This window comes from Hyperolius riggenbachi, chromosome 2 (genome assembly GCF_040937935.1).
Source record: "Hyperolius riggenbachi isolate aHypRig1 chromosome 2, aHypRig1.pri, whole genome shotgun sequence".
Lineage (NCBI taxonomy): Eukaryota > Metazoa > Chordata > Amphibia > Anura > Hyperoliidae > Hyperolius > Hyperolius riggenbachi.
This window is the reverse complement of record NC_090647.1, coordinates 340,304,840-340,437,617: the sequence shown is the minus strand read 5'-3', so window position 1 is coordinate 340,437,617 and position 132,778 is coordinate 340,304,840. Positions and strand designations below refer to the sequence as shown.

General features: G+C 44.2%; 1 protein-coding gene across 1 annotated transcript; it reads right to left on the bottom strand.

Moving 5' to 3' along the window:
- Window positions 1–11,695: 11,695 nt before the first annotated feature.
- Window positions 11,696–86,081, bottom strand: PKP1 (plakophilin 1). Its single transcript, XM_068269455.1, has 14 exons — window positions 85,697–86,081; window positions 71,682–71,782; window positions 37,320–37,855; window positions 34,750–34,891; window positions 29,670–29,877; window positions 28,826–29,003; window positions 28,603–28,717; window positions 28,349–28,507; window positions 26,825–27,001; window positions 22,345–22,498; window positions 22,068–22,254; window positions 19,793–19,877; window positions 19,534–19,639; window positions 11,696–16,661 (listed from the first exon to the last, which is right to left on the bottom strand). Exons 1-13 carry the CDS (start codon window positions 85,902–85,904, stop codon window positions 19,565–19,567), a joined length of 2,325 nt encoding a protein of 774 aa, XP_068125556.1. The 5' UTR covers window positions 85,905–86,081; the 3' UTR covers window positions 11,696–16,661; window positions 19,534–19,564.
- Between the last annotated feature and the right edge of the window lie 46,697 nt (window positions 86,082–132,778).

Below are 132,778 nucleotides of genomic sequence, written 5' to 3'. Positions count from 1 at the left end.
GAGTAAATTCTGTTTCCCCTAAAGTAAGACATCCCCTGAGAATAAGCCCTAGCAGGAATTCCTAGCATGATTGCAATATAAGACATCCCCCACCCCTCGAATGTAAGCCCTACCTGACACCAGCCCACATGACACATGCTCGCATGACACCAGCAAGTCACACTGAATACAAAGCCTGGATACAGGAGAGCAGCAGTATAATGTGAGTTCTACAGTCCTGTATATGTGTCAGACAATTTGTGTTTTTGTTAGAGCCAGCCCTCCTGTCCTGATCTGTTCTGATAAGCATCAGCAGCATTTCACCTCTTCACCTTCCCCAGAACACACAGCTTTTCTTATCATAGCTCTGGGGAGCTTGACATAGTTCTCTGCCTGCAAGAAATAGACTCTTACCCACATTATCATCAGAATCCATTTCTTGTAAGTGAGAGCCATTATCTGCAAACCACAAGCTCTGTGCATGCTGCTTGTGTTTCGGCATGGCATGTAATATATACATTTTGTATAGGAAAATTACCAGTGTTTCCCCCCAACATAAGACATCCTCTGAAAATAATCCCTAGCCCCATTTTGGAGCAAAAATTAATATAAGACAGTGTCTTATTTTCAGCGAAACATGGTATGGTTGACCAAACCAACCTCCTGATGGGCCATTGGGAGCACTTTTACATCTGGTCCATTTGCCCATATTTAGCAAACCCTGGTCTATATACCAGATATATAGATGATATTCTCATTATTTGGGATGGGCTTTATTGCAAAGTTTTGTGTTCTGTGACATATTGCAATAGCAACCTATTTATTCTAAAATTCACCTTTGACAAGGATCCCAAGTCCCTAACCTTTTGGATACAGACCTTCTCACAATGGAAAGCTTCTATTTGAAACCAATTTCAAACCTACTGCAGGAAATTTCTACTTACACTCTAACAGCTGCCATTACAAGACATGGAAACATAATATACCTTAAGGTCAGTTCTGCATACTGAACAGAACATGCAGTTGTGTAACAGAGTCATATCCTTAAAGAGAACCTGAACTGAATATAAAAAGTCAAAATAACCATACACAGGTCATACTTACATCCTGTGTAGTCTACTTCTCAATCTTTCTCTCCTCTCCTGCGTCCCATTTGTCCACTGTGATCAATGGAATTCTCTGTCCTGCATTTGAAAAATGGCCATTACCCCATAACAGCTTCCTGGTCAGCACACTGTTAAACTGTAATATCACCCACTTTAGCCGTAGGGAAACATGGACATTACCTTGCACATTCAGTTGTAACTGACAGCAACTGGTATATTTCACTTCTGACAAAATATTGTCAGAACTGGAAGGGATCACTGTAAGAAGAAAATGGTGAGCTTCTGAGAGGAACTAACGGTGAGGTAAGTATGTAATATTAATTTGCAGCTACGTCAGGTGTTTATTTTAAATAATTTTACTCACTTCAGGTTCCCTTTAACTGCTATGGAGAAGATAAAAGAACGTGTACCAACTGATTAAGTGTAAATGGTGCCTTAGTGTCGAGCTTGTGGAAGTAGCAATGCAGGCTATCCATTAAAGTTCTGGAGAACAAGAGCTATTTTTAGGTGGTCAAAAGTAACCTAAAAATTCTCTATTGAAAAAGTACAGAAAAGTATGGCATGGCTACCTAGTCCTAACACTAACCTACCCCCTAACTATGAAATATAGAGCGCTCCTGTTTCTTTCCAGATACCCCCTGCCTACGCCTAACACTAACCCCCCATGCCCACCACCTATGCTTAACACTAGTGAGAGGAACTGACGGTGAGGTTAGTATGTAATATTAATTTGAGGCTACATCATTTATTTTAAATAATTTTACTCGCTTCAGGTTCCCTTTAAGAAAAAGTTTATTATCTTTTCCTATTTCTTCCATAGAGGTCACTATTGATCAATTTATCACGTGTGCTACTTAGTACGTACGTGGTGTACTATTTAATCAATGTAATCTACATGACGTCGGCCACATGATAAGGTCTCTCAACAGTCAGCAAGTATAGATGGTCAATAGGGAAAGATCATTTAGACCATAGTGTCCTGAGACACTTCTGGATGACCCACAAAGGAGATCCTACAGGTCTTCAGGTTTTTGAGATATAATCCATGTACCCCAGAAACCCCCACCGCTGCCCCCTAATGTGTAAATGTGCCTCCTGAGTGTGCATTTATAAATTACCTGTCCTGTGTCAGCCTCCATGCGGTGTTTAACCTCCGGGTGGCTCTCCATACATGCCACTGGCGCATACAATCTGACGTCAGATGCTGACAGTGGCATGTACGGAGAGCTGCCCGTAGGTTACAGACACAGCGTGGAGGTTTACACAGGACAGGTAATGTATAAATGCACACACGGGGCACATTTATACATTGGTGGGGCAGCGGGCCGGGATGGTAGACGCAGCAGGCTCAGCCAATTCCCTGAAGATTTCATGCTGAAATTGGACAGAAATCCGCCTGCAGTTTATGGGCAGCTTCGACAAAGAGACAAATTTATCTCTAATCAAATTCGATTAGAGATAAATTTGTCTCTTTGTCGAAGCTGCCCATAATCTTCTAATGTATGGGCACCATAAGATTCAAGGACAATAAATTATACTTTGCATAACAGCTATATCTGGAAACAACCCCACCCCCTTTTTGCCCCCTCTGGTGAGGCCCTACTGCTAAGGCGTATTACTGTTTGCTGAACCCCCTACCAAAATCGGGTAGAAGGTAGGATTACGGTTGGCATTAGTACCGTTAAAGCAATTGGGAATTGTAAAAAAATAAATAAAAATAGACCAGATACTGTATTTACCTAAGGAGAGGGAAGGCTCTGGGTCCCATAGAGCATGGCTTTTCAACCTGTGGTACGTGTACCACTGGTGGTACTTTGCTGTTGGCTAAGTAGTACAAATCAGGTTTCCTGCCACTTTATTGCCAGCCTGCCACTTGTCCTGGTCCCACCCTGCCTCCACAAAGTTCAGCCCCCCCTCGCTCGCTCCTCGCTGTGCTGCTTTGCAGCCTACTTCTGACCTCAGATCAGCAGTGAAGAGACAGCCATGCAAACAATGCACAGTTACAGCACATATACAGAAAGTGACATCACTGCTCACTTCCTGTATTTGAAGTATACGGGCCTTCACTGTGCACTGCTCGCCTGGCTGTCTCTTCACTGCGGCCAGGTCACCGCTGACTGGAAAGGCTGCCTATATTGGCAATCTACCTACAGATTGCCAATAATGGCAATCTGTAGGCTAGCAATCAAATTTTAATCCTTTTTCCCACCAATGCCTCCTTCTATTTCCCTCCCACATGCCCCCCTTTTCTCAAAGTGTACCTGTAAGAAAAAGTGCCCCGGGTGGTACATACCTCGGGAGGGGGAAGTCTCTAAATCCTAAAGAGGCTTCCCCCTTCCTCCTCAGTAGAGGGGAACCAGCGCTAGGACCCCCCAAACACCTCCTTGTTGGCGCGTACACATGTGCAGTAGCGGCTCTCCGCTCGGGCCCTGTCAGAAACAGCCGAATCCGATCAGGGCTATACTGTGCAAGCACACTGGTAGTACCGCACTACTATGCAGTAGTGATGGGCCGAACCTCCGATTTTAGGTTCGCCAACCGGGTTCGTGAACTTCCGCGGAAGGTTCGGTTCGCGAAAATGTTCGCGAACCGCAATAGACTTTAATGGGAAGGCGAACTTTGAAAAATGGAAAAAATTATGCTGGCCACAAAAGTGATGGAAAAGATGTTTCAAGGGGTCTAACACCTGGAGGGGGGCATGGCGGAGTTGGATACACGCCAAAACTCCCCGGGAAAAATCAGGATGTGACGCAAAACAGCGTTTTAAGGGCAGAAATCACATTGAATGCTAAATTGCAGGCCTAACGTGCTTTAAAACATCTTGCATATGTATACATCAATCAGGTAGTGTAATTAGAGTACTGCTTCACACTGACACAACAAACTAACTGTGTAACGCACCGCAAGTTACCAGCTGTTTGTGTAGTGACGGCCATGCTGGACTACTGCGCAACATGGCGAGATTGCTCTTCCTCACTCAGTGATGTCAGATAATGTGTGACTTACTTATCAACTTTACATGGCATTGTTAAAAAGCTTACGTTTTGTTTTTAAATTACATTTTCTACTTGCTGTGTACTTGTTCAGTACCGCTACAATGAGAATCCTATGGAGGCGGGCAAGTCTGGCATTGTGACCCCGGGTAATGGCCGGGGAATGAGGGTTTGAATCCGTTGTGGAGCCTGAGCAACGGCTACCACTACACATCCAAGGAGGGCAGCAGGCAGGCATGCACGCCCGCCCGCCCCGAGGTGGTGACCAAAAATAACAATACAGGAGGAGGACTTTCAAGGCCCTGCTGTGTATTTGAAATGAATGTACTTTAAATCCTTTAACGAGAACCAGTTATGGCGGGCAAAGATGACACCACATTCCTTTCATGAGAATCATATGGAGGCGGGCAAGTCTGCCATTTGTGACCCCGGGTAATGGCTGGGGAATGAGGGATGGAATCCGGTGTGGAGCCTGAGCAACGGCTACCACTACACACCCAAGGAGGGCAGCAGGCAGGCATGCACGCCCGCCCCGAGGTAGTGACCAAAAATAACAATGCAGGACTAAGGAGGACCTTTTGCGGCGCTAATTGTAATGAATCAACTTTAAATCCTTTAACGGGAATCCGTTATGGAGGGCAAGTCTGCCATTGTCACCACGGGTAATGGGCGGGGAATGAAGTTTGGATTCCGGCCCGAAGTGGGAGCCTGCTGAGACCCATGCTGTAGCTGCCCTGACCGTGCTTTGCAGACCAGGCATCTGTGGTCAGATGGACCCTTGACCCAGCGGAAGACAAACCAAGTCGAAAGCATTTGCCAAGAATGTTTTACGGAGGGCAATTTTTTTTGCCATATTTTAAATTGTTTGAAAATGTAGATGGTTGTATTTTTAAATTGTTTGAAACTGTAGATGGTGTTATTTTTAAATTGTTTGAAACTGTAGATGGTTGTATTTTTAAATTGTTTGAAACTGTAGATGGTTGTATTGCGTTCCGGAGTTGGAGCCTAACAAACGGCTCCCACCACACATCCAGGCAAGGAGGGCAGCAGGCAGGCATGCCTGCCCCGAGGTAATGACCAAAAATAACAATACAGGACTCAGGAGGACCTTTTGCGGCCCTAATTGTAATGAATCAACTTTAAATCTTTTAACGGGAATCCGTTATGGAGGACAAGTCTGCCATCCATTCAAGTGCAAGTTGTGCACTGACTGCCAGGTATAATGTGCAGTCACAGATGCAGTGAAAGGTATGCAGTGACTGCAAACAGCCGTTTGTGTAGTGACGGCCGTGCTGGACTGGTGCGCACCATGACGAGAGTGCAGGTGATGGTGGGCTTGGTGGCTTTTCAGCCCATTTGCTCGCCCGGCTGATGTAGCTGAATGACAGAACAGTGACTGTCCAAATTTGGTCTGACCACAATGAAACAACAACCTTATTATCTTTGGTGTGCCACCCCCACCCAAGACACTCATATAGCCGGCAGTCATTGCTTCATTGTGATACGCAAGCCCCTTCACCGCGGCAAGGTAATGATCACGAAGGGGGATGGGCACATGTACATGCCTTTTGGTTTTTTTTTGCAGCCGCCTGCAGTTCAGCCAGAAAAATTAGGCAGGCATGTGCACGCCCCAGAAAAATTTGTATAGCGGCCGCTGCAAGCAGCGGCCTTAAAAATTCTGGAATCTGCCTAGAGTCCTGGACCCTGGTGGTTGTGGCGGAGAAGGCAGTCAAGCGGCCTGCAGGCAGAGATGCTGTGTGTGGGGACTGACTTAGTCTTCAGTCATGCAATAGCCCTCAGGGATCCATGCCTCATTCATTTTGATAAAGGTCAGGTACTGAACACTGTCATGACTTAGGCGACTTCTCTTCTCAGTGACAATGCCTCCAGCTGCACTGAAGGTCCTTTCTGACAGGACGCTTGCGGCAGGGCAAGAGAGAAGTTGTATGGCAAATTGGGACAGCTCTGGCAACAGGTCAAGCATGCGCAACCAGTAGAGCAAGGGTTCATCCTCGCTGCTCGCAGTCGCAGTGTGTACATCCACACTTAAGGCCAGGTAGTCGGCTACCTGCCGGTCCAGGCGTTGGTGGAGGGTGGATCCCGAAGAGCTACTGCGAGGCGTTGTACTAAAGAATGTCCGCATATCCGACATCACCCTGAGATCGCTGGAGCGTCCTGTCCTTGCCTGCGTGGACTGGTGAGGAGGAGGAGGAAATACTGCCAGTGGTACCTTTATTGCGTTGTACTGTCACATCACCCTTAAATGCATTGTAAAGCACCAAAAGCATCATTGACAGCTTGTTCTGCAAGTGCTGCATCCTTTCCGCCTTGTGTTGAGTTGGTAACAGGTCTGCCACTTTGTGCCTGTACCGAGGGTCTAGTAGCGTGGCCACCCAGTACAGGTCATTCCCCTTGAGTTTTTTGATATGGGGGTCCCTCAACAGGCTGGACAACATGAAAGAGGCCATCTGCACAAAGTCAGATCCAGACGTACTCTCCATCTCCTCTTGCTCTTCCACAGTGACGTCACGCAACTCCTCTTCCTCCCCCCAGCCACGAACAATACCACGAGAACGTGGAGCAGCAGAAGCCCCCTGTGATGGCTGCTGCGGTTGTTCTTCTGCCGCCGCAGCCTCTTCCTCCTCCACAGAAACACCTTCCTCATAATGGTCATCCGAGTCTGACTCCTCTCCTTCCCCACACGACTCCTCTTCCTCCTCCTCCCCCCTCTGTGGTGCCGCAGGTGTCGAGGAAACATGTGGTTCGGATGTAAATCGCTCCCATGAATCCTCCTGCCGTAGCTGTTCCTGTTCCCGATCCTCCACAGCTTCATCCACCACTCTACGCACAGCACGCTCCAGGAAGTAAGCATAGGGGATCAAGTCGCTGATGGTGCCTTCTGCGCGACTCACCAGGTTGGTCACCTCTTCAAACGGCCGCATGGTCCTGCATGCATTTCGCATCAGTGTCCAGCTGTTGGGCCACAACATCCCCATCTTCCCAGATTGTGTTCTTCTACTGTAGTTGTACAGGTACTGGGTGACGGCTTTCTCCTGGTCTAGCAGGCGAGAGAACATCAGCAGGGTGGAATTCCAGCGAGTTGGGCTATCGCATATCAAGCGTCTCACCGGCAAGTTGTTTTTCCGCTGAATGTACGCAAAGCGTGCCATGGCCGTATAAGACCGCCTGAAATGCCCACACAACTTCCTGGTCTGCTTCAGGACATCCTCTAAGCCTGGGTATTTTGAGACAAATCTTTGCACGACCAGATTCAGCACATGTGCCATGCAGGGTACATGTGTCAGCTTTCCCAAATTCAAAGCGGAAAGGAGATTGCTGCCGTTGTCACCACGTTGCCGATCTCCAGCTGGTGCGGGGTCAGCCATTGCTCCACCTGTTTGTTAAGAGCAGCCAGGAGAGCTGCTCCAGTGTGACTCTCCGCTTTGAGGCAAGACATGTCTAGAATTGCGTGACACCGTCGTACCTGGCATGCAGAGTAGGCTCTGGGGAGATGGGGCTGTGTAGCTGGAGAGGAAGAGGAGATGGCAGCACCGCTAGAGTTCAACTGACACTCAGCCAAGGAGGAGGAGGAGGTTGACAGCGAAGAGGATGTAGCTGGAGGAGAAGGAGAGGAGGTGGCAGGAGGCCTGCCTGCAAGCCGTGGAGGTGTGACAAGTCGGTTCGCTGCGCAGCCACGTACTCCCTGCTTGCTGCCATCGGTCACCAGGTTGACCCAATGAGCTGTGTAGGTAATGTAGCGGCCCTTCCCGTGCTTGGCAGACCAGGCATCCGTGGTCAGGTGGACCCTTGACCCAACGCTCTTCGCGATAGATGACACCACTTGCCTCTAAACTGCACGGTACAGTTTGGGTATGGCCTTTCGTGAAAAATAAGTGCGGCCTGGTATCTTCCACTGCGGTGTCCCAATGGCCACAAATTTACGGAAAGCCTCTGACTCCACCAGCTTGTATGGTAATAGCTGGTGAGCTAATAGTTCCGCCACACCAGCTGTCAGACGCCGGGCAAGAGGGTGACTGGCCGAAATTTGCTTCTTCCGCTCAAAGACTTCTTTCACGGACACCTGGCTACTGCTGTGGGCAGAGGAGCAGGAACCGCTCAAGGGCAGAGGCGGTGTGAAGGAGGGTGGCTGTGAAGGTTCAAGGGAGAAAGCGGATGAAGACGATGCACCTGAAGGAGGAAGAGGAGAATGAGGGTGGCTTGTCTTTTGAGGGGTGCTGCTTTTCCTCAGGTGTTCTTCCCATAGCTGTTTGTGCCTTTTCTCCAGGTGCCTTTGTAAGGCACTTGTCCCTACGTGAGTGTTGGCCTTTCCACGGCTCAATTTTAGAAGGCAGAGAGAACAGATGGCTTTGCTCCTATCTGAGGCACACACCGTAAAATATTTCCAAACCGCTGAGCCCCCCTGGGGTGATGGCACTACGGTGGCATCAACAGCTGACCTTGAAGGGCATGTTGGCTGGCTGGCCATAGCTGGCGATACATGGCGCCGGACACTGCCCCCAGCTGTTTCTGAGGACGAGCTCCCTCTGCTTCTATCATGGAGTCGTCTCCTCCTACTCCTCTCTGGCTCCCCCTCCAAACTGTCCCCCTGGTCATCTCCTCTATTGGGAACATACGTGACATCCGTAAAATCGTCATCATAATCCTCCTGCCAAGCTTCGCTTTCCTCAGACAACTCCACAACTGCACCAACTTCAGGTGGTTCATCATGCCCCTCCTCACACATTACGTCCATACTATCGCCACCTAACTCAGACGTATGAGGTGGTGTACCTGCGCCTTCTTCTTGTTGTTGCAGTAGTGGCTGGGAATCAGTGATTTCACCACCACCACCACCAAATAACTCCTGCGAAGTGTCAAACACAGCAGATGTGGTGCTTGTTGTAGCGCTGGTGGCTGGGGGAGATAAGGTGTTCTGTGTTAAATACTCAAGCACATCCTCACAATTTTAGGAAGTGATGGCACGTACCTTCTTCTGAGCAGTTAACTGAGTAGTTAGATGCAGTCAGCTGAGTTCACTCAAGCCAAAGGTAGTTATATATGCAGTGAGGTGAGTTCACTGAACACAAAAGGTAGCTATGTGCAGTGAGGTGAGTTTACTCAACCCAAAGGTAGTTATATATGCAGTGAGGCGAGTTCACTGAACACAACAGGTAGTTAGATGCAGTCAGCTGAGTTCACTCAACACAAAGGTAGTTATATATGCAGTGAGGTGAGTTCACTGAACACAAAAGGTAGCTATGTGCAGTGAGGTCAGTTCACTCAACCCAAAGGTAGTTATATATGCAGTGAGGTGAGTTCACTCAACCCAAAGGTAGTTATATATGCAGTGAGGCGAGTTCACTGAACACAACAGGTAGTTAGATGCAGTCAGCTGAGTTCACTCAACACAAAGGTAGTTATATATGCAGTGAGGTGAGTTCACTGAACACAAAAGGTAGCTATATGCAGTGAGGTGAGTTCACTCAACACAAAGAAGGTAGTTATATGCAGAGAGGTGAGTTCACTGAACACAAAAGGTAGCTATATGCAGTGAGGTGAGTTCACTCAACCCAAAGGTAGTTATATATGCAGTGAGGTGAGTTCACTGAACACAAAAGGTAGCTATATGCAGTGAGGTGAGTTCACTCAACACAAAGAAGGTAGTTATATGCAGAGAGGTGAGTTCACTGAACACAAAAGGTAGCTATATGCAGTGAGGTGAGTTCACGGAACAGAACAGGTAGTTAGATGCAGTCAGCTGAGTTCACTCAACCCAAAGGTAGTTATATATGCAGTGAGGTGAGTTCACTGAACACAAAAGGTAGCTATGTGCAGTGAGGTGAGTTCACTCAACCCAAAGGTAGTTATATATGCAGTGAGGTGAGTTCACTGAACACAAAAGGTAGCTATGTGCAGTGAGGTGAGTTCACTCAACCCAAAGGTAGTTATATATGCAGTGAGGTGAGTTCACTGAACACAAAAGGTAGTTATATATACAGTGAGGTGAGTTCACTGAACACAAAAGGTAGCTAGATGCAGTGAGGTGAATTCACTCAACCCAAACGTAGGTGTATGCAGTGATGAGGTGGGTTAACTAAACACAACAGGTACTAGTAGTAGGTAAATGCAGTACTGGGTGGGTAGTACAATGTGAAGCTCCCTGTCACACACACAGGTAGTCACTGAATGTGCTGCTGATGCTGGTGGGCTGCTGGCAGTGGGACACACACAGTATGAATTAGCAATGCTGTCTAAGCAACACAAGTGTCTCACACTCACAGGTAGTCACTGAATGTGCTGCTGCTGCTGCTGCTGCTGCTGCAGTGGGACACACAGTATGAATTAGAAATGCTGTCTAGTAAGCAACACAAGTGTCAGTTTCAAACACAGAAAAAAAAAATTGATCACACGAGCAGGATGAGCTCTGAAAAGAGCTGTTCTGGGGCGCTATTATAGCAATAAGATTCAGCTAGGAGCAAGCTAAGAAGGCAAGAGCCTGACTAATCTGTCCCTAGGAGAACAAGTCTGCAGCAACTGTCCCTAGTCTGTCTCTAGCAGGCACACGAGTGAGGCTAATGGCCGCCGGAGCGTGCCTTATATAAGGGGGCGTGGGGCTCCAGGGCTTAGTGTAGCCTGATTGGCTACAATGCGCCTGCTGACTGTGATGCAGAGGGTCAAAGTTGACCCTCATAGAGCATTATGGGGCGAATCAAACTTCCGGGAAAGTTCGCCTTCGCCGGCGAAGGCGAACCACCCGATGTTCGCCTGGAACCGTTCGCTGGCGAACCATTCGGCCCACCTCTACTATGCAGACACACTGGTGGTACTTGAAAATTTTCAGGTGATAAAAGTGGTGCAATTAGAAAAAAGATTGAAAAGCTCTGCTATAGAGCCTTCCTTCTCCCCTCCTGGTCCCCTCGTTGCAGCGGCAAGCTCCTCTGTTTGAATCATCCGCCGCAGGGGACTTCGGAAGTCTTCGGGAGCCAAGTCCTCCCGAAGACAGGTGGCTCCATACTGCACACGCACAAGTACTCGGGCTTCCAAAGAATTCAGAAGCCTCCTTTGTGGCAGAGAGAGAGAGAGCAGTATTTGACCAAATTGGTCAAATACTGCTACCGGGGAGACAGCGCTAAAACGGAGACGGAGAGAGAAGCAGGTAGTTTCTATAGGACCCAGAGCTTTCCCTCTCCTTAGGTAAGTATCTGGTTTATTTATTTCTTTTTTTAATCTATTCCCATTCACTTTAAATGTTTTAGATTGAGGACAAAATATTTGCTTGATTTTTGAGTTCTAAAATATGTCATTTGCTACTTTTTTATGCATTGCCACACTTTATTTCATCATATTCATTGCCCTAACTGTATGCTATTGTTATTAGTTCAATTGATGTGATTTCATGTACCACTACTCATCAACTACTAATGCTACCTTCAGATGCATTTTAACTGATTTGTGTACTTTTTGAAATCTCAATAAAAAAATTACTATTAAAAAATCCTTTTATTTTGTTGCTAGAATCTGAAAGTTACTGTTTTAATTCTGTATAAATGGGGAACAAACTGTTTAAAAAAACAACAAAAAAAAAAAAAACATATGTATGACCATCAAATGCAACCATTAAGCAAAAATGTTTTTATTTTCATTTAGCATGTATACAGAATATTGTTGTAGCACAGTGCAAAATGACTATGGACAGCTCTTAATGTAAGCTCACAGACAACATTTTACAATTGATATATGTAAAGGACACATGCACAGCAGCCAAACCCCCAGTGAAGTTGTGTTAAAGTGCAAAGATAATTGTATTATTTAGCTAATAATAGAAAAGTAAACAAGCATTTGTATATTGTTTATATCCACAGATAGCATCTGGCTAAGTCTAATATTTTAGTCTTAAACGTTATATTTGTACTTATAAAATATGCACTTAAAAGTTGAAGGTAAAGTGTAACTCTGGTCACATTATTTGTGCTTAACCCCGCCCCTGCTGTGTCTGTTCGCTCCCTCACTTTCTGTGGGAGGGGCACTGCATTCCGCACATGGGCCCATATGCAATTCATTTTTCCACCTAGGAGATAATTTTCATCTTCTCTTTAAAATACCGTTTCTGAATTATACAATTGTATCAGTACCCAAAAGTTGGTGAAAAAGTACTATCAAATTTATTTTGAGTATTTTCTTGCTTGCTGGTGGTTTAAAAGGCATCTTATGGCAAGGTGTGAAAATATCACCTAGGGGAAAACTCCAGTGAAAAAGTGAATTGCTTATGGGCCATAGAGCCTTTAAAAGGAGGTGGAAAGATGGCAGTCTGGAACCTAGAAGGAGTGTCAGACATAGTTACACAATATCTCTTTACTTTTAGGGAATACAGATCTTATGTAACCTAAGCTGAGGAGCATCTGGGGATTATGGATATATTTTCTGTTATGTGGCTAGAGTTGAACATTAAATAGTCGGTCCATTTAAATTGATATTTCATCTGAAAAGTAGATGGCGTCAAGCGATCTGAGCCATAACCTAGAGTCTTGGCATTGGGAGACCCGGGGGTGAGATCTCTCTGCTGAAGGCCCTGCTCTGTTTCTATCCATCTTGCTGACTGGGGTGCCGCCATTTTAGTGACGTCATTTTCCCTTTTGCATTCTCAGCATAAAATAATGTTTAAATTAAACAACTAAAGGGGATCTCACTATGATGGCCATTGCAGATGGCAAGACATGGTAACATAAGTGTTGGGTGGAGGGCCCTCTCCCTTTTGTGCCTCTTAAGTTGTTGAACATTTAGTTAATCACTATACAACTGTCACTATAACGTCTCATATATTGTCTACTATTTCTGTATTCTATACCATTGTCCGTATTCATGTTTGTTTTTACTCTGTATAGCACCACAGAAGATGATGGCACTATAGAAAATCAATAGTGATAGAATAGTGATATTGCCTAAGGTCCAGAGAAATACAATTCTGTTGCCCTTATCCAATTAACTTTTCTCCTGATCTTTTTTTCTAGGAGATATTTTTTGTTCTTATTTAAAAATAACTTTCAGCACTTAGCAATAGTAGTAGTACTTAAAAAATAGGTTTTAAAAAGTAATATTAAACTTATCTTGAGTTTTTATTGCTTGCTGGGAGATTTAAAGGTATTTTATTGATAAGGTTTGAAAATATCTCCTTGCAGAAAACTCAGGTGAAACGTTAATACGATATGGGCCAATATATCTGAAACCTCTACCAAAAATTAAAATATCAATTTTCAGTGGATTGACCCCCTGACCTAAATTGTCCAGAAACACAGCAGTTTGTACATCAAGTATGCATTGAGTAGATACAGGTTTAATGGTATACAACATTAGAGAGTTACATTCCTTAAATTAAATATTGGCTTTTTACTCATCCTGCACAATGGTCAGACGTCTATGAGTATACATTAAAAAAAAGTCCATACCTGTCATATAAAAGCATAAAACACATGTGTCTGCCCCTGGCATTGCCTAAGGAATGGTACACAGTTACTGAGTCTCTCTAAAGCAGGACTAACATACTTCTTCTTACCTTTGCTTATATAAAAACTTTTAGCAGAATGGGTGTGTCTATCACTTGTTCAAGGACATATTGGGATTTAAACCCAGGACTTTTCATGTATTGAATTACTTACCTTGTTGTTTTTCTGGTATGGCATAATTACACAGCTTCATTCTTTATGTGTACTGCCTCTACCTTCCTGCTGAAACTAGTCCCACCTGCTCTTAAATATAGTTTGTATATTCCATATTACATCATCAGCTTGCCATTATTGAATGATGCCACAAACATGTTGTTTCACATACTAGTTCTACTTATTCCAGGTACTATCCTTGCTCCCAACCTGTTGATCTGTTTAAAACCTGTTTGGCTTTTCCTGTTGTTAAAGTAGGTCATCCTCAACAATGGGCTGGCATATACAGTATATATTAGTAATAAAATATACAGATTTTATGCCACCTAGTCAATCAAGCTTTCCCTGTTGAACATGACTATTTGATAAACCCAATCTGCGTATCACATAATCTAAAGCTTCCCCCTGGGCACAGCTGGGCATCATTTTTAGGTTACTGAGATGACACTAAAATGGTGTCCACTGATAATAAACCAGTGCTGCCAAAAGAAAAACAAAACTTCTCTCCACCTCTTCAGCACACTATATGGCCATTATATATTATTTAATAGTATTGCAGGACTGTTTCCCTTGCTAGTCACATGCAGCTGCCTAAACTGAAGCTGTAGTTTCTGTGGACTTCAGTGTGTTTATTAATACTGTGAGGAACATTTTAAGTACTGCTAAACCATATATATTGTTTAATAGCACCAGAAAGAGCAATACCGTTCATAGTAGCATCAGGAGGAAAAACTGGACCTGTTTCACAATTTTCATTACAGCTTCTGCCTAGTCTGGCATTACATTCATGGAGTCCAAAATGGAGTAACAAGGATGCTTTGCCTTGTTAAACATGTAAAAATCTTATTATGGTCAATTTAAGCACATTTATAATCTATCATTCGAATATCTTTAGTGATTCCATTTTTTTATACTCATAAGTTTTTATTTAAACTTGTACCAAAGAGACTGAAATTAAAATGAATTAATACATGTGTCAAGTATGTATTTATTTAAATATCGCCCCCCCCCCCCCTGCCCCCGTAGACATTGAATAAGTGCTTCCATTAGTGTCCTTCTTTCTCAGGGCCCAATGTTGTTTACCAACCTGAACAGACACTTCACTGGATTTTAGGATGTGATGGTTATTAAACACTAGATTCTCAATTAAAGATTCCTGATAAAGTGTTCCTCTCTGAAAATAATGGCTCATATGTCAAGTCTTTGACATTAATCATCCGTACACAGTCTGTTAGTAAATTACTTTACAGATTTTTTTTTACCACTATATATTTATATATATATTTATTTTTTACAAAAATAGATAATTAGATCAAAATGTTAATGTTATTATACAGTTAATTTATAATTAAAGCTAGAGGAAAGGTGGGATGATGATAGACGAGTGAAGTTAAAACAGAAAAAAAACGCACACATTTAACATTTACCGTACGAACAGATGGCGTTGTTTTCTTGTTACTCTTGTGTTTGCCACTGCAACTGTTAATTCAATAAATTATGTGCTCAAAAATTCAATTCTTAAAAGACTTCCACTCCTTCCACCTCTATGGAAATCAATACGGCGAGGACTTGGACGTGTAATGAAATTAAAACTTCTCTTAGTGTTCTCTATGTACTTTCCTTGCTTTGAAAAACACCTTTAACTCATGCATGTATTAAATAATAAAAGCATATAAAATCCGTACTTTTCCTATAAGTATATGTAAACTATTGTTACAATATTTTCCCATATTTCTCTGCACACTGAGACTCAATCTGTGGGATGGGGGTATCTAGGGACATTATCATGCACTCACCGTCACCAGAACCTGTCAGTGCTGCAGGTTATTGTAGGGGTGAAGACAGAGCTGTTTTATTTACTGTAAAGAAGTCCTTCTCCTGCGTAAGCTGGATTGGTCCAATACAAATATTTTGTTAGGTGCAGAAATATATGTATTCTAATTTTGTTTTTCTCTGGTTGAACTCGATGGACGTATGTCTTTTTTTCAACCCAAATAACTATGTAACTAAAAAACAAATCAACTGTGCTGAAACAGTTGATTTTTGGCAAAACCCTTGATTGCAAGTGTGTATACATAATAAAAGAGCAGGATCTTCACTCATATATTCATCAAGTCTACCCCATTAGCAGGCATCTAATTTCAAACAGAAGAAGTTTAGACCAGAAGAATTGTCTGAGGAATGCTGCTGGTCTTGACAGAGAACTTACATACAATCCATCAGTAATCAAAACTGTCTCCCATGTAAACAGAGGGCTCCAATGTCCCTTCATCTGCATGATTACATTCAAGCTTAATGTCAAGCATAAGAGGTTTTTTTTTCAAAAAGAGTGAATGACGAGGATCATCATAATCTGTAGTCAGACCAGAATTTCATGTTGTGCAATCTTGAACCTTTTAAACCTGCTATTTCCAAATGTTTAGGTGGGAACTGACTTGATCTCTTAGGTCCAAAGTAGATGGTGTGCCAATCATCAGTGTTCATGCTTTATGATTCATAAATGACTAATGCTGTATAGATAGTACTATTCTTCAAGGTACATCAGAAATCCATGCAACCCCTTCAACAATGCAATAATAAAAATATGAATATGAAAAAAAAAGCTTGAGTATTTACATTTGCTGTAAAAGCCACGTAAATTAGTTAACCATATTTCAAAACTTCAGGTGTAAAATACTATGGAAGTGCTTAACAAAATTAGATCACCGTAATGAGTTTAAATGTCTTTAAACAGAGTCCCAATCTAAAAATCCTCTCCTGAAGTGGATTGTGACATTATAAAAATAGAAAAATTTGTTTTAAAATGCAACATTTTTGAAGTTTCTCTAGTGGGTAGTTTGTCTTCTTAAGTCTTTATTCTTCTCCCCAGTGTTTCTGCAGGTTATACAATACAATGATCTGCTCTGTACAATAGTTGAAAATAAGGGAATCTGCAGGGGGGGAAAGTAAAAAACAAAACAAAACAAACAATATTTATATGAGGAAGAAAATAAGTTTAAAGTTTAGTAATCTGAACAAAGAATTGACATTAATGGACGCTCCAGCGCATCTTAAAAGGTGTTTTACTTAGCAAATTCCTTTTATTTACAGTGTTTAGCATTAAATTACAATTTTTTCAAAAATATTTTACTTAAAACATATGAAATAACACATAGGGCCATATCCTATTCAAGGTGATAAGTAGCTTGCAGATGCGAGCTACTTATCACCTTGCCATCGCGCGAGGATTACCGGCAAATCCTATTGCCCATATCCTTCGCGCAATGGCCGATCGTTAGAGAGCATTACTCAGGCGAAAGCCTGAGAGATGCTCCCTTTTACCGAGCGATGGGGAGTGAGGTTTACGCTGTGGTGCTGTCCATCAGCACCACGGCCTCACTCCCCACACATGCGCACTCGCCCGCCGCCATCTTCCGCCGCTGCATCTGGGGGTCTCCTTTAATAAGGAGACCCCCAGAGCTCCCCGTCGGGTCGCCGCACAGTTTAGAAGCCCCCGCGCAGCTCTGCACCGGCACCCCTGCTGGCATACATACCGCCGCAGATCACCCGCCGCCTCTCGCCGCAAAATCCGTCGCGTAATTACAGTGTATCTAACACTGTAATTACTGTCGGCATAGAAGGAGCCCGGGCAAAGCATCTTTGAATCTGCAGCCTGGGCTCCCCATTGGTCCGCTGTCTGAGCCATTTTATTGGTTTAGACAGCGGACCAATGGGGAGCCCAGGCTGCAGATTCAAAGATGCTTTGCCCGGGCTCCTTCTATGCCGACAGTAATTACAGTGTTAGATACACTGTAATTACGCAACGGATTTTGCGGCGAGAGGCGGCGGGTGATCTGCGGCGGTATGTATGCCAGCAGGGGTGCCAGTGCAGAGCTGCGCGGGGGCTTCTAAACTGTGCGGCGACCCGACGGGGAGCTCTAGGGGTCTCCTTATTAAAGGAGACCCCCAGATTCTGCGGCGACAACGTGCGTTAGCTAGTTTAGACCTGCTTTTTGCAGGTCTAAGCTAACGCTCATGTCTGCCGGGAAGCATCGCTTCCCGGAGACATGATAAGGGTAATTGGATTCGGTGTTAAGAACTCGCTGGGCGATTATATCGCCCAAGCGAGTTCTTTTCCGCCTGGGGGGGTCTAATGTTTAATTAGATTAGGCGATGCCCCCATCGCCTAAGTTAAGAACTCGCCAGTGCTTAGCGCTGGCGAGTTCAGCAATAGAATATGGCCCAAAGTGTTTTAAGTGTGTTTTGATTTTTTACTTTAATATCTACTTGGTACTGTGATCAAAAAAGTGTGTCACATACCGTAATTGTTGTAGTAAATAAGCATTAAACCTTTTTTGCACTTACTAGGTTTTCCAATGAATACCATATTTTCATTTTAAATATCTATATTTTTAATATTATATTTATTCAAAAATAGTTCAAAAGTATACATTTTACCATTAATTAAAAAAAACTGCAAAAATAGGGAAAAAAAAGACAAAAAAACCCCCCCAGCATTTCCTGTAATGTGTTACAGCTGCTAGAAAGTCCCTGTTACATTTGCTGGGGAATTATTTAAAGCGGACCCAAACCAAACTTTTATTTAGTTACACCACTCTGACACATACAAAGATAAATAAACACTCCTTCAAGCCTATGAGCATTTCATTGCCTGCTTTTCACCCTCCTCTTTTCATAACTAGAGTTATACAGGTGGCAGCCATTAGCAATTCCTCCTTTGCCGGACACCACTTACTGCACCAGTTTGCCGGATTTTGTCCCGGCAATATGAAAGGAAGGGAGGGGTTCCTTCTATAAATGAAAATATTTTATATTTGTCATCATGCAGCTGAAAAAAGGCTGCTATTTATTATTATGATTTAGAAAATAGATTTTATTTCTGAAATCTTAAATTTGTAATTTGGGTCCACTTTAAAGCACACATAGGTCTAAAAGTGGTATAGTGGGACAAGACTGTCTCTACACATGTCAGCATTCTCAATTATTGAAAGCAAATCAGTAGACCTCTAATATATATATATATATATATATATATATATATATATATATATATATATATTTTTTTTTTAATGGTGAAATATTTAAAGAGAACCCGAGGTGGGGTTCTGACAATGCTATCTGCATACAGAGTCTGGGTCTGCATATACAGCCCAGCCTCTGTTGCTATCCAGATCCCCCTAAGCCTCCCCTGCGCTCTGCTATCCCCCATAAATCACAGCCGCGCTGTCGACATGCAGCGTGTTGCAGCGGTCTGTGTTTACCTCTGTACTGTCAGTCTGCTGCTCCCCCGCCTCCTGCATAGCTCCGGTCCCCGCCCGCGTCCCTTCCCTCCCTGCTGATTGGAGGGAAGGGATGCCGGCGGGGACCGGAGCTAAGCCGGAGGCGGGGGAGCAGCCGAGACTGACAGTACAGAGATAAACACAGCCCGCACAGTGCGGCTTTGATTTATGGGGCATAGCAGAGCGCAAGGGGAACTTAGGGGGGGATCTGGATAGCAACAGAGGCTGGGCTGTATAGGCAGACCCAGACTCTGTATGCAGATAGCATTGTCAGAACCCCACCTCAGGTTCTCTTTAAGGATAAAACAGAAAGTGACATGTCTTTTTTTGATTTAGCAGGTCATGATCACGACATGTAACTTCAGTTATCGATTTTTGCTAGACATGGGGAAACTACCATCTCATTTCTATTTATTAGTTGTAATTGGAGTCTCATGGCATTCTGCATATGTGTACATACTGTTTATAGGTCATTTTAGTTAAGAAAAATTGTTAATGTCCTTTACGAAAGCTATTCACTTACCTCAAAAATAGAATTTCCATTTAATGTGATTTTAAAAAACTCTTGACACAGCATTTCGAGCAGCAGAACTGGCTATAGATCCCATCATACTCTTATCCAGTCCTTGCTGTAGTGGGTAAAGAAAAAAATGTATTATGATGACATAAATAAGAAGTGACATAAACAGGATTACATGAATGAAGAGAAATGACAATTCTCAACAAGGTATTGTAATCCATACCAGGTTCAGGGTTAAATATCACGTTAAGATCCCACTTACCTGTTTAAGCAGTCCTTGTAGCTCCTTCTGAGCCCACATATCTGTCAGGAAGAGACGAGCAGCTTCTGCAGCTTTTGGTGAAGCTCTGTAAAAACATATAAAAAATATAGGTTGGCTACGCAAATGTCCTAATGTCACATTACACAGACTATTATTGTAATTCATATTTTATGAATAAAGCATCAGCATATTACACCCTTTTCTGTGTCATACATAGGAGGTGCAGATGACAAACCTGCACTCATTGCCAAGTACAAACTAGGACATGGGAAGAAAGGAGGGCTCCGCCTAATCCATCTTACAGTCTAAGAGGTCACCAAAATGATGCTGGCAGTACATACTACATACTGCAAAACCTTAAAAGCTAATCACTATTGAATGAAAACTTTCCTTTATATACAGCACCCCCTTTTTCCAATGGCAGCAGCCCCACGTTCCATATGCAGCCACCATATGCAGCATCCACCCGCACACCATGGAATGCTCTTCCATGAGCAGTCACCCTTAGTGGCATGTCCAATAGCCCCTTTCTTCTACCTCCTTGCAATGCTTTCCTTTAGCAGCAGGGTTCCTCTTCCACAAGCAGCCTTAGACCATAGCCGATATGGATTTAGCAAAACTTCAGCTCTAGACATACTGTATTTCCCCAACAATCTGAAAAAGTATTCAGGTCATGACTTTGTGTGGAACGTCTGATCTTGATACTTGGTCCAAGTGAGTGTTTTAGAAAGTATTATAACCAGAGGATCAACATTACAAACCAAAAAATAATCATCTTATAACAATGAGCTCTGCAAAGGCAACCTATGTATTTCTGTCATGACAAGCCTAAATAAAAACAGGCTCCACAACGTGTTATTGGCCTACTGTAAAAGCAATTAACTTTTTCTCCTGCGTTATCTCCTAGGAGATAACTTTCATATTCTCTTTAAAATAACTTTTAAGCATTTTACAATTGAAAAAGTACACAAAAGTTGGGTAAAAAGTACTATCAACATTATTTTGAGTATTTTCTTGCTTGCTGGTGGTTTAAAAAAGCATTTCATGACAAGGTGTGAAAATATCATATGCATCATTGCATATGGGCCATTGGGCCATTGCATGTGGGCCATTTAATTGAAATACTTTAGTAATACCAGGAATGGTAAGTAAAGAGTACTAATGGGGACAAAGACAGCAAAACCAACCTAACAAAGGTTCTATTCCTCCCCATTAAAAAAATCTACTTTAGGGCTCATACATTAGTTTTCTTACATGTATCGACAAAATCTGCAGATCTGTTACAAATGTGTGCATATGGTAAACCTCATTAACCCTTTAGCAGCCAATTTATTTATAGGCTTGCAAGTGCTCCAGGTCAATTTATTTTAGCACATTATTTATTTCTTCTTTGTTAGATTTCCTAGCTTCTAATTAGTACTGTTGTAATGTGTATTTATGGCCAATTGTTACTAGAACGCAGTGTGAGACAATGAAAGAGGACTTCTGCTTTCAGTCTCTATGTTTTCTGCTTGGAAAAAGGAGATCAAAGCAAGCCAAGAATTTACAGCACAATGAGTTCTGCCAGCTGAAGACAAAAGCAGCGCAATATCTTTAAAGAGACACTGAAGCAATTTATTTTTAATGATATAATGAATTGGTTGTGTAATACGGATAATTATTAGTAGCAAAGAAAATATTCTCATATTTTTATTTTCAGTTATATAGTGTTTTTTATAACATTGCATCATTCTTTAATATTTGCAGTTTACACACTACTCAGCATTCTAAATGATTTTACAGAGCAGGCCAGTGAACTATTGAGCTGTCCACTGCAGAGAAAAAGAAAATACAGTGACTGACAGTTAAGATAACAAGCTCAGGAAGACAGAGCTCTCTGTGACTCTGAAAGTCATTAAGCTCAATGGCCCTTTTGCATAGGTAGCGTCTGGAGTTTTTTTTAGCACTTCCTGTACTGGAAACAATATTACACTTATGTCTCTGCTTCTAATGTTTTATTTCTTAGCTCTACTACACATACAAATTATTATATCATATTTTGTTTTCACTTCAGTGTCTCTTTAAGTGAGTTAACTCATTTGTAGCTGCTAACAGGTTAATAAACAGTGACCTTGAAGCTGGAAGATACAGAAACAAATATGGTATCACTAAGTCAGTTATTTCTAAAGATGGAAGTTAGTATAACATGGTGTATTCCCTAGACTTACTGTAAATGTCTAAAAACCTACTAAATGCAAGACTACACTCCATAAATGCATAAACATGTTTTCCTTACCCGCTTTTGCACATATTGACTAAATTTCCCACTACATTGCTAGAAAGGCTTTGCTTTGCCAGTTGGGGTTGAGACATCACAAGGTTTCTCATAGTGTAGCATGCCGAGGATAAGATGTCTTCTGAGTTGGGTGTGCTTGTAGAGGTTTGAGACATGAGACGTGAGACCTCTGGTAACACTTGTGTACCTGTTGTTACATGTAAAGTTAAATTAGTATTCTAATGTATAAATGAAGTATGGGGATTAGAAAGGGCAAACATAATGGAGAACATCTTACCCATATTCCTATGAAGAGCTGGGTGACGAGACATGTTGCTCAACAGAGATGTTCCAGTTTTTACTACATCCGAATTTCCAGACTGAAGCAGCCGTGTAATTTGCGGGAGTCCATTTTCTTTCGCACCAATGATCTGGCTCATCCCATTGGACATCTATGAACAGAAATAGACACAAGACTTCTTTCAAAATATTCTTGGGTTGACCAAAAGAGAGAAGATTTTCACATTGCATATCATTATATCACAGTAAGCAGTTAAAATCTGACAGAACCAACAGGTTTTAGAATAATCTATTTCCTCATGGGGATTCTCACGGTTTCATTTGTTGTTAAAAGCATTTCCTGAACAGCAGCTACTAAGTCTAACTGCCAAAATAGTTGAGAGGCTGGCTGGAATCTTACTATTTTGGCAGTTAGACTTAGTAACTGCTGTTCAGGAAATGCTTTTAAAGAGGAACTCCAGTGAAAATAATGTAATAAAAAAAGTGCTTCCTTTTTACAATAATTATGTATAAATGATTTAATCAGTGTTTGCCCATTGTAAAATCTTTTAAATCCCTGATTTACTTTCTGACATTTATCACATGGTGACATTTTTACTGTTGGCAGGTGATGTAGCTGCTGCATGCTTTTTTGGAAGTTGGTAACAGCTGTAAACAGCTTTTTCCCACAATGCAACAAGGTTCACAGACAGGAAACTGCCAAGAGTACGTACTTTTCTTGTTTCTTGTGGGAGGGGTTTCACCACAATATCAGCCATACAGCGCCCCATTATGGTCTGTTTGTGAAAAGGAATAGATTTCTCATGTAAAAAGGGGTATCAGCTACTGATTGGGATAAAGCTCAATTCTTGGTCGGAGTTTCTCTTTCACTACAAAAGAACTGTGAGAATCCCCCATGAGGAGATGGACTAGTCCAAAACCTGTTAATTCTGTCAGATTTTAAGTGCTTATTTTTTTTGCTGGAGTGGTCCTTTAAAATGCAGTGGTGACTGGCATGCAAGTATCTCCTACCATGTTGAGATAAATAACTGAACCTCCACAAGCTCATTTGGCATGCAAACCCAATTAGCATGTATTCGTATAACTGATGAATGTCATAGTGAAGCATGGTAGTGGGGATTTCAATTTGTTATAACCACAAAACCACTCACTTACAGTGCCCATTAACGGTACAATTTTGTGAACCATTCTTTATTTAGATCGCTTCAGTAAACTAGAAATAAGCAATTGGAAATTATCATATTTATCCAACAAAGGTACAATTTTATCTTAGATAAGATCAAATATGATCACTCAAGTCCGCCGGGCCGATCAGAAAAGACCTATTTCTGATCTACTGTATAAACGTTTTTCATTTATCGTGAGCAACTGCAGACTTTTTTATTTAAAATTCCAAAAGATTTATCTGATCAAAAGAAAGAATCATTTGTATAATTGTACCATCTATGGCAGGGGTGCCCAATAGGTCGATCGCGGCCGCCTGTTTAGTAGATCGCGGCCGCTTGGCCGCATCCTGTCTCAATCTGAAGCTGCTCAGTGCAGCTGTCAGATTTTGCTGCCTTAGAAGCTTCCCGGAGAAAAGGGGAGAGGCGCAGCTAAGGGGGAGGCGTGGCTGAAGGGGAGAGGAGCGAATGAGGAGAAAGGTCTCCTCCCCTCCAGACTCCAGGCTGTGTGAGTCATCATGCAGCGTCTCCTCTACTCCAGGCAGCAAGTATTCAGAAGAGTTTTCGGTATTTATCTATTTGCACATGAACATTGCCTCAATTCACTAAGCTTAACGCCTGTCTTTAATAACTCATCTGGGCTGTTTTACAGTTATCACAATTATATCACCATGGTGATAACTGTAAAACAGCTCAGAAGAGTTATTAAATACAGTAGTTAAGCTTAGTGAATTGAGGCCATGCATATGATCAAATCATTTATATGCCACATGCACCCAGCTGTTGCTGCTCCATCTCCTCTGCCACTTTTGATGTACATAAAGACGTAGTAGGCAGTTCTCTGGGCACACAGCACTGTAGAGAATCTGTGTATTCTGTGCACAGTATGTTCTCTTGCCTGGCCGAATCTCCTACAGACGTCAGTGACACGAGTGAAGAGTGTGTTGTGATCTGTTTTTTATCTTGAGTGGAGACAGAGGAAACTTTTTACAGGAGAGCAGCTGACTGCGCTGCTGAGAGGAGAAAATTAAGAGACAGGTCTCCTCCCCTACAGACTGCCAGGCAAGCGAGAACACTGGACAAATAGCTTCAGGAGGATTCTGAAGCTATTTGCCATGTTTGAAAGGAGAATGATTGAACTGCTGGGGGGGGGGGGGGGGGGGAGGGGTTCAGGACATTTAGGGGAGAAGGCTCCTGCTGTTACTATTTCCTAGGCTTAGAGGTTAGAGGGGTAACAAGAATTCGTATGTATGCTGGGGGGGGGGGGGGGGCGCGGTGGTCAGGTAGATCTCGTGGACTCTGCAGGTTAAAAAGTAGCTCACGAGCCGAAAAAGTGTGGGCACCCCTGATCTATGGTAACCTTTGACAACTGCTGCAACTGTATTACATCAATGGAAAAAAGAATAATGTTGCTCCAGATGGTTTTTCTGACCTGTTTCTAGTTACTTCAATGAACACTGAAATCTATACTGTGCGAGTTATTCAAAAATATGAAGATTGCCTACAACACTTGGGGCTAGAAAAATGAACAGGATTTGCTGAGTTGTTATAATGTCTATAGATTTTGCGAAGTCAGCAAATGTCAATAAGCTGTATACCTGACAGGCATTCTTATGCATGTAAATGCCAGCACCTTTGTCTGCAGCACATGAGGCTTGTGCAGGAGCATGAATGAAGCATCTAGCAGAACTATGGCAATACCACTCTATGGTCCTGATTCACTGAACTACAGTAAAACTGGCATGCACAGACAGTGCAATTTTACTCACGTTTATGCCAGCAAAGTGACATGCATTTCGCACATAGCTATTTATGTAATGCTTGTTATACTAGCAATGTGTGTGTTGTGTACATAGGATAAGTTGAGCTATCTGTGTTACATTGCTGGCATAAACACTGGTAAAATGCTCTGTTCACTGCAATTTCACTGTCGTTTAGTTAATCAGCACTTTTGTGTTTCTGGATACCGACTTCTGATCAAATTTTAAAGTGGCATTACAATCTATCATATCATGGCGATAAACACACCTTTTCCTACTCTTCATTGTCCATACAGTTATCCTACTTGTTTTTGGCCACAAGTGACGTCACCCTTGTTAAAGCAGTAGAATTAGCCATACTATGCCAGGGCAGCTGTTTGGCACTGACTACTAAAGGGCCAGTGCTCCTTAAGTATGTGATAACTCAAATCATAACAGCAGGAAGAGTTTTGAAAGTTTGGAATGCAGGATTAGCATCTTTATCACTTAATACACTCCACTCCAGTATAGACCAGTTGCTGTTGAAATTTGATTTTTATGGTGACAATCCAGCTTTAAAAACACAAGTCCCAGCAGCTCAAAGAACAGCCTTGATAGGATCTGCCATTGCAGGTATAGTATATCACCAAATTAATTCAGAAATCTTTGTGAGCAGCTCTGTATAAGCCCAGGAAACAGAATTTCCCTCTACAAAGTTACTGAATCCTGCAGAAAGAAACCCTCTGCTTTGTATTTGTAAAGTCTTACCAGCTGCAAATAGTGTTCAAAGAGCAATGTGGGCATTTTTCAGTAACCTTTCATGGAAAGCAAAAATAGTTTGTCCCTGAGGGTTATCATGGTGGGACTAATATTTCAGAGCAGAGGGAAAAGCTGACAATAGTTCCAGTTGAAATATTGCACAGTATTTCATTGATGTGCTAGAGTCTCATCCCTGTCATCTCCCATTTTTCTTGTTCATGGCCAGAGCTGCATCTTATATGTTTCTTCCATAAATTAGGAAGTAGGAAGCACGGGTTGTACATGACTCAGAGATAGTGGGAACAAGCACTCCACACGCCAAATGGCTTGCCATGCCACTATCAATACAGGACATATTACGCACTACCAGTTTCCTCCCCATTCTGATCTTGATGTTGGATGTGAAAGCCAAACGAGCTTCAAAATTCTGAATATGCATACTAGTAGAAAGTAAGAAAGTATTGTGCTAGAAACCTCAGAATATGTTACTACATGCTGACAGGGCAAACGAGACAGACATTGTATGCCTGCTAAAACAAAAGTCAGAGCTCTATAGCTTCTAGGACAAATGTTACTGTGTCTCACTCTCTCCATGTAGTTGAATAGGCAATCATAGTCTGTTGAATTGGTCACTCACTATCACTGAAGTAATCTGCATGAGCCATGATTGCTTCCTTCTTTGCATGTCCAAAGTTAACCCAGCATCACCTTTAGCCCTGAGTAAATCCATATTGCCTCACCAAGAAGGGGGGACTATGTACCATAATAGCCCAAGCTTATAGTGCACCGCTGGCTATAGTAGATTTTTCTGACTCACCGCTCCCTTGCTTGCAGTCAGATTCTGCAGAGCTCCGGCACACGCTTCAAGGATGGAGTCCTTCTTGCTCTGCCCCAGAAGAGACAGATATGTTCTTATAGCACTGGAGTGAGACAGCAGGGAAGGGCCTCTTGGATTAACATCTTCTTCCGGAAGGGGTAAATCAAAGCTATTATTCTGTGGACATGCAATGGAAAGGTTAAAATTGTGCAGTAACAAAAATAGCATTTAAGACAAAAATATTACTGCTCTCATAGCAGCTATATTACTGAAAAGTGTTGAGTTAAAGGTTGTCTTCAATCAGCAAGTTTCACCTCTTTTTGAAACTATTATATGCAATTCACTTTTTCTCCTTAGTTTTTTCCCATGTGATAATTTTTCATCTACTTTTTAGAATAACTTTACGGCACTTGCAATTGAAAAAAATTCTAAAAAATTTTGAGCATCTTCTTGCTGGTTTGTGGATTAAAAACCATTTTCTTGACAAATCTGAAAATATCACCTTAGGCCCATTAAAGATATATCCCAATTCCAAAAGCAATGTGTCCAATTTCTTTGGGGTGGAAAGCGACCTAGGATTAACAGAAAATGTCTTACCATACCCAAATCTAATGGTAGCCTGGGACTTCCTTCATTGGCCAACTATTATAAAGCTGCACAGACTGTCCAAGTGGTCGCTATACATGCAAAAGGATGCACCCCTTTATGGGTCACACATGAATCTCAAAAACTAACACTTACCTGGGGCTTCTATCGGCGCCCTGCAGCTGTCATGTCCCGCGCTGTCCTCCTACGATCCTTAGTTCCTCGCCGCCGGTCTCAGTCTAATATTCATCTAACTAGACAAACAGTGCTCTCTCCTGCGCGCGTCATTGGGAGCTTACTGCGCAGGCGCAGTACAATGTTTTCTTGTACTGCCCCATGTGCAGTAAGCTCCCGATGACCGTCGGCAGATCGTTTTCGTGCGATAATTCGTGATTGCGTGCAAATGCGTGTGAAAACAGCCATGAAATGAGTTATCAGGGTTTAGTGGATCAAGCCCTGTATGTGAAAATTGGGGGCCCTCAAGCAAACATTTTCTGGGTAGTCCTGTGATTTGTAGTTATGCCACTGCTGAAGAGACATTTGCAAATCAGGCTATCTGTGAAAACTTGATCTCTCTGTCTCATTTGAGCATCTTTAGGGCCCGTTCACACTGCACGCGTTTCCAGCCGCGTTTTGGAAACGCGTGCAGGTGGCCAAAACGCACGACATCAGACATTGCATAGAGTGCAATGTCTGATGTTCACACTGCATGCGTTCCGGACCTGTGCGGTCCGGGAACGCATGCTGCACGCAGATTTTGCAAAAACGCGTGGCTGTCCCATTCACTTTTCAGTGATGGGATCAGCCACGCAACGCACACAAACGCGGATGGCCATGCGTTCGTATGCGTTGCGGTCCGCACGCGTTCCGCACGCATGGCCATCCGCATTTCTGATCTGAACGGGCCCGTAAGGAGTATTTCACTAAGCTGATAATTACCTGTATCTTCTCACTCTTATTGCTGAAGCAGCCAGTGGAAGTCTTTTCTGTTTGTTGATTACGTAGCATTTGCTCATTCAGTTGGGTATACTTATTGGGGACCTCAGAGTCCAAATGGTAAGACAAGTTGTGTAGGATGCAGGCACAGTTCTCCACTGACTAGAGAAGAAACAAAAGAGCAATGCATTTAGGAAAATGCCAGTGATGTAGATTACCTCTGATATAGCATGACATAATGACAGTCCAGTACTTACTTTGTCATCAGGATTATTATTGGCCACTTGCTGCTGTACATAATACATCAAAGAATCTACCAACCCTGGAGTGTTACGCATGGCCTGACGACCAACATCCGCGGAGCTCAGATTCCTGAGGAACAATAGAAATTACATTACAACTAGAAGGAGGCAGACTTAATGAGATTATTCATAATGATACATAATTTAGAGAACAGGGACTGTGGCACAAAATGCTTACCTTAAACAACCAGTGGCATTGAAGAACACTTCAGGGTCCATGGCAGTTTTTTGACGGGGAAGTCCATTCTCCGACCATCCAGAGAATGGAATCACTACACATTCATTTAGCACAGGAAGTGCTTCCCTTACAAGTTCCTCCTTTAGCTGATCTGTAGATGACAAATTCCACAGAAGCCCTACACAGCAACCAAAAGAAAATATTTGTTAAATTAAATGTAAAATATATGGAGATAACGTGTATATGCACACTACCTTGTTTTCTCCTCCTCTGGCATCACCTCCTTTCATTCACGTTTACAAGATTTCTCAAAAGCCTCACTGCTTCTCTGGAATATCCTTCCAAAACACATCTGCCACTCACCAACCCTTGAAATTTTTAAGCACTCCCTCAAAACTTATTTTTTCAGACATGCATACACTCTTAGGCCAGTCCCCTTCAACCCCTGGTCAAGTTATGCTTACTAAATACTGTATATCCAACAAAACATACTGCTTCCAGGTATACATATTGTATATTACCCCAACTCTTCTTTTCTCCCTATTACTTTAGATTGTAAACTAAAAAGGAAAGGACCCTTTCACCTGTTAGTGTCTTGGAATTTGCTATACATTTTCATCATCATATTACATTTGTCACTGTAATTATGTCTACCAATTCTGTATTATATACCAGTGTCAATATATTGTGCATGCCATTGTCTGTATTACATACCCCATGTTAATAGTAATAATAATAATAATAACAACAACAACAACTCAACAGCTAATTGGTGAAAACCATTTACTCACAAATACAGACACACAAAGTATAACTGTTTTTATAGATATAATAAGCTACTTGCCAGTGAGCTGTTTCTGTGTCTCTTCACCGGGGGACCTCCTCAGGAGGTTGACAGCCGCACGGACGCCCCCTCTCTGACTTGTTTCAATCTTATTTGGATTATTCTTGAAGACAAGATTCCTCAACGCCCCAGCTGCTGCTTGCTGGACATTTGGATTGGGGCTCTCTAAGAGGGAGATCAATTTCTGAATACCATTATGTTGGTATACCTGCAAAGAAACCACAAAAATCAGCTAGCCTGAAGTAAGAAATATAAGCATGTCCAGTGTCTGCAAGCCTCTATAGTAAGTCTATTGTGTACAGTACATACCAGCGACCAGAGCATCTGGGGAATATAAGGCCCCACAGAAATCTTTTGATGTGGCCACATATTTGATGGATCTTTTTACTGTAGAACCATCACTTTAACCCGAAAACAGCTCTAACCTATGACAATAATCTGGATGCAAATATTAACCATTTTAATAAAATAACCTTGATCTCTCTCTTTGCACCATTTTCCTGTGATTCTATGGGCCTGATTCACAAAGCGGTGCAAAGTGTTTGCACGCCTGTGAAAAGCCCTTTATCACGCCTAAACTCAGTTTAGGCGTGATAAAATGAAACTCGCGCGAAATTCCCGCGCGCAAAGTTTTGCACGCGCAATCACGCGGCGCACGGTGCAGTGCGCGCCATGCGCCCATTAAACCCTATGGGCGCTGCGCGCGGAGTTGCGCGATTGCGCGCGCAAAACTTTGCGCGCGGGACTTTGCGCGCGATGAGGAGCACAAAACGGTGCTAACTCAGCAGTGCAAAGGTTATCACGCCTAAAGTCTTTTAGGCGTGATAACTGAGTTATCACCGCTTTGTGAATCAGGCCCTATATGTCTTGTACTCACTCCCTCACTCTGTAGCCCACTGGGTTCATATACTCCTTCTCCTCCCTTTCCAAACCCACCCACATCAACGTCGCTAGGGCCTTTGATCCGGGGCACCGGCCTGGAACTTGTTGCCATGGTGCCCCAGATCGATTCAGTGGCAGGAGGGGCACTGGGCGGAGTGGCGGGGGGGATGACGCACAGGGGACGCTGTAACCAAGGCGACGGACGCCGGAGGAGGAAGTCGAAAGGAGCTGGAGGCTGTGTCTGCGGCGATCGGAGGTGAGTTTGTAACTGCCCGATCCCCCTGCCGCTCCGCCCAGCACCCCGCCTCCTTACTCCCGCCTCCCTGGGGGAAGCTACCTATCTAACCTATACTGGGGGAAGCTGCCTATATAATCTATACTGGGGGAAGTGCCTATCTAATCTCTAGTGGGAGAAGCTACCTATCTAATCTATACTGGGGGAAGCTATCCATCTAACCTATACTGGGGGAACCTACCTATCTAACCTACGCTGGGGGCAGCTACCTATCTAACCTACCCTGGGGGAAACTACCTATCTAATCTACACTGGGGGCAGCTACCTATCTAACCTACACTGGGGGCAGCTACCTCTCTAACCTACGCTGGGGACAGCTACCTATCTAACCTATGCTGGGGACAGCTACCTATCTAATCTACGCTGGGGGAAGCTACCTATCTAACCTAAACTGGGGGAAGCTAAATGTAATTGGAAGTAGGCATATTTTCTGAAATGGACTATGTAATTGCCTTAAATCTATTTGCATAAACTGATCCTACTGGATGGGCGCCAAGCCAATAAGAATCAATGAATAGTGCATTTAGGGAGAGATCACACTTGCATCTTTGGGAATCGCAATTGTGTGTATTGGAGTGCATTTTAAGATATGTGGCTTTTTTTTAATAATAGCCAATGAGAAAAGGCATGCGTTGTGCAGGAAAGTAGTGCAGGTTATATATTTTCTTGAATGCTATGTGGAACCACATATGCCTTAATAAAAAAAAACCACAGCGGCACCATAGACTAGCATTACATGTGTTTCTGCATTTGTTGTTGGAAAAACACTGCGGTTTTACTCAAGTGTGACCCCTGGCTAAAAGTCTGCTCACTTATGTTTTTAGCCTAATGTTTTTTTAAAAGGAAATAAAACATCTAATCTACACACTTGGTTTTGGGTTAGTGAATCAGTATTATGATTACTATGATAGCTAAGTGAATAGGATTAACATGATAGCATTTTTAATGGAATTAAATGCAGATTTAATTGTAATTGAGAATTTCACTAACGGTGTATTTGATTCTAGTTTTGTGTGATTTCGTGCTAGCGAGAGATACAGACTGTTCATCCTGCTTATTCCTTATCATAAATTGTTATAATTTTAGCATCATACAAGTATCTGGACTATTAAAAATCATAATGAGCTCTCCAGGTAAGTCTGTGAAGTGAATAAATATATGTGTTATATACTGTTTGTAATACAATATTAACATACATTATTTTACAGTCTGTGATTTAAAGAGGAACTCCAGTGAAAATAATGTAATAAAAAAGTGCTTCATTTTTACAATAATTATGTATAAATGATTTAGTCAGTGTTTGCTCATTGTAAAATCTTTCCTCTCCCAGATTTACATTCTGACATTTATCACATGGTGACATTTTTACTGTGGGCAGGTTATGTAGCTGCTCCTAGCTGTTTTGGCTGTTACAGACAGCTGTAAACAGTCATTTCCTGTCTGTGAACATTGTTACATTGTGGCAGTTTGCCCAGAGTACCGTGGTACCAGAGTTTCTTGTGGGAGGGGTTTCATCACAAAATCAGTCATACAGCGCCCCCTGATGGTCTGTTTGTGAAATGCAATAGATTTGTCATGTAAAAGGGGGTATCAGCTACTGATTGGGATACAGTTCAATTCTTGGTCGGAGTTTCTCTTTAAGCGATCCTAAAGTAGATGTTTAATGCTAGCTGATAAGGCTGGATACTTCTAAGCTCTATGGTCATAGTTGCGCTGACACTGTACCCTACCCACCAACCTAACAACATCAAACAAAGTAGTCTTAACTTCCTGATGTGGCCTCTCAGAGGCATCATGCACCAACCACTGCACCAGTGCAGAAACTGGAAAGTGGTCCGCTGGCAGATCTGAAGTTCTATTTCTATCCCACTTAAAGCGGTATAAAACCCTGACATAATATTCAATAAAAACATGTTTTCCTACTTTTTATATGCCATGCGGTTATCATGCTTTTGTGCATATGTATTATTATTCATTTAGAAATTATACGTTACCAAAGTACACTTTTTTTGCTCTGAAAGCTGACTTTGCATTTTATTCATAACTGCTTTATTCATCTTCTAACGTAAGCAGAAATGCTTTCTGATGCTTTCTGATTGTCTCACTGTCTTCAGGAGAGTTTGCAATGTCAGAGAAGGGTTTGGTTACATTTCTCACTTGATACAATTAAACACAAGATAACATTGGCCTCAATTCAACAGAGGTTACCGCCCTATTTATCTCATGGGAGGTAATTTACCTCATGTGATATCTCCAAATAGCAATTCTCCAGAAGTATAGAGTGAAATATCGACAGAGAGAAATTCATGTGATAAATGTGCGATAAATAGGCGATAGTCGTTATTTTTTCTCAAAATCACAATTCACCAGGGAAAAAAGAGGTTGTGGCCATTCGTTATTTTTTCATCTATTTATCTCCTGAATGTACCTGGAGAGATCTGTTTTTTCTCACAGCTGCTGCAGCTCACTCTGCAGCTGGTTTACTAGCAGCACACAGTAAGTAACAGCCTATACTGTACATATTTCAGGCACCAGAGAGCAGCCCGTTTACACTATTAAGCATATTAAGCAATATTAAGCATTTACAACATTAAGTGGATGGGTGAAATGAAGGAGGAATCTGGATACTTTTTTCATCGGGAGTGAGTGTGAAAATGTATCCAAATACCTCCTCCGTTTCACCCATCCCCTTAATATTGTAAATGCTTAATATTGCTTAGTATGCTTAATATGCAGAATGGAGGGAGGGATTTGTAATTGAAGGAGAGGGTCAAAAAACAGGGTGGGAAACCCTCTGCATCACATGCTGGTAATAACCTCCTACCCACAATCCTTTACTTCCAGCATCCAGAGAGGCAAAGTATTGCATGCAACACCGCATAACTATCAACCGTTTTTAGCCATAGAGTAATGCTTAATTATCAGCAGAATAGGTATACATTCCCCCATTAATGTGTACTACTCCATTACTTGGCAATTGACATCATGTAGACAGTTGTAAAAATCTCTGTCCCCTGTCTTTGACTAGTGTAATAGCGATCTCTAAGGGCCCGTTTCCACTGCTGCAGGAATTGGGCCGAATCTGCAGAGTTTCCCTGCAAGCAAATCGCACGGTGAAACTCTGCCGTAGGGGATAATGCTGCCACCACCCGAATCGCTTGCCTTAGCCGACATTGCATAATTTTTTTGTGCAGGAGGCAGCAAATCCCATAGCCGTGCATGGCGGCTTCTGGGTTTTTGGCTGTGTACGTGCACAGGAAGGAAGTGCTGCTGTGCGTCTCGCAGGACGCACGGCGGCTAGTGGAAATGGGCCTTTAATTCTGAGGGAAAGTACAGAGGGCCTGATTCACAAAGCGGTGCTAACAGTTAGCACGCTGGTGAAAAGCCCTTTATCACGCCTAAACTCAGTTTAGGCATGATAAGTTTAGGTGTGATAAGTTTAGGTGTGATAAGTTTAGGCATGATAAGTTTAAGCACCAACTGGGTTAGCACCGCAGTGCACAGCTGATCAAAAGTTTTGCGCTAGCAAAGTCTGGTGCACTTTGCATAGAGTTTAATGGCGCTGCTTTGTGTGCGCGTCTTTGCGCGCGATCTAAACTTATCTAAACTTATCACGCCTAAACTTATCACATCTAAACTTATCACACCTAAACTGGCGATTCACCAGCGTGGTGCAATGGTTATCACGCCTAAAGGCTCTAACTGGTTAGCACCGCTTTGTGAATCGAGCCCAGAGTCTATCGAGAGAGTGTCTTTCTTGTGCTAATTGATGATGAAGCTTAGCTGTAAAACTGACAGATACCAAGACAATTGTGTATTAAAAAAAAGAACATAGAAGGGATAATAGCTTCACTATAAGGACCATTTCACTATATTTGGCTTTCAAACTTATACTGTACATACCACACTCTTTGCATTTTCATCCTGATAGCAAGAATGCTGTATAAAGTTTGCTCCTGAGGTTTGGTATTTGTCATTTGAAAGAAGTTCCACTGCCCTTTCTATCGTCATTGAAGGTCCATCAAATTCATCACGGGAATCCATTCTATTACATGAAGAAAAAAAAGTAAATATATGAAAAAAATGGAGGAGTGCAATTGAATACACATGTATTATAAATGAAAACAAATAATAAGCATATAACACAGATGGAAAACAAATGGTGCAATGTAGCAAGGGGAATTCTAGGTGTACCCTACACTCCACACAATGGGCCTGATTCACAAAGCGGTGCTAACAGTTAGCACCCTGGTGAAAAGCCCTTTATCACGCCTAAACTTAGTTTAGGCATGATAAGTTTAGGTGTGATAAGTTTAGGTGTGATAAGTTTAGGCATGATAAGTTTAGGTGTGATAAGTTTAGGCATGATAAGTTTAAGCACCAACTGCATTAGCACCGCAGTGCACAGCTGATCAAAAGTTTTGCGCTAGCAAAGTCTGGTGTACTTTGCATAGAGTTTAATGGCGCTGCTTTGCGTGCGGGACTTTGCACGCTATCTACACTTATCTAAACTTAGCATGCCTAAACTTATCACACCTAAACTTATCACGCCTAAACTGGCTTTTCACCAGCGTGGTGCAATGGTTATCACGCCTAAAGTCTCTAACTGGGTTAGCACCGCTTTGTGAATAGAGTTGGGCCGAACGGTTCGCCTGCGAACGGTTCCATGCGAACTTCAGTGGTTCGCGTTCGGGTTTCGCAGGCGAACTTTTGCGGAAGTTCGGTTCGCCCCATAATGCACCATGAGGGTCAACTTTGACCCTCTGCATCACAGTCAGCAGGCCCAGTGTAGCCAATTAGGCTACACTAGCCCCTGGAGCCACTCCCCCCCCTAATAAAAGGCAGGCAGCGGCGGCCATTACGCTCACTCGTGTGCCTGCGTTAGTGAGAGTAGGGCGAGCTGCTGCAGACTGTCTCTCATAGGGAAAGATTAGTTAGGCTTAGCTTGTTCCTGGCTGCATACCTGTTCTGTTCAGTGAGCCCACTGGATACCTGCATACCTGTTCAGTAAACCTGCCACTGCATACCTGTTCTGTGAACCCACCACTGCATACCTGTACTGTGAACCCACCACTGCATACCTGTTCAGTGAACCCACCACTGCATACCTGTTCAGTGAACCTACCACTGCATACCTGTTCAGTGAACCCACCACTGCATACCTGTTCAGCGAACCTGCCACTGCATACCTGTTCTGTGAACCCACCACTGCATACCTGTTGTGTCCAGTGAACCCGCCACTGTATACCTGTTCAGTGAACCTGCCACTGCATACCTGTTCTGTGAACCCGCCACTGTATACCTGTTCTGTTCAGTGAACCCGCCACTGCATACCTGTTCTGTTCAGTGAACCCGCCACTGTATACCTGTTCAGTTAACCCGCCACTGCATACCTGTTGTGTCCAGTGAACCCGCCACTGTATACCTGTTCTGTTCAGTGAACCTGCCACTGCATACCTGTTCTGTGAACCCGCCACTGTATACCTGTTCTGTTCAGTGAACCCGCCACTGCATACCTGTTCTGCTCAGTGAACCCGCCACTGTATACCTGTTCAGTTAACCCGCCACTGCATACCTGTTGTGTTCAGTGAACCCGCCACTGTATACCTGTTCTGTTCAGTGAACCTGCCACTGCATACCTGTTCTGTGAACCCACCACTGCATACCTGTTCTGTTCAGTGAACCCGCCACTGCATACCTGTTCTGTTTAGTGAACCTGCCACTGTATACCTATTCTGTTCAGTGAACCCACCACTGCATACCTGTTCAGTGAACCTGCCACTGCATACCTGTTCTGTGAACCCACCACTGCATACCTGTTCTGTGAACCCACCACTGCATACCTGTTCAGTAAACCCACCATTGCAAGATGTTTTAAAGCACTTTAGGCCTGTCATTTAGCATTCAATGTGATTTCTGCCCTTAAAACGCTGCTTTGCGTCAAATCCAGATTTTTCCCAGGGACTTTTGGCATGTATCCCACTCCTCCTCCAGGTGTTAGACCCCTTGAAACATCTTTTCCATCACTTTTGTGGCCAGCATAATTTTTTTTTCTTCAAAGTTCGCATCCCCATTGAAGTCTAATGGGGTTCGCGAACTTTTACGCTAACCGAACCTTACGCGTAAGTTCGCGAACCTAAAATCGGAGGTTCGGCCCCACTCTATTTGTGAATCGAGCCCAATATACCTTTCAGTTTTATGCTATTTGCCGTATTCCCCTTTATCTTTTTTTCATATATCAATTTCAAGCGAAACCTCACTGTTATTGGGAAATATTAAGTAATCCCTTCATTTCAGCTCTGCAAATTGCCAGACAACCCTTATTTCAGAGCGATGGGTACAAACGACAGGATCATGTGGCAAGAGCAGATGAAATCCTGTCAGGAATAACAGGAAGTAAACAGGGCATAGATTTCATCTACATGTTTCCGTATATAGTTTTACATATCAGTATACAGTGATCGCATTCTTACCTGGATGGTCCCTGTGTGGGGGTGAAAGATTCCTGTTTCATATGAGAATATGTGGGGGTGAAGGATTCCTGTTTCATATGAGAATATGTGGGGGTATAGGATTCCTGTTTCACATGAGAATATGTGGGAGGGCATGACTGTTGTTGTTGGTAAACGGTCTGTTGTCTCTGTCCAGCTGAGGTGGAAGATGCACGAGTTGGTGGCATGGTTGTTGTCTTCCACTGTCCGCTCTGCTGGCTGTAAAAGCTCGAGTTATGGGCACTTCCCCTACCAGAGCGACGTTGTTGCTGTTGTTGACTCTGGTATTGCGTATTATAATTATTATTAACATTTTGGCGACGCAGTGTGTTCTTCATACTGGGACCGGTGAGGTCAGGTTCACTTCGACTGCTTTTTAGAGTTTGCACAAAGCCATAGTCACTTCCTGCGTTGTTATTGACACCCACGGAGATGTATTGTTGTCGACCCCAATTGTCAAATTGACTTTGTGAACTGAAACGCTTGTTTTCCTTCTTCATAGTGCCGTTATACTGAGGCTGTAAAGAAAAGAGAAAATACACATTTTACAAATTAAAGTTTAATGGTCAAGTTGCATTATGTTTTACTATGTGGTATCTGATTATGTTGTATTAAAAATAACAACAATAGAATATGTTTCTGTCAGAAGCATAGCTAGAGGTCACAGAACTCCATCTGATATAGATATGGCCCACCACCTAGGTCAGGTTTTGTTGTTGCCACTGTAGTTAAGGGTGAGAAAGTCATGAAGGCCAGACTCATAAGTACTATAAATGCTCATTATAATGCTGTATTTCCATTAAAGTGCCGTATCTGTTTCTAAAACAGATGGGGCACCCATGCTGATGTAAATTTGCATTGGAATTGCATCAGCTATAGCTATACCATCCAAATCAGATGCGCTCTGTAGTAATCTGCAGCATGCATAATTTTTTTCCCCACACATCATTTTTTTGCATCTGTAATCATGTGTGGAAAACGGCCTTAATATAGGTCTGATGGAAACAGATCCTAACTGTTGGCATATGACTTCCCAGGCCATAGCTTTGATGGCCATATGAACATGGGGGGAGGGGGGGATATGATTTGTACTTGCTTCCCTAGTTTCTGTTACCATGTTAGAGAATTGTGTGAGCAGGAAAAACAAGATATTGTACACATTATACCTTTTAATAGCTAAATGAAGTTACAGACTGAAAGCTGTCATTTTACAACCTCTAGTTTTACTCTTACTTATGTTAGAAATGGCAAAAACATTTTTAGCCCTTCAAACAGAAAGTGGCTGATTCACAAATCCATGGTAGCCTGGGAAAGAAAAACAATTATTTACTGTTTCATGTTCTGTATTATAATTCTTATAGGGAACCTGAAGTGAGAGGAATACAGAGGTTGCCATCTTGATTCCCTTATAGACAGAGGCAGTTGCCTGGCTGTCATGCTGAGCTTTTGGCTTTAGTTGGGTTTGAGTCACACACCTGTGACAAGCTGTAACAAGCTCTTACTAACCGAGAAAAACTTTTTTAACGTAACTATTACATTTCTTTGAAAAATACTTTTGAGACTGAAATCGGTGAATACTCAGGCCTATCCATCAACTGGAGTAAGTCGGTTATTTTAGGCTTAGACGATCCAGATGTCTCAGCATCCTGCTACCCTGTCCTATACAAGTTGTTTCATCTTTCATATACTTGGGGGTGACAGGCCTCTCTCTCGTTCTACTATCAAGATTCCCTAATCCTGATGAAGATAGTCGCATAACTATCGAAACATGTCGATGTAAGGACTCTCTGCTGTACCTGTCAAGCTACCTGGAGCTGTTCCTAATTGATAGTAACAGAATCCGCACAAAAAACTACGCAAATACGGCTTGCCAATACAAACATAGACCGTTTTGCGTAGTAGCTGCAGTGGAACGCATGGTGAGACGCAGAAGTCTGTAGGGGAAGTGACGTCACTCCCAGCTGATCCACTACCCGGAAGCCGCAAAGCCGGAACGGACGGGGCCGCAGAAGATTTCCACACAGGCGGACGTCAAACCGGAGAGAGCGGCAGAACGGGACTGGAAGCTAAACTCTGCTTGCGTGGCTACCGGCCGGAGCCCGCATAGGACACCCACCTGGAACTACAGGACGCGTAAGTGATTACTAGCACGCACATTGAAAAGGAGCTAAACCTTTGTACTGGTGAAAGAAAAGTGGAGTATTTATCTCACCAACGTTTGCATATTATCAGGACTCGTCCATATCAGTCCAGTATACGAATCATTTACGTGGAGAGACTCTTTTTATAGGAACTTTTTTTCTCAGGAAGATTTTTTTTCATAGGAGGTTTTTTTGAGAAAATCAGGTGGCTCCATAGTAGGTGTGGTTGCATGTATGTAGAGGACGAGTGGGGCTTATTATCCAAACCTCTTGGCTAGATAAATAGAAGGTACGCCTGGGGATTTTTTGGATGGAAATGTATTTTAGGATGCTTTAATGTATCGAATGATGTTTTTATGTTTTTTATGCTTTTTATGATTATACTTTTTCCGGAAAAATAGAAATTCTGATACACAAAAACAATAAAATCTAATAGTGTAACCAATTGGGGTACAAGCGCTGTTCTCTTTCCTTTTAGTATACTTTTCCTGATTGGTGGGGGCTAAGGGGATACCCCATACCTAGAGAACTGAGCAGCTGGTAAATAGGGCGATAGGGAAACAGAGTAGCGCCTATTGACTTCAATATTCGTTGAATATAGATATAATAAATCATTTTCCTTTTGCACTTCTAAAAGGTACCCTTGTTCAATCTGCTCCTGACAATACCATTTTGTCTCAAGCAGCTGGGATTTGGCGGTGGGCGAATGAACTCATACCATCCTCCACTTGGGATCACTACACACCCTTATGGCAAAATCCCAAACTACCTGAACTGACTAGGCTTACTAATATGTTCTTATGGGCTGACAAGGGAGTGATATATCTTGGGCAATAGATATGGAACACTCACTTGCTTTCATTTGAAGAACTGAGAGTCCTGTACTCCCTATCCCCTACCTATCTTCAACTGCAGCACGCTTTACAGGCCCAATTTCCTCATGCTCTCCCACTGACTGGTACCTCACTTATTATGGAAGCTATCAAAGATGGCCCTGTTTCACATCGCATTGGCACCATGTACTCCTTGCTCATAGAAGATCTTGCAGAACCGGGAGTGACAAAATCAATAAATAAATGGGTACCACTGGTGGTTCAGTTAGATGAAGAGTAGTGGGAAGATAGTATACTTGCTATCTGTCAATTTTACCCTTGCATTAAAGAACGTCTCACAATTCTATATTACACACCAAAGTTACCTTACCCCCTAGTCATATCTCTAAATTTACTCCTACTACTTCTATCAATGCCCAAAATATTTAACCCCTAATCCCTCCTTTACCCATTTGTTTTGGTTGTGCCCCCCCCCCCCCAGTTGCTGACCTTTGGAAACAAGCAGTTTAATTCCTTTATGATACTATGGGCTCACCTGCAACTTTAGCCATTAAGCTTTTTATACTTAATTTATTTGAGGAAGATACTCCTAAGTTTAATAAAGCCTTTTTGATTTAATCCTTTTTATGCTTAAACAGTGCATAGCTTTCCGCTGATTGTCTCCAATATGCCCTACTCTGGGTGGTTGGAAATCAAAGATTAAAAAATCATTTCCTTTTAGGAAACTTGTATATCTGCATAGGGATTGTCCTTTTGGCTCGCTGGCTTAAATAATGTTAATGCCTGATAATCTTTTATATGGTGTGACTGATGTGCCCTTTTTCCTTATGTACTCTTTAAGGGTCTTTTGCTCCTTATTGTGTTCGCTGCCCTGACTTCCAATTCTTTTATTTTTAACATATGTTTTACTTTTAATAGCTTTTATATTATGCTTTATCTATATTACATCCATGCTGATTTTACGGGTCAGTCTGTTTTTCTTTTGCCTGCTGTGACATGCTCACTTCATGTATATGTATTTATTATATGCAATAGTCCCTCTTGTTTGGACTTTGTTTATTATATTTTTTCTGTTTACCCTTAATAAAACCTTTTGATCAATGAAAAAAAAATTGGGGGGCTCTGTTGATATTGTTTTTTAAAAAGTTGAGAGTATGTATTGCAACATATGGCAGAACTGAAAATATCCCTAGTCGCCCCCTCTTGCCCTGCCACAATACGATTGGCAGCTGTTCTGTGTTGATCTGCCCACATACTCACCCTTCCTGTCTGCCAGCTGTGCTTGGCCGCATCGCTCATTGGATGGCGTGTATAGCGTCACCAGTTAGTAATATAATAAAACGTATAACAGAACAAGTAATGTATAAATTAAAAAAAAAGCAACAACATGAAGGATGACTAAACAAGAAACAGAACTATGAGCTCAGTTATATCACATAGTCCTAAATCCATGCAGAAGGGATTCCGATTATTACTAATATTATTCCAAAACAAGAAGCAAAGAGTGGGCACCTTTTGTTTGCAAGGTATAGTGTTTATTGATGACCAGCTTGCATCATTACAAGATGGATGTGCTTATAGGTCAGTTTACACTGTCATGCTGGCATCAGCATGGTTTACTCACATTGTAGAGGAGGCGGGGGGAAGAAACAAGCTAATATTGAGTGGCAGAAAGTGATTATTTTTTTTTTATATTCATGAGTGATTCTCAATGAGAGAGTAACTGAATACTTGTCAGATCCAGTTGCTATTACATAGTGGATGGCTGCCTTAAAGGGATACTGTATTACATAGTGGATGGCTGCCTTAAAAGGATACTGTAGGGGGGTCGGGGGAAAATGAGCTGAGCTTACCCGGGGCTTCTAATGGTCCCCCGCAGACATCCTGTGTTGGTGCAGCCACTCCACAATGCTCCCGCCCCGCCTCCGGTTCACTTCTGGAATTTCTGACTTTAAAGTCAGAAAACCACTGCGCCTGCGTTGCCGTGTCCTCGCTCCCGCTGATGTCACCAGGAGTGTACTGCGCAGACACAGACCATACTGGGCCTGCGCTGTGCGCTCTTGATGACATCAGCAGGATCAAGGACACGGCAACGCAGGCGCAGTGGTTTTCAGACTTTAAAGTCTGAAATTCCAGAAGTGAACCGGAGGCGGAGCCGGAGCATCGGTGACTGGCTGCGCGGGCACAGGATGTCTGTGGGGGACCATTAGAAGCCCCGGGTAAGTTCAACTCATTTTCCCCTGACCCCCCTACAGTATCCCTTTAACTACCAGTAGTAAGTACATACAGTAATAGCTTTGGCTTGTATATGCAGTAAAGCAAACTGAAGGGTATAGGATTTCATAAGGGACTTATTTTACAACATATATTTTAATTGTAGGTCTACTGTCTTTGGAAGGGAAAATTGGAACCTGAACTCCAAGAATAATGCAAAATCAGAAATACAATATTTCTGCTGTGACTGTGAGAACATGAAAGGCAAATTCAGCACAAAATACTATATTATCCTGTAACCTCAGAGAGCCAGTATTACATACAAAATGCACAGTCAACAATCTTAGTCAGTCAACGTCTATGTTACGTATAGGATAGGTGTGTGTCATGATTTTGTTGACACACTTTATTAGTGTTGATTTTAATGCTTTTGGATTAGAAAACAAGGCGTTGGGCCAGTGTGATACATACTAATAAAATAGGTGGTTCATCTTTATAAAACTGTGTTTATGTGAAACTTGGCTACGTCAGCATTGCTCATTAGAATCACATAAAATGCAGTATATCATATTTATGTAAGGAAAGCAACATATAGAGTTTTGTCATAGAATGAACTTCTTAATTGCATGAAGACACACTTATATATGTGTAATAAGTACTGTATGTCCCAAATCCAATGGACCCTTGTGGTAATATACACCATTTAATTTCACATCTGGATGCTAAGGAGCGTTCTACCTTTTGCTGATGCTCACTCTTGTATCATGTTACATACAATATCAAGAGTAAGTAGTGGGGCCAAATAACTAATGACAGGGGAGGAAACCCAGGGTATCACCTCCCTGTGGTTGTAAAATGTAGAGGAGAGAAGAGGATGCAGAGTTTCAGACCCTAGTTCATTCACCTTTTCATGTTGAATAGAGCTCTACACCTAGGGCAGTTTCTAGGCAAAATTGCTCCCAGGACGAGGGTGTAAAAATTGTGCAGTATTTTGCATCCCTCAGTATGAGTTAGCCAGAGGTGGCTTCCAGTATTAGGTAGTCAGATAAAGCCCCCTCCGCCAGTATAAGTAGCCAGGTATAGGTGCCCCCAGTATAGGTAGCCAGGAATAGGTGCCCTAAGTGTAGGTATCCAGGTATAGGTGCTTCCAGTATAGGTATCCAGGCATAGGTGCCCCCTGTATAGATATCCAGGCATAGGTGCCCCCAGTATAGGCATCCAGGTAAAGGTGTTCCCATTATAGGTATCCAGGTCTAGGTGCTCCCAGTATAGGTTGTTAAGTATAGGTGCCTCCAGTATAGGTAGCCAGGTATAGGTGCCTCCAGTACAGGTAGCCAGGTAAAGGTTCCCCCAGTACAGGTAACAGGGTATACTGTATGTGCCCCCAGTATAAGTAGATTTGCAGGAGACCGGGATTACAGTGAAGGTGGAGGGAGCAGAGGGCACACTGACACAGCTGCTGGGAGGGGGTCCTGACTCATCCCTCCCTCTCCTCAGGCCCCCAATCTTTGCCTCCCCATTGCAGAGCTTAGGCAACAGGCGCAGTTTACAGTGAACAGTCACCTATTCTGGGCTCCATGTGGCAGAGGTCCATGTGCCACCAGTCTTCTCTGTCTGCAGCACCACTTACTCTACTTCAGCTAATCAGGAAGTAGAGTGAGAGACACTGCAGGAAGAGAAGATCAGCGGCACATGGTCTTCAGTCACATGGAACCCAGAAGAGGTGAGTGTTCACTGTAACCACTGCCTGCCGTGCTGTAGCTCTGCAACAGGTGAGGGGAGCACCAAAAGGGGGCCCAAGGAGAGGGAAGGAAGAGTCTGGCCCCCCTCCGCGCTGATGTGTCAGCCCCCCTCCTGCACTGCACCCCAGGCGGACACACACCGCACCCGCCTCTAGAAATGGGGTTGATAATGCCATTACTCACACACATTTCATATTCAGTACAGCTGTAAAGAATTCCCATTGTAAAAAAATGTCAGTCACATAACCAACCATCAGAGCTTCGCCTACCCCCTTCCTCTGTGGAGAACAGAGAGGAGTCAGACAGGGTCACAGGAAAATTCTTGCTGGTGCCCCCTCCCAGCTCCTGCCTGACTACCTCCTGTCAGTGATGAGGGGAAGGGGGGGGGGTGAGTCCTGACACTCACGAGGGCATAGCAGGAGTGCAGTGATGCTTGCTTAAGGTGCTTGCTCCCCAATTACATATAAGAATCATTGAGATCTGTAAGACCTCAATGATTCTGTAAGATTCCCTTATTCCTCAAGTGAAAATCTTGTTTACATTTTCTACTCTTCCTCTTCCCAATCAACTCCTCCAGTGTCTTCCTGTTGTCAAGGCTGGGTATAGGTTACACCTCTTGTTCAAATTTCTTGAGGCTCCCATTTTAAGTGCAGCAGTTCTCCTCTCATTCCATGTACTCTTTGACTGGAATATTATTCAGAGTGTAGTGACTGTTGCACCAAAAAAACAACATACAAGCTTAGTTGGATTTCTGCAAGAATGATCATACTGGTAATTTGCCACAAAACTATGGGCCTCCCAATCAACCTATTGCCCATGCCCAAACAATAAAGGTATACTGCAACTCCTGAGAAAACTACCAACGGATAACATGTCTAAAATGAATGAAAAGTTCATTGATAAAAGGAGAGGGAGAGTGAGATACATATTACATCTTCTTCACATATCACATATCTAAACAGCCTGTTAAGAGGCTCCACACCAGGTACACAATTGCAGAGGTTTTGTATGACAGCAATTGAATCAGCCTATACTTGGTCAAAAATAATCTCTGTCACTCAAGGGCCTAGTAATAAAGGGTTATAAGGGTTAACTTTAAAATATTGAATATTTTGAAATATTGATGTGCAATATTGAGGTGCATAAAGAACCAATAAAAGATAAATAAATTCAAATTTGCAAATAATGAGTGAATGTGCAGAAAAAAAATGATCAGCATCCTACTAATGTAATTAAATACAATGTTAATGTATTGTTCTATTATCGTATTACATATTTGCTATGTATTAAAAGTATTTAACATCTAGCTTCACCCTTTCCGCACCCACTATGCTATAGCAACCAGCAAACACAGCGCCAAAAGGAGTCTTCTGCTCAAACTTTTACCTTGCAAGGATTTCTCCTCATAACCTGTGCTTTGCTTTGTTTGCTGGTAGCTGTATTAAACAGCCATCACCATTTGAGTTAAACTTCCGTGATGGGGGTCGGAGCATGTGCTATATGCAGCGGACAGATAGGAGAAGATGGTTTGGCGCGCAGTTGGACATTAAACAGTTAAACAAAACTAAAATTAGCAAACATTGAATAAAATAATTATAATTTATAATATTTCTAAATATACAAATATGATCTTTTGGCGCATAAGTACTTGCCTGTTTCACAACCCTTTACAATTAGACCGCCCTTAGTGTCTGCACAGGAAGTGAAAGCTCTTGCTGGAGTTGGGACAGAGGATCAGCACTACAGCCAGGTAAAGTATAGTAACATTTATTTATTTTATTTAGGTGAAGGAATGTTTTATCCCAATCAGCAGCCGTTTTCCCTTTTCCACAAGACATTTTTACTTTTTCTTGAATAGATCATCAGGGACATCTGTAATGCTGATATTGTGATGAAGCCCCTCCCACAGTGCGATGTCAGAGCCATGGCAGTTTCCTTTCTGTGAACCGTATTGCATTGTGGGAAATAACCACTGATTCCAACTGCCAAGCAAGCAGTATTTCCCTCTGTGCATATCTACATAAAAAAAACACAACCTTGTAGCCTATCATGTTGTTAGTGGGTGTATTTATAGATAATTTATAAATTGCTGCCTGTTTTTTTCTTTTCTGATGATGACCTGCTGTCTCAGGGTGGATTAAACAACATACATGAATGTGGTGATATATTGGGGTGCTGATGATGTTAGGGAATACAGGGACATATTTTGTCATTTTTCTGTCTGCACTGCCTCAGATACAGATGTCTGCTAAAAGCTAGTCTGGCTTTTGAAGGTGTCACTTGGCCAGGAACCTGAATGCTAATGTGTTAGTCTGTATGTAGATCAACTCTACCATTGTCTGCTAGAAGGGAGCTGTTGCCTGGAATTACTAGCTTGGGGCAAGGAAATGGCTCATTAGGCCATCTGCTGTCTCAGGTGTGATGGTCTGTTTGTCAATGACCACTACAGGTGCCTCTGAAGGTGACCGATGGTGAATAGGAACACAGGAATGTTTGAAATGTACATGACAGCCTACTGGAAATGGGTGAAGGGGTGAAGTCCTTTTGATACCATTTGTTACCTGTGGAAATTGAATTATTGGTGGAGGTGCAAACTATACCCTGTAAATTACATCTATTGGAAGGGGGTTGGAAATCTCTGCAGACTTTAAGGGCTGAGACAGGAAAGCTTTGATGCTAGGAAATAATGGGAGGAAGCCTTAATCAAGTTTTCACCTGGAGTTGAAAGCCTCACTTCACAATCTTTTGATGTATAGACTTTTACCTGGACATGGAATTATGTCTGAGATTTAATTAAAAACTAGTTCCTCCCCTCCCCAAGGAAGTTGCAGCCTCCAGGCGTATCTCACAGTATAAAAAGCAGAGCCAGATGCCTAGAAAGGATCTACTCTTGGAGGTAGCACTTTAGCTAGGGATGATCGCGACTCCTGGTCGAAACGGCGTCCTCCCGTCAAACAACGTTCTAACCTAAGCTGGTAACGTTATTTTTCCCCCCGTTTAATTTTACGCAAATATCCGTGTGTGTATTTTTGTAACTTTTATCTTTGTAACTTTTTACTTTGTTTTTGTAATCTTTTGTATATATTCTGTTCTGCATTGTTCCACTTTTTTCCCTGGAATATTAAATTATTATTTAATAAGCTTGACTTCTGCCGTACTAAACTAACACTCATAGCCTAGAGGAGACTGCAGTGTAGCTGTGTATAGTCCATGCCTAATTGTATGCTTGAGCAACACTACCATATGAAATTGTAATTGCATTGTGTGTATGGGGCACTTCTGCGCTCGACAGCCGAGTGGGAAGTGTAACAGTATCGTTCGGAACGACTGTTAGTGGTTTTGCTTCACTACAGTGTGAGATTGCAACTGTGTGTGTGTGCGTGGCGTTCTCGTATTCGGCCTAAGCGCAAAGCTGACCCAAATACGAAAACGCAGATTGCGTATTGAGCACTTGACAGCTGAGTGAACGTGTCTAGCAAACCGCTAGTGGTGGCAGTAAGGAGCTTTTGAGGGGTCCCAGCCTTGTTTGTAGCTCAAATAAGGCTGCTTCCCGCTTGATCTGGTCAAACCCGCAGTTGGGAACCGTATACGCAGGCGTGCCGCGGGCCGGTTCCTGACAATGAATTACACAGTGAATATCAATCATTTTTTGATCTGTTATTTTCTCACTTAGCAATATATTGCTTTATTTTGTTTCCCTGCTACTAAAGTACCTCCCCTTAAACCAACCTTCATATTTTTCTAAATTCAAATTTCCTTAGCACATATATATATATATATATATATATATATATATATATATATATATATATATATATATATATATATATATACACACACGCATATATATATATATCAACTGCTGTTTGTTGTGTCCTGACATTAATAAATGGAATTTCATTAAGTGATCTTGGGTGCTTTGGGCTGTCGGGTTTGACTTATTTTTTTTCCCAGGGGTATGCTTGCTGAAGTAAGTGATTACTCACTGCCATAGACTAGTGAAGACTCGTTCTTGGGAAGCATTCCTAAGCTTGAGACAGACTGTGGAACACCCAAGTTTTTGGCTCACTAATACAGTCATACTGTGTCACCCAAAGCTGAAGCATATCTGCACATAATAAAACTGATTTACTGAAGTCTGGAATGAGGTAGCACTGGCTTTTCAGTGAATGACCCTCAAAGTATACGTTTATCAATGAGTAAAAAAAAAGAACATGTCTAGTTAGATACATGTCGAAATAATTTACAGAAGTCGGCTACTAAGCTTTTATATATCAACATGCCACATCAAGATTGTCTGATGACTTTGCTATATCTATTATTGCTGTATTTCACGGCTACTTGTAGGTGGAAATAATTAGAGGTGGCCCGAACCTCCGATTTTGCGGTTCGCAAACCGGGTTTGCGAGCTTCCGTGAAAGTTCGGTTCGCGTTAACTGTCGCGAATTGCAATCGACGTCAATGGGGAGGCGAACTTTGAAAACTAGAAACACTTATGCTGGCCACAAAATTGATGGAAAAGATGTTTTAAGGGGTCTAACACCTGGAGGGCGGCATGGCTGAGTGGGATAGATGCCAAAAGTCCCGGGGAAAAATCTGGATTTGACGCAAAGCAGCGTTTTAAGGGCAGAAATCACATTGAATGCTAAATTGCAGGCCTAAAGTGCTTTAACACATCTTGCATATGTATTGTGAGAGAACGCGGAAAAGCCGCCGCGTGTGCTGCTGAGGAGGCGGCTGATTCCGCGTCCAATGCGGCTGCGGCGGTTTGCACGCGGAAACGTGCGTCTGGTAACAGGGCAGAACGCGGAAAAGCAGCCGCATGTAACAACAGTAAGGCGGCTGGTTCCGCGTCCAGTGCGGCGGTTTGCACACGGCAGCGTGTGTCTGGTGTGGCTGAGTCTGTTAGTGCACACAGGCTTAGGAATACGCGCGCGCGTGCTGGGAGGCAGAACTCTTATACTGGGCAAGGAGAGGTCAGCTGATCACGCCGATCAGCTGACTCCAGAGCAGCTTACTATTGGTTGATCAATTAGGGGTGGTGCCGGAGAGCACTACTCCATATATAGTTACTGCTAGCCAGTCTCAAGTTGTCTGCCGTTGCGAACCAGGTGGACCTGGGAGTTTACACTGAGCCAGATTACTTGTACTGTTATTCTGTTTATGCTTAGACTAGTTCCAGGGTGTAAAGACCACGGACATCACACCCAGACTAGGAAACTTGTGTTATCTATCTGTTATACTTCAGACTAGTTTCAGGGTGTAGAGACCACGGACCTCACACCCAGACTAGGGAACTTGTGTTATCTATCTGTTATACTTCAGACTAGTTCCAGGGTGTAGAGACCACGGACCTCACACCCAGACTAGGGAACTTGCGTTATCTATCTGTTATCCATCAGACTAGTTCCAGGTTGTAGAGACCAAGGACCTCACACCCAGACTAGGCATTTTTGATATCTGTTATGACTTATTGCTTTCCTGACAATCCCTTTGATCTCTGATTCGGTACCTCGCATATCTGATATTCCGTTGCCAGACCCTGTTTGCCTTGGATACCGAATCAGCCTTCTGTCTTTGTACTTAATCTGTCCGTGTGTTGCCGACCAGGCGTGCCTGACCTCGAGAGCTATCTCTCCTCTTAAGAGATAGTCTCCAGATCAGATAGTGACGTCCACCTTCAGGTGTCATTCACTCTCTGGTCCTTCCTATCTCCAGCCTGACTCCACCCCTTGGAGAGTCTCAGGCTGCTGGAAGGTTCCTGTGCCCTCAAGAGTAGTGTTCCTTTACTGCCTATGATCACCTGCTCAGCAGGTGCATTACTCAAAGTACTACTGTTACACCAAACACTCACATACCTATAGGTGTCCAGGGGTTAGCAATATATCTGTATTATCGGTGATTCTGCAGATCATCAATAATCAGGTATATATCTGCATTCTTGGTAATACTGCAGATCACCAATAATCAGATTCTCTCTGCATGCTGACACCAATCGTTACATGTATACATCAATCAGGGAGTGTAATTAGAGTACTGCTTCACACTGACACACCAAACTCCCTGTGTAACACACCGCAAACAGCTGTTTGTGTAGTGACGGCCGTGCTGGACTGGTGCGCACCATGGCCAGAGTGCAGGCTGTGTTGGTTTTCAAGCCCATATGGTGGCCGCCTGTGGTAGCTCAATGATAGAACAACAGTGACTGTCCAGCTGATCAAATTTGGTCTGTCCACAATGAAGCAACAACCTTATTATCTTTGGTGTGCCACTCCCCGAGACACTCATATAGCTGGCGGTCATTGCTTCATTGTGATATGGAAGCCCCTTCACCGCGGCAAGGTAATAATTACGAAGGGGAATGGGCACATGTACATGCCTTTTGTTTTGTTGTTGCAGCTGCAGTGCAGCCAGAAAAATTAGGCAGGCATGTACACACACCAGAAAAATTACTTAAAAATTCAGGAATCCACCTTGTGTCCTGGACCCTGTTGGTGGTGACGGAGAAGGCAGTCAAGCGGTCTGCAGGCAGAGATGCTGTGTGGGGAGCGACTTAGTCTTGGGGCAGGCAGCCAGTCACACGGCGTGCAGGCAGAGATGCTGTGTGTGGGACTGACTTAGTCTTTGGGCGAGCAGTAGCCCTCCAGGATCCATGTCTCATTCATTTTGATAAAGGTGAGGTACTGAACACTTTTGTGACTTAGGCGAGGCAACTTCTCTTCTCAGTGACAATGCCTCCAGCTACGCTGAAGGTCCTTGACAGGACGCTTGAGGCAGGGCAAGACGGAAGTTGGATGGCAAATTGGGACAGCTCTGGCCACAGGTCAAGCCTGTGCACCCAGTAGTCCAAGGGTTCATCACTGCTCACAGTGTCTACATCCACACTTAAGGCCAGGTAGTCGGCTACCTGCCAGTCCAGGCGTTGGTGGAGGGTGGATCCGGAAGTGCTAAGGTGAGTGCTAAGGTTGGACTAAAGAATGTCAGCATGTCCAACAACACACGCTGGAGCGTCCTGCCCTTGTCTGCGTGGACATGGGAGAAGGATTACTGGCACTGGTACCTTTGTTGCGTTGTGCTGTGACATCACCCTTAAACGCATTGTAAAGCATAGATGCCAGCTTGTTCTGCATGTGCTTGTTCTGCATGTGCCTTCTGGTGAGTTGGTAACATGACCGCCACTTTGTGCCTATACTGAGGGTCTAGTAGCGCGGCCACCCAGTACAGCTCAGTCCCCTTGAGTTTTTTTTTTATACGGGGGTCCCTCAACAGGCTGGACAGCATGAAAGACGACATCTGCACAAAGTTGGATGCAGACGTACTATCCATCTCCTCTTGCTCTTCCTCAGTGACGCCAGGTAAGTCCTCCTCCTCTCCCCAGCCACGAACAATACCACGGGAACGTCGAGCAGCACAAGCCCCCTGCGACGTCTCCTGCAGTTGTTCTTCTGCCGCCGCCTCCTTCTCCAAAGAAACACCTTCCTCATCATCCAAGTCTAGCTCCTCTTCCCCACACGACTCTTCCTCCTCCTCCCCCCTCTGTGCTGCCGCAGGTGTTGAGGAAACATCTGATTCTGATGAAAATTGCTCCCACAACTGTTCCTGCCATAACTGTTCCTGTTCATGCTCCTCCACAGCTTGATCCACCACTCTACGCACAGCATGCTCCAGGAAGTAAGCATACGGGATCAAGTCGCTGATGGTGCCTTCACTGCGACTCACCAGGTTGATCACCTCCTCAAACGGCTGCATGAGCCTACATGCATTTCGCATCAGTGTCCAGTTGTTGGGCCAGAACAATCCCATCTCCCCAGATTGTGTCCTTTTACTGTAATTGTAGAGGCACTGGGTGACGGCTTTCTCCTGTTCAAGCAGGCGAGAGAACATAACCAGGGTTGAATTCCAGCGTGTCGGTCTATCACATAACAAGCCTCACACGCGAACTTGTTTCTCCGCTGAATGTCAGCAAAGCGTGCCATGGCTGTGTAAGACCGCCTGAAATGCCCACACAACTTCCTGGCCTGCTTCAGGACGTCCTCTAAGCCTGGGTACTTTGACACAAATCTTTGAATGACTAGATTGAGCACATGTGCCATGCAGGGTACATTTGTCAGCTTTTCTAAATTTGATGCGGAAAGGAGATTGCTGCCGTTGTCACACACCACGTTGCCGATCTCCAGCTGGTGCGGGGTCAGCCACTGATCCACCTGTTTGTTAAGAGCAGCCAGGAGAGCTGCTCCAGTGTGACTCTCCTCTTTGAGGCAAGACATGTCTAAGATGGCATGATACCGTTGTACCTGGCACGCAGCATAGACCCTGGGGAGATGGGGCTGTGTAGCTGGAGAGGAGATTAAAGCACCAGTAGAGTTAAACTGCCACTCAGCCAAGGAGGAAGAGGATGACAGCGAAGAGGATGTAGCTGGAGGAGAGGAGGTGGCAGGAGGCCTGCCTGCAAGCCGTGGAGGTGTCACAAGTTGGTCCGCTGCACAGCCTCGTACTCCTTGCTCTCCATCGGTCACCAGGTTGACCCAATGGGCTGTGTAAGTTATGTACCTGCCCTTACCGTGCTTGGCAGACCAGGCATCCGTGGTCAGGTGGACCATTGACCCAACGCTGTGTGCCAGAGATGACACCACTTGCCTCTCCACTTCATGGTACAGTTTGGGTATCGCCTTTTTAGAGAAATAATTGCGGCCTGGTATCTTCCACTGCGGTGTCCCAATGGCCACAAATTTACGGAAGGCCTCAGAGTCCACCAGCTTGTATGGTAACACCTGGCGAGCTAACAGTTCCGCCACGCCAGCTGTCAGACGCCGGGCAAGGGGGTGACTGGCAGAAATTGGCTTCTTCCGCTCAAAGATTTCCTTCATGGACACCTGGCTGCTGTGGTCAGGGGAGCAGGAACCGCTCAAGGACAGAGGCGGAGTGGAGGAGGGTGGCTGTGAAGGTGCAAGGGAGAAAGCGTCTAAAGATGCTGTACCTGAAGAAGGAAGAGGAGAAGGAGGGTGGCTTTTCTTTTGTGTGCTGCTTTTGCTCAGGTGCTCTTCCCATTGCAGCTTGTGCCTTTTCTCCATGTGCCTTCGTAAGGCACTGGTCCCTACGTGAGTGTTGGCCTTTCCACGGCTCAATTCCACGGCTCTGATCTGAGGCAGACATAATAAAAAGTTTCCAAACCGCTGAGCCCCCCTGGGGTGACGGCAATATGGTGGCATCAGCAGCTGACCTTGAAGGGCATGTTGGCTGGCTGTACATAGGTGGCGATACATGGCGCCGGACACTGCCACCAGCTGTTTCTGATGATGAGCTCCCCCTGCTTCTTTCAGGAACTCATCTCCTCCTACTCCTCTCTGACTCCCCCTCTGAACTGTCCCCTTGGTCATCTTGTCTCTTAGGAACCCATGTGGGTTCTGTATCATCATAATCATCATAATAATCCTGCCCAGCTTCGCTTGCCTCAGACACCTCCAAAAATGCACCAACAGCAGGTACTTCATCATCCTCCTCCTCACACGTTATGTCCATAGTGTCGCCGACTAACTCAGACATATGAGGTGGTGTAACTTGCTTAGCGCCTTCATCTGGTTGTAGCAATAATGGCTGTGAATCAGTTCATTCCCCATCAATATACTCCTGCGAAGTGTCAAATGCAGCGGATGTGATGCTTGTAGTAGTGCTGGTGGCTGCGGAAGATGAGGTGTTCTGTGTTAAATAGTCAACCACGTCCTAACAATCTTGGGAGTTGATGGGACGTGCCTTCTTCTGAGCACTGTACTTTGGGCCAGGGCCACACGAAATCACATCAACACGACCTCGCACCGACCTGCCGGGTGGCCTTCCTCTGGGTCTGCCTCTACCTCTGCCTCTACCTGTTTTGTCCGTTGTGTCCATATCGGGAGGATGAAGTGAAAGGTATGCACTGACTTGACTAAAACAATGTGCAGTCACACAGGTGCTGTTAACAGGTATGCATGGAGTGGTATATCACACTGTGTGCACTCACGTAGGTAGGAGGGTGCACTGAACACAACAGGTAGGTATATGCAGTGATGAGGTGGGTGCACTGAACACAACAGATAGGTATATGCAGTGATGGGTATTACAATGTGCACCTCTCACACAGAGCAAGGTAGTGGACAGGCAAATTGACACTGCGTGCGCTCAACTCGCGTAGGTAGGAAGGTGCACTGTGAACAACAGGTAGGTAGGTACATGCAGTAATGAGTAATACAATGTGCACCTGTCACACACAGACAGGTAGCGCACAGTGAAACTGCGTGCGCTCAACTCACGTAGGTAGGTGGGTGCACTGTGAACAACAGGTAGGTAGGTATATGCAGTGATGGATATTACAATGTGCACCTGTCACACACACAGGTAGTCACTGAATATGCTGGGCCTGGCAGTGGCACACACACAGTATGTATTATCAAGGCTGTCTATGCAACACAAGTGTCAGTGGGGCACACAGAAAAAAAATAGATCACAATAACAAGATTAGCTCTCAAAAGAGCTGTTGTGTGGTGCTGTTTTAGCAATAACAATCAGCAAGGAGCAAGCTAAGAAGCCTACAAGAGCCTGGTGAAATGTCTTCTGGAGAACTGAGTATGTCCACTTGAATTTGAATTATTTGCATTGCATGTTCTAACAGTTATTCCATAAATATAGATTCCTACAGCATCAGCATCGGCAGTACTATATAAAATTATAGATAGCAGTAACAATACACAAAAGCATACTTTAAGATGCTTGAAAATCTGCTTTCAAAGAGTTTACTGCCTAAAGGTGGGATACATACAGGGAAGGGTACATTTGGTTGTTGTAATAAAAACGTATATAACATTCCAGTACCTGGAAGTATTATCTTGAGACATACCTCACCTCTTTATGAATGGAGTAGAGTTAGACATGAAGGTTCATGTTTACATTGCCTGGAGATCTGCTGCTGCTACCAATCATAATCTCAGGAATCAACAACATCAAAATGCAATAAAAAGTTCACACAACCAGTTACTGCCGGTTCACACTAGGTCCTCTGCCTTGCCTAGAAGGCAAACTGAAAACAAATAGGTCACATGATCTTCTATGGGCCAGTTAACATTGATCCAGTCCATTTTTGCCCGCTGCAGAAAAGTCCTGCAGCACACATTTTTCTGGACAGTGGATTGTGTTCCCATTCATTTGACTTTTCCTGGTGTGATCAGGACCCATGGCGGTCGTTTGCTTATTCCCTGACAGTGTGTAGGTAATTTTAAGCTTAGCTGACCGGTCAGCATGCACTCTTTTTTAAGGTGGAAGTATCACCCTGTGGTGAGGCTGAACAACAGATCACTGCTCTGCTCTTCTATTCCCATTGGTGCCTCTGGAAGTTTGCAGTTCTCTACCAGGTCCACATGGGTGCTCTTCTCTGATTGGCCCTTCTAGATATATAAGGCCTGCATATATAAGGTGTAATTTTAAGATGTTTGTTCAGTGTGGCACTGACCAGCCTGAGGAAGGGCTATGTAGCCTGAAACAGCAGGCTGTTGCAGGATTACACTTTTTGATACCTTTTAGTAGATTTACAATAAAGAGCTATTTTATACTGAAAGAGCTATAATTATTTGTAGGCAATGACCCATTTTGAGGATGAATGACACACCTCTGCTCCAGACTGGCAGCAGAAACCTCAGTGGGTACTGCTGTCTCTGTTGAAGCAGGGCTAGTCCCTGTGAAACAGCTGTCAGACTTGTCCTTCCCCCCACTGCTGTAAGCTTTTTTTGTGTCAACCCAGCCACAATAAAGGGTATTTTAGCAGCTGTGTCCATCTCCTATTTCTCCTTTGATTGGAATCAGTGGGTACTGCAATGGAGACACGACGATTGCCTTAAAATGCAACACAATCCTCAGGTCTGGTGTGAACCAGCACCTATTATTATTTTTATACAGCGCCGACATCTTACGCAGCTCTGTACACGGTATATTGTCTTGTAACTTAACTGTCCCTCAGAGGCGCTCACAATCTAATCCCTACCATAGTCATATGTCTATGTATGTATCATGTAGTGTATGTATCGTAGTCTAGGGCCAATTTAGGGGGAAGCCAATTAACTTATCTGTATGTTTTTTAAATTAAAGTCGTAAGGGCTCTATCCTAATTTATCCAGTTACAAATGACATTATGGTAATTAAATTCTTCAGCTCTTTTTGTATGGACAGTGGACACATGTTTTGCTCTTGATTTTAGGGTTAATGCCTTGCAATGTGATGACTAAGTAGCAATGTGGGTGTGGTTCCAGTAGCTCAAGGCGCAGGTGGGACAAATTATCACTCTCTGTCTGTTGCTGTAGAAACATCAGTGAAAACAGGCAAAAAAGCAGGATCAGCTACAAAAGAGAGAGGGTGTATTATCATATCTTTTTCCTAACACCTGAGGGGTTATTGTTTCTACCACTGCAATAATAAATGCAAATATTTGTTATTGTACTCTTTTATGGTGATTGGCATGCTCAAATTGCCACATCAGAAGCATCGTTTGAATAAAAAGCAGTTTGATTTAGATTTGCTGGAGAACAGTGCACAGGAAAGTGTATGACCAGCCCTAAGACAAACCTATACATTTGGGGGAGTAAGAATTACTAAGCAAAGGAGATCCACTTCCACATCATTATAATCATCTTCCATGGCCACAGCCAGGTTAGAAAATTACAGCAATAACATTAGCTAATAATGAACACAGTCAATGTTTTCTAGATTATAAATGATGTCCCTATTCCCTAGTAAGTGGTCAGCCCCTAGCCCCCCCCCCCCCCCCCATCCTTTTGAAGGTTATATATATAAAACCCTGTTTAACCTCTTGAGGACTGCAGGGCTAAACCCCCCCTAGTGACCAGGCCATTTTTAGTAAAATTGGCCACTGCAGCTTTAAGGCCAAGCTGCAGGGCCGCACAACATTGCACACAAGTGATTCCCCCCCCCCCCCCCCTTTTTTCTCCCCACCAACAGAGCTCTCTGTTGGTGGGGTCTGATCTCACCCCCATGTTTGTTTTTTCTATAATAAATATTATTGTTTTTTTTTTTATAAAAATCCCTGTTTCTTTAAAACCCTTCCCTCCCCACAGCCAGCCAATTACGGCGATCGGCTGTCATAGGCTTCTGCCTATGAGAGCCGATCGCTCTCTTGTCCCCCAGGGGGACAGCCGTGTCACACGGCTGTCCCCAGTGCAGCGCTGCTGCTGATCGCAGCACTGCACAGTGTAAATAGACGGCGTGATCGCCGTCTAACAGTCTCCCAAAGGCAATAGCTGCTCGGAGACTGAAGAGGGGGCGGAGCTCCGCCCTCCGAGCATGAGATGCGCGCGCAGAGTGCGCGCGATCTCATGCAAATTACAGCCACAGGACTTTACGCCAGTCGGCGTTAGGCGGTCCTGGGGCTGCCGCCGCGGCCACGTCCATCGGCGTGACGCAGTCGGAAAAAGGTTAAAGTGTTTGTATGCAAGTCTTTGCATGCATTTGATGCCTTAAAATGATCTTCTGCCTCTAATACTTTTAACCTTAGACTTTGCACAAGCATGCAGATCAGATTTCTCTGACAAAAATATGACAAGTTTAGCCACATGCTTCTTTCAAGTGTGTGATTTAGACAATACTGATGCCAAAGAGATCAGCAGGACTGTCAGGCAACTGGTATTGTTTAAGAGGAAATAAAAATATGGCAGCCTCCATATCTCTCTCACTTCAGTTGTCCTTTAAATTGTGCTAAGATCAACAATGCAAATTTACTGCATTTAGTGGCTGTGTAGTGTATTGGTTAAGGGCTCTGCCTTTGACATGGAAGACTAGGGTTTGAATCCTGGCTAGGGTCAGTACCTATTCAACAAGGAGTTCAAGGCAAGACTCCCTAACACTGCAGGGGGCCTCTTGAGCGCGTCCCAGTGGGCTCTTGAGCACTTTGAAAAGCACTATATAAATGTTTGGATGCGGATTATTATCTCTATTCTGTCCCCCACAGGCAGCTTAAAGTGGACCTTAACGCAGAACGTCCTCTCTGCTCTAAAAGATAAGCAACAGCATATTAACCTTTAAAGTAAACCAGAGGTGGGGATTATTAGTAAAAAAAACATGCTACCTGATCCGGGAGGCTGGTCGGATCAGGTGGCTGCAATCCCCACCGCTCCTGTAGCCTGCTAGGGCTCACTTTCGTTTCTGTGACCCCTGGGGTCACGACGCTCTAAGAGCTGCTCTTGTGCATCTCACACATAGCAGCGTGCAGGGAGGCGGGGGAGCGGCCGTGGACAGGAAGAGCTGCCCAATGAATGCCCAAAGAAGGCCCCCAGTGGGCATTTAAGCAGGCAATAACTCTCCTCCCTTCCCCTCAAGCTTGGTGACAATTGTATGTCGCCAATTTTGGGGGGTGATAGTGTGGTGGTTGGGGGGCAGAGAGCAGCTGTGTGGGGACACTGAGGCATGTCATAGACCGGGGAACATGCCTTTGTGTCCCATCTGTCCCCCTGTACCGCCTCAGGTTCACTTTAAAGAAACACGTTTCTTTATTAAAACTGATGCATATCATGCAATAAATCTGCATTGTGTCTACTTCTTGCATTCGTGGAAGCAGGCATATTGTTAACATGCTGTGTTCACCAATTAGCTCTCTGCCATGGAAGTCAGCTGACACAGCTGAGGGATCAAATTACAACTTGATAATTTGATGAGGGGGAATTAGGCTAAACTCTCTAAATACATACAGGGTGCATTTCTCTATGTTTTTTATGTTTTTCTTCTGTCCTGTGCAAAAGTTCAAGTCCACTTTAAAGACATGCAGACTGGCATTAGCCTTGCGGGAGGTGAGTTAAAAGGCCATTTAATTGTCAATTTTTATCTAGGACAAGATAAAATAATAAAAAAAAGCTACTTCCAAAAAAACTACAGGCCCAAATAATAGTGTTGGATAGTGTAAAGAGGAGTTTAAACCTCTTTGGGGCTTTTACGGCTCTCTGTGTCCTGACTGGAAATATAACACTCAGTTTCTTTCTCTTGGACCTCTGTTACCTGCATTTTAAAATTGCATTTTGCTAAAGTGCAGTTTTGTACAACTTCCAGATTAAATTCTACATTTTAAAATTGGTAAATCAGAGTGCTGACCTAAAGTCTCACTGGCATACTGTGGTGTGATCTGTAGTGGGCAAAATATGCAGAACTCAACCTCATAAAGTGCAAATGTAGTGGTCCATTTATTAAAGTACCATAGTTAAGATGCATAATGTTTGAGGTGATAACAGCCCTTAATCTGGTGAGCACCCGGTGACGATTCCTAGTTGTCAACAACATTGAGCATCTTAACCACTTCGTATTCTTGGGTTTTTTCCCTTTAAGAACGTTTGTATTTCTTATGCCACCAAAGTGATACATATATAGTTTTTTTCACAACAATCTAGGCTATATTTGGATAATATTTGTTTCCAATGATTATTTAATTTTATTGGCATTGTATAGGGAAACATTAGGCGTAAAATGCAGAAAATACACTTTTTTCATATGTCACCTTTTGTACATTTCACATGAGAGGTGCCACAGGTATAACACACCTCAAATATATTTTTTGTTGTTTCCCAGTTAAAATGATACCCTACATGCCATATTTCATCAATGATCTATTAGAGAGAAAAGGTAAAGATTTCTCATGGGAAAGGGGGTATCAGCTACTGATTGGGATGGACCTCAATACTTGGTCAAAGTTCCTCTTTAAGGCTAAGTATAGATGACAAAGGGAATACATAGTAAGATAGGAGTTAATTTACGGGGGGGGGGGGGGCGGGGGGGGGCAGGAGACTCTTTATTATTTAAGGTTGACATTGTCACTTTAATTATTATTTTTTCTTGGTTTCATGAATGAGTGTTAGCCAAAGCAGATAGATGCAGCCCCCAAATGACCAGATGTATCTGAGTGTGCTGTGGATCAGACTTGTGTGCCAAAAGGTTAAAATGTCAGAATCCCACAAAAGATCCAGCACTGTTCTCAAAAATGCTCTTTATTGTATCAAAGTTAAAACATAAACATGTAAAAAGGCTAAAATGCTGGAGAGAGGCTACAACCCTCAATTTCGTGACCCTTGTTCACGCCATACAGTCTACTCATCACGGAAAACCATGCACATACGGTATATATATATAAAAAAATCATCAGCCAGTCAGAGCACACAGAAAGCATCATGTGACAAGATTGGACCTGATGGGGAACTACAGATAAAAAGGTCACTAAGCTCCATCCCTCAGCCATGATTGGTGTAGTCACAAAATGAATCACACCTCCCCCTTGCCAAAAGTAAACAAACTGCTAAACTAGCGTGACTGTGATCTGATCTAAGGATGCAGTGCACCATCACCATGGAAACCAGGGATTCCTAAACATAAAGAGTGAGCAAGTGGCAGCGATTTAAGTACAGGACAAAAATTTCAAGTCCTGGAATGCACAGCAGGGCCAGTTAGGACGTGACATTCATGTCCCTAAATGTTAAGAGGTTAAAGAGCCTATTCAGTCTGAAATGACACTTTCATTGTGTGTTTTTTTTGTTTTGTCATATAAAAGTTATAATTACCTGCCTGGTCTGTTCCTCCTGAAAACCTGTATTAGTATATATTGGGAGACCAAAATAATATCCTCAATGGTGTGCGACTACACCAACAAGTCTCTTGTATAGATACAAGGATATACTGTATATGGAGTGAGCAAATTATTTGAGAAACCAAAACACTTTCTGAAGATGAGCATATTTTAATGTATCAAAAAGTGTAAAAGAAGTTCACAATTCTACAAAAAGTTTCATCCTTGAAACAGACATCCCATGGTGAATAATAACATACAATAACTACATAGAGATGATCAGTAGTTTGTTTTAAGTCTCCCAAAAAACCTCCCAGAGTGTCATAAAGATGAAATATTTTGCTTTTCAATTACACTCATGGATGGTATTGTGCCTCAGGGTTCTTTTGTTCACTGAGATCAATCTCGGACACCTCTGATAACTAGTTTGCCAGGTGAGTCCGATTAAAGGAAAAACTACTAAAAAAGGGTTTTCCACATTATTAAGCAGACCACCATTTTCAAGCAATATGAGAAAGTAAAAAGATCGTTCTGCTGCTGAAATAGTGTGAAATAGTTAAATGCCTTGGACAATGTATGAAAACCTTTATATTTCACAAAAACGTAAGCATGATCATGGTACTGTTAAATGATTTGTGGCTGGCTCAGAGCACACATGGGTTTCTGCAGATAAAAGATAAATGAGGAAGGGTTCTGCCAAACAAATACATCAGATTAAGAGAGCAGCTGCTAAAATGCCATAACAAAGCAGCAAACAGGTATTTGGAGCTGCTGGTGCCTCTGGAGTCCTGTGAACATCAAGGTGCAGGATCCTCAAGAGAACTGCAGTTATGCATAAACCTTCTATTTACACACTGATAGCCAATGCTCAAAAGCAGAAATGGCTGCAGTGGGCCCAGAACTACAAGAAGAAAGAAGAAACAGTCTTATTTACTGATGAGTGCTGTGCTACCCTGGATGGTCAAGATGGATGGAGTGGTGGATGGTTGGTGGACAGCCACCATGTCACTGCAAGGTTGGGACATCAGCAAGAAGGCGGCAGAATCATTGCTTGGGTCAGAATCATGGGGGAGAGAGCTAGTCACCCCTAAAGGTGGGAAAATGACTTCTGAAAAGTATGTGGATTTTCTGACTGTCATTTGTCTTCCATAGTACTTAAAGAAAAACCATGATTTCCGTGAGAAAATAATTTTCATGCATGACAATGCACCAGCTCATGCTGCAAGGAATACCTCTGCACCATAGGCTGCTATCAGCATAAAAGAAGAGACACTCATAGTGTGGCTCTCATCCTCCCCTGACCTTCATCAGAGAGAGAACCTTTGGAGCATCCTAATGCAAAAGATATATGAAGGTGGGAGGCAGTTTAGATCCAAACAGCATCTCTGAGAGGCTTTTCTGACATCCTCCAAAGGAATTCAAGCAGAAACTCTCAAAAAAAACTCACAAGTTCAGTGGATGCAAGAATTCTGAAGCTGCTATCAAATAAGGGGTCCTATGTTAATACATAACTTGACCTGTTAAGATGTTTTTGATTGAAATAGCTTTTGAATATAGTAAATATGACCTCCTAATGCTGAAATTTCAACACATTACCATTTTCAGATCTTTACAACCCATAAAATGTTTTAAATCTCTGTTGTGCGTAATAATTTGGAACAGTGCGTTTTAATTTTTTTAAATTTTTTTTTTAAAAATCCTGTTATCATGATGAGGTTTGTTCAGTAACGTTTGAATTATGAATTATGCTCTAATGCTTAATGACTAAAAGATGATGCTGACTGCCACTTGCATCCACTATTTAGGAAAATCAAAGGGAAATATCATTTGCATACTAATTTAGAATGTGGTATACAATGAAAGTGTAATTTCAGTTTGAATAGGCTCTTTAACTGTGACACTTCAAAAGACATACTACTGCAATTGCACTTACTGAAGTTGAGTCCTGGATATTTGCATGTTGAATGTTAATACACCTCATGTAGAGCCATGTGAACCGAGATGTCAGTGCATTGCTTCATCATTACTACAGTATATACTCCTAGTTGTGGGTAACATCTCAAGTACACCTCACCATATATATTTTTGTTAGGAGTACTCCAAATATTTGGTATTTGAATGCTTTACAAATATTACCTAATGCTTTTAACCTCCTTGCCAGTTATCCCGAGCTCAGCTCGGGGTAACCTGCGTAGGAGGATTTCTCAGGCCCCTCTGGGCCGATTTTCACAATTTTTTTTCCTGCACGCAGCTAGCACTTTGCTAGCTGCATGCAGTTTCCACTCGCCGCCGCTCGCCGCCGATTCGCCGCTACACGCCGCGCCGCCCCCCCTTCAGACCCCTTGCGCAGCCTGTCCAATCAGTGCCAGGCAGCTCTGAGGGGTGGATCGGGATTCCCTCTGACGTCCCGACGTCCATGACGGTGACGTCATCCCGCCCGGTCGCCATGGCGACCGAGGAAGCCCAGCAGGAAATCCCGTTCTGAACGGGATTTCCTGCTTACTCTGTGGATAGGGGGATTCCGCTTGTCAGCGGCTATCATGTAGCGAGCCCTCGGCTCGCTACATGATTTAAAAAAAAAATTTTTTTTAAAGAGCTGCGCTGCCCCCTTGCCGCCAGAATTGTAACGGCAAGGGGGTTAATGAAGTAAAAAAACTATTTTCTAAGTACCCACTATCACTTCAAGTACCCACTAAACTCAATAGAAGAACCCTTAATAGTGCTAGAGTATGTTTAAACAAACCCTCCTTTGAATTTTCTGAATATTGATGTCCATACTTGTGTCCATAAATTAGGGGCGTATCTGGGTAATATAGTGCCTATGGCAAACACTGCAATTGCGTACCCCTGCCCCAGTCAGAGCCCCCTTCCCCTCTAAAAACAGCATCCTTTATTGCATACATTTGTTATTGTTGCCTGTGATTTTTTGACTCTCTAACCTCCCACTCTGGTCCTAACCTAACACTAAACTTTCCCCCTCACAATTACAGCCAATTAGTTTGAGCACCAGATATACTAAAACCATACAGGGACCCAGGAAGACCAATTGATTTTTGCCCCCTCCTTTTCCCCCACCCTCCCTGTTTATTGGATGAAAGGGTGTTAAGGCAAGATGGAATATCTCAATCCAACAAGAAATTCAAATTAATTCAATACTGCAGGAGAGGCAGTTTCGATTTTATTTGCAGGCTGCATTAATGTTGTAAGACTATTGAGTTGTCCGTAGATACCAGAATTAAGCAGCTGGGTTACCTAAATACCAGAGTTTAAAATGCCCCCGGATGTATATATTGAGAAGTCATGGTCCCCAGATATTAGAATTAAGTAGCCATGTGCCTCACAATTAAATAATCACATGCTTTCAGTTAAAATAATTAAATATTTCCATTTCTCCAGATAAATGAATGAAGTAGTCACATGCCTCCAGATTCATCTCATAGTCAAATGCCCCCCAATAAAAATATTAAGTAGTCACAAGCATCCAGATAAAATAATTAAGTAGTCACACACCTCCAGATAAAATAATGAAGTAGCAAGGTGCCTCAGGATAAACAAATATAATAGCCAGGTGCCTCAAGATAAAATAATTAAATAATTAAGTGTGCCCTATACACATAAAGTAAGTGGCCATGTTCCCCAGATAACAGAATTAATCTGATCTGAGATCCTAGTGATGGGGAGGCACAGGAGCAGGCATGGTGGGGCAGCACTGGGGCAGGCATGGCACCCATGGCACAAACCATGCCTGCACCCCTGCTAGATATTCCACTGCCATCATGGCCGTATTTCAGGCAAGGCTCTGAAGGCCATGGCACCAGGAAGCAAGGGGCGGGCTGCAGACTGGCACACTCATGCAGTCAAGCTGCCAAACGTGAACTGCAGCAGTCAGAGGCAGCAAACGTTGGCAGCTTATTGTCTGTGACCTGAGCTGTCAGTTATTCTCACAGTCGGCCACTCTTTGAATCCAACTCCACCCTCCACCCAGCTCCAACCTATCAGAGCAGAAATCATCGATTTGGCACAGAAATTCCATAAATGGAATAAAAATGATAAGAATTCTGAACATTTCAGATGTAATCGATTCACAAAACAGATTGATAAAACGATTGACAAACGATTGACAAATTGGTCCAAACTTGTAGAAAAAGAGAAAACACAGAGACACCGGGAGCCCAATATCATGTGATACCGTAGAGACAAATGGTATACTGTGTATGAAGAACAAATATACTCACAAATGTAGGTTGCAGGTGATGCAACCACTCATACAAGCATGTGTGGAAGTACCGTCCCCACTCGGCCTTTGTGGGAAGGTTGGGTGGTCGCCGCTCCAAAAACAAAAAAAGGGGTTTGACTTCGCACAATATGAGGTAAAAAAAAAAACTCCTCATGAGACGATTACAGCAAATACTGGGAAAGTATAAGAGGGGGCAAGGTATAATGGTCTAATATGAGTGAATCTTACCTCAAAAATTTCATATTCAAGAAGGCAGTGTTTTCAGTAAAGCCAAAAGTTTTTATTATGCAAATCAGACTATGCGTTTTGCGGCAATTATCGCTTCATCAGGTCAAATTCAAGTGCTCGATAGATATCAGCCCTGGGCACATTGTCTGATGTGCATAATAAAAACTTTTGTCTTTACTAAAAACACTGCCTTGTTGAATGTGACATTTTTGAGGTAAGATTCACTTACCATCCTTATATTAGACCATTATACCTTGGGCGCCTCCTATACTTTCCCAGGATTAACAAATTGGTCGTCGTTTGTAGTCAATTGGCACCATCAATACTGTCCAATCCAATCAATTGGACGATTAATCGTTCAGTAAAATTGCATCGTTAATAAGAATCTTTAAATACATTGATTACTGTGACCAATAAAAGTGTGTCTGTGGCGGAGCAGTTAATTGAAGCGCAAGTTGAAATGGGCGCCGCTATTCCGCCAATGTATTTATCGGCTACATCTCTCTCTCATGGCGCAGACTGCATGATATGGGCGCAGTAAACGGCTATGCTGTGCGTATGCCGCTCAAACTCAAAGGAACTTCTCTCCTGCAGCAGGGCATTTAGCGGCTATATTCTCCGCTGTCATCAGACTAAAAAAAAACAGCTATATAAAGAAAGCGGCTATAAGTAGTGACTATTATGCGGCTGATGCTATTCTCCACTATCATAAGGATGTATAGCTATTATGCAAGCGGCTATATAATAATCGTAAAATAACAATGCTATGCACCAGCCCACTCCAATTAGCTGCCTGGGGAACACAAAAGCTCAGCCCTGCACTTCAGGTTAAACAACAGTTCAAAGGCTGGCTGGTTCAAGCTGAGCCTCGGAGGGCTGCTGATAGCGGAGCCGTAGTGTCCGCTATCACTCCTGCTTGCAGCTCGTTAAGCACATTATGTAGTGTGTATATCACTTATGTGTTTACTATTAGCTACAACTTCAAGCAGGAGTGATAGCTAGACCCTGACGGGCTCGGCTATCAGCAGCCCACCGAACTCACTCCGCTTGAACCAGCCAGCCTTTTGGTGCCTGCTGTAACCGCTATTATTCTCCTCTAATTTTAAAAGCACACTAAATTGACTGTCTGGCTAACTTTTCCCTTACAACATTGTGATAACCATTATTAATCTTCTCTATTACCAAAAGCACAGTAATAACAGATATTATTGTCCTAACCGCTAGTATCCACCTCTATTTCTAATGCCCACTGTTACAACACACAAGTATATATCACTTACTATTCCTGCCATTCCTATAATACTATTCCTGCCATTATTATAATACTATTCCAGCCATTCCTATAATACTATTCCAGTCATTCGTATAACCGCTATTAATTATTGGAAATATTGGAAATAATTTCTGAACAATATACACTGCGCACTATTTATAGTTACTGCTTTAAGCATATACGGCATACCCATATTTCACATTTCACAATCCTTAATTAGTGCCAAGAATAGTCACTGAACACACAGCACAAGTATTTCATTAGCGACTAGAACCCTGAAATCCTTAATTACCGGCAATTGTTACTGATCATCATCCACATTACAAGATCCTTAAATAGCCATAAATTCCCACTATTGCGGCAAATATATGGGATGGAACTACAGCATCCTATTTATTGTGCATACATTATGCATACCATACTGCTGCTTACTCATAAGTTACACTGTTACACTGCTTTGGACAAAGTATGCCAAGTGACACCTGCAGCAAACATATTACATTTAATTACAGGTGATTGTACACAACTGGTAACATTGTAAAAATATAGCACACTATTTATGGTGGCCACTTATTGCTTCCCCATGTGGTACACTACAAAATCCTTAGTGGCAAATCCTTAATTATTAACTTTAATTCTAAATCATTCATTACCGGCAATTATAAAGCACACTATATACAGTATATAATTAATGTACAGGACACTATTCAACGTTCTTCCTCCAGCACTATCCACATTCCTTTTTGCAGTATTCTGCCTTTCCTCTGCCGCTATATAATCCCGACTCTGTAGGTAGAAGCCCTGATTATCCCCTGGCTGGAAAACACACACAGTGTACAGAGGGGTGAGAGCAGAGTACCCTCACCTTATTGCAGCATGTCACTTTTACATCACAAGATAACGGCTGTCTTCAGGATCATCACAAAGCTTTATGCAAACAAGCCTTAATGGGCTATTTGTTTTTGTTTTTTTAATGTAAACTACCATAAGATAACCAGCATATACAACTACAAAGCAACTGTGTGGCTTTTGAAAACAGGTTTGTATTGAAATCAACATAAAATGTAGCGAGTTAATGTGCTCACGGAAGCTCTCAGCAGCTAAGCTCAGCTCTCAGCTCTCCACAAGGCCAGGCAAACCCCTGCACTTTATATGGTGGGATTCATGGAGTGGAAGATTGTTATGTAGAGGGGGCCTGTGACAGAATTTACAACCCCTATTAGAGGCCTGTTAATTAGTTAGCCTGTAAATAGAGATGAGCCGAAATTTTCGAAATTTCGAACTGCTTTAATTACGAATGCGAAATTTAACATTACGACCCAAATTCGTAATTTCGTAATTGATTTTCAAATCGTAATTTACAATTTCGTAATCGAAATTTCACTCCCGTAATGACGAATTTCGTGTCTCCAACCGAAATTTTACTTTTTCAGGTTTGTAAGGGTTTCTATCCCTCTAGATGCCTAAAATGAATAGCACAGCCAGCCTCCTCCTCCTCCTCCTCCTCCTCCTCCCTCTCTCTCTCCAGAGATCTGTAGTATTTCAAAACCATACTCACATTCATGACATGTCCAGGGATCAAACCCAGGCCAACCACATGGAAGACAGCTATGCTCACCACCATACCACCAAACACACACTAAATAGACTGCTAACCTAAATCTTACTTGTAGACAGTCATATGAGACACATGCTGGGTGCAGGGCTTTGTGATTGGACCATGGACCATGCGATAGAGTGAGGTGCAAAAATGAAATCATGCCTAGCAGAGGATGGTTTCACAATGCTAAATGCTAGGCTGGCTGTGGTGCAATTGGTTAGTGCGTCTGGCTGGTAACAGCAAGGTTACAGGTTCGATTCCATCCAGGCATGTCTTTTCCTTTTGCGTTCAACAGTTGTCCAAACAGAGCCAACAGAGCCCCAGATAGCCATGTAGAGTTAGGTCACAGCTAGCCTGGCTGTGGTGCAATTGGTTAGTGTGTCTGGCTGGTAACAGCAAGGTTACAGGTTCGATTCCATCCAGGCATGTCTTTTCCTTTTGAGTTCAACAGTTGTCCAAACACCGAGCACAAAGTTTTGCATGCGTAAAGTTTTACGCACGCAAAATACCCCATGGGGTTCAATGGCGCAGCGCGCGCACGCAAAAGGAAAAGACATGCCTGGATGGAATCAAACCTGTAACCTTGCTGTTACCAGCCAGACACACTAACCAATTGCACCACAGCCAGGCTAGCTGTGACCTAACTCTACATGGCTATCTGGGGCTCTGTTGGCTCTGTTTGGACAACTGTTGAACGCAAAAGGAAAAGACATGCCTGGATGGAATCGAACCTGTAACCTTGCTGTTACCAGCCAGACACACTAACCAATTGCACCACAGCCAGGCTAGCTGTGACCTAACTCTACATGGCTATCTGGGGCTCTGTTGGCTCTGTTTGGACAACTGTTGAACGCAAAAGGAAAAGACATGCCTGGATGGAATTGAACCTGTAACCTTGCTGTTACCAGCCAGACACACTAACCAATTGCACCACAGCCAGCCTAGCATTTAGCACTGTGAAACCATCCTCTGCTAGGCATGATTTCATTTTTGCACCTCACTCTATCGCATGGTCCAATCACAAAGCCCTGCACCCAGCATGTGTCTCATATGACTGTCTACAAGTAAGATTTAGGTTAGCAGTCTATTTAGTGTGTGTTTGGTGGTATGGTGGTGAGCATAGCTGTCTTCCATGTGGTTGGCCTGGGTTTGATCCCTGGACATGTCATGAATGTGAGTATGGTTTTGAAATACTACAAATCTCTGGAGAGAGAGAGAGAGAGAGAGAGAGAGAGAGAGAGAGAGAGAGAGGAGGAGGAGGAGGAGGAGGAGGAGGAGGAGGAGGAGGAGGAGGAGGAGGAGGAGGAGGAGGAGGAGGAGGAGGAGGAGGAGGAGGAGGAGGAGGAGGTTGGTTATTCATTTTAGGCATCTAGAGGGATAGAAACCTTTGCAAACTTTAAAATACTAAATTTCGTAATCGTAATTACGAAAATTTGCGTAATTTGCGAAAATTACGAAATTTCGATTACTGCTAAAATCGTAATTGTAGTAATTTCGCGAAATTTCGGAAATTCGTAATTAGGTCATTACGCTCATCCCTACCTGTAAAGACTAAAGGGGGGGGGGGGGGGGGCTAAATAAATAAACATCAGTGTATACAATTGCATTTTATGGCTGAGAATCCGAGTTTAATAACATGCAGTAGTTCTTAGAATGAATGTCTGATACCGTCCAATAGTCAGACACCGGTGGAATACAGCAACATACAGGATCCAGAACTTATATAGGGGTTTGTAAAAGTGTGATCTTTTAATCATCTCTGATCTTCCTGCATGATTCACATTGATATATATTTACATTTAACCCTACACGAATATCCCGTGTATAATTATGTTCTCATCACTCAGATATACAACGTGAACACAGACCTGTATACATTACTTTTCCATATAATATATACAGATCTACTGTATATGCAGGCTTGTAGACACTGCTGTCCTGTACATTATCATCAAAGCCTGCGGGACAGATGTAGGGATTGTCTCCTGATATTGCCCGTTTCCTCAGCAGAGTCGGCATGTGAGGTATATAGATAGGTAGGTGCACCATCGTAATAGAGGGGGAGGGGCCGCAGGGAGGGCAGCCGACCTCTCCCTTCCTATATTGCGGCTATATGTGTATATTTAGCGTCGGAAACATTAATAGGTTATCTCGCTGTAATGGAGGGGGTGAGCCACAGAGAGGGCAGCCCGATCTCTCCCTCCCCTTCTCTCCCCGCGCCGCCCTCCCTGCTCCGTTCTAGGACTCCCAGTAATGCGCACCGACACAGGAAAGCGAAGTAAATACCTACCTCACCTCCAATTGCCGCTCACTCGCCGCCGGTCTGCTCCTCTCTGCATAGCCGCTGCTGTGTACAGCGGCTATGCAGAGAGGAGCAGACCGGCGGCGAGTGAGCGGCAATTGGAGGTGAGGTAGGTATTTACTTCGCTTCCCTGTGTCGGTGCGCATTACTGGGAGTCCTAGAACGGAGCAGGGAGGGCGGCGCGGGGAGAGAAGGGGAGGGAGAGATCGGGCTGCCCTCTCTGTGGCTCACCCCCTCCATTACAGCGAGATAACCTATTAATGTTTCCGACGCTAAATATACACATATAGCCGCAATATAGGAAGGGAGAGGTCGGCTGCCCTCCCTGCGGCTGCTGCTCAGGCTCCTTTCTCCATTACAGCACATAACCGATACATATAGCGGCTATAGCAGCTACATAACAAGCACGATAATCGCGCCCAATTCAACAAGCGGCTAATTCAAATGTACGCGTCTGTGGTAGGGGGTGTGCAGGTTGTCAGGGAGAGGCTGGTGGCAGTGGCCTTGGGTGGTAAAAAGTACAAAACCAGTCCTGACTGCCATAAATACAAGTGTTATTAAAGACCATGTGTTATTAAAGACCATGCAACTTTAAGCTACTGTATTACAGCTGTACTCCACAAAACAAGGGTTATGTAAAATTAACCACAGTCTTATGCTGCTTTACATGGGAAGATTATTGATTATATAATTGATAACTGTATGCCTCAGGCTTAAAAAGTATTAGTCTCTGTATCATGTCATAGCTTGCATATGAGCAACAGAAAATTGTAAGGAGGGAGTAGCAGTAATGTTTATGCCATTTCAAAACCTGAAACTGTGAGGCACCAACCAAAACTGCTCCAAGTAAAGAAACCCTCAGCTCAAAGACAATAGTTTTACACAAAGGGTGGTTGGAATCTGGGCCAGAGCCGTATCACTCACAAGGCAACTTAGGTTCCTTGGTTCTGGTGTGTGTCCAGGGCCCAAGCAACCAACTCTTCTGAACCCTTGTTTTATCTTAACTTTTCTAAACAGGTAAAGTATGAAATGTCCAGAAAACCTTGATTAGGGCCCCATTGCATCCCACCTATGATTCTCCAAGCAAAAATACACATATAGACCCCTATTGAAACACAAGAGGCTTTGCATTCACTTAAGCATAGAATATAACATTAAAACTAAACCTTAAAATTCCAAACTGACATATAAAACTTACTTGATACCCCCAACTGCTGCCACTCTGGTACTTAGAATACTGGTTGCCAGTGCTGTTGCGATTCATGTTGTAGTCTTCTAAGGTTTCATACATTGAGGAAACTATTAGACAGAAGTAAAAAATAAATTAGCACTGCAGTAGTATATATGATACTGAGTAATTACTCAGCATTGGATGTTAACTATTGCTTCACAAAAAAACTCTTAAAGTAGTCTCTGACCAATAATACTACTTAATAAAACTCCAGGTGTCTGAACCCACCTGCATTCGTGTGTGCTGCTGCACTTTGCAGGCGCAGTGCTGCAGCCGTTGTAGTCAGGTGCGGGTTGCGGGTGTGTACATGTGCGGTGGGTCATGCTGTGCATGGGCAGGGATCACAGGCATGCGAGCAAAGGACTGTTTTCTAGCGCCTGTTATATAACGGGTTATTGGGCTAGTAAAGATGTAATTAATTACTGAATTTTCCTCTATAAGTAGATAAAAAAAAAAGTGCGTTTATTTTCAAATAAAGAAACCACCCCACTATAAAGTAAAAGCGTTACTAGTGTTTCCACCCCTCCCTTTAGATTGTAAGCCTCTGGCAGGGTCCTCCACTCCCTAGTGTAATCTACAGGATCATGTGCTCCTGTCCTATGACAGCCTGTACTTGTATTACTGGGCCTACCTAACCAGCCTATATTGCATGATCATGTATTTTGTACAATTTGTATGTATAACTTTGTTCTATGTGTATAACCCTATGTATGTCATCCTTGTATCATTGTATATATTTATTGTCCAGCTCTGCGTAATATGTTGGCGCTTTATAAATACAATAAATAATAATAATAATAAAGTTACTACTGTGGAGTTTATCTGACTTTTTACTTGCTATTCTTCTGGATTCATAAGTGGCTTCCATTTTGAAGATTTGTTGTACCCTTCTAGTGGTTGTTTGTCAGACCATTTGTACCCTTGATGGAAACTTGAAGTGAAAATAAACTGATGAGATAAACAATTGTGTCTATAGTTGTAATCCTACATAGAAGTTTTGTGGTGTACCACAGCTTTATTTTGCATCTAAAAGCTAAAAATGTAAGTTTAAACTTTTACTGCTCCTGCACAGACAAATTTTGAACTGTTTAGTTTTTCCCTACATTGTGTCTTCACCACGCAGGAGACTTATCAGCTCTAATTAGTTATTGGTGAGGGTTGCACAGAGATACTATTATTTAGATCCCTGAATTCTTAACCTTTACAGTAAGAAAAAAGAAAGATGGGCTTGTTTAAGTAGGATAAGGACTTTACATGCGCATGTTTATCTCATCAGGGCGGGGCCTGGTGCCCAAATGGCCAATAAATCTGCAGTGTGCAAGCAGCTATTAACGCCACACGTTATCAGCAAAATGTGTGCATTGCTATGGTAACGGGTAGCATAAGGAACATTACCATAGCAATGTGCACATTACCGAGGTGGAGTAAATCATGTAAAGGGAGGTGCTCCCCTGCCTTGAGCAATGGTTACTTGCTCACAGGCACTGCAAATTTACTGGCCTTTTTGTGCAACAGTTCCCATGCTATGTGCAATTTCAAGTAACTTTTTATTAGACTCTTCCTAAAAAAAAAATATCAGGAAGCACACCCTGCATGTTTAACCTCCTTAGCGGTAATCCCGAGTCAGGCTTGGGACGGAAATACAAAACTCAGAGCGGTAATCCCATTCCTGCGTGAGTTAAATGCAGGGGCTGTTGCAGATCTCTCTGTAGTATGTTTATTTTCTTGTTGGTCTAAAAGCTTGTGTAAAAATTGCAAAGCTTTTAGACCCTAAATTTGGAAATAATCAAAAGCCAAAGAGGTTAATAAATACATATTGGAGCCTTAAAGAATATGAGTACAAATTATACCAGATTGTAAAAGATAGATACGTTTTATTACATTACACTGGAATTTCATGTAACCTATCTTGGAAAAACGCAAAAACATTTCCTTTCATGAGGTAAAACCTGTTGCATTTACCAACGTCATTGCAAAAAGTAACTTTCATAGTCCCATGTGCCGAACTGGCACAACAAAAGTGTCGGTATCCATTTTCCAGGTAATGCATAACATTATGTGTTGCGCTCCTAGCAGTAGTTAATGACCAGTCATGTGAGTAGATAAAAAGTAAATGAAAAGATGGTGCAGCCCAAAACCCATAGATCAGCATCAGTCCCCAACACTTCAAAACGATTGCATGAAATTGTGTAATGGATTCATGAATTTTAAATTTCACCACTAATGACACAGAGCATTCCTCCATTCAGCATTGTCACTTTAAATCAGATGATCACAAGGGAGTAAAGTCTGTCCTCCACTCTAGCACAAGCTTCCCCTTTAAGTGACACTACAATACATTAAAAACTTATTAGTGATAGATTCTATAGACCATTAGGAAACTCTAAGCGGTACCCAAAAACAGCACCAGCCACCAAATACTGCTGCCAAGCATTGGAGCACATTGCAAAGTGTGTTTTCAGACATCCCTTCTCAAAAATCAAGAAAAAACGGGCAACATTCAATTTATATGTTTGAACTGCACTTCCAGTTTACAAAGCCTTGTACACATGTTAGATAAAAGTTATTTTAAACATGCGACCAATGAGAGATATCATCAAATCAGATGACAATCAGTAAAAAATGTAGGCAAGCAATGTTAAACAACAACAACGATATAGTGTATCATGCATTCTGGTCAATCCAAGTGCCAGATCAATTCAGACGACTGTTGAGCAGGTATTGTGCAGTCGGTCAGTGTATACAATGTTGTTCAAACAACACTGCGTGCATATGTTGTGTGAGATGTCACCTGCGCATGCACATGCAGTGTTCCAGTGTAATTGTAATTGTTTAGAATATTGGTGTGTGTGAACAACGTCATTTACACTACTTGATGTTTCTTTTTGCTTGGTCATGTAATTTTAACAACAGTGCTCGTTTGTGTGTGCTGACTTCCATCTAGCGTGTGTACAGACCTTGAGAAACTGATGAAAGAGATAGTCACTTCTCATTTTCTGGTATATGTAAACACAAGCCTCTAAAAAGTAGACTATACCGTAATTCTTTATTCGGAATTTTGAATAAATAGGTTCAGTGATTCTATTAACAAATCATAATATTTAATATAATACAGTGACACTGTGGTAATCAGCCAGAAAGAAAAGGCTAATTTCCATGACTTGTGTGTGGGGCTGCCATAATGAAGGTGCACAGTGCTTCTGACATAAGTAAATAAGACTCTTTGTAGATAATATGTCTGGAAAAGCAAATTACTCTCAAAATCTAGGTTAAAAAACCAAGCTCTTTTTCTAAGTATGGTTACTAGGGTCTGATCCTTTTATAGTGGACTATGTCAGAGGCATATGACCTCCTTTACAGTCTGTGCCGGTCAAGTCACACACAATGTACTTTTGTTACCTTGGGGTGAATCTGAACTATGTTAGAATAAGCAGAATTAGAATACACACATCAATAGAAGGTAAACTGGACAAAAAATGCTGGAATAACACTTTCCACTAATACCATTCTCCAGCTGCGGAAAGGGACATGTAAAATTTACATGTGCAGTCGGCGCAGGTAAATTTTACTGAGAGTTTCACAAGCAATCTAACACTTGTTATGTAGTTTGCGTAACTCATGATAGAAATATATGCAAAACACATGTGTCAAGTATAACTCATCACTATATTTGTGTAGTACGCATTTCACGAACGACATACAAGTAGAACCAGCTGTGGCTATTTGTGCTGATGCCAACATTTCCAATGGGGAATAGAGCTCAGTGCAGGTTGCACACAATGCACTTATGTTATCTTGGGGTGACTCTGAACTTTGTTAGAATAAGCAGAATTAGAACATATTTATCAATAGAAGGTTAATAAACCTGCTGGAATAACTCATTCCAATAATACCATTCTTCAGTAGTGGAAGGTTTGAGGGGCACAGCAAGTTCCACTGTGAACTTAATCTAATCTTACCATGAGACTTTGCATATTTCATACTGTATATTTAGGAGTCAGTGAAAACTGAAAATCAGTGGCAGACACTAATACAGAAGAAACCTTGAACCTGGAGTATGTATTACACTTGCTTATTAAATAAGTATATTGGTAGGTGAACAGAGGCGCCAGAAGGATAAAAGTACATAACATTTTTAAAAAATTGCTGGGAGGAAGTGGTGGACTCGCCTCCGTTAAAGCAGACTCCAAGGAATGTAAATATATAGATATACACATTTATTGAAAATACCCCAAAGATGCAACGCGTTTCGCAGGCACAGCCCACTTCTTCAGGCAATAAGCAGGGGATAAACAACAGCAATTCAGTTATAGCAAGCAGAGCACCTTCACAGAGGTGCTCTGCTTGCTATAACTGAATTGCTGTTGTTTATCCCCTGCTTATTGCCTGAAGAAGTGGGCTGTGCCCGCGAAACGCGTTGCATCTTTGGGGTATTTTCAATAAATGTGTATATCTATATATTTACATTCCTTGGAGTCTGCTTTAACGGAGGCGAGTCCACCACTTCCTCCCAGCAATTTTTTTAAAATTTTATGTACTTTTATCCTTCTGGCGCCTCTGTTCACCTACCAATATATTTGAGTCCACCCCAGGTGGAGGGGTGATCTACCCCCTTTCTTCCTATCTACAGAGAGCGACTTCTTAATCCTGAGTGAGGACAGGTCTAATCTCCTCACCTGCCTAATGAGTGGTTACCTAGGTGGTAACCCGTGTTTGTGAGTATTACCATCTCACTGTTTCATTTATCCAATCAATTTTGACATACTACACCATATTGGGCTCTCGATTTCTCTTCAACTTTATTAAATAAGTAAATTAACTTGTGCCTGACATACTTACTAAAGATCTTCTGAGCTCACAATTATCGGAGAATAGAAATAATCCTGCAAATCTTGCCTTGCCCCCCCTTGCCTGAGTCATTTCAGAGCACAGCAGGCAGGGGCTATTGGAGGCTTAGTGCCTCGGTATTTGTGGCATTGCAGTTACACGGAGGCACCTTCACCAAAAACCTTATTTCTGTAAGTATAGGGCTGTCTGGATTAATTACTGTGTGTCTCTGCAGTCATATCATTGCAAATTCACCAATACAGCCCAAAGGAAGTATACAAATGTCTACCAATCGATTTAATTTTCAATCAACACAAAACAAAGTTACAGAATTATTTATGTTCTCCAATGTTGTCCAAATTAATGGCCTGTAAAATGTGCATGTGTCACAAGCAACATACCCAGAATATAATGCACAGTGTTAAAACTAGGTAAGGAACATTATCTAGTCTAGAATAGACCCCAAAATAGCATCAACTGGACACTTTGTTCAGTTCTGTTAGCACTCCTATATATCTAATCTATTTACATGTACTTATAAAGTGCCTAGGAGTCTCCTTCCCTCATTATCATTGAAGAACTTGCTCTATGAGGGAAAAAACATCTTGCCCAGTTACCTCATTTTACCTTAGGCATAATACTGTCTGGATCAATAAGAGCAGCCACACATAAGGTTTGCATAGTCTGAATGTACTGAGTGCACCACAGATAACTGCTCTTACATATGACCAGACCCACACCAGCAGCAGCTTGCTAATGGGGGCAGTGGTCAGAAGGCCTTGTATATTGGCCCTATTCGTAGGCTAGCTAGAGATACTGCAGTTTGGTGCTACATTCATTTTAGTTACTGTAACACAAAATAAGAATAATTAATATAGCCTATGGATATTTCTATTCAGGCCCGGATATACCTCACAGGAGCCTACAGGCACCCTAGACTTCACCCTCCATGAACCTACAAACCTCTGCTGAATCACACCACAAGTGTGCTGGCCGGCTCAGCCGTCACTTCTCCCTTATTTCCCTTGCCCATCATAGGCAGCTACAGGTTTCCCTTAGCATTAGGTAGCCAGAGGTACCCTCAATATTAAGTAGCTAGAGTTGCCCCCGACTGGAGGAATATCTCGTTTGTGAAATGCCAAGAGCTGGGTGAGTAACCTCACATTTACGCTCTTCTTGAGATTCATGCATAGGGAAGGAGAGAGGGAAGCGCTCGGAGAGGGATTTGAGCCTCCTTTCCATCATCAGGCGCCTGTAGGCACATGCCTACAAGGCCTTATGGTAAATCCGGCCCTGTTTCTACTTTTGCACAACACTGCAATGTGTCAGGACTCAGTAGGGCTGGGGTTTTATGTGATCAGGCTTGCAGGCCTGAGCTGGTGAATTGCATATACAATTGATCATCATCAGTTCTATCCCAGATTGGAGAATCCTTCTACTGAGTGCAACATGTGAATGCAGGAGATGCGGTGACATCTGACGCACACACAGATGGTACGTCTTTCTCATCACACCCAGTCAGGAGCCTTTCTGCACATACAGCAGAATTTTGACATTGATGGATTATTACAGTATACACCCAAACATTGTTTGTTTCTGTTACTGGTTCACCTAAACCAGTATTTATAACAGATTATACCAGGCTAATAAGAGCAGATGTTATCGGTGGATCTTTGATGTGCTGCCTAGTGAACCGTTTTGGAAGCTTTATCTGTCCATTTGCATGCGTTATTAATAATGATAAACCTTTTTCCTCCATAGTGCCAGCATAGGCTGCCTCTCTCCACCTACTGATCTCTGCTGAGAGATTATCCAGCCTGCAACAGCTTCTATGACAGAGTAGATAATCCTGGCCAGTTTTGTAGACATCTTCAAGCATTTTTTTCTTGGGGAGGAGAGATACACTATTTAAAGAGAACTTGAAGTGAGAAGAATACAGATGCTGCCATCTTCATTCCCTTATTAACAATACCAGGGCCCTGGCTGCCATGCTGAGCAGTAATCTGCAGGGGGTCTGCGGGCCAGGCCTTTGCTAGGGGACCCTCCAAGCTCCAGTTACACCTTGGTCCCAGTTCACATTCGATCAAATAATGACCACTGACCAGGCCATGACTGGATGGCAAGGTGGCATAGAGGATAGCACTCTTGCCTTGTAGCAAGAGCGCCGCGTTCCCAGGTTTGAACCCGGGCCAGGATACTTTGTGCATGGAGTTTGTAAGCTCCAAAATTGGTTTATGATGGACATACGATCATGGTAAAGGTTAGATGAGACCCTCCGAAGGACACTAGACCACACACTGTGGAACATGTCAGCGCTATACAAATATTAAATTCATGAATTGGAAATGCTCATTCTTAGTGAAATTGAGGGGAGAGCAGGACCAGCACAGGCTATAGCATTATAATGATCAAGGTACTTATCAGAGCCGGGACAAGGTCCTCCAGCACCCAAGGCTGAGAGACACCAAATTGCGCCCCTCCATCCCTCCCACCCCAGCCGTCACACACTGATTGCTATTAGACTAAGAGGCGTCCCAGGGCCCCCAACACCATAATCTCTAGTTATCTGGCTTGCAGTCACTGCCATGTATCCCCTTTCATTATTTCTCTCTGCTTCAAACACTAAAGGGGAATGATAGCTGAGTGAGTTGTGCGCCCCCTCCTACACTGCGCCCTGAGGCTGGAGCCTCTCTTGCCTCTGCCTCTGCCCAGCCCTGGTACTTATACCTATGTAGTGGCTTATAATTTACAAAACCCTTGGAGTTGGTGGTTAAATTTTCTGCAAAAATCTTGTCCAGCATCTAGTTTAACTGCTAATATTGAGAACACACTAGAGCAAGTTGCTCTTGTTGCCAATTAGGTATAATATCAGTTATTGTATAATACCAATACTACTATTGGTTTGCTTTATACCTAACACTAACCTTCCCCCTAAAACCCCTTAAAGACCTAACACTAACCCTCCCTCTCATAGCAATCCACTTCCTAAATGTCTAACCCTAAAGTCTGGTACCCACTTTCAGTAATGATTGGCCAATCATTGATCAATTTTACCACCTCCATATGGTATGAGGGTTTACCAACACAATCTGCTCATAGTGTTCAATATCTGTTGATCCTCATACTACATGGAGGATGTAAAATTAGTCAGTGATTGACTAGTCATAATTGAAAGTGTGTACCAGGCTTAAAGAGGAACTTCAGTGAAAATAATGTAGTAAAAAAAGTGCTTCATTTTTACAATAATTATGTATAAATGATTTAGTCAGTGTTTGCCCATTGTAAAATCTTTTAAATCCCTGATTTACATTCTGGCATTTATTACATGGTGACATTTTTACTGTTGGCAGGTGATGTAGCTGCTGCATGCTTTTTTGGCAGTTGGAAACAGCTGTAAACAGCTTTTTCCCACAATGCAACAAGGTTCACAGACAGGAAACTGCCAGGAGTACCACGATCCTCAGAGTTTCTTGTGGGAGGGGTTTCACCACAATATCAGTCATACAGCGCCCCTGATGGTCTGTTTGTGAAAAGGAATAGATTTCTCATGTAAAAGGAGGTATCAGCTACTGATTGGGATAAAGTTAAATTTTTGGTCGGAGTTTCTCTTTAAGCTTCTCTCCCTGACTATTAATTTTATCCTCCACCTACCTTAATCCCTAACATTAGGGGCTCAACTATATAATAGATGAGCCCCTACGCCCATTAATATAGTGATATTCAGGCACCGATGTCTGAAGTTTACACCCCATCACACAAGGCATTTGGGGTGGTCACCTGGCACCCAAATTAACTAATTTGTCTTCCATACTGTGCAATTTTGTCCATAACAGCGTTATGCATAATTGATGTAACACATTGTTCTATAAAAGTGCAAATTATGAAAATGCGATGCGAAAGTGCGATGTGATGCAGAAACTTCTGGTAGGTGAGGTAAGGAGGGGTACAATGTGCTTGGTCAGCAGCGTCATTTAAAGGTGCGGCGTGTCGAATATTTAAATGGTGCCAAAGCCAAACAGCCACCTCAATCAAGTTCCAACTAAAGTGTATACAAGGCTTTAGAAATTTTGCTCAGCTACACAGAGTTTTAGCAGCTCTAATTAGTTACCCGTGACAAACATGCTAGGGTTGACTGCAGACTTGAGCCTGGTACACACTTTCAATTTTGATTGGCCAATGAATGCACAATTTTTCTACCTCCGTTCAGTATAAGGGTCAATAGAAATTGAATGCAATGAACAGACTGTGTAGGAAAAACGGAACACAGCCTAGTTCTAAGTAGAGTTGGGACTGCACATATACAGGTTTATTTCATCCTGGCATATGTCACTTCAGGTACAATTTAAATTGTGGTTTCACAGTTTTGTTAAAATGCACTGTAGAAGCAATCTTTTCTCTTTCACACATACATAATGAAGATGACATTGTTTTTGTGTAACGAGATGTGAGTGTGTGTGTGTATGTGCGTGTGTGTATGTGCGTGTGTGTATGTGCGTGTGTGTATGTGCGTGTGTGTATGTGCGTGTGTGTATGTGCGTGTGTGTATGTGCATGTGTGTATGTGCGTGTGTGTATGTGCATGTGTGTATGTGCGTGTGTGTATGTGCGTGTGTGTATGTTTGTGTGTCTGTGTGTAGAGTGCCTTTGTCATACCACAAATCCCCCCCCCCTTTCCTGATAAGGAAATGTAAATGTAAGCAAATTCCTTGATTACACTGTCTTGTTCAAAGGATTTCTGTAGTGATAAGTAAAGACAACTGACAGTGGCATAGCTGGAGATTATGGGGCCCAATAGCAAAATTTTCATGGGGCCCTCAGATGTAGGCATTCTTGAGCAATGCCACCGGCCCCTACCCTATGGGTATGAATTGATTGATCAATTTACATTCTGGTGCAATCTACACTCTACATAGTCCACCGGGCACTGAGATAAATTCAGTGGGTGGAGGAACACAAGAAGGTAATTAGTGCATACATCAAACACTAAGTACCACCTGGGCCCCCTCTGCTCCAGGGCCACATAGCTGCTGCTATGGCTGCTATGGCTATTGCTACGACCATGACAACTGAACATATCAAAGCCACTAGCTCCCAAACATTAGCAAGAAGCAAGTTAGTTTTCCAGTAGCTGGAGGTTTTGATTGACTAAATGTAATTCTCTGACTAGGTCAATAGAGATTTGCATTTAGGAATGCTTTTTCTCACTCCTACTGATAAAGGCTAAAATAGCCTGAAATTACTACGTGACTGTGCAAAAATAATAACCTATAGATATGCCATAAATCGGTGGTTCTGGAAGTACAACTGGTTTAAAAGGGCATGAAGGAAATATCTACATATCGAAACCACGGTATTAAAGTGATGTATAATGAGTGATACTTCCATCCCAATCATATGTAGGTGAAAATTTCAAATGCAATCTGTTTTAATAACACAAAATTGTACCTTTTGCCCAATTGCCCTATGGCAGAGCTGCAGTGATCACATATACTAAGGGTAGGGGTAGGGGTAGGGGTGTGAGGTCTAAAATGAATAACCTGTACTTCATGTAGCAGAAAACCTGAAAAACATAGAATTTTCAGCTCTTGAACTGCAAACGCGAACTTCCGCAAGTGTTCGTGAACAGGCGAATCTTGCGAACCACCATAGACTTCAATGGGCAGGCTGAATGTGAGGTAAGGGGTCAAAGTTTAACTCAATGATAATGTATAGGGGGCGAATCGAACACGACAAATATTCGCTGTTCGCCACAAATGCAAACAGCCGATGTTCGCAGAATACTGCTCGCCGGTGAACTGTTCGGGCCATCTCTACCTGGCATTGCCATTGGCTGTGTTGGAACATAATGTGGTGTAGCCCAATTTCACATCAATGAAAGGGGGGAACCCTCTCCACCACATCAAATTGTAGCCATCCGGGATGTTTTTGTAAATTGTACTATACCACTCTCAGTGTGGACAAAAGCATGTGGCTGTAGGGAAAGCCCAGACAACAGCAGGAAGAGAATCAATATATGATGTATATTTGTCCCAGAGTAAAATGCACCATACATTACCATTTTTCTCATGTCATGTCATGTTATTTACAATAGGTAGTCAAATAGGTTTTAGTTAGTCTCCTCATGGAGGATTCTCAGGGTTTTCTTTATTTTTAAAAGTACTTATTTGGTGGCAGTTGCTCAGACCAACTGTCAAAATAGAGTGCAGGTGAGTAGAGAGGCTGACACCTTTGTATACAGTGATTTAGCTGTAGAGCCATGGGCCCCAGTGAAAATTTTACACTGGGCACCCAGCACTATATGTATAATAGTCACATGATTAATAATACCAAAACTAGCTTTCCAAGGACAGCCACTATGTGAGGTTTAAGCAGTGATTATTACTATCCAACGCAAATATAGAGGTGCTTATCACCACTACAACACAAAGAACCAAAGCAGTGTCTACAGGAGGGCGCAGGGCCATGGTGCAATTACAGCCTCTGCATCTGCCTGCTATGCTCCTGTTTGTATAAATCCTGTGCAGTGTGTGCTTTTGTAAAGAATAAAGTACCCACCCCTCATCTATCCTTTACCTCTCCTGACTCTTACCTACCCACCTAACTATTATTCCAACTCCATGAGACTTTTTTAACCTCCACAATCTCATCCACCTATCTTCTGTTTTTCCAGCTCCTCTTTTGACCCTCACCTACCTACCTCCTCCTAATCGATCCTGTTTCCTCAACGTGATGTCTACTGATCCCCATTAATACACCCTCACCTTATCCATCCTTTTGTTCCTGTTGTGACCTTTTTGACTCTCATCAACCCACCACTGATGTATCCTTCCATGATCCTCCAGTAACTTCTCAATACCTCTAAAACACCATGGTTATTCTTTTACCTCCTTCCAATCTTCTGACACGTCTATCCCATATGTTACCTCTAATAACATCATCCACCTCTCATTTAATCTTGCAACACTCATATCACCTTTGCTGACCCCATCCACTTTGCATCTATCCTTTCACCCACCTTGTCACCTTTTCTGACCTTCACCTACTCCGTATCTACCCTTAGATCCTGCATCCATTTTAATTGCCAACACCTTGTGCCACCTCAACTCGCCTTTCCTGACCCTCATCTATCCCTCCAACCACCCATGTCAATCCCCCTGGCTCTCACCTACCCATGCCTCATCGATACAGTGTAAACAGTCCCTGCTCTCACCGTGCTTCTCTCACCTAATCTACTTTAACAATGTCCTGACCTTTATACACCTCTCCTTGCCCTGACCTACACCACCCAGCTCCCCTTCCTCTGTGTGCACCCCCCTGCTCATGTGTTGAGTCTAAGGCTGGAGCCACCTCTGGCAACAAAAGCATTACAGCACTGGGGACATTTTCTTGAATGCTTTGCTAAGTAGATGAACTATCATAATAGTAGCATACAAACAATGTGAAAACAAATCTATCAGGGTAGGTCGCATAGCTGAAGGATTTGTTTTATTATTGTTTGCTCTGTCAATTACACGTTACTCACCAATAAAAACATGCTTTGTGCATCAGTACAGTTTCTTCACCTCTCCATTCTATTATTATGGTTGATCCCCTATACAATGCAGGTAAACCTCAATTTTCCCTTTTGTTGTAATTCCCTGGTATCCTGTCGGACGAGCATGCTGCCCATTCACAGCCTACCGGTAATTATCCATTCATTGCTGTATTGTAGACCAGAAACTCATGTACTGGTCAAACACGCCACAACAAACTTCCATCTGGCAACAGCATTTGAGGATCAGACTCATTTTCAAAAATCCCTTTAACCTGTTTAAATCTTTACTGAACGAGTTCTCTCAGTTGAGGTGGAACTTACTCCCTGCAGTAAATCACCTTCTTTGTATTCCACTCAAGTTGAAATACAAGTGCTTACTGCTGCAGAGGCATGCAAAGTAATTACTTTCAAATGTTCTGCAAAGAAACAGCAGAACACTTTCACCACTCTCACAACAACTGTACTAAACTTCTGTTTCCATAATGACTATGAAAACACAACTATAATTCATGTCCATATCCCATGTTGAACATTAACCTTTTAAATAACTTGTCTTTTGTACCTATGAATAAAATGTTTAAGTGCAAAGTACAATAAGCTATAGCAACCAATCAAAGCAACCTTTCACTGATCTAAAAGCAAACTGAAAGATAAATGGTCAATCTTGGCACACGCTCTTACCAGATTGCTTAGACAGATTGTTTCGGTAAGATCTTACAGTATTTTACATTAAAGTGATCCAATGGTGAAATCAAGATTGTATGGTGTATGGCCATCTTAAAAGGCCCCATACTTTACCAAATTTTCCTGTTTGATTGACCAATCGATTTGGTCATTTTGTCAGATCAATGAAGAATTAATTATGTTTCATTCTGCTCAATCAGTTGAAATGGGTCAATATCTTCTTAAATCCACTAATTTACTCAATTGGGCAGGGATGAAAATCGTGGCCGATCGCAAAGGAATCGGCTGCTGTTCACATGATTTCCACTTACACAGAATCGACTTTTGGTTTCAGAGCAGGGAGGCACAAAATCATTCAGCTCGATTAGTGAAGGAGAATCGCATAAGATCTCGCTTGCAATGTGTGGGCCACTAGTCAATCGACTTTCAATCGACCACACTGTTGTTGCTCTCCCAAGAAAGTCGATCGCTTAATCACTCGATGGAAAATCACATAATGTATGGACACCTGAAGTCCGCATTAACGACTTAACGTGCTGCAGAGTATGCAGAGTATGCATTGCAGAGGATTTAACTCTTACCACATACTTAGGTTAGGTGGAAATGTTTGATGACTGAATTGTTTCTATTGGGCAAGCATTTTATGTCTGTACATGACTTATTATCTAGTTTAGCGTTTAGGTAGGAGGCCATATATACTACTTACTATGGATTTGGTAAGATTACACAAAAATGATGCAGTCAGATTGTAAAGTGCATACACAGCTTTTTTTGGAATTGAAATTGCAGATGCAATAATAATGCTTCATTTACTATTCATATTTTGGTGTACAGTGAGTTTATTCCAGGAATATTCCCACAAATAATACTAAATAGTCATTTCGGAATGCTTTGACTTTGAATGACATAATCCTGTATAGGAGCGGGTGTGCGCTTACCTCTGGTGCCATAGTTGAGGGTAGAAGACTGAGAAGTCTTTGGCTTTTGCCTCTTCACTGTCATCATGACTTGTTCTCTGACACGCTGATCGCCGCTCGCACCACTTTTCAGGCGAGTGTCTGATGGCAGCGCCAAAGACGACTCATTTTGCCATACAAAGACTTCTGATGGCAGGGCTGTTTTCAGCGGAGAAGGTGAGGACAACATGGCAATAGTCCTTCTTTTGAGTCTGCGAGCAACTGCAATGTTTTTAAATGTTTTTGATACAGAAAGCGAATAAAATTCTGATGGATAAAAATCCCAAGAAAAAGGCTCCTGGATCTCCTCTACACTGCAGAAGTGCCGTGCTTTGACAGCTTCCTTGACGAGAAAACCTGTACAGCTCTGGAAAGGTGTATCTGCATTTTTATGACACGCCTCTGTACTTCCAACCCCACCCTAGCTGTGACTAAAAACTGCTTCATCTGCAATGCCTCTGGGAAAGAAAGCAAAGAATGAAGAATGTTACAGAGATGACAGACAGACAGACAGACAGACAGAGATAGATAGATAGATAGATAGATAGATAGATAGATAGATAGATAGATAGATAGATCTGAGCTCACATCCAAATACACTTGACTTGTTTTTGTGCATGTTTTTCTGCACAGAAAAACTGATTTAAACTAAGAAATCATGTTAATCGATCAGCTAGTTCAGACTTTCTGCATTTTTTGCGTGCAGAAAGTGACATCTTGCAGGTCAATTCTGCACATTTTCAGTCAGTTTTCTCTACCAATTACATTAGCCGCTGTGAAAAAACATGTGCGTTTTTCTGCATACACACACACAACATGATGCACACAGAAAACTGATAAACAAGTGTGTCTTCTGCCTTAAAGGGACTTTTACTTGTCAGTAGAGCATGTAGCTATGATATATCTATACTGTCTGCACATCTAAGGAGATACAAGCTTTTTGATTATGTATACATACAGCACATCTATACACTTCTACCTGACTTTCTATAGGTAAGTTAGCTATTATGCAAGATGTAGGTGTCAGCATCTGCTACACACAATACAGCATATTGACGTTGTGTCATATAGCTTATTCCCCCTTCTGTGTTGTACTCACACCCATGTCACATGCATGCGTAAACACGCTGTCATACAAACTTACTTTACAGTGCAGGAGCCACACCTTCCTCATCAGACACAACACAGACCGCGCAGCTAACCTATGGCCTACCAGTGATAAATGATCAGTTCTTTCCTTCTCTATTCTTTACTACTGTGTTTGCTAAGCTTAGGTGCAAATCCCCAGGCATAGAATACTGCTGTATACATAAATACATACCATAAAAGGTGCTTGAATATATTTGTTTTAGTGTTAAGTTTCCAACACTTTGATTTCCTTTTCTGTGTTTAAGTTATATGAAAGTGAAAACCTTCCACCTGTATTCTCTCTCTCTTACTAAGTAAAAAAAAAAAGAGTTGTATGTTTTACAAGGAAATCAAAATGGTTTATGGTCCATTAAAAAAAAAAAAGAAAAAAAATTAGAGCACATTTCAGTGTCAGACCCCTCCCTGATTGAAGTGTCACCTCCTTGTGTTAGTTCCCAGCTGGCTGCAGGGTCATTGATGCCCCCCTCCCTCCCCCCTGCACAGTGAAAGCAAAGGGAAGAGCATAATGGGACATCTATGATCCATAAAAAGTAATGGAAAGGGTTAAACATAGTAATTAAGTTGAAAAATGTTTGCCATTAAACCTAGCAATATTCAGAGCTAAACTAAATGGACTACACCAACAAACATGACATTTCTCTATAACTGTATTGCCTATTATTAGTATGATTTTTTTATTTTTTATTTAACCACTTCCCGACCGCCGTATATACAATTGGCGGACGGGAAGTGGACGCCGCAAGGACCGCCGTATTGACAAATGGCGGCGGTCCTTGTATGGGCATGGGCGGAGCGATCGCGTCATCCGTGACGCGATCCTCCGCCTCCGCCTGGCGCCGCTCACCCGCCGCAACATCCCGCCGGCCATACGGAAGCGCCGGCGGGATGTTAACCCGACGATCGCCGCATACAAAGTGTATAATACACTTTGTAATGTTTACAAAGTGTATTATACAGGCTGCCTCCTGCCCTGGTGGTCCCAATGTCCGAGGGACCACCAGGGCAGGCTGCAGCCACCCTAGTCTGCACCAAGCACACTGATTTCCCCCCCCCCTGCCCCAGATCGCCCACAGCACCCATCAGACCCCCCCCTGCCCACCCCCCAGACCCCTGTTTGCACCCAATCACCCCCCTAATCACCCATCAATCACTCCCTGTCACTATCTGTCAACGCTATTTTTTTTTATCCCCCCCCCTGCCCCCCGCTCCCTCCTGATCACCCCCCCACCCCTCAGATTCTCCCCAGACCCCCCCCCCCCCCCCCTAGACCCCCCCCATGTACTGTATGCATCTATCCCCCCTGATCACCTGTCAATCACCTGTCAATCACCTGTCCATCACCTGTCAATCACCCGTCAATCACCCGTCAATCACCCCCTGTCACTGCCACCCATCAATCAGCCCCTAACCTGCCCTTGCGGGCAATCTGATCACCCCCCCACACCAATAGATCGCCCGCAGATCCGACATCAGATCACCTCCCAAATCTATTGTTTACATCTATTCTCTCCTCTAAACACCCACTAATTACCCATCAATCACCCATCAATCACCCCCTATCACCACCTGTCACTTTTACCTATCAGATCAGACCCTAATCTGCCCCTTGCGGGCACCCAATCACCCGCCCACACGCTCAGATTGCCCTCTGACCCCCCCTTATCAATTCACCAGTGCATTAATTACATCTGTTCTTCCCTGTAATAACCCACTGATCACCTGTCAATCACCTGCCAATCACCTATCACCCATCAATCACCCCCTGTCACCCCCTGTCACTGCCACCCATTAATCAGCCCCTAACCTGCCCCTTGCGGGCAATCTGATCACCCACCCACACCATTAGATCGCCCGCAAACCCGCCGTCAGATTACCTCCCAAATGTATTGTTTACATCTGTTATCTTCTCTAAACACCCACTAATTACCCATCAATCACCCATCAATCACCCCCTATCACCAACAGTCACTGTTACCTATCAGATCAGACCCTAATCTGCCCCTTGCGGGCACCCAATCACCCGCCCACACGCTCAGATTGCCCTCAGACCCCCCCCCCCCCTTATAAATTCGCCAGTGCATTAATTACATCTGGCCTTCCCTGTAATAACCCACTGATCACCTGTCAATCACCTGCCAATCACCTATCACCCATCAATCACCCCCTGTCACTGCCACCCAACAATCAGCCCCTAACCTGCCCCTTGCGGGCAAACTGATCACCCACCCACACCAATAGATTGCCCGCAGATCCGACATCAGATCACCACCCAAGCGCAGTGTTTCCATCTATTCTCTCCTCTAAACACCCACTAATTACCCATCAATCACCCATCAATCACCCCCTATCACCACCTGTCACTGTTACCCATCAGATCAGACCCTAATCTGCCCCTTGCGGGCACCCAATCGCCCGCCTACACGCTCAGATTGCCCTCAGACCCCCCCCTTATCAATTCGCCAGTGCAATATTTACATCTGTTCTCCCCTGTAATAACCCACTGATTACCTGTCAATCACCTATCAATCACCCATCAATCACCCCCTGTCACTGCCACCCATCAATCACCCCCTGTCACTGCCACCCATCAATCACCCCCTGTCACTGCCGCCCATCAATCACCTGCTGTCACTGCCACCCATCAATCAGCCCCTAACCTGCCCCTTGCGGGCAATCTGATCACCCACCCACACCAATAGATCGCCCGCAGATCCGACGTCCGATCACCTCCCAAGTGCAGTGTTTACATCTGTTCTCTACCCTAAACACCCACTAATTACCCATCAATCACCCCCTGTCACTGCTACCTATCAGATTAGACCCCTATCTGCCTCTAGGGCACTCAATCACCCGCCCACACCCTCAGAATGCCCTCAGACCCCAGCCCTGATCACCTCGCCAGTGCATTGCTTGCATCTATTCCCCCCTCTAATCACACCTTGAGACACCCATCAATCACCTCCTGTCACCCCCTAGCACACCTACCCATCAGATCAGGCCCCAATTTGCCCCGTGTGGGCTCCTGATCACTCGGCCAAACCCTCAGATCCCCCTCAGACCCCCTTCCGATCACCTCCCCAGTGCATTGATTGCATCTATTTTCCCCTCTAACCACCCCCTGAGACACCCATCAATCACCTCCTGTCACCCCCCTAGCACTCCTATCCATCAGATCAGGCCCAATACAACCTGTCATCTAAAAGGCCACCCTGCTTATGACCGGTTCCACAAAATTCGCCCCCTCATAGACCACCTGTCATCAAAATTTGCAGATGCTTATACCCCTGAACAGTCATTTTGAGACATTTGGTTTCCAGACTACTCACGGTTTTTGGCCTGTAAAATGCCAGGGCGGTATAGGAACCCCACAAGTGACCCCATTTTAGAAAAAAGACACCCCAAGGTATTCTGTTAGGTGTATGACGAGTTCATAGAAGATTTTATTTTTTGTCAAAAGTTAGCGGAAATTGATTTTTATTGTTTTTTTTTCACAAAGTGTCATTTTTCACTAACTTGTGACAAAAAATAAAATCTTCTATGAACTCGCCATACACCTAACGGAATACCTTGGGGTGTCTTCTTTCTAAAATGGGGTCACTTGTGGGGTTCCTATACTGCCCTTGCATTTTAGGGGCCCTAAACCGCGAGGAGTAGTCTAGAAAACAAATGCCTCAAAATGACCTGTGAATAGGACGTTGGGCCCCTTAGCGCACCTAGGCTGCAAAAAAGTGTCACACATGTGGTACCGCCGTACTCAGGAAAAGTAGTATAATGTGTTTTGGGGTGTATTTTTACACATACCCATGCTGGGTGGGAGAAATTTCTATGTAAATGGACAATTTTGTGTAAAAAAATCAAACAATTGTCATTTACAGAGATATTTCTCCCACTTAGCATGGGTATGTGTAAAAATACACCCCAAAACGCATTATACTACTTCTCCTGAGTACGGCGGTACCACATGTGTGGCACTTTTTTTTTACACCCTAAGTACGCTAAGGGGCCCAAAGTCCAATGAGTACCTTTAGGATTTCGCAGGTCATTTTGCGACATTTGGTTTCAAGACTACTCCTCACGGTTTAGGGCCCCTAAAATGCCAGGGCAGTATAGGAACCCCACAAATGACCCCATTCTAGAAAGAAGACACCCAAAGGTATTCCGTACGGAGTATGGTGAGTTCATAGAAGATTTTATTTTTTGTCACAAGTTAGCGGAAAATGACACTTTGTGAAAAAAAAACAATTAAAATCAATTTCCGCTAACTTGTGACAAAAAAATAAAAACTTCTATGAACTCACCATACTCCTAACGGAATACCTTGGGGTGTCTTCTTTCTAAAATGGGGTCATTAGTGGGGTTCCTATACTGCCCTGGCATTTTAGGGGCCCTAAACCGTGAGGAGTAGTCTTGAAACAAAAATGACCTGTGAAATCCTAAAGGTACTCATTGGACTTTGGGCCCCTTAGTGCAGTTAGGGTGCAAAAAAGTGCCACACATGTGGTATCGCCGTACTCGGGAGAAGTAGTATAATGTGTTTTGGGGTGTATTTTTACACATACCCATGCTGGGTGGGAGAAATACTTCTGTAAATGACAATCTTTTGATTTTTTTTACACACAATTGTCCATTTACAGAGGTATTTCTCCCCCCCAGCATGGGTATGTGTAAAAATACACCCCAAAACACATTGTACTACTTCTCCCGAGTATGGCGATACCACATGTGTGGCACTTTTTTGCACCCTAACTGCGCTAAAGGGCCCAAAGTCCAATGAGTACCTTTAGGATTTCACAGGACATTTTGAGAAATTTCGTTTCAAGACTACTCCTCACGGTTTAGGGCCCCTAAAATGCCAGGGCAGTATAGGAACCCCACAAATGACCCCATTTTAGAAAGAAGACACCCCAAGGTATTCCGTTAGTAGTATGGCGAGTTCATAGAAGATTTTATTTTTTGTCACAAGTTAGCGGAAATTGATTTTAATTGTGTTTTTTCACAAAGTGTCATTTTCCGCTAACTTTTGACAAAAAATAAAATCTTCTATGAACTCACCATACTCCTAACGGAATACCTTTAGGTGTCTTCTTTCTAAAATGGGGTCATTTGTGGGGTTCCTATACTGCCCTGGCATTTTAGGGGCCCTAAACCGTGAGGAGTAGTCTTGAAACGAAATTTCTCAAAATGACCTGTGAAATCCTAAAGGTACTCATTGGACTTTGGGCCCTTTAGCGCAGTTAGGGTGCAAAAAAGTGCCACACATGTGGTATCGCCGTACTCAGGAGAAGTAGTATAATGTGTTTTGTGGTGTATTTTTACACATACCCATGCTGAGTGGGAGAAAGATCTCTGTAAATGGACAATTGTGTGTAAAAAAAATTAACAAATTGTCATTTACAGAGATATTTCTCCCACCCAGCATGGGTATGTGTAAAAATACACCCCAAAACACATTATACTACTTCTCCTGAGTACGGCAATACCACATGTGTGGCACTTTTTTGCAGCCTAACTGCGCTAAGGGGTCCAAAGTCCAATGAGCACCTTTAGGCTTTACAGGGGTGCTTACAATTTAGCACCCCCCAAAATGTCAGGACAGTAAACACACCCCACAAATGACCCCATTTTGGAAAGTAGACCCTTCAAGGTATTCAGAGAGGGGCATGGTGAGTCCGTGGCAGATTTCATTTTTTTTTTTGTCGCAAGTTAGAAGAAATGGAAACTTTTTTTTTTTTTTTTCTCACAAAGTGTCATTTTCCGCTTACTTGTGACAAAAAATAATATCTTCTATGAACTCACTATGCCTCTCAGTGAATACTTTGGGATGTCTTCTTTCCAAAATGGGGTAATTTGGGGGTTATTTATACTATCCTGGAATTCTAGCCCCTCATGAAACATGACAGGGAGTCAGAAAAGTCATAGATGCTTGAAAATGAGAAAATTCACTTTTTGCACCATAGTTTGTAAACGCTATAACTTTTACCCAAACCAATAAATATACACTGAATGGGTTTTTTTTAATCAAAAACATGTTTGTCCACATTTTTCGCGCTGCATGTATACAGAAATTTTACTTTATTTGAAAAATGTCAGCACAGAAAGTTAAAAAAATCATTTTTTTGCCAAAATTCATGTCTTTTTTGATGAATATAATAAAAAGTAAAAATCGCAGGAGCAATCAAATAGCACCAAAAGAAAGCTTTATTAGTGACAAGAAAAGGAGCCAAAATTCATTTAGGTGGTAGGTTGTATGAGCGAGCAATAAACCGTGAAAGCTGCAGTGGTCTGAATGGAAAAAAAGTGGCCGGTCCTTAAGGGGTAGAAAGCCCTAGGTCCTCAAGTGGTTAAAGATACACTAAAGTGATCAAAATATGCCCAGTTTAACTCACCTCTTTTCGCTGCTCTGTGTGCCTCTCCAAAACCAGGCCAACACAGTCACTCGCTGGCTACCACGCATGCAGTTGCAATTCTTACAAACTGCGCAAGCGCAGAAAGCACCCAGCCATGGGAGTATGATTGAGGAGGTCCGTGACCGAGGTTGCGCATGCAGATTTTGAAGGAGCACAGCTGCTGCCAGGATCAGAGAGTAGGTTGGAGAAGGACCAAAACCATTATCCAGCAGTGGCTGGATAGTGTACTGGTTCAGGGCTCTGCCTTTGACATGGGAGACCAGGGTTTGAATCCTGGCCAGGGTCAGTACCTATTCAGTACGGAGTTCAAGGCAAGACTCCCTAACACTGCAGGGTGGCCTCTTGAGTGCGTCCCAGTGGCTGCAGCTCTTGAGTCCAACAGGAGAAAAGCGCTATACAAATGTTTGGATCATAATTAAAAGGGATAGCTCTTGGTAAAGTAAAACTGGGCACATTTTGTTCACAAGTGTCCCTTTAAATGGTTATTAACCTTCTGCCGACCGCGTCACGCCATTGGGCGTGGCCGCGGCGGCAGCCCCAGGACCGCCTAACGCCGATTGGCGTAAAGTCCTGGGGCTCTGTTTTGCAGGAGATCGCGCACATCTCCTGCTTGGGGGGCGGAGCTCTGCCCCGCCTTCAGTCTTGCCGCTCGGGAGACTGTTAGACGGCGTGATCGCCGTCTATTTACATGGTGCAGCGCTGCGATCAGCAGCAGCGCTGCACTGGGGACAAGAGAGCGATCGGCTCTCATAGGCAGAAGCCTATGACAGCCGATCGCCATAATTGGCTGGCTGTGGGGTGGGAGGGAGGGTATTTAAAGAAACAGTGTTTAAAAAAATAAAAGGCAACAATATTTATTAAAAAAAAATAAACATGGGGGGATCGATCAGACCCCACCAACAGAGAGCTCTGTTGGTGGGGAGAAAAGGGGGGGGGGGGTCACTTGTGTGCTGTGTTGTGCGGCCCTGCAGCTTATCCTTAAAGCTGCAGTGGCCTATTTGATTAAAAATGGCCTGGTCACTAGGGGGGTTTAGCACTGCAGTCCTCAAGTGGTTAAGCCACTACTGTATGTACAGTAGTATAATACTGATTCACATGACTCAGGTAAGAATGCAGTGCACTTTTACCTGAGTCATAGTGCATGACGATTTTACCAGTATTTCCATGATCAACATAATGCCGTTTTGTGCACATAGCACAACTAGCGCTATGTACACAAAGCTCGCCCTGGTCATATTCATTCCATGATTCCTTCAACACAGGCTACACTAATGGTGGCCACTAATGATCCAATCTTTTTCATCCAGTCTTACCAAATCTATGTAGTATAAGGGTAAACTGAGTAAATATACTGAATGGATACTTCAGGCAGTTACCTTATATTACATAAAAAATTGTAAGATTGGATGAAAAAGATTGGATCATTAGTGGCCACCTTAAGATAGGTAATATATACTGTGTACAGTGTTGCAGAGGATGTCAGTGCTATATAAATAACCAAATATAATTTAAATGTTTTATTTATAAAGCTCCGTAGCGCTGTATATAGTGCAAAACAGACAATAGTGGGGAGCAGGACAACCAGCAACACAAGAACCAAAAAACACAGTATAGACAACTACCTAAGCTTACTGGTGGTGGCAAGCGAACCCTCTCAGGGCAGGACACACGAGTTTAGCAAGACAGCCTGCAGCACACAATGGTAGTATACCCAGGAACTTTTATTAGGAACAACCGACAAACAGAAAGACAGCTAATCTCATACTAATAAATACAATTGATGTGTGGTTTTAGACATTACCAATATTGGTACATTTGATAATATACACTAGAAACATGAAACACTAGGGAAGGTTCATGCCCTTGTGAGCTTACTATCTAACAGGTTGTAGGTGGAGACATTACAGAAGGGGAAAAGGGTTTAGCAGATGAGGCAGTGAGCTGCCAGTTCTAGCTGTAATAAATGATAAGCTTGTCTACTCTAGACCATGGACCTGTAGACAATACCCCTCCAACCCCATTTAACTTAACCTAAACATGAATGACAAACAAATAAGACTTCAGAGCTGGCATTACAAAGGCCGTGGCCAATTTTATTTGGTAAATATAAATGTGATAAAATAATTGAAATAAATAAATTGAGGTCGATGAACCAACTTTAATAAAAACCTTGCATAACCACTATTCATTCATATCTAACTACCACAGTTCAGATATGCTATTAACATCACCAAGAAATACGACCCCAATACTTGAAAACTCGAAATTCTTCTAAATAAACTTGACCACGACGAATCCATTTTTTTTTTAAAGGGGGAAGGGTGGGTGGGGAGCTCACCTATGCCACAGGGGTGACAGGCAGCTACATGGGGAACGGACCTCCTTTATATACACCTAATCCCTCCCTGATTGGTCGGCCTAATCTTCCTCCAGGCATAGTAACACCTGTCTAAGTATATCTACCTGCCCTGCCGACCAATCAGAACCTCCCAAAGGCTGCCCTGCATTGCAGTGCTCTCTCAGCCAATCAACATCCAGCTCACCTCAGAGAGGGAAAATGAACTGGATGTTGAGGAATTCCTGACAGGCCTAACTCCAGCTTACCTCACACATATGACTAATGGAGATTGCCACAGGCCCATGTGTGGCCTGCCTAATTGTTCAGCCCCTGTCATGGACCTGTAGACAACCCCCCTCCAACCCCATTTAACTTAACCTAAACATGAATGACAAAGAAATAAGACTCCAGAGCTGGTATTTCAAAGGCCGTGGCCAATTTTATTTGGTAAATATAAATGTGATAAAATAATTGAAATAAATAAATTGAGGTCGATGAACTAACTTTAATAAAAACCTTGCATAACCACTATTCATTCATATCTAACTACCACATGTAACGATTGTGGAACTTTCTCCGTGATCAGCGCACAACGCGTGCGCTGATACGGCGGAAATCCTCCACTAGCGTATAATTGCAGGAACCCAGCAAAAGGTGCTATGCACCCGTAGAGGGAAATTCCTGTCGGCAGATGGCGTTGTGGAGTGCAGAGGAACCAATCCTCTGTACCTCCACAAATGCCAGACAGGAATTGTACGAAGCGCAGAACGCAATCGCAAGAGAAGCGATTGCGAATGAGAATGAGCAAAGGGACAGGTTGTATGTGTGTGCACCAAACTAGTCGTCAATCCGCGATGGTGCACACACCACAGCAGATAAGAAGTAGGAACGCGATCGCAAGAGGTGCGATCGCCAGACGTGACACAAGGCTACAGCAAGGCGGAGCACGAGAGTAGCAAAGGCACAGCAAATCATACAATGAGGAGATACAGAAAATAACAAACGCTAGCTAACCGTGAACACCGCACTCATTCGCAACAGTGCACGCGGTTATGCGCGGTCTCCACGTGATAAGCACAATAGAGACAAGCACGCCTAACTAACCATCGACAGACAAACATGAAACAGAGGACGCGAACGCTTGCTTAACGGTTACCTCACCGAGCCTCCAGCAAGCGTTCGTAGCAGACAAGACAGACACACAAAAACAGGGACAAGCGAGAGATAGAATCCACAGCACTAGCGAAAGTGGCTAGCGCGATCCAGGAAGACAGAACAGAGTAGCAGACCAGAAGGATCCACAGCACTAGCGCAAGGCGAGTGTGATCCAGGAAGGCAGAACAGAAGCATCCACAGCACTAGCGCAAAGCGAGTGCGATCCAGGCAGACAGAACAGAGTAGCAGACCAGAAGGATCCACAGCACTAGCGCAAGGCGAGTGCGATCCAGGAAGGCAGAACAGAAGGATCCACAGCACTAGCAGAAAGTGGCTAGCGCGATCCAAGGAGACAGAACAGAAGGATCCACAGCGCTAGCGCGACATGCTAGTGCGATCCAAGGGAGACAGATCAGAAGAGATAGCTGGTAGCAACCGCTGCACCAGCTATACTCCAAGAACAGAGATCAGAACGATTTCCTGTCGACCACCGCTGGGACAGGACAATCGCAACAGAACAAACAAAACAGATAAGCAATCCTAACTGCACTAGGGGAACCTGCCTAACGCAGTTTCAGAAATTACTCTAAGCTGATCTTCAAACAAAGAGTAAGGCTGACACTCCTCCAGGAGTGTTTCACAGGAAGGAATCCTTATGACCAGCCAAGCATTGTGGGAAACACATAGTACTTATAGTACACGCCTCCAATGAATGTGGCCAGGCAATTTGCATGACAACGTATGCAAATTCCTCTGCAAGCACAAGCTGCAAAACTGACAGAAGCTCTTCTTTCCAGAGTCCTGCAGCATGCAAACCTAAACCATGGTCAAAAAGCTGCCTGCCTGCACAGGCAGCTGAGCAGATCATTACAGTACCCCCCCCCCCTCCAGGGTCGAATTCCAGACGACCCTCAAAACTGCTATTAGCAAAAGACTCCAACCGAAGACTCATGAAGGTCGGGACAGCCCGACAAGGTCCAATTCCAGAGTCAGTCCACCCGAAACTGACCTCATCGGAAACAGAAGCCACCGAAACATGCCCATCAGCACTACAAGTCTCAGCGTAACACCCATCAGGACTGTGGATACCAGAGAAGAAGCCATCGACACCCTCCAGACAATACCCACCACCTTCCAAGGAGCGTCCGAAAATACCAAATCTGCCACAAAACCTATTCGAAGTGTCTCTTTCAAAACAAAAGCCGCTGTTGATCGTATTCAGGGTACCAAGCAAAACTTCTCTCGGAATCTCCCAGAACGCCTTGAAGCTCCGCAGAGATTCCAAGAAGCCAGAACGCTTACCAGGCTCACATGGAGAGCTACCAAGCACCCCCATGGAACCTATGACAGTTCCAGATTCAGAATTAGCAGGACACCCATCGAGATCAGGACTTTCAGGGACCACTTCTGGGCATGCAAGCAGGCAGGCTAAATCAGAACATGTCTCCACCGAGGAAGCATCTGAGTATGCTGGTAGCCGAGGCACACTTGGGCTTTCTGGGTCACAGAGCACACTGGGGTACACCAGCACAGGAGAAACCTCAGGACATGTTGGGGAACTGCCAACTTCAGAGTCCGGCACAACAAGACCAAAACCAGGACCGGGCAGAAAATCATCACGAGTAGAGGTCACAGGTACTGGTCTTCCAAAAGAAGACTCAGTCTCAGGCTTAGAAATCTCAATGACTGTAATGGTATCTGACAGAAATTCATCATTGACTACCCATGACTGAAGCTCCACCAGAGCTGAAAAGGTAGCCAGCAAGGCAGCAATGCCCACGGAAGAGGGTAACACCTCAGAAGGACTTGGGGGGCAGGAGACATCTCCCACAAGTTCTGCACCCTTTGGGAGGAACTCGGAGACCTCCAGAACATCAAACAAGACCTCAGGAACATCATTTTCCAGGTTTTCTAAGCTGGATTCTGAAGTATCCATGTTACAGGGCTGAACATTAAATACCTCCTGCAGGCAGGGCAGATGTCCCAGGAATGGTTCCACCATAACCTGAGACTGAACTTCATCATAATTAGCAGGATGTACAGGGATATTTACTGGAACACACACTGACTCCCTAACTTCATTCTCACTGTACCCAGAATTCTGTGTGGCAGTCAAACTAGCTTGTAACTCCAAAACTGCAGAAAAACAGGTTAGTATAGTGGCAATACCTAGACGAGCCTCTAGGGACACTGCAGGGGATTCTAAGCAAGGCCACATTGACTCATCCAGAGTACAGGGTGCCGAATCAGCACTTCCCTCAGAGCAAGAAAGGGGCTCACAAACGTCAGTGTGAAAGGAAAACATGTTTTCATTCATGGTACAGGGCAGGTTCAGAGAAAGCGTCTCTGAATAAGGCAAAGAAGGTTCAGCATCAGATTCGCAAAACCGAAGCGCTGTCTCACTCTTAGATTCGGCTAACAATGTAGAATCCGAGGAGTCAGAACGCAAAACCTGTGAATCAAAAATCACTTTAGGTTGTGAAAGTGATGCTTCCATAGCGCAAACCTCCACGATCTGCGGAGCAGACTGCAAAGCATCTAGGACCGAAACACTGGAGCAACGGTCATCAGGCAACAGGCCCCTACAGGTGTGAACAGGGTGAGACAGAGACTCATTTGCAGAAGAAATAGCGACATCAACAGGATAAACTTTATTAGGCATAATAATTTTACTTTTGACGCTGCATAGTCGAGAAATTTTCCCCATAGCAGGGTCACAGACGGAAGATCTCAAAGATCTGTTTCTAAATGACAAAGGATCCCACACATCCTTGAGGAAACCGGCAGACTCATGCCGATCACAATCTGCAGGAACATCCGAGAAACAGGCATCAGATCGCACAGATTCAAACTGCACACTGTCAGGAGAGAATCCTTCAGGATTCGCACAAGAATCAACCACAGCGGCACGCTCATTCATTTCAGATTGCACAAAGTCAAGACTCACATGCTTTACCCCAGAAAGGCAGGAACAATCATCCGACAACGATGTCTCTTTATTGGAATCAATTGGTTGGTGTGTGTGCAACTCATCCAAAATCGTCTGCCACACATAAATCACCAGATCCACATCACCCTCGTCACATTCATCGGAATCAATCAAAAGGTACATAGAATCAAGACAATCATTCAAGACATCCTTGCTTTTTGCGATGTAAAAATCGCAAAAGGCTTTCCAATCAAAATCGAATTCCTCCAGCAAGGCCCCAACATCCCAGGAAGCAAATGGGGGTTCAAACAGGCCAGTATCCAGATAATCTCCATAGGGGCGGAGTTCAGGAACAAGAACAGATTTTTTAACTGCTTTAATATAGTGTGCGATCCTACCTATAGTAGGATCCACATAAGCTTTGGATTGGGGCAAAAAACCTGGAAACTGATCAGCAGATGCATACTCAACAAAATCGTACAAATCGGAAATTCCGTCTACACTGGGGTTTTGGGTTGGGCTGGTCATACTGTAACGATTGTGGAACTTTCTCCGTGATCAGCGCACAACGCGTGCGCTGATACGGCGGAAATCCTCCACAAGCGTATAATTGCAGGAACCCAGCAAAAGGTGCTACGCACCGGTAGAGGGAAATTCCTGTCGGCAGATGGCGTTGTGGGGTGCAGAGGAACCAATCCTCTGTACCTCCACAAATGCCAGACAGGAATTGTACGAAGCGCAGAACGCAATCGCAAGAGAAGCGATTGCGAATGAGAATGAGCAAAGGGACAGGTTGTATGTGTGTGCACCAAACTAGTCGTCAACCCGCGACGGTGCACACACCACAGCAGATAAGAAGTAGGAACGCGATCGCGAGAGGTGCGATCGCCAGACGTGACACAAGGCTACAGCAAGGCGGAGTACGAGAGTAGCAAAGGCACAGCAAATCATACAATGAGGAGATACGGAAAATAACAAACGCTAGCTAACCGCGAACACCGCACTCATTCGCAACAGTGCACGCGGCTATGCGCGGTCTCCACGTGATAAGCACCATAGAGACAAGCACGCCTAACTAACCATCGACAGACAAACATGAAACAGAGGACGCGAACGCTTGCTTAACGGTTACCTCACCGAGCCTCCAGCAAGCGTTCGTAGCAGACAAGACAGACACACGAAAACAGGGACAAGCGAGAGATAGGATCCACAGCACTAGCGAAAGTGGCTAGCGCGATCCAGGAAGACAGACCAGAGTAGCAGACCAGAAGGATCCACAGCACTAGCGCAAGGCGAGTGCGATCCAGGAAGGCAGAACAGAAGGATCCACAGCACTAGCACAAAGCGAGTGCGACCCAGGCAGACAGAACAGAGTAGCAGACCAGAAGGATCCACAGCACTAGCGCAAGGCGAGTGTGATCCAGGAAGGCAGAACAGAAGGATCCACAGCACTAGCGGAAAGTGGCTAGCGCGATCCAAGGAGACAGAACAGAAGGATCCACAGCGCTAGCGCAACATGCTAGTGCGATCCAAGGGAGACAGATCAGAAGAGATAGCTGGTAGCAACCGCTGCACCAGCTATACTCCAAGAACAGAGATCAGAACGATTTCCTGTCGACCACCGCTGGGACAGGACAATCGCAACAGAACAAACAAAACAGATAAGCAATCCTAACTGCACTAGGGGAACCTGCCTAGCGCAGTTTCAGAAATTACTCTAAGCTGATCTTTAAACAGAGAGTAAGGCTGACACTCCTCCAGGAGTGTTTCACAGGAAGGAATCCTTATGACCAGCCAAGCATTGTGGGAAACACATAGTACTTATAGTACACGCCTCCAATGAATGTGACCAGGCAATTTGCATGACAACGTATGCAAATTCCTCTGCAAGCACAAGCTGCAAAACTGACAGAAGCTCTTCTTTCCAGAGTCCTGCAGCATGCAAACCTAAACAATGGTCAAAAAGCTGCCTGCCTGCACAGGCAGCTGAGCAGATCATTACACCACAGTTCAGATATGCTATTAACATCACCAAGAAATACGACTCCACCCGCCAGGCTCCTAGCCTGGCACCTACCCCACGACCATCTCAATGCAGCTCTGAAGACCCAGATTAAAAATGTCTAATCCTATCTCACTCAGATGCGCACCATCCTGTCTGTACAGACCAGGGAGGCCACCTTCAAGATCAATGTGTCTGTATGAAAACATTCCAAACCTCGGCAGACATTTGGACAACTGATGATTCAGTTTCTTCCGGATCTTCTCACAGTGGGTTAAGCCAGAAGGCGCCAACCATAGCAACCTGAGTACTATTTCAGAGAAAATTATCTTTGTGTGACTAGAGAAAGCCTGAAAATTACTGAGATCATCTCTGATGTTGAAGAAAAGCTCCAAAGACTTCATTTTCCCAATGTCATTACCCCCAAGGTGCACAATTAATATATCTGGAACTGGAAAAAACTTAAGCAACCTACATAACTCAGTCTTTAACTGGGGCCATAACATTCCCCTACAACCATACCAATAAATGGCGTATTTGCTTATGTCCATATTCAAGTTTGATGAGTAGGGTCGCTTGCACGCCCTTTGGTGTGCCCAAAAAATAAAGGAATGACCAAGGATCCATATCACAGTTTTTATACCTGCAAAACAAGAAACATAATCAAACACGCACATACAGTTTATATGCTGACGAACTCCCACGACCCATTTTTTTAATCACTCCTTCCTCCAGACCCAATCTAGCTGCTTCCCAGGCTGCACCTATTCGGAATGAATGTGCAGAAATTTTTAGATGGCCATACCCTGCCCGAAGCACACAACGCTTTAACACAGTGTTAAACTGAAAACAAGTAAGTGGGGAACCCATGAGATGCCGTAGCAATGCGCCTCTACCCTCACTTCAAACTGAGACTCACAGACAGACGCCGCTGAGTTCCATAATGCTGACAAAATCTCAAGTGTAATTGGGCTTCTATCATCCGGTACATGAGATTGCCTTCTATAACCTTTAAGAAATTGCTGAACAGAAAAATAGGATTTACAATGAGGGAGATTGCGCAATTTAAAAAAGAAAGATATGGCAGCCAAGGACTTGGAGATATGAGAATGTGAGTAACCTTTCCTAACCTTAACTATAATGAATTTCAAAACTAAATTCTCAGCAGCAGTTCATGCATTAAAACCCAATTTTTCAGTAAAACTACTCCACTCCCTCCATGAGCTGGAATATGCCTGCCAAGTTGCTTTTGACACCGACTGTTGTATCCCAGCACGAACTAACTCCAAATCAGGTTCCACATACAGTAAATGCAGGAATCTCTTCCCCCACCGGGTGTGCCTGCGGAGCCAGAAGCCAAAATCTCCCCATCTGCAACCGGGATAGAGAATCAGCAATGTCATTTTTTTAAACCCGGGACAAGTTATGCTTTAATCCATAAATTAAATTTTAAAGCATATAAAACTAAAACACTTAGTAACTTAACTACTAGAGGCGACTTTGAGGACAAACAATTTAATGCATATACTGTACCTTTGTTATCAGAGTGAACAATTATTCGCCTACCTTCAAAGCTCTTTTCCCAAATGAATAGGGCTGCTACTACGGGGAATAATTCAAGCAGGACAATGTTCTTCACTATTTCAGGCTGCTGCCAAGATTCGGGCCACCTTGCGGAAAACCATCTACCTGACCAATAAGCGCCGCAGCCCACACTGCCAGACGCATCAGTATAAAATTCAAGTTCTGTATCATTGACAAAATCTTGCCAAAGGGACCTACCATTGTATGAACTCATAAATTCAGCCCAAACCAGCAGATCAGCCTTCAAACTTTCTGTTACTCTGATATGTGAATACGGCGATTTTAGACCTCACATAGAAGTAAATAGCCGACGAGAAAATATCCTGCCCATGGGCATGATCCTTGTTGCAAATGCAAGATTCCCTAACAAGGATTGCATCTCTTTTAACAAAACTTTTTTGCGACACAAAAAGGACGATATCATACGCTCAATTTTTTCCAATTTGTCACTCGGTAAACGAAATTCCATCAGCCTTGTATTGATCACAATTCCCAGTGATTCTAAGCTTGAGCAAGGGCCTACAGTTTTTTCATTCGCTAACAAGACCCCGAAATGTTCACAGACTACTTAAAAAATTACTAAAAGTTGTTTGCAAATATCCGAACCCAGTGGACCCATGAATAAAAATCATCTAGATAATGAATCAAAGATGATTGATTAGATAAAAAGGAAACCACCCATTCCAAAAATGAAGAAAAACTTTCAAAATAACTACATGATAGCGCACAACCCATAGTCAGACATCTATCAAAATAATAATAACCTTTAAACTGAAAACCTAACGAATTAAATGAATCGGGGTGAATTGGCAGTAACCTGAATGCTGATTTGATGTCAGCTTTTGCCAACAAAGCACCTTGCCCAAGCGTTATTTGAATTTTGAAGGCATCTTCAAAAGACGCATAAGATACCGACGATAAGTCATCCGGAATGTCATCATTTAAAGACCAACCTGCTGGAAAGGAAAGGTGCTGTATCAGTCTATATGTTCCTGGTTCCTTCTTGGGGACAATACCTAATGGAGAAAGTCTAAAATTGTCAAAAGGAGGATTAATAAAAGGCCCTGACACCCTTCCCTCCTGCAGCTCTTTATCAATTTTTTTTTCTGCACAGTATCTTCTAAGGGAGAAACTGACTTTAAATTATTTACCCAGCTGCAGCCAGTACCTTTGAAGGCCGGCAAACGGAAGCCAAACTTAAATCCATCAATTATTAGTTGAGCTTTCTCCCTGCTTGGGTACAGCTGTAGCCATGGCAACATGTTTTCCAGCTTCACTGGTGTGACCGCCTTTAAGAAAAAGCTCCTTTGAGCTGGGATTGTTAGCATTTGCTTTTTTAAAAAACCTGACAATTGGATGTGACCAACCACAAAACCCGCATTCGTGTCTATATTTGCAGGTTCCTGGCCACTTACATTGCGTATCGTTAAATGCGTAACAAAACCCTTTTCTATAACCTCCACTGGAATTGTGGCTGGGCTGTTTAAAACTAGCAACTTTTTGTGGCATCATTAACTCCAACCACAATCCCACATCCTTATAACTCCATTTCATGTTCGGGTATACTGATAATCTCTGACGGAAAGCTTTGTCATATTGATACCAGGCCAAGCCACCAAAGGATCTGTATGCTTCCAGTATGGAATCTAAATATCTAAACATGTGTGGACATTGCTCGGGATGTTTTTCACCCAGCACACTGGCATACACGCAAAATGCCTGCAGACAATTGTTAAATGACCTTGGTACATGTTTTTTCCTATCATCCTCTTTGTCATCTGACTTCTCTTTTTTCACAGATTCTTTGGCAGCGGGAAGTAGTGTTAATAATTCAATAAAATCTCCCTTCCATTTTTTTTTCTTTTATGGTGGCAGAGAGATGAAAACCAAGTGGTGAAATGTCACATGACATGTTTTCTTTATAGCTACTTTCTGCAACCCCAGGGTTAACTGCGGAAGCTGAGGGACAAGTGGAAGCCATAACAGATTGAACAGTAGGAGAGGGGGCTACTGATTCATTACTAGAAACTGCCCTATTGCTACCCCAAACTGAACTTGCATTGGCTAAACCTGCCTGCTGGACCCCAGCTTGTTGCAGAACCTGTACTAAAATTTGAACAAGTGGTGAGATAACATTATACTCACCGACCAAAGGAATGTTCTGTGCAGGGGCAGGAGGCTGTCCAAGGACAGCATCTTCTGCAGGAACACCGGCATGAGACCATGCAGCGCCCCCAGCAGCAGCAGGGAGATGAGCCTGAGCTGGCCCTAATCCAGATCCAAGAACTGCTGCTGCGGGCCTGCACATGTCCCCACCGCCAGGTCAGCGCTCGAAATCCCGCCGAAAGCCCCGCCTCCTCAGTCCTTTCGCTGGCCGGATGAAGCGCCAGCACGGGATTGGTCGGCGGCATGAGGGAAGCCGGCGGCTATGCCTCCTCTAACGCTCCACTGGCCACAGACCACGCCGAGACCGGATTGGTCGGCGCTGCCAACTCAGCCGCTAGCCCCGCCTCCACAGCTTCTTCATTGGCTGGATTGAAACCAGCCATCGCCGCCAAACTTCTGCCGCCCGATCCCTTCTTCTTGGCGGCCGTGGACTTGCTGGACTTCCACGACGAGCCAGGAGTGGTGCTTCTGCCCTGATGCTCTCCGCGCTGGGACCTCCGCTGCTGAGTGCTGCCGCTGCTCTAGTAGGATCGCGAGTCCGTCCTCTTCCTCTTCTCCTGCCAACCGGAACAGCTTGCCCCGCCGCCGCTCGGGTCTGCCCTGTTTTGAGAAAGGACCGAGTATGGCCCAAAACACCTGTGTGTCATCTTTGAATTTCCCACAGATTAACTTTTAAGATGCTGTAACTTTTTAAAGAAAAGCCTAATAAAGAACCGATTTTAGATGGTGCGAATCGTATGGAGTATTAGCTACTAAGATAAGGAATTACGCACACAGTGTTTTTCTCCCTCCTGCCTCTTCCCCCTCCCATTGCTTGTAGATTTGTCAGACACAGGCTGGCGGCTGGAATGATTTGTCTGTCCACACAGGAGCAGCTTGCTAGCAAGTAAGGATTAAAGCATGCCAGCCAGCTACCCAAGTACATCTGTAGGTAACTTTTTTTCTATAATAGCACCATCATTTGGACAATCTGCGCTGCTCAAAAGCCTCTGATATTTGCATTTGGTTCCTATCATTGCTGAAGTAGTTAGCCTTAATTTTAATTGATTTTGATCACCCAAATGGACCCCACCATCCAGCCATCCTGCCCCCTTTGTGTCCACCGGAAATTTTGGGGGGCAGGGTGGTTGGCTGGTTGGGTCCATGTGTGTGATCAAAATCGATGTTTCTAGGGTGAACTCAGGTGATAGACTGAAGGCTAAACCCCCCCATGCCACCACTGGAAGGCTAACCCCCCCCCCCCCCATGCCGCCACTGGAAGGGACACACAGCATAGCCATCAGAAAGATGAGATTGAATTTCAAATATGTGTTAAAGTATTTACTGTCATGAACAATACGGAGAGTCATGCACAATCATGACCGACTTCCATATTGTCCAGCAGAGCTACTGTCATTTGAATTTTTTATGTACATAGAACGTTTTTTTTTTCCTTCTTGCCTCTCTGAATAGAGCAATTCACGCCTACCTTTTTTACACCTAGGTGCCAGGCATATGTTCTATTCAGAGAAATAAGAGCTGCCTCCAACAACAGTACAGATTAGGATCTCCCTCCAAGCATTTGAATTAGAACAATGGAAAATAACATTTATTAATAATTCAAGATGGGATTATCACAGACAGAAAACAAATATATTTTTTTCTTAAAAATCAGGAGAATAACTAGTTAAACTTATAGCATTGGAGCTGCTATGGAAACCGAGTTATTCATCATTTGCTGATCACACATAGGCTATCATTCATAAAGCATTCCCGCATGCGGAAATGCTGAAAACAGCTAACTTTACCGAGCACATAGCAAAATGTCTATTCATAAAGGCTGTTTCCGCATGAAAAGCTGACGTTCCCGAGGAGAGCGATAAATTACCGCCTTGTGCTGTGATTATTGTAACAAATGTAACAAAATGTCAATTCATAAAGTTTAGAGCAAGCGGTATGCGGACGGGGCTTACCGCTCCCTTGGAAGTAGCGATAAGCATGCGGAATACATTTAAGTTAATGGAGACAGACCTCCCAAGCAGCACCAGTGAGAGCAGCGCACAGAAGGACTCAGGCAGCTTCTCCTGTTACGCCAGCCTACCGACAGCCTAGAGCCAGCCTAGTGAGGGAAATCACTGCACTGCTATCACAACTGGCAACATTTTTATGAATGAGCACCCAGAAGTCTAAAATACCAAAAGCGGTATTCTCCTGCATGGATTTTTGTTACCGAACTCACTTTTATGAATGATAGCCAATGTAGCCTATCAGTGTTCGGTATCATTTGATAAAGTATTGCCGGCAAGTTCTAAATCTGCCCTCCGATTTGGTATATGCCAATCCAGATAGAAATGACCAATGTTATTGATAAATTGTGTAATTTCTGCATGTGAATCTGGATCCCACCTCCCTTCCCTAGGTAACCGGAACTCCCACTTTTAGGACAGAGAAGGCCTCTTCCGGATAGACCAAATAAAAGGTCAGGCTCAGCAGCGGCCATGTCTTCCAAAATTCCATTGACTAAGAACTTTCTCCAGGTATGCGTTCTAGGAGAACTGAACACATGCTTTGTTTCATTCCATCCCAAAAAGACTGAACTCAGCTAAGTACTTTTTCTCATTTTTACCCTCCTTTTTTACTGTGTGTTTTATGCATTAATTAGTTTGTGTAAATTTGTGTAGTGCATTCTGTTATTAAAACGTTTAAAAATAGTTTTAACAGTTATGATCTGTTCCTGAACATACACAAACTTACTTACTCCTCCGAAAACGTTAACTTGTTTTCGACAGTATTTTGCAGTGACCACACGTATGTTGGAATCGGGCACAGATAGACAGATCCGGCCAGGGCCGGGCCGAGGCATAGGCTGGAGAGGCTCCAGCCTCAGGGCGCAGTGTAGGAGGGGGCGCACAATTCATTCAACTGTCATTGCTAATTGTGTATGAAGCAGAAAGAAATAAGAAAAGGGGATACATAGCAGTGACTGCAAGCCAGATAACTAGATATTAAGGTGTTGGGGAGGTTGTGGGCCCTGTGGCCCTCTTAATCTAATAGCAATCCATGTGTGACAGCTGAGGTGGGAGGGATGGAGGGGCGCACTTTGGTGTCTCAGCCTTGGGTGCTGGAGGACCTTGTCCCTGCTCTGGATCCGGCACCGATCTCTGCATACAGCTAAGGGTTAAGTTAAATGTTCTAAGTGTCTTATTATAAGTACAATCATGCTGCATTATGCACGTGGTAGCAAGCAATTGAAATTGTATATGTGTGTGGGAATCCTTTGGAGTATGAACACTTCTCTCGGCTCGTTGGTTCATAGATTGTGAACCCACATATGGGCATCTATGGACAACTTGACAGCGAAACTGAGTTTCTGAATCTGAGCGATTAACTCAATCACAGATCTGCCTGTGAGATTTACTACTGTATAGCTAGGTAAGGGGTTCAAAATAACTCCCTTCACCTTTTTACCACCTTATTGTTAAAGAGAACACCCAGTGCATACCTTTCACTGCACCTGTGTGACTGCACATTCTATTATACCAGCAGTCAGCTAGGCCGAAATTATTTTTCAAAAAAGGCGATACCCAAACTGTACCGTGATGTTGAAAGGCAAGTAGTGTCATCTCTGGCACACAGCTTTGGGTCAAGGGTCCATCTGACCACAGATGCCTGGTCTGCAAAGCACAGTCAGGGCAGGTACATTACTTATACAGCCTATTGGGTCCTTCCTTGGATGTGTGGTGGTAGCCGTTTCTCAGGTTCCCACTCCGGACCAGAATCGAACCCTGATTCCCCGGCCATTACCCTTTGGTCACCATGGTGCAGAAAGTACCAAAGAGAGTTGATTACACAGTTGAATGAATGGCAGACTTGCCCTTCATAACAGATTCCCGTTAAAGGATTTCAAGTGTACTCATCATTATACAGGGCCTCGAAAGAGTCCTGTATTGTTATTTTTTGTCACTACCTCACCGAGTCGGGACTTGCGTGCCGTGCCTGCTGTCTTCCTTGGATGTGTGGTGGTAGCCGTTTCTCAGGCTCCCACTCCGTACCGGAATCGAACCCTGATTCCCCGGCATTACCCTTTCTTTAACAATGGTAAAGAAAGAACCATTGACAGTCTGAGCAGCGATGAACCCCTGGACTACTGGGTGCGCAGGCTTGACCTGTGGCCAGAGCTGTCACAATTTGCCATCCAACTTCTGGCTTGCCCTGCCTTAAGCGTCCTAGAAAGGACCTTCAGCGCATCTGGAGGCATTGTCAGTGAGAAGAGAAGTCGCCTAGGTCAAAAAAAGTTTTCAGTACCTCACCTTTATTAACCACTTGCCGACCGCACGCTTATACCGTGCGTCGGCAAAGTGGCAGCTGCAGGACCAGCGACGCAGTACTGCGTCGCCAGCTGCAGGCTAATTAATCAGGAAGCAGCCGCTCGCGCGAGCGGCTGCTTCCTGTCAATTCACGGCGGGGGGCTCCGTGAATAGCCTGCGGGCCGCCGATGGCGGCTCGCAGGCTAAATGTAAACACAAGCGGAAATAATCCGCTTTGTTTACATTTGTACGGCGCTGCTGCGCAGCAGCGCCGTAAGGCAGATCGGCGATCCCCGGCCAATCAGCGGCCGGGGATCACCTCCATGTGACAGGGGACGTCCTGTCACTGGCTGCACAGGACGGATAGCGTCCTGTGCAGCCCGGATCACCGGGGGGGCAGCAGGTAGGAGAGGGAGGGGGGAATTTCGCCGCGGAGGGGGGCTTTGAGGTGCCCCCCCCCCGCATCACCCAGCAGGCAGAAGAGATCAGACCCCCCCAGCACATCATCCCCATAGGGGGGAAAAAAGGGGGGCAATCTGATCTCTCTGCCTGCTACCTGATCTGTGCTGGGGGCTGCAGAGCCCACCCAGCACAGATCAGTAAAAACAGCGCTGGTCCTTAAGGGGGGGTAAAGGGTGGGTCATCAAGTGGTTAAAATGAATGAGGCATGGATCCCAGATGGCTACTGGCTGCCCGAAGACTAAGTCAGTCCCCACACACACAGCATCTCTGCCTGCACACCATGTGACTGCCTGCCTGAAGACTAAGACAGTCCCCACACAGCATCCCTGCCTGCCTGCTGGCCGCTGCTGCCTGCCCCAAGACTAAGTCAGTCCCCACACAGCATCTCTGCCTGCAGGCCGCTTGACTGCCTTCTCCACCACCACCAACAGGGTCTAGGACTCCAAGTAGATTCCTGAACAAAAAGAATAATAATTTTTCTGGTGCGTGTACATGCCTGCCTAATTTTTCTGGATACACTGGGGCTGAAACAACAAAACAGAAGGCATGTACATGTGTCAATTCCCCTTCGTGATCGTTACCTTGCCGCGGTGAAGGAGCTTGCGTATCACAATGAAGCAATGACCGGCTATATGAGTGTGTTGAGGGGCACACCTGACCCAAGATAAGGTCGTTGCTTCATTGTGTACAGACCAAATTCGATCAGCTGGACAGCTGAACAGCTGAACAGCTGAACAGCCATCACTACACAAAAAGCTGTTTGCGGTGCATTACACAGTGAGTTTGGTCTGTCAGTGTGAAGCAGTACACTAATTACACTACCTGATTGATGTATACACACGCAAGATGTTTTAAAGCACTTTATGCCTCCAATTTAGCAATGCAATGTGATTTCTGCCCTTAAAATCCTGCTCTGCGTAAAATCCACAATTTTCCCCGGGACTTTTGGCGTGTATCCCACTCCGCCATGCCCCCCAGGTGTTAGACCCCTTGAAACATCTTTTCCATCACTTTTGTGGCCAGAATTAGTGTTTGTAGTTTTGAAAGTTCGCCTGCCCATTGAAGTCTATTGCAGTTCGCATGGTTCACGCAAACACGAACTTTTGCAGAAATTCGCAATCGCAGTCCGTGAACCTAAAATCGGAGATTCGAGCCATCTCTACCACCCCCACAGCTTACCTTCAATGTCTCACACACACACTCCTCCCCTGGCCGCCAATCCGCTGGAAAAAAACAGTACATTTTTCATTGCCAATATTTTTATGGGCTCCTTTGGCAGTACCTAAACTTCCAATGCCAACGGGCACCCACATTTCCTGCTACCTTTATACCAACCTAGAAATAAAAAGCTTATTGGCCAAGGTTCTACATTGCACTTGAATGTATTTATATATTTTATCCGGTCACCTCTAAGTAAGCTCTTTTCAAGTTCAAATTCGAATCAATTGATAGAACAATCTATTTTTTTAATGAAAAATTGTTATGCTGATGGAGAAGAAATTAATCAAAGCTCCAAACACTGGCAGTGATATTGGGTAGATTTAATTAATATTATTGATTAAATGTGTTTTAATTACTCAAACTTGCAATGAGAACGATGTCAAAGTGATGTCAAAGCACATGGTAAAAAAACGGGTAATCGATCTACAGTTGATCAAAAGCTGCCAAAATGTTTGATTCCTGTGAAAAAAAGTTGATTCCTGTGAAAAATTTTCAATCCTGCTTGCTTAACAGGTAGTTGGTGAATCCTGAGGTAAAGTTCTGGTACACCTAAAGCGAAACATAGAGACCATGAGCACAATGGTGCATTATCGTAGAAGATGGGGTGTCATGGATGAAACGTGAAAACGCAATCACAACCGGTTTTCTGCACTAGTTGTGATTAACATTACAATCCAGATTGCATGTCTAGGAGTAGCAGAGAGCAGAGCCTGGGGTCTGCCCTATTCAAGTTGATTACATACTTCTATTCTGAGATGACAGTGTGTCTTTTAATTGCCTGGGACCAAAGCTAAGAATCCCCAAGCTAACAACTAGGTGGGACTTCTAGCATGAAAGGGATCATTTGGCCTTCTCCTGGCAGAGGAATCCTCCAGCACAGCAGGACACAGACTAAGGGGCGGCAAGAGTCCTGGCTATATCTAATAACTGTACTTGCCTATTTTGCCCTTTTAAGAGATGCTGTACTTGTGACCTATATGAAAAGTATATCATTTCAGAATCAGAATCATTTATTTCTCCATGTACAACGTGAGTTGTACTTGGAATTGATTTTGGCACAAACAGGGTCGGTGGTGGTACAGTAAGCATACATTAGGTACAGTAGATATACAGTATATACACACAATGCATACATATGCATACAATAGGTACAATGCATATACAAGGCATAGAGTATAGAGTAGAGTACAGGTATAGGTAGAAGGATCTGAAGATGGACCCAGGAAAAAAGGACCCAGGGGAAAGGAACAGGGGACATCCACTGCTGTCTAGCCACTCAAACGCTTTGCAGCTATACTTTAAATCAGATGACCCCCCCCCCCCCCGGTCTGTCCTGGGGAAGAGAAAGAGAGGAGAGGAAAGGAGAATATAGAGAGAAAGGTCTCCCAAAAGCTAAGCTGGTTGTGGGGATCCAGGTGATGACCTGATCATCTTGGGGAGGATGCCAGCAGCATCCTCCTGACCATCATGTCCTGAACTAGCCTGTGGCAGGCAGCAGTGGAGGCAGTGTCCTGACTAGCCTTAGTATGGTAGCAGGCATCAGCGGAGGCATGGTCTTACAAGCCTGTGAATGGTGGCGGGCAGCAGTGAAGGCAATGTGGCAGCAGTGACCCATTAGGCCTGTGGATGGATGCAGGCAGAGAGTACCTGAATGGCTGGAGTCACATGGGCAGCCATCAGATGTAGCCCATCCTGAGAGTGAAGCCAGGGACACAAAACATTAGACTAGGGGCAGTGTGGAGTCGGGAACCTGTGCTTCCATCTACTCTGCCCAGCGATGGTGAGGGGCCTGGGGATCGGCTCTTCTCTGTTCTGCCCAGTCATTACTGGGCAGAACCGAGAAGAGCCGATCCCCAGGCCCCTCACCATCGCTGGGCAGAGTAGATGGAAGCACAGGTTCCCGACTCCACACTGCCCCTAGTCTAATGTTTTGTGTCCCTGGCTTCACTCTCAGGATGGGCTACATCTGATAGCTGCCCATGTGACTCCAGCCATTCAGGTACTCTCTGCCTGCATCCATCCGCAGGCCTAATGGGTCACTGCTGCCACATTGGCCTCAATTCACTAAGATCATGTTGGAGATAATAAGGCAAGAGAAAACTTACCTCCACACAGTGAGAGAGTTATCTTATCTCTTCATTCCTTACATTACCTCCTCTGTAGTTAATTTACCTCCTCTGTAGTTAATTTACCTCATCTGTAGTTAATTTACCTCCTCTGTAGTTATTTTCACATGCAGTTAATTAACAGCCTGTCTTTAATTCTGGAGTTATTTTAAGGATTGGAGAGTTAACTTAAAGACAGAAGAGGTAACATTAGGTTTGCCTGAGGTAAAATGTTGCCTGAATACTACATGCCTTATCGCCATGGTAACAACTCTAGAAACGTTATTAAAGACAGGAGATAAGCTTAGTGAATTGAGGCCATTGTCTTCACTGCTGCCCGCCACCATTCACAGGCTTGTAAGGGGGGGGGGGGTCTGCACTGACCTTTCCTGGATGTCTCCGATATTCTGACTGGAGGTAGTGAGCCCATTGGGGGCTGAAGGCAGCGGAGATGCGGTGAGATCCAGAGTATTGAGGGGATGATGGGTTAGTGCCTGTTCGCAGTGAACTTCCCCGGCTCCCCCCGGTTGCAGTGGTGTGACCAAGGATCCCTCCGCGGCAGAGCACGTGGGCCCGAACAGCTGACTTCCCCTCAGCTGGCATCTAACTGTACTGCACACGTCCCACTGGCTGGATGGCAGCGTGGCCAGTATGCCTGTGACCCCCGCATCTTTCCCCGGAGGGTGGGTGCAAGTGGAGGGAGAGGGCGGGAGATTTACCCATGAAAAATGAAAAAAGACCAGAGCCCTGTGGCCGCGGCGTCCATATCCAGCACCATCTTGGAGTACAATCTGACTGCTGATGACCTGCCAAACATTTTCATATCTCTTTTAGGGAGATGACATAACCAGAAACACGGTTATTAAAGGACACCCGAGGCAAATATAAACTAAGGAAACAAATGATTGTATCTATCTTCCTTCTCCTAAAAATGACTTTTTAAGATATTAAACAGTTTTATTTTATGTTTAAATCTACGTTTTAAGTTTAAACTGTTTTATTGTTTGTATGCCAGAGCTAAAATGTATAAAGTATTGACCCTTTTTATCTCTTTCCTGCTCTAAGAAGCCATTTTCTGCTAGGAAAGTGTTTTATAGTTGGAATTGCTTATCAGTGAGAGTCACACTGCAGTAACTCCCTGTCTGAGTCTAGACTTAGTCAGCTACTTACATACCTGATATTTAACTCTTTCAGGCAGAGAAAGAAAAAAAGGAACACAGCATAGTTATTTGTGTGCTACGCACTGTACATACCAATGTCTACCTCATCATGTCACATGTTACTTAGGGCATCCTTTAAACCTCTCAGAAAGGGAATATCATACACTATTCATGTCTTAATGTGATCCATATTCTTTGGGGATTGTGAATTTGCTATTATTATTTGTGTGCAATAAATGTGGCCTGGCATATATTTGTGATTTAAGATTCCCTTCAAAAGTAAGAGTAAGCCCCAACCTCCAGCCCAAGGGGAGCCCTTGAGCTCTGCCCTCAGAGCGGAGGTGTGTAAAAGAAACCAATGCATTTACAGCTGGAATTCTTCAAGAGAACCCCCATGGACTTTTGGAACTTTTCAATTTTCTTGGACTCCATCACAAAGGACCGATCTCTTCCAATCCAAAGTATTAAGTATTTTCTTCTTAGTTTTTTTACCTTTTATTTTAGACTGTGGTTACCGTCTCCATAATGGTTACATATAATAATTTTCTGTATATATTAATTATTTATATTGCATTTACAATAAAACTACTTAAGGTCATTTGTATGTCTACATACCTGATTTGAGCATCGCAGGCAGAATCCTAGCCTTTCTAAAGATTCGCTATCTGAAGTATTGTATTGTTTCAGTCAGACTAGAGGGTGTTAACAATTTCATTTGCAGGTTTAGAATTGTCAGAGCAAGTTCCTCTGTCCTTATACAGAGGTGGTGGCAGATACCTAAAATATTGTGTATTAAAGTGTTTCTGTTGCCCGCACGTTCCCTCCTGGCCTGTCTGTTTGCCCAATTACAGCGGGTTCAGTGCATTGATTGCATCCACGAGATTGGATGTTCTGTTGGTTTAAACAGAGTGGAAGGTATTGAGTGGTCCGGCCACTGGAGGGCGTGTGACATGGGGGTGGAGGATAAGTGTTGGAAGTTTTATACTCACAAAAATGGGTTGCAGAGTCCTGCAACCACTATATCAGCATGTGGGAAATAAACCGTCCTTGCTCAGTTTACCGAGGCGGGGGATGGGCAGCTTCTGGGTGGTCACTCTCCTGGGAGTGGTTATTGTTTTGCACCAAAACTTAAAAGATATATCCTCCTGTTGAGGTCTAGTGTAAGTAAAACGTTTAGGTGGAGGTGCCCTGTGTAAGTTTGTGACTGAGATGTATTATATCTAAACTAATATATAAGCATAAGAGAGACCCTCCTTCCCCCAAACATTTTAGTTACTTTATTAACAGAATTTTTATTTTCAACCCCATATCAATCACTTGTCATTGATGGAATAGTCAAAAGTGTATTTGAGTTACCCTCCATTTAATGTAAGAATCAACTCTATAGGTCAATGGAACACAAGAATTAATAAGTTCATGGTTAGTTTAACCACTTGCCGACCGCATCACACCGATGGGCGTGGCCATGGCAGCAGCCCCAGGACCGCCTAACACTGATCGGCGTAAGGTCCTTGGGGCATGGTGTCACGGACAAGCCGTGAGAAAATAGAACGCAATCGCAATCGGTTTACTGCCCGATTGTCGTTGCGTTGCCCGACATAGATTGTCTGTCTGTGGCAGTCAATCTGGGCTCTCTCTTTCTCAGCGAGTTTTCTTTTCATAAGAGCCAAGTATGTTCACTGAAAATACCTGTGATTTGTAATTAACATATGACTAGGATCTGGGCCTTCACAGAGGTGCCAAAGCTTGTCCAAGCAGATCTCACGCTTAGATGTTAATTAGCCAGAGGTGTAAAACACCAAAAAGTTTGTTCATCTAGAGGAGGCTTTCCCAGCCTAGGCTCAGACTTGCCAGAGCCATTCAGCCAGATTAGGAAAGCATGGAGTTGTGATCTTTAGCATGTTTTAGGAATACCATTCATAGGAGAGATGTGAAAGTTATCTCATTCTGCTGGTCCGGATCTTGTGAATATTTTGATATTAAATTGGGGCCACTGACATAACCAGAACTTGAGGTATTCCACTATTTCGTAACCGGGCATGCAAACATGCCCAAGTTTGGTATCATATGAACTGGCATATTCAGAGGAATATGAATCTGTGATGGTCATGTGTGTGCGGGAAGCGTAAGCCGAGATATGACAAATGTCATATTTGGTGGGCATGGGAAACCCACCCAGGAAATTAACCGCCCCTGTCCAGCCCCTGGGCTGGACCTGAGACTCCACCCAAAGATGTACATTATTCAAAAGTACCTGCAAGGGACTCCTCCCTCAGTCCTCCCCTGTGTACCATCACCTGATCAAGCCAGCCAGGGGACCATGTGCTCAGATTTTCCCAGAAGGATATTCCACGAACTCTGAGTATTTTTTCCCTCATTTTTATTTTCTATACTGTGCTATTATTTGTTTCTATAATTGTTGATTTTAATGATTTTCTGTATATATATTAATTATTCATATTGCATATTTACCCCCTTGGCGGTATGAAAAATACCGCCAGGGGGCAGCGCAGCGGGTTTTTTTTAATTATTTTTTTTTAAATCATGTAGCGAGCCGAGGGCTCGCTACATGATAGCCGCTGCTCAGCGGCATCCCCCCAGCCCCGCCGATCGCCTCCGGCGATAGGCGTTTAGGAAATCCCGTTCAAAGAACGGGATTTCCTGGAGGGCTTCCCCCGTCGCCATGGCGACGGGGCGGAATGACGTCACCGACGTCAGCGACATCGGGACGTCATTGGGAGACCCGATCCACCCCTTGGCGCTGCCTGGCACTGATTGGCCAGGCAGCGCAGGGGTCTGGGGGGGGGGGCCGCGCGCCGCACCGGATAGCGGCGATCGGGCGCGGGGCGGCGATCGGGGTGCTGGCGCAGCTAGCAAAGTGCTAGCTGCGTCCAGCAAAAAAAAAATTATGTAAATCGGCCCAGCAGGGCCTGAGCGGCACCCTCCGGCGGCTTACCCCGTGTCACACACGGGGTTACCGCTAAGGAGGTTAACCACTTGAGGACCTAGGGCTTTACCCCCCTTAAAGAGAATCTGTACTCTGAAATTCTTACAATAAAAAGCATACCATTCTATTCATTATGTGCTCCTGGTCCCCTCTGTGCTGTTTCTGCCATTCTCTGCTGCAAACCTGGCTTGTAATTGCCAGTTTTAGGCAGTGTTTACAAACAAACTAACCAGCTTCTAATAGGCTCAGCTAAGCAGAGTGTGTTAGTCACACAGAGCCTGCAGGGGGTGTGTACAGCTTCTAGCTAATCACAAGCAGCCCTGCACATTCCAGTCTGACTGCCTCAGCCTGACTGTGCCGACTATAGAGAGAAGATTAGATCATATAACAGAGATAACACAGCTACTGTGCAATTAGGAAAAGCTGCAGTAAGCCAGACCACATTAGAAAAGGCATAGGAACTTATAGCATAGAAGAAATAAAGATAAACAATTTGTTACAGAGTCTCTTTAAGGACCGGCCACTTTTTTTCCATTCAGACCACTGCAGCTTTCACGGTTTATTGCTCGCTCATACAACCTACCACCTAAATGAATTTTGGCTCCTTTTCTTGTCACTAATAAAGCTTTCTTTTGATGCTATTTGATTGCTCCTGCGATTTTTACTTTTTATTATATTCATCAAAAAAGACATGAATTTTGGCAAAAAAATGATTTTTTTAACTTTCTGTGCTGACAGTTTTCAAATAAAGTAAAATTTCTGTATACATGCAGCGCGAAAAATGTGGACAAACATGTTTTTGATAAAAAAAAAACCATTCAGTGTATATTTATTGGTTTGGGTAAAAGTTATAGCGTTTACAAACTATGGTGCCAAAAGTGAATTTTCCCATTTTCAAGCATCTCTGACTTTTCTGACCCCCTGTCATGTTTCATGAGGGGCTAGAATTCCAGGATAGTATAAATACCCCCCAAATGACCCCATTTTGGAAAGAAGACATCCCAAAGTATTCACTGAGAGGCATAGTGAGTTCATAGAAGATATTATTTTTTGTCACAAGTAAGCGGAAAATGACACTTTGTGAGGAAAAAAAAAAAAAAAAAAAGTTTCCATTTCTTCTAACTTGCGACAAAAAAAAATGAAATCTGCCACGGACTCACCATGCCCCTCTCTGAATACCTTGAAGGGTCTACTTTCCAAAATGGGATCATTTGTGGGGTGTGTTTACTGTCCTGACATTTTGGGGGGTGCTAAATTGTAAGCACCCCTGTAAAGCCTAAAGGTGCTCATTGGACTTTGGACCCCTTAGCGCAGTTAGGCTGCAAAAAAGTGCCACACATGTGGTATTGCCGTACTCAGGAGAAGTAGTATAATGTGTTTTGGGGTGTATTTTTACACATACCCATGCTGGGTGGGAGAAATATCTCTGTAAATGACAATTTGTTAATTTTTTTTACACACAATTGTCCATTTACAGAGATATTTCTCCCACTCAGCATGGGTATGTGTAAAAATACACCACAAAACACATTATACTACTTCTCCTGAGTACGGCGATACCACATGTGTGGCACTTTTTTGCACCCTAACTGCGCTAAAGGGCCCAAAGTCCAATGAGTACCTTTAGGATTTCACAGGTCATTTTGAGAAATTTCGTTTCAAGACTACTCCTCACGGTTTAGGGCCCCTAAAATGCCAGGGCAGTATAGGAACCCCACAAATGACCCCATTTTAGAAAGAAGACACCCCAAGGTATTCCGTTAGTAGTATGGCGAGTTCATAGAAGATTTTATTTTTTGTCACAAGTTAGCGGAAAATGACACTTTGTGAAAAAACACAATTAAAATCAATTTCCGCTAACTTTTGACAAAAAATAAAATCTTCTATGAACTCACCATACTCCTAACGGAATACCTTGGGGTGTCTTCTTTCTAAAATGGGGTCATTTGTGGGGTTCCTATACTGCCCTGGCATTTTAGGGGCCCTAAACCGTGAGGAGTAGTCTTGAAACCAAATGTCGCAAAATGACCTGTGAAATCCTAAAGGTACTCATTGGACTTTGGGCCCTTTAGCGCAGTTAGGGTGCAAAAAAGTGCCACACATGTGGTATCGCCATACTCGGGAGAAGTAGTACAATGTGTTTTGGGGTGTATTTTTACACATACCCATGCTGGGTGGGAGAAATACCTCTGTAAATGGACAATTGTGTGTAAAAAAAATCAAAAGATTGTCATTTACAGAGGTATTTCTCCCACCCAGCATGGGTATGTGTAAAAATACACCCCAAAACACATTGTACTACTTCTCCCGAGTACGGCGATACCACATGTGTGGCACTTTTTTGCACCCTAACTGCACTAAGGGGCCCAAAGTCCAATGAGTACCTTTAGGATTTCACAGGTCATTTTTGTTTCAAGACTACTCCTCACGGTTTAGGGCCCCTAAAATGCCAGGGCAGTATAGGAACCCCACTAATGACCCCATTTTAGAAAGAAGACACCCCAAGGTATTCCGTTAGGAGTATGGTGAGTTCATAGAAGTTTTTATTTTTTTGTCACAAGTTAGCGGAAATTGATTTTAATAGTTTTTTTTCACAAAGTGTCATTTTCCGCTAACTTGTGACAAAAAATAAAATCTTCTATGAACTCACCATACTCCGTACGGAATACCTTTGGGTGTCTTCTTTCTAGAATGGGGTCATTTGTGGGGTTCCTATACTGCCCTGGCATTTTAGGGGCCCTAAACCGTGAGGAGTAGTCTTGAAACCAAATGTCGCAAAATGACCTGTGAAATCCTAAAGGTACTCATTGGACTTTGGGCCCCTTAGCGTACTTAGGGTGTAAAAAAGTGCCACACATGTGGTACCGCTGTACTCAGGAGAAGTAGTATAATGCGTTTTGGGGTGTATTTTTACACATACCCATGCTAAGTGGGAGAAATATCTCTGTAAATGACAATTGTTTGATTTTTTTACACACAATTGTCCATTTACATAGAAATTTCTCCCACCCAGCATGGGTATGTGTAAAAATACACCCCAAAACACATTATACTACTTTTCCTGAGTACGGCGGTACCACATGTGTGACACTTTTTTGCAGCCTAGGTGCGCTAAGGGGCCCAACGTCCTATTCACAGGTCATTTTGAAGCATTTGTTTTCTAGACTACTCCTCGCGGTTTAGGGCCCCTAAAATGCCAGGGCAGTATAGGAACCCCACAAGTGACCCCATTTTAGAAAGAAGACACCCCAAGGTATTCCGTTAGGTGTATGGCGAGTTCATAGAAGATTTTATTTTTTGTCACAAGTTAGTGAAAAATGACACTTTGTGAAAAAAAACCAATAAAAATTAATTTCCGCTAACTTTTGACAAAAAATTAAATCTTCTATGAACTCGTCATACACCTAACATAATACCTTGGGGTGTCTTTTTTTTCTAAAATGGGGTCACTTGTGGGGTTCCTATACCGCCCTGGCATTTTACAGGCCCAAAACCGTGAGTAGTCTGGAAACCAAATGTCTCAAAATGACTGTTCAGGGGTATAAGCATCTGCAAATTTTGATGACAGGTGGTCTATGAGGGGGCGAATTTTGTGGAACCGGTCATAAGCAGGGTGGCCTTTTAGATGACAGGTTGTATTAGGCCTGATCTGATGGATAGGAGTGCTAGGGGGGTGACAGGAGGTGATTGATGGGTGTCTCAGGGGGTGGTTAGAGGGGAAAATAGATGCAATCCATGCACTGGGGAGGTGATCGGAAGGGGGTCTGAGGGTTTGGCCGAGTGATCAGGAGCCCACACGGGGCAAATTGGGGCCTGATCTGATGGGTAGGTGTGCTAGGGGGTGACAGGAGGTGATTGATGGGTGTCTCAAGGTGTGATTAGAGGGGGGAATGGATGCAAGCAATGCACTGGCGAGGTGATCAGGGCTGGGGTCTGAGGGCATTCTGAGGGTGTGGGCGGGTGATTGAGTGCCCTAGGGGCAGATAGGGGTCTAATCTGATAGGTAGCAGTGACAGGGGGTGATTGATGGGTAATTAGTGGGTGTTTAGGGTAGAGAATAGATGGAAACACTGCGCTTGGGTGGTGATCTGATGTCGGATCTGCGGGCGATCTATTGGTGTGGGTGGGTGATCAGTTTGCCCGCAAGGGGCAGGTTAGGGGCTGATTGATGGGTGGCAGTGACAGGGGGTGATTGATGGGTGGCAGTGACAGGGGGTGATTGATGGGTGGCAGTGACAGGGGGTGATTGATGGGTGATTGATAGGTGATTGACAGGTAATCAGTGGGTTATTACAGGGGAGAACAGATGTAAATATTGCACTGGCGAATTGATAAGGGGGGGTCTGAGGGCAATCTGAGCGTGTAGGCGGGCGATTGGGTGCCCGCAAGGGGCAGATTAGGGTCTGATCTGATAGGTAACAGTGACAGGTGGTGATAGGGAGTGATTGATGGGTAATTAGTGGGTGTTTAGAGGAGAGAATAGATGGAAACACTGCGCTTGGGTGGTGATCTGATGTCGGATCTGCGGGCGATCTATTGGTGTGGGTGGGTGATCAGATTGCCCGCAAGGGGCAGGTTAGGGGCTGATTGTTGGGTGGCAGTGACAGGGGGTGATTGATGGGTGATAGGTGATTGGCAGGTGATTGACAGGTGATCAGTGGGTTATTACAGGGAAGGACAGATGTAATTAATGCACTGGCGAATTGATAAGGGGGGGGGGGGGTCTGAGGGCAATCTGAGCGTGTGGGCGGGTGATTGGGTGCCCGCAAGGGGCAGATTAGGGTCTGATCTGATAGGTAACAGTGACAGGTGGTGATAGGGGGTGATTGATGGGTAATTAGTGGGTGTTTAGAGAAGATAACAGATGTAAACGATACATTTGGGAGGTAATCTGACGGCGGGTTTGCGGGCGATCTAATGGTGTGGGTGGGTGATCAGATTGCCCGCAAGGGGCAGGTTAGGGGCTGATTGATGGGTGGCAGTGACAGGGGGTGACAGGGGGTGATTGATGGGTGATAGGTGATTGGCAGGTGATTGACAGGTGATCAGTGGGTTATTACAGGGAAGAACAGATGTAATTAATGCACTGGTGAATTGATAAGGGGGGGTCAGAGGGCAATCTGAGCGTGTGGGCGGGTGATTGGGTGCCCGCAAGGGGCAGATTAGGGTCTGATCTGATAGGTAAAAGTGACAAGTGGTGATAGGGGGTGATTGATGGGTGATTGATGGGTAATTAGTGGGTGTTTAGAGGAGAGAATAGATGTAAACAATGGATTTGGGAGGTGATCTGATGTCGGATCTGTGGGCGATCTATTGGTGTGGGGGGGTGATCAGATTGCCCGCAAGGGGCAGGTTAGGGGCTGATTGATGGGTGGCAGTGACAGGGGGTGATTGACGGGTGATTGATGGGTGATTGACGGGTGATTGACAGGTGATTGACAGGTGATTGACAGGTGATCAGGGGGATAGATGCATACAGTAAACAGGGGGGGGTGGTCTGGGGGGGGGGGGTCTGGGGAGAATCTGAGGGGTGGGGGGTGATCAGGAGGGGGCAGGGAGCAGGGGGGGGGGATAAAAAAAAAAATAGCGTTGACAGATAGTGACAGGGAGTGATTGATGGGTGATTAGGGGGGTGATTGGGTGCAAACAGGGGTCTGGGGGGTGGGCAGGGGGGGGGTCTGATGGGTGCTGTGGGCGATCTGGGGCAGGGGGGGGAGAAATCAGTGTGCTTGGGTGCAGACTAGGGTGGCTGCAGCCTGCCCTGGTGGTCCCTCGGACACTGGGACCACCAGGGCAGGAGGCAGCATGTATAATACACTTTGTAAACATTACAAAGTGTATTATACACTTTGTATGCGGCGATCGCGGGGTTAACATCCCGCCGGCGCTTCCGTATAGCCGGCGGGATGTTGCGGCGAGCGAACGGTGACAGGCGCCGGCGGAGGATCGCGTCACGGATGACGCGATCGCTCCGCCCATGCCCTTAAATGGACCGCCGCCTCTGTGGGTGAGGCCGTCCTGCAGGGCTCCACTTCCCCGCCGCCCCTGTGTAGTGGGCGGTCGGGAAGTGGTTAATAAACGACGCTCAGACGTCCTTTGTTTATTCAGCTACCCTGCTATTCAGCCGCACAAACTGAACCTGGTCTCTGAAGAGTCGCTACTATTGTCGCTAGCTAGTCAGAATAGAGTGTGTTTAACCGTTTTTATTTGCAGGTCTAGACTCAGCCAGTCAGTGGGCTCCTCTGTCCCATGGTAACAGAGGTGGTGGCAGTTATACCCTGAAATAGTGTGTAATTTATAATTACCGTAACTCACAGGCTCCCTTCTAGTCGGTCTGCTGCCAAAATTAGAATAGAGCTCCTTAACTTATCATCAACCAGTATTGCCAAGTCCTTCCCCAAGTCGAATGTTCCCACTCTCATCCACATGCCATTTGGTTAAGAAGGTGCTTTCCCGTTGGCACGTTCAAAATACATAACCTTACATTTATGAACATTACATTTAATCTGTCAAAAGGTTGCCATACTCTGTTTTCCATTGCAGGCCAAGCATACATTCAGAACCACTGGTGAATAAAAAAAAAATATATCACATGATATCAAATAGATCAAATGGTTTATTAGCTTGATCTGTCATGAATTATCATGACAGGCAGAAAAAAAGTTGAGAACTCTTTTCCATTTGAACTTATGCTGCGTAGGCTACTGCCTAAAGTTATATGTAGCCTTTGGCCAAGAACATAACAAAACAGACATTGTAAGAAATTTATAAATTCTGTGCTTTGCTTTGTCCTGTCACATGGTGGCTAGAAGTATTTTTATGTGAACCCTCTTGTACATTCCATCTGTGTAGCTGATACAGGGACAGTGCCTGGTCATAAAGTTCGCAACAGGAAAAGTAATGCTCAAGGGACAGTTTGAGGAGACTATAATCAGATAATTATTGGAAGTCCCAATTTCTCTTTAGCAAATTTGTATGAGGTTTTATTTTGCTGTTTACAGTATATGTTATACTTCAACTGAGCTATTTTTCACATATTTCTCCATACCTAGCTATATATACAAGAGCTGATTGAAGGTCCTAAGCCTTCACACAAAGACAACATAGCCGCCACTACATGTTTAACCAGAAACACACACCATTCACAGTATCAGCTGACCTTTACAATTCTCCATTACACACTGGCCACACCAGACATGATTATATTGTTTTCAACTAGGCAAGGCATATGCTTTTAGTTGGAGCATTCCAGAGATTAGAAAATAACAAAGTCATCAGTGAATTTAAAAGTTCTACAATTAAAAACAATGGTTGCCTATATAGAATGGCATTCTCCAATTGGTTTTCAGAAGGCTTTCTTTTACTGACCCCTATTCTGTTGGTAAATCACACACTAGGAAGGGTTACTCTACCTCCACTGAAGATCTGCACTGTTAGGAGAGCGAGTAGAGTTGTTATTAGACGTGGAAGGTGTTTGAAATAGGGGATTTGGAGAAAAGAGGGTGAGTGGAGTCAGGGCCACCACCAGAAATTTGGGGCCCCTCACACATCATCAGACCTGCCCCCCCTCTCACTGGTTGCTGTGCCCGCCCACTAGCCACCCCACCCCCGTGTTCGTGCACGAAGTGCGTGATGTGGCAAAAAGTGGGCATGACCATGGCATGTTGTGGGTGAAGCCAAATACTAGCAAAATACAGGTAGTCCCCGGTTAACAAATGAGATAGGGACTTGTAGGTCAGTTTTTATCCTTTATCCGTTCTCTTTTGTTCCCCTCTTTTCTTCCTGTGCCTCTTTTGCCCCCCCTCTGTTCCCCCTGTGCCTCTTTTATCCCCCTGTGTTACCTCTTGTCCCCTTCTGTCTCAGCTCGTCCCCCTGCTCTAGCCAGGTATAGGTGCCCTCAGTATAGGTAGCCAGGTATACGTTCTCCGAGTTTAAGTAGCCAGTTATAGGTGGTGTCCCAGTGTAGGTAGCCTGTAGTCAGATATAAGTGGTGCCCTAGTATAGAAGTCTGCTGTAGCGGGCTCACTCATCTGCTCCCCATGTTCAAGCGCTGATGTCACTCTTCTCTCAGTGCTGGACCGCGGTGTGCTGGTTAGTGAGCCACAGGCCCACAGCCAGCACATGCAGCCCTTCCAGCACTTGGGGGAGGGGCCCAGGGCCCCCAGAAGCCCTGGGCCCCTCACTGCAGTGTCAGTTGCCCCCCCCCCCCCTGATAGCTGCCCTGAGTGGAGTTTCTATTAGAAATGGAAGGTGTTTGAAAGAGGGGATTTGGAGATAGGAGGGTGTATGGAGTTTCTATTAGACATGGAAGGCGTTTAACCACTTGAGGACTGCAGTGCTAAACCCCCCTAAAGACCAGGCCATTTTTCCCTAATTGACCACTGCGGCTTTAAGGCATAGCTGCAGGGTCGCACAACTCAGCACACAAGTGATTACCCCCCCCCCCCATCTTTTGGTGGGGTCTGATCCCCCCACAGTGTTTGTTTATATAAATATTTACATTACTATTTGATGAATAAATTGTGCTTGCTTCATTTTTGTTTGTTTTTTTAAAACCCGTCCCACCCCCCAGCCGGCCAATCCTGGCGATCGGCTATCATAGGCTTCTGCCTATGAGAGCCGATCGCTCTCAAGTGCCCCAGCGGGACAGCCGTTTCACACGGCTGTCCCCAGAACAGTGCTGCTGCTGATCGCAGCGCTGTACATGTAAATAGACGGGGGTTACGCAGTCTAGCAGTCTCCCGGGCGGCGATAGCCACTCGGAGACTGAAGGCGGGGTGGGGTGGAGCTCTGCCCCCGAGCAGGAGATGCGCTCACAGCCTGCGCGTGATCTCCTGCAAACTGCAGCCACAGGACTTGACGCCAATTGACTTTAGGCGGTCCTGGGGCTGGCGCCGCGGCCACGTCTATTGGCGTGGGGTGGTCTTGTGGTAGTTAAAAGAGGGAATTTGGAGAAATGAGGGTGGAGTTTCTATTAGACATGGAAGGCGTTTGAAAGTGGGGATTTGGAGAAATTAGGGTGAGTGGAGTTTCTATTAGACATGGAAGGCATATGAAAGAAGGGATTTGGAGAAAAGAGGGTGAGTGCTGAGTGGAGGATCTATTAGACATGGAAGGCGTATGAAAGTGGGGATTTGGAGATAGGAGGGTGAGTGGAGTTTCTATTAGACATGGAAGGCATTTGAAAGTGGGGATTTGGAGATAGGAGGGTGTGTGGAGTTTCTATTAGACATGGAAGGCATATAAAAGAGGGCTTAGGCAGAATGTGTAAGGAAGGACAATGTAAAATGAGCATATCATATAATTTACCAGTTACCATTTTAACATCATATACATAAAAAGTAATATATTTGTATTTAAAAACCCTGCCTTAAAGGGACTCTGAAGGCTCGAAAAAAAATGAATTTTATTCACCTGGGGCTTCCACCAGCCCCCTGCAGCTGTCCGGTGCCCACGCAGTCTCGATCAGATGCTCCTGGCCCTGCAAGCAGCCACTTCCGTTTTCGGCGCCGGACGCCGACAGGCCTGGGAACGCGAGTGATCCTTCGCGTTCCTGGCCGCAATAGTTGTATAGAGGGCGTTATTGCGGCCAGGAACGCGAATAATCACTCGCGTTCCTAGGCCTGTCGGCGCCTGTCACCAAAAGTGGAAGAGGCTGCCGGCGGGGGACAGGAGCATCGGAGCGAGTCTGCGTGGGCACCGGACAGCTGCAGGGGGGTGGTGGAAGCCCCAGGTGAGTAAAACTCTTCTTTTTTTTCAAGCCTTAAGTGTCCCTTTAAAATGGACCTTGACTCTTGCAAATTACATCATTTAAAGTCTTTATTCAACACATACCGTAATTGCTCAATAAATTCACAGCACTGTTCTGTCCATGTTTAGGCAAAGCAGAGTATCCAATTAGTCTTATCAACATATGTGAATCAGAGTGGTGAGCTGCCTATTCTGTGACATCTGTGGCTCTCTGCTGTTAAAGGAAACAGTGAAACTTAACCTTTTCTGTGCTCCCAGGAACCTACCAAGGAATGTGAAACCAATTTAAACTTCAGATTTTTGTAGGCTTTCCATAAATATAATTTTTTCCCCCTAAAGGTTGTTATTCTGTGCCTAACAGAGAGCAGAGAGGAAGTTTAGACTCACATTAACCACTTGATGACCCAGCCTTTACCCCCCCCCCCCCCTTAAGGACCAGCGCTGATCTCACTGATCTGTGCTAGGTGGGCTCTACAGCCCCCAGCACAGATCAAACACCAGGCAGAGCGACCAGATCGCCCCCCTTTTTTCCCCACTAGGGGGATGATGTGCTGGGGGGGGGTCTGATCGCTCCTGCCTGCGTGTGGCTGGCGGGGGGGGGGGGCACCTCAAAGCCCCCTCCACCGCAGGATTCCCCCTCTCCCTCTCCTCCCTCCCTTCCCCGGATAATCCGAGGCTGCACAGGAACGGATCTGTGCTGTGCAGCCTCTAACAGGCTCCTGCCTGTCATGTGACAGCGATCCCCGGCCGCTGATTGGGCGGGGATCGCTGATCTAGTACAACGCTGCTACTGTTAGCAGCATTGTACAAATGTAAACAAAGCGGATTATTTAGCCTGTGAGCCGCGATCGGCGGCCCGCAGGCTATTCACGGAGCCCCTCGCCGTGAATTGACAGGAAGCAGCCACTCGCGCGAGCGGCTGCTTCCTGATTAATTAGCCTGCAGCCGGCGACGCAGATCTGTGTCGCTGGTCCTGCAGCTGCCACTTTGCCGACGCGCGTTATGAGTGCGCGGTTGGCAAGCGGTTAAAGTACCCATGAGCGGGGTTTTGAACAATATACTTTTTGTATATGATTTGATTTCTTGTGCTGTGACATATTACAGCATGATCCTCCTCCCCTTCCAGCTCTCCCTCTATTCCTTGCTCTACTGAGTCTTCAATGATGAACGGGGAGGACGTGTCAGTACTTCCACCTCTTTGCCCGTCCTTAGCTCTGCCCCTGCACTTGTAGCTTACAGTTCCAATCTGATTGTGGTAATTGAGGTCAGTACGATAGGGTATAATAGTATACTATCATTCTGACATCAATTATCACAAGCCTGCACACAGCGCAGCTCCTCTACGCGTTGTGTGCGGTACTCAGATCTGAACTTGAAGCGATGAGTGTAGGGGCAGAGCTAAGGATGGGCAGAGAGGAGGAAGTACTGACACTTCCTCCCTGCCCATCATCGACATCCTGCTCAAGTGGAATATTTCAGCTGAGCAGAACAGGAGACACAGGGGGTGCTGAAGGGGGAGGAAGGTGCTGTGCGGTATGTCACAGCACCAGAAATTAAACAGTATAACAAGTATATTATTTACAACCTGGTTCAGGGGTACTTTAAATTGACTGACTTACAGATTAGTATAAAATGTGCAAAAGAGGAGCTAGTTTAAGTCAATGTAATAGTAACTATAATCAGAGAAAAAGCATGTGTGCATCAACCAAGTGAACCTGACAAATCTGGCTTTGCAAATTTGGCCTATTGGCTAATCACGAGACATTGCTCATGCAAATAAGCATTTGCTTTCGCATGCCTAAATATGCAGGGTCAAAACCAAAAACCGCAAAACAATCGCCCTGCGGGAATTAGTTCATGCTATACAGCACTATCCAGGGGCGCCACGAGGAGGCTTCCCATTGCGAAAGCAAATGCTTATTTGCATGAGCAATGTCTCGTGATTAGCCAATAGGCCAAATTTGCAAAGCCAGATTTGTCAGGTTCACTTGGTTGATGCACACATGCTTTTTCTCTGATTATAGTTAGCATTGCATTTCTTTCTTCTGAGGGCAGGTAGTGAGTGGCTTGTTTTAGGAGGTGAGAGCCCTGGAGCAGGCTATTTGCGCCTGTCCGCCCCTTATGTGTCGCGCCCAGGTTATGCGCATATAGCAGAACGCAATGGACGTTGAGGTAAGTGCATGTTTTTAATCCTGGGAGGTGTGTGCGGGCGGCTCTTCCCGGCGCTGGCCACGCTGGGGAGATCGCCTGCACCCCCTGGCCTCCACCTCCGGGGTGCCGCTGTGTGGGTTCCAGGTGGTGAGAGTGCCTGGGACCCCCGCGGCCCCCCGGTTGTATGGGGGCAATGGGAAGCCTCCTCGTGGCGCCCCTGGATAGTGCTGTATAGCATGAACTAATTCCCGCAGGGCAATTGTTTTGCGGTTTTTGGTTTTGACCCTGCATATTTAGGCATGCGAAAGCAAATGCTTATTTGCATGAGCAATGTCTCGTGATTAGCCAATAGGCCAAATTTGCAAAGCCAGATTTGTCAGGTTCACTTGGTTGATGCACACATGCTTTTTCTCTGATTATAGTTAGCATTGCATTTCTTTCTTCTGAGGGCAGGTAGTGAGTGGCTTGTTTTAGGAGGTGAGAGCCCTGGAGCAGGCTATTTGCGCCTGTCCGCCCCTTATGTGTCGCGCCCAGGTTATGCGCATATAGCAGAACGCAATGGACGTTGAGGTAAGTGCCTGTTTTTAATCCTGGGAGGTGTGTGCGGGCGGCTCTTCCCGGCGCTGGCCACGCTGGGGAGATCGCCTGCACCCCCTGGCCTCCACCTCCGGGGTGCCGCTGTGTGGGTTCCAGGCGGTGAGAGTGCCTGGGACCCCCGCGGCCCCCCGGTTGTATGGGGGCAATGGGAAGCCTCCTCGTGGCGCCCCTGGATAGTGCTGTATAGCATGAACTAATTCCCGCAGGGCGATTGTTTTGCGGTTTTTGGTTTTGACCCTGCATATTTAGGCATGCGAAAGCAAATGCTTATTTGCATGAGCAATGTCTCGTGATTAGCCAATAGGCCAAATTTGCAAAGCCAGATTTGTCAGGTTCACTTGGTTGATGCACACATGCTTTTTCTCTGATTATAGTTAGCATTGCATTTCTTTCTTCTGAGGGCAGGTAGTGAGTGGCTTGTTTTAGGAGGTGAGAGCCCTGGAGCAGGCTATTTGCGCCTGTCCGCCCCTTATGTGTCGCGCCCAGGTTATGCGCATATAGCAGAACGCAATGGACGTTGAGGTAAGTGCCTGTTTTTAATCCTGGGAGGTGTGTGCGGGCGGCTCTTCCCGGCGCTGGCCACGCTGGGGAGATCGCCTGCACCCCCTGGCCTCCACCTCCGGGGTGCCGCTGTGTGGGTTCCAGGTGGTGAGAGTGCCTGGGACCCCCGCGGCCCCCCGGTTGTATGGGGGCAATGGGAAGCCTCCTCGTGGCGCCCCTGGATAGTGCTGTATAGCATGAACTAATTCCCGCAGGGCGATTGTTTTGCGGTTTTTGGTTTTGACCCTGCATATTTAGGCATGCGAAAGCAAATGCTTATTTGCATGAGCAATGTCTCGTGATTAGCCAATAGGCCAAATTTGCAAAGCCAGATTTGTCAGGTTCACTTGGTTGATGCACACATGCTTTTTCTCTGATTATAGTTAGCATTGCATTTCTTTCTTCTGAGGGCAGGTAGTGAGTGGCTTGTTTTAGGAGGTGAGAGCCCTGGAGCAGGCTATTTGCGCCTGTCCGCCCCTTATGTGTCGCGCCCAGGTTATGCGCATATAGCAGAACGCAATGGACGTTGAGGTAAGTGCCTGTTTTTAATCCTGGGAGGTGTGTGCGGGCGGCTCTTCCCGGCGCTGGCCACGCTGGGGAGATCGCCTGCACCCCCTGGCCTCCACCTCCGGGGTGCCGCTGTGTGGGTTCCAGGCGGTGAGAGTGCCTGGGACCCCCGCGGCCCCCCGGTTGTATGGGGGCAATGGGAAGCCTCCTCGTGGCGCCCCTGGATAGTGCTGTATAGCATGAACTAATTCCCGCAGGGCGATTGTTTTGCGGTTTTTGGTTTTGACCCTGCATATTTAGGCATGCGAAAGCAAATGCTTATTTGCATGAGCAATGTCTCGTGATTAGCCAATAGGCCAAATTTGCAAAGCCAGATTTGTCAGGTTTACTTGGTTGATGCACACATGCTTTTTCTCTGATTATAGTTAGCATTGCATTTCTTTCTTCTGAGGGCAGGTAGTGAGTGGCTTGTTTTAGGAGGTGAGAGCCCTGGAGCAGGCTATTTGCGCCTGTCCGCCCCTTATGTGTCGCGCCCAGGTTATGCGCATATAGCAGAACGCAATGGACGTTGAGGTAAGTGCCTGTTTTTAATCCTGGGAGGTGTGTGCGGGCGGCTCTTCCCGGCGCTGGCCACGCTGGGGAGATCGCCTGCACCCCCTGGCCTCCACCTCCGGGGTGCCGCTGTGTGGGTTCCAGGCGGTGAGAGTGCCTGGGACCCCCGCGGCCCCCCGGTTGTATGGGGGCAATGGGAAGCCTCCTCGTGGCGCCCCTGGATAGTGCTGTATAGCATGAACTAATTCCCGCAGGGCGATTGTTTTGCGGTTTTTGGTTTTGACCCTGCATATTTAGGCATGCGAAAGCAAATGCTTATTTGCATGAGCAATGTCTCGTGATTAGCCAATAGGCCAAATTTGCAAAGCCAGATTTGTCAGGTTCACTTGGTTGATGCACACATGCTTTTTCTCTGATTATTGTTAAGTCAATGTAATAGGACATATTTTTTTATAGAAATACGTTGAGATCTTTATATGCATCTCATAAATTACTAAAGATATGCAAAAACTGGATCCTGGAAACTGCAAATACAGTGGTACAGTAGAGAAAACCACTCTACCTCTGGTACCTGGGCAGAGGTGCTGGAAACCAAATAGCAAAGGTTGGAAAACAGGTAGAGATGAAATCCGCACACCTTCAGGTATAAAAGTCCAAAGGTTTTTATTTATTTCAGACTCTTTGCTGTATTTGTGAGTCCGAAATAATTAAAAACCCTTGGACTTTTATACCTGAGGGTGTGCGGATTTCATCTCTACCTGTGTTGCAAATACAGTGGGATGCGAAAGTTTGGGCAACCTTGTTAATCGTCATGATTTTCCAGTATAAATTGTTGGTTGTTACGATAAAACATGTCAGTTAAATATATTATATAGGAGACACACGCAGTGATATTTGAGAAGTGAAATTAAGTTTATTGGATTTAAAGAAAGTGTGCAATAATTGTTTCAACAAATTTAGGCAGTTGCATAAATTTGGGCTCCACAAAAAATAAATTAAATCAATATTTAGTAGATCCTCCTTTTGCAGAAATTACATCCACTAAACGCTTCCTGT

Coding starts and splice junctions, on each gene's coding strand:
- PKP1 (XM_068269455.1), bottom strand. CDS start 85,904: ATGTTGTCCTCACCTTCTCCGCTGAAAACAGCCCTGCCATCAGAAGTC. Junction 37,856..71,681: donor GCAGCAGTTGGGGGTATCAA/GTAAGTTTTATA, acceptor TTTTCTTTACAG/CCTCAGTATAACGGCACTAT. Junction 22,499..26,824: donor TGACTGCAAGCAAGGGAGCG/GTGAGTCAGAAA, acceptor TTCTGTTCATAG/ATGTCCAATGGGATGAGCCA.